The sequence below is a fragment of the Eptatretus burgeri genome, chromosome 11 (assembly GCF_056783735.1).
Source record: "Eptatretus burgeri isolate ZD-2024b chromosome 11, Ebu_testis_v1, whole genome shotgun sequence".
Lineage (NCBI taxonomy): Eukaryota > Metazoa > Chordata > Myxini > Myxiniformes > Myxinidae > Eptatretus > Eptatretus burgeri.
Window position 1 is genome coordinate 3,377,915 of NC_140971.1, and position 144,179 is coordinate 3,522,093.

Here is a 144,179-nt window from a genome sequence, read left to right on the forward strand (position 1 = left end):
ACTATCTGCCATGACCTTTCCTGGGAAAGTCACATTTCCAACCTCGCCTCAAAAGCCAGTCGCCGACTGGGAATTCTCCATCGTGCAAAGTCCTTCCTCGGCCCTCTTGAGCTCCTGACCACTTACAAAGCTTTTGTCCGTAGCCTGATGGAGTACTGCTCTCCCCTCTGGGCTGGTGCTCTTGCCTCCCACCTTTCTCGGCTTCACGCTGTCGAAACCAGGGCATTTAAGATCATCGGCATCTCCCGCAATGAAGCTGAGTCTTTGGGCCTCTCACTCAATCACCGCAGGTTGGTTGGTGGTCTTTCTGTCTTCTACCGTCTCCTCTCCAGCCTTGCCCCCCCTGCTCTCTCTGCGATTTGTCCCCACCACATTTCCACAGGGCGCTCAAGATCCGCCAACAACCCCCTTCTCGTAAAACTACTAAAATCACGAATCACTGCTCATCTTCACTCTTTCATTCCTCTTTTTTCCCGCCTATGGAATAAACTCCCTCACTCTATTCTTTCCCATTCTTCCCTCCAGGCTTTCAAAACAGCTGTTCACCACCACCTCTTATCTTCCCCCATCCAAATCCTCGATCTTTTCTACCCCCGATAATCCACCCAAGCCCACTTCCTTCAACTCCCCTGCTTTCCTTCCTGAAAGTCCCTGTAATGTCCATCTTCTCTTCGCCATGTTCCCCGTCCCATCCCCATCCCTCTCCCTTCAACAGTTCACCTAATGTGTCTGTTCCCCACCGTTTTGTCCCTTCCTCTCCCGCCCCTCTTGTCTCATGCCCCCTTGCTGTGAGTTGTGTGTTAGCTCTCATACGAGCCTCGACAAGGTATACAAAGAAAAAAAAATCGCCAAGGAGACTACTCAGGCAGCACCAACGCTCTGCACAGAGTATGGTCCCAATGGATCGGAATTCACAATGTGTGTGTCTGTCTTCCACTCACTCACTCACTCACTCACTCACTCTGTCCACCTTGAATCAGACACTCATCAGTGTGAACCTTTACCTGCTCATTACACTTAATCTTGTTGTGGTTCATGTGATATGTTTGAAGGTTAAATCAATCCTGTCTAATTGTAAACTTGTTTTGACATGATGGAAGAACAAAAATAAAAAAATGGAAACAAAATGGTTTCTAATTGCAAGTTGTCCCTACTCTAGATGTCCAGGGACTCCAGCATGCGGGGTGTGGGAGTGCATTCTGGAGGTGGGGGGGGGGGAAGAATGGGAGGGATGCTAGGGGAGAGAGGGGGGTTTGTGGCAGTGATGTGAGAATATTTTTCCCCCCCAGTGACATGAGGCTCATGGAGGTGCTTACACTGGATTCACATGTCGGACAAGAACATTGGCCATTGGTGTATTTTTACATGAATTACAAGGACATTGGAAGAGAATGGACAAATCAGCATGGGAGGGAGGGAGGGATCTCATCATCATGAGCTGTGGGTTGAGAGAAGAACCCCAAACAGAACTAAACCCTAAACCGCTGTTTTGGTGCAATGCCAGATCCTTCAGACGGAGGTATGAAGCTGGCTGTCCTGTGTGCATGTAGGCTTTGGATGTTTATGTTTCTGCAGTTGGTATCTTAATACAAAGAGAGTAGACAATTACCAAACAGCCTCAAATTGCCAATTACCGATTCATCATTCGAAGAAAGCTTTGTCCATTCAGAATGCTCCACTTCTTCTCCCTCCTCGAGAGCGAGGTTGTCCACCTCATGATCTCCAAACACCTGTCGAAGGCTGAGAAACCACAAAACCACACAATGTCCCACTGTGTCTGGATAAGGAAACCAAAGCATCCTACATATCCTGTATATACCTTCCTGTTGATATAAATCATTCTGGTGTTCACCACATCAAACTGTTTGATTCAAAATGAAAATGTGGAATTTTCACCAGAAAAAGAGGAAGAACTATAACAATGCTTGGTAGAGCGCACACCTCCGCCAGGTGAACAGTTTACGTTTTATATCCACTGATAGGTCTGATCTGAATCTGGACCATTCGTCGTTGTCACACACCAATATCGACTCGGCTTGTTCTTATCACCTAACCAACTCATCCACCAAGTTTCATCTGAATTCACCAACCACATTTTGAGATATCTTGCTCACTGACACAGACAGACAGACAGACAGATAGGAATGAAAACGTAACCTCTATCCAAGGTAACTGACATCATTCAAATGGAGCCCAATGGTCCAACTGCATGAACTGAACAGGCTCCAAATTAGCCTGTACTATTAGAGACTACACTGACTTATGAGGGGATGGAATGATGGAGTGAGGAGATGCAATAGTGAGAGAGAAAAGGTGGAACGATGACACCATATTCAGGTGTAGAATGTTGAGTGGGTGAGAAGATGAGCAGGTGAAAGATAAAATGATACCCGTCCAATTTTATCGTAAAGTTAATCCTTAGAACAAACAGCTTGTGACTCACGTTTCCACATCCACATCCTTTGTCTGCACTGGAGCGATGTACGTGTGTCCATCCTCATCCTGACAACGGAATGAGAGATGAACCCTGAGAGCTGTCCACAAGGCTACTGCCCACCCCTCTTATCCTCAACATTTAAAGGAACATTACAAAGGCAAAGTCAAACAACCGGTGAGCCGCGCGATCACTGGGGAACGTCACCTGCACGAGGACGGTGTCCGCTTTGTGCAATCCGCAATGCTTGCTGTGCAGGCGTAGGCCAACCGTCGGCCACCATCGCACCATGAACCACCACAAGCCCAACGTCAGCACCATCAGGACAAAGTGCAACCATCTGCGCCATCGCACCCTGCGATAACCCTCAATCACCTGCACAGGGACAACATGTGATTGTAAAACAATTGGTGGCATAATGAATAGTTCTTACCACATGTACAATGTCAGAATCACACCTTCTGTTCCCAGTAAGAGCTCAAACTCCGCATTTCTCCTCGCAAGCATGGCCGTCAGTGCTCGTGCAAATTTGTTACCCCACGCACATGAAGTGAAAAGCAGGGTTAAGCAACGGGTTCATGTCCATCCGTCCATCTTATCAGTTTATTATCGTCAGTTTATGATTGAGGAACAACTGATTTAAATTGAAAGGTATATTTTGAACACTGAACAGAATGTGAATAGAAAGACAAGTTTCCTGTTTTACCGTGCGTTGGCTCTGAATTTGTCCCGATCACACATGCACAGACAGATGAGATCGTGTTTTTACTCTGTCACCCTGTCTGGCAGTGAAACAAAATTTAAAATAATTTCAAACAGGAAACTTACCGTTTTTAAGGATGTTATAAAGGACACAAACAACAGGCAAGAATAACTAATGTAATGTGTTCGAGAGGGTGATGTAATAGACTCCGCGGAATTAATCAATTTATACGCTTTTACAACCTTTATTTAAACCACATTTTTTTAAAATTGAACACTGGAGAAGAAAGAAAGAAAATCGCCTTTTCATAATAATTCTGTACTTCCAAGAACCTTGCTGCAGTTGGCCTGCATAACTATTCACCCCCTCCAAAGTTTTCACATTTTGATGCCACCTGAGCTCATTTCATGATGCTTTCAAATCCAACTCTATATATGGAGTCTTCACAAACTACTCCAAAGTGATAAAGATTTTTAAAATGCAGATAAAATGTGAATCGGTTTGATTAACAGAGAGAAATCAGATTATTCTCAGTTGTATAAATATTCAAACCCTTTGCCAAATTAACCCTAAATCACTTCAGGAGAAACTTATTTGTTTGAAAGGTTACAAAATAAGTGTAATAAGCTTCTCCTGTCTGTAATCAGTGGTTTAACGGAATAATTAAGCTTCTGCACTTATCTAAGGCGTTTCAAGGTGTAACTCACTTGGTCAAACAACAAGGTAAACATGAAATACCAACGAACTTTCCAAAGAAGTCAGACATAAGGTGGTGGAGAAGCACCATTGAGGAGAGGGTGAGAGGATGATTTCAAAATCACTCATTAACCCTTTGAGTACGGTCAAATCGATCATTAAAAGTGGAAGACATATCATGTCCGCCTATATGGCGATGTATGATGCAAATTGATGATGCTTTCTATGATGATCAATAAAGCCTTCATCTCTTAAAACTGTGACTCAACGTCATCGTATCACAATGTATAAGGGTGATATCGAAGACTGCTTCGGAGCGCTAAACTTCCGGATGTTATGTTTTATTGTTTCCTGTGTACATAGTCCAGGCTCATTATAAAGCTAGTACACTGAACAGATCATGACGTAACACACAAAAACAGGATGCAAAAGGAACAGCATAGAGAAAGGGAAAACACCACCAGCAGAGTCGAGGGTCAAGACAGAGGGAGACTTGGACAAACAATGTGTGTCGGGAGGAATGGGGGCAGGAGACGATGCATGGGGTGGACAAGATGGATACAGAAGAAAACTCTCAGGAGGAAAAAACTGGATATTTAGAAGGAGGGGGCATTGGGGTGGGAACTAGCGAGGGTAGAAAAGATCATGGTTTAGGATGGGGGACAATCTGACATGGTGGTGAACAGCTGTGCTGAAAACCTGGAGGGAAGAATGAGATTGAAGAGGATGTGGAAGCTGATTCCACAGGTGGGAACAAAGAGGAACAAATGAGAGGAGGTGAGTAGTGATCCTGGATTGAGGTAGTTTAACCATAAAGAGGTTGATGGTGGACCATGTGTGCCCGACAGAAACTTGGGGGGTATAAATCACAGAAGAGCAGAGTGTGCAAGACCAGAAAGGAGGCAGTAGAGGGCAGAGAGACCACCGACCTGTCGGTAATGATGAAGTGATAGGCCCATAGACTCGGATTCCAATGATTCCAATCTTCCACTCGGAAGATTCCAATGATTTTGAAGGCCTTGGTTTCCATGGCGTCAAGCTGAGCAAGATGTGAGACAGGGAAGTCAGCACAGAGGGGAGAGCAGTACTCTATCAAGCTGCAGATGAAAGCCTTGCAGGTGGATGAGAGTGCAGGTGTGCCAAAGAAGGACCTTGCATGATGGATGATGCTCAGTCGGTGCTTGGTGCAGGGCTTTTTTATTTCTATTTTTGAATATAGTGTCGAGGCTCGGATGAGAGCTAACACACAATGCACAGCAAGGGGGGGGGGCACGAGACAAGAGGGGCAGGAGAGAGGAGGACAAAACTGTGGGGAACAGTAACATTAGGACATCTGTGGAAGGGAGAGGGATAGGGTGGGGAACATGGGGTATACAAGATGGACATTACAGGGACTTCGTACACCTAGATGGGAAGGACGGGTAGGCCTCAAGTTGTCCGATAAGACAAGATCCACAAAAACTCACAAAATAGCACGATTTTTGAAACAGAACTGAATTAGGAACACACAGTAAACATGTAGGTGAGAAAATAAAAAGATAAAACATGACAAATAATGACCGGAAACTTAACTCTAAACTGCAGTTTAAATCCAGGAGATTGATACCATCCTTGCCTTGGCTGGATGTTGGTAAGCTCAAGGATGAGAGGGTAGCTGAGGAGCTTGCGAACAAGCTGAGTGGAGATTTGGGGGGTCTGGGTGCTTTGTGGCATCCTGAAGAGTTGTGGAGTGCCTTCAAGACCACCGTCCTTGATGTCGCTGGTGGACGTCATGGAACTCACTGTAGGGCGGAGAAGAATTTTGGCTCTCACAAGACACTGGATACCATTGACCAGAGTCGTAGGGCCAGGCTTAATGAAAGAGCTGAGCTGTTTGGGAAGTTGAGACATAAAACTGTACGTGCGCTGAGGGTGGACAAGGGGGCCTATGTATGAGGAATCTGTGAGGGGGAAGAGCATCACCTGTGGTCAAGTGATTCTCGTCCTGTTTACTGGGGAATTTGTGCATTGCGTTCATCTAAGCCCGTCCCTCGGTGTACTGCAGTTAGAGCAGAGGGTGGTAGGCTCTTGACAGAGGAGTCCGAAGTATAGGCTCGCTGGGCCGGATACTTTGAGCAGCTGTACCAGACTGATCCACCAGCTGATGAGTTGGATGTCAGGGGTGTTACTGTCCCTATTGCTGACCCTCCAATCAACTGTGATGCACCATCTTTTGTGGAAACACAGGCTGCGGTGAACTGATTAAAATGGGGTAAAGCTCCTGGGATATGTGGCATCCATGCTGAACTTCTCAAGGCTGGTGGAAATGCTGCACTTGTGTTGTTGCATGCAGTTCTGTGCTCTGTTTGTAACACACATCATCCCAACTGACTGCAAAAGGGGCCTTGTTGTCCCTCTCTTGAAAGGGAAGGGTGATCGCCAGGACTGCAACAACTACCCAGGGGTGACGCTGCTCTCAGTGCCTGGCAAGGTCTTTGCTCGAATAATTCTTGACAGGGTTCACCACCATGTTCTTGAGCACCAGTGCCCAGAGCAGTCAGACTTTACACCAAAGAGGTCAATGATTGACCGTATCCTTACTCTTCAGGTCCTCACCAAATGCAGATGAGAGTTTTGGCATGGGCTGCTTGCAGCCTATGTTGATCTCTGCAAAGCATTTGGTTCAGTGAATCAGGATGTCCTCTGGAGGATTCTTGATCTTCATGGGGTGCCACAAAAACTGATCGTTCTGACGTCTGAACTCTACTCTGGTACTGAGAGTGTTGTGAGATGTGGTGGTACCATCTCTGACTTATTTCCAGTTGTTGCTGTAGTTCTTCAGGGGTGTGTGCTGGCCCACACACTTTTCAGCGCTTGTATGGACTGGATTCTGGGGAGGATGTAGGAGAGATCAAGCTGCGGTGCATCGTTTGGGAATGTCAAGATCTCTGACCTTGATTTTGCAGATGATGCAGTCATCTTTGCAGAGATTCTGGATATCCTTTTGGAGGCCCTCAAAGTGCTGAATGAGGAGTCATAGCCACTGGGGTTATGGGTTTCCTGGGTCAAAACTAAAACCAAGGCTTTCAATGACATATTGGATGTTGCTATCTTGTCTGTACCTGTTTGTGGTGAGGATGTTGAGGTCGTGGAGAGATTCACTTGCCTTAACAGTGATATTAGTGTCACTGCTGGCTGTCAGCCAGAGGTCAATAGACGTCTGGGTCGGGCCTGCGGAGTCATGGATTCACTGGATCATTGGGTGTGGCACTGTCGGTAACTGTGCAGGAGAACAAACATCCGAGTCTTCACATTATTGGTGCTTCCAGTCTTGCTCTATGGATGTGAGACTTGGACTCTGACCAGGGATCTGAGACAGAGACTTAATACCTTTGGTACCAGGTCTCTTTGGAGAATTGTTGGCTATCGCTGGTCAGACTTTGTGTCCAACGAGTGGTTGCTGAGAGAAACTCAAATGAGATTTATTACCTGCATCGTGCATGAGTGTCAACTGTGGCTGTATGGACATGTGGCTCGTTTTCCTGATGCTGATCCTGCTCACCAGATTTTCTCAATGAGGGAACCTCGTCATTGGAGGAGGCCAATGGGCTGACCACATTCCTCATGGTTGCAGGTTGATCAGTATCTCAAGGAGATGGGGATGGGCTAGGCATCTGCCTGGGAGATGGCCAGATGGAGGCCGTGGAGTACCGGTGGAAAGTGGACGCAGCGACGCGCTGCTCCAGCGCATGTTTCCGTACCAGACGTGACTGCTGAGAGCCCTATGTTGGCGAAAAGATTGGAGGAAGAGAAATGGAATTATTTCATATCAACTACAATGATGAATTCCATGACCTTGCTGAGGATTGGAAGTAAGCTAATTGGTCTGCAGTGGAACTCTGCCCTTGTGCAGGGTGAACTGGATGGTTTCCAGAATGTGGGAAAGTTTCCCGGCAGTGGGACGGCTCAAGACAGCGGGATGGCTCCCGGGCTGCGCCCGAGTGCGGGACGGCTTCCGGATCAAGGGACGGCATCTGGACTAATGGATGGTGTTTGAACGAATACAATGAAGAACTTGTCTTGCTGGTGAAAGCAAGTGTCGCTCTGTGTCGGCAGACACGTATAAGAATGGACTAAATCAAGAACACGTTTTTCAAGGAATGCTCACCACTGTGGAAGTGAGGAGAAGGTGACATTTTAGGCGTTAACCCTTTGTCAGAATAAAATATAAAACTTCTGCAGGCATAGGCTACCACCTGTCTAGATATGGTCCATATATACAGGGTGTTCCAAAAAGATCTGGAAAAATTTGGTTGTTAATATATTTAGAACCACAAATGATACAACGATACCCTTTGGTGTATATGTTACAGAAACTCATAAAGTTTGGATCCACTTCAATATGAGCTCCGTTTGTCATGCGCAGGACATCAAGGTGGTACACGAGTTCTTGACATGTTCGGCTCAGCATGTTTGCGTCCACCAGTGCGCATGCAGCTGTGGTCCGAGAATGAAGATCTTGCAGGTTTGCTACCTTGGTGTTGTAGATAACAACTTTGACAAACCCCCACAAAAAAATTCAAGGGGGGTAATGTCTGGTGATCATGGGGGCCAGGCGGTTGGTCCATCTCGGCCAATCCAGCAACCTGGAAATTTTTATTTCAGAATGGCTCAAACGACTAAGGCCCAATAGTGGAGAGCACGATCCTGTTGAAAAATAATATCGGGTTGTAGGTCTTCAATCTGTGAGAAGGCGAATCCTTCCAACATGTTCAAGTAAATTGTTGAGGTCACTGTATCTTCCACAAAGAAAAACAGACCCACCAAGCGGTCTTGGAGAAGGCCACACCACACATTGACCTTTGGACTGTCGCGTGTGTTCAATGACCGTGTAGGGGTTTTCAGAGCTCCGGGTCCTCACATTGTACCGGTTGACCTTCCCCCAATACATGAAAGCAAGCTTTGTCTGTGAACTTGACCTTTTTCAGGTAATCTTTGTCATCATCTATGTAACTGAGCATTTCCAAGGCAAATCCCTTGCATTTGGGTCCATCTTTTGGTTTTAGTTCCTTCAGAATCTGCACTTTGTTGACAGAAAACACCAGTCTTTAATTTAAAAATCATGTGTGCAGTGGTGGTGGGTCCCAGTTCTCTGGATACACGTGAAATTTATTTGCTGGGACTTTGTTGAAATGATTCACGCACTCGTTCAAACAATCCTCTGCACTTGTGCTTGGTAGACCAGTACTTTTCTGTTTCTGACAACTTCCAGTCTCCTTAAACCTCCTGTACCACTCTCTGATACTAGTCTGCGATGGCGAATTCCTTCCATACCTTGTACCAAAATTACGCTGAACTTGCGTGTCGGATCTCGTCTCAATGAACCATTTGATGCACTGCACTTTCTCCTGTGGAGTCGCCAAGTTCCTTTTATATCAAGCCACCAGACGTGAAAATATTTTCTTATGAGTTTTTCCATCATGTAAAACAAAGGGTATTGTTGTATCATTTGTGGCACGAAATATATTAACAACCAAAGTTGTCCAGGTCTTTCTGGAACACCCTGTATAACGAAATCTGTGAATATGAAAGTCTCCAATCAAAAGGTGTTAATAAAAGGTGGTATCGCTGTAACGAAGCAGTTTTTTGCATAAAAGATAGAGGCTCATGGAAGAGCAAGAAAACAGAGGGTAAAATGGCAATGTTCTGACATTGGGGTATAGCTTTATTCCACAAGGAAAGTAATGAATGAACTTGAAAAGTGGAGGGGAAAAATACAGAAACCTGAAAGCCAGTTAATAGGTTGGGGGGGGAAAGGATGTAAATAGGTATACAAATTATTTTTGGTAGTGATGGTTCAAGATGGTGGTGTTCAGCCAACTATTGAAACCAAGTAGGGAAGAGTGCCATGAAGGCAGCTTCACAAATGGGACAAAAGTGGAAATGAAGAGTGGAGTTGTGCAGTGAATGTGGATCTTGGGGTTACTGAAAGAACATGTCCATCCTGGAGGAGCTGGGGAGGGATGGGGGGCTGAGAGAGCTTAGGGAGCAACAATGGAGGAGAGGTGGTAAAAACCAGAGACCCTCTGACCTGGGATGGCTTCTGGGGAGCGGGACGGCTTACATACAGTGGGAAATCTCTGAAAAATCCTATTTATCGATTTCCTGATGACTCCACCTTGTGCCGTCACATCCCTCATCCTTCAGACAGGCAAGCTGCAGCCTCTTCCCTCTCCTCAGATCTTGAAACAAAAAAATCACAAGCTGGTCAAACACTTGGAATATGTTTTTCAATCCTGACAAATCTCACACTCTCACTATCTCTCACCGAAAGAGTGATCTGACAAACCCTCCTATGGATTATTATCACAACAATCCTCTTGAAGAATTTCATTCATTCAAACTCCTGCGTCTCACTATCAGCCATGATCCATCTTGGGAAAACCATATTTCAAAGGTGGCCTTCAAAGCCAGCCGCCAACTGGGCATCCTCCGTCATACAAAGTCCTTCCTTGGTACACCTGAACTCCTTTCCACCTAAAAGGCTTTCATCTGCAGTTTGATGGAATGCTGTTCTCCCCTCTGAGCTAGTGCCCCTGCCTGACACCTTGCTCAGCTTGACGCCATGGCAAAAAAGGCCTTCAAGATCATTGGCATTTTCTGTAATGAAGCTGAGTAGATATCCCCCCCACCCCTGCCATATACGCACACCACCCAGGTATCTGCAGGGCTCACATGGTTCACCGCCATCCCTCTTCTGATAAAACTACCTAAATCCAGGATCACTGCTCACCTCTACTCATTTCTTCCTCCATTTTCCCACCTGTAGAACCAACTTCCACATCTTCTTCAATCTCATTCTTCCCTCCAGGTCTTCAAGACAGCTGTTAAGGCCTAGGTCACATTTGCCACGGCGGCCGTGGGGTGTCCAAAATCTACGGCCACGAGCAATTATACGGCGGCCGCAGTATTTCCACGATCACGCAATGTAGCAGTCACATATGTTTTTATTTTTCGGGGAGCCGCACGGCGTATTTAGGCCCAAGTCACATTTGCCACGGCGGCCGTGGGGTCTCCAAAATCTACGGCCATTAGCAATTATACAGCGGCCGCAGTATTTCCACGGTCACACAATGTAGCAGTCACATATGTTTTTATTTTTCGGGGAGCCGCACGGCGTATTTATAAATTGTGGAGACCGAAAACGTGGGGTTGCCTTTAATTTACGGTCTTTAATTTGATGTCGCACGGTGACCTTAGGGCGTTCCTGCGGCGGCCATAGAATTTTCAAGGAAGACGCAAGGTGCCCGCAAGGCGACCGCAGGGGGACCACAGGGGGACCACAGGGGGACCCTAAGGCGAACGTGCGGCCAGACGGACGGTAATGAATGGGTTAATTTTTTTAATTTTTTTTTTTTACCATTTCTTTTGTTTCGGCTTGTCGAATTGCTACGGCGAACGTAGAAATGAAAAAACTTATAACTCCGCATTATAATTCCACAGCGACCTTACAGCATGTAAAATATAACCATACGGCATAGGGCCACCCTGAGGCCACCTCAGAAACTCTGCGGCCGCCGCATGTTTCTGTCAATTCAGAGGACGTACGGCCGCCGTATCCTCGCCGTAGAGCAAATGTGACTTAGGCCTTGGGTCTTAGAAATTGTGGAAACCGAAAACGTGGGGTTGCTGTACTGTCTTTGATTTGATGTCGCACGGTGACCGCAGGGGGCCCTAAGGCGAACGTGCGGCCAGACGGACGGTAATGAATGGGTTAATTTTTTTAAAATTTTTTATCATTTCTTTTGTTTCGGCTTGTCGAATTGCTACGGCGAACGTAGAAATGAAAAAAGTTATAACTCCGCGTTATAATTCCCCGGCGACCTTACAGCCTGTAAAATATAGCCAAACGGCGTAGGGCCACCCTGAGGCCACTGCAGAAACTCTGCGGCCGCCGCACGTTTCTGTCAATTCAGAGGGCGTACTGCCACCACATCCTCGCCGTAGAGCAAATGTGACTTAGGCCTCACCACCATCTCAGACTGTCCCCCATCCTAAACCATGATCTTTTCTACCCACGTTACCCCCACCCAAATCTCTTCAAATTTTAAATTCTATCTTCCTTGGAGTTTCCTTCTCCATGCATGTGTTTTGGGTCCTGTTTTTGTCTGTTCCATCCTGATCCATTCAGTGTGCTAGCTATTACATGAGCCTCGACGATGTGTACAAAAAAAACAAGAAAAATAGCAATCAGATATTGCAGACCCTCACCAGGACTTGTTTTGTGTAGTGTTTGTGTACTGGTGTGTGGTGTGTTTTGTGTGGTGTTTGTGTGCTGGTGTGTTCCATAATTAATAATAAACATAATTAGAACTACCACTTTATAACTGCTGGCAGTGATGACTGGGTCCCAAGACGTCTCACCTTGAAACAAACCCCACTTTCAACGGACACCCGACCCTGACCCGTGACATTTATTATTATTCAGTTGAATTGAGAATGGGATTAAAATAGATTCAATTAAAATCAAAGGGAAGACCAAATAGGTACAGTCCTGCATTGGAGTAATCAGAAGGAACCCAAACAAGTGAAAACCAAAGATGAAATCATCAGGAGGAACCTGGATAGGATTCACATTTCAGCTGCTACTCCTCTACTCTCAAACACATGCAGGCACAGCCAAGTGAGCCTTATTCAATAAATAAATAAAACAAAAGAACCCAGATAAAAAAATAAATAATTCTGGCTGCCACACCATGTGTGCGATCAAGTTGAAATTTAAAACGCGTATTCCCCATCACTCCTATATCGTAATTGTGAAGTTTCATGTCGCTTGATTAAGGGGTTCAAGAGAAAATATATATTTTTAAGATTTTCGCTCAATACAATATGGCTGCCAGATCGTGTGACATCAATTATTTGTGACTACCCGGGTATCCCCAAGGCTTGGGGAACATTTGTGTGAAGTTTTGCCTCAATCCGTCCATCCGTTCTGGAGAAGATTTGTATAGGTTTTTGGGTAAATCCAATATAGCTGCCAAACCATGTGACCTCTGACATTATATGCATGCACGTTTTGTTCCGCATGGATAGGCGGTCATACGTGTAAAGTTTTGCCTCGATCTGTTCAGCCATTTCAGAGAAGATTTTTGAAGGTGTTTAAAAAACAACAACAACAACAACATGGCTGCAAAATCACGTGACCGATGACGTCATATTTTTTTTGTGTACCAATTTATCCCTAAATGGCCCTCAAAAATTTTCATACTAATCAGATGTAGACCTCAATCTTATACCTCAATGTGTTTAGTTGTTTTAGAGAAGAAGGTTTTCTTTTTAAAAAAAAAAAAAGAAAAAATGGCTGGTGAACCAAATGACCAATGAGGTCATCAATTTTTTTTGTCGACCAATTTATCCCAGGATGACCCTCAAAATTTTTCATACTGATCGGATGTAGCATTCCACATATGAAATATGATGTCATAATGAAGGCACCTATGATGTCATAAAAACATCACACTTGTTCCCCATGGGGAGTACTTTCTATTTATTAAGTTTCAATTATTTCCTTGGTGCAGTTTCAGATATATAGAGGTCCAAAGTTTTTTTTCCGTTTTTCCAACACGGCTGCCACACAACCTCACCTATGACGTCATAACTATCATTCAAACATTCTACCTGAGTTGTCACTTCCATGGTGAAAATTTCGTGTCAATCCGACAAGCGGTTGCAGAGAAAAACACAAAAGTTCTGTGTGGCCAAACAAACAAACAGACAGACACGTGAAAAATCACTCGTAGAGTGACACTTGGCGAAACGGAACGGCACTCGGTGGAGAACATACCTCCGCCAGGCTGAATAGTTTACATTGTGTATGCCACTGATAGATCGGATCTGAATTCGGACCTTAACCAATATTGAATCGGCTTGTTCTTGTCACCTTAACCAACTCATCCACCTCGTTTTGTCACAAGTCATCCACAACTTTTAGAGATAGCATGCTGTACATAGTTTTTAGCCCCATCTCTCAATGGTGAAGAATCAACTGAAAAATTAAATAATGCTCGTATCTCGATCAAGATTCGGATCTTCACCAAAATTGAATCAATTATTCCTTTTCACACACCCAACCTGTCCACCAAGTTTCGTGTAAATCCATCCGTAACCTTTTGAGATATTGTGCTCGATGTCGTTTTTGGCCCGATCTCTCAATGGTGAAGAATTGCTTTAAAAATTCTCGAATCAGCATCTGGATTCAGATCTTCACCAAAATTTAGCATTACCGTCCTTGGCCGGTCAACTAAATACACAAAAAATTTCAGAACGATTGTTTGAGAACTGTGGCCAAAAATCTGGTGACAAACAGACAGACAGACAAAAAAGACAAACAGACAGACAAATGCTACAGACCAATATACTTGTCAAAAATTTTTTTCGCCAAGTCACAAGCAACAACGGAACAAAATGTAATACTCTGTCCTCAGGCGAGGGTTATAATAAATTAATGAGTTTCAAAGTTCTTCATTAACTGATTAACAAACGCCAGTGATCGTCATGGAAACACCGTGATGGGGGAATAGGGGGATGGGGTACCTACCGGTCTCACCATATTCTTATCACCTCATGACCCCATTCCCTGGAAAAAAAGACACACACACATATACACACACACACACACACACACACACACACACACACACACACACACACACACACACACACACACACACACACACACACACACACACACACACACACACACACCTGCAATTATTATCCGAATGTGTGTACAGCAAACCACCCTGAACCCCTTCCACCTCCTCCCCACCACCGTTCCCCTCCTTTCTTGGTCTTCCCCCTCCATCCTGGCCCAAATATACAGTTTGATACATCCAGCTCGCTCGTCTCGCAAAATGAGTGTGACACACAGGCAGATCGACATGACACGCACGCACATAGACAAAGACATGCACACAGATAGACAGTGACACACACGCACAAAAACAGTGACACGCACGCACAGACAGTGACACGTAAACAGATAGACAAAGACACGTAGGCATATAGACAATGACACGTATACAGGTAGACAGTGACACGCATGCAGATAAACAAAGACACGCACACAGCTAGACAGTGACACGCACGCACAGACAGTGACACGTAAACAGATAGACAAAGACACGTAGGCACATAGACAATGACACGTATACAGGTAGACAGTGACACGCACGCACATAGACAATGACACGTATACAGGTAGACAGTGACACGCACGCACATAGACAAAGACATGCACACAGATAGACAAAGACACATAAAGAGATAGACAGTGACGCACGCACATAGACAAACACACGCACACAGATAGACACTGACATGCACACAGATAGACAGTGACGCACGCACATAGATAAACACACGCACACAGGTAGACAAAGACACGTAAACAGATAGACAGTGACAAGCACGCACATAGACAGTGACACGCACGCAGATAGACAGTGACACTCCACACATTCCAAAGAAAGCATACATAGTCCATTACAGGTGAAGGTGAAACGGGACGTTGAAGGTTGAACCGTTGATCTCAGGTAGAGAGGAAAGGGATCGCCGGTTCAGAGATTGGAGAGACAAAGGATCTTGAAAGGAAAGTTAAAGAAACGACATTAAATGGCGTTGAGTGGGAGGACGTGTTCAACCGGTTTAAACTCCTCAAGGTATTTATGTACAGGTAATGACACCACTGTACTTACCTGTTCCTGGTTTAAAGCTAGGTTAATATTCTCAATCAAAAATAACTGTTTGTTCTATTAAACAATTACTCTTGTTATTCTATAATGTGTACGTGGTGTGGTGGATCCATGGTGTGTACATGGTGCAGTTACACAGTATGTATGTGGTGTGGTTCCACAGTGTGTATGTAGTGTGGTTCCACGGTGTGTATGTAGTGTGGTTCCACGGTGTGTATGTGGTGTGGTTCCACGGTGTATATGTGGTGTGGTTCCACGGTGTGTATGTGGTGTGGTTCCACGGTGTGTATGTGGTGTGGTTGGTCCATGGTGTGTATGTGGTGTGGTTCCACAATGTGTACGTGGTGTGGTGGATCCATGGTGTGTACATGGTGCAGTTACACAGTATGTATGTGGTGTGGTTCCACGGTGTGTATGTAGTGTGGTTCCACGGTGTGTATGTGGTGTGGTTCCACGATGTGTATGTGGTGTGGTTCCACGGTGTGTATGTGGTGTGGTTCCACGGTGTGTATGTGTGTGTGGTTGGTCCATGGTGTGTATGTGGTGTGGTTCCACAATGTGTACGTGGTGTGGTGGGTCCATGGTGTGTACATGGTGCAGTTACACAGTATGTATGTGGTGTGGTTCCACAGTGTGTATGTAGTGTGGTTCCACGGTGTGTATGTGGTGTGGTTCCACGGTGTATATGTGGTGTGGTTCCACGGTGTGTATGTGGTGTGGTTCCACGGTGTGTATGTGGTGTGGTTGGTCCATGGTGTGTATGTGGTGTGGTTCCACAATGTGTACGTGGTGTGGTGGGTCCATGGTGTGTACATGGTGCAGTTACACAGTATGTATGTGGTGTGGTTCCACGATGTGTATGTGGTGTGGTGGGTCCACGGTGTATATGTGGTGTGGTTCCACGGTGTGTACGTGGTGTGGTTCCACGGTGTGTACGTGGTGTGGTTCCACGGTGTGTACGTGGTGTGGTTCCACGGTGTATATGTGGTGTGGTTCCACGGTGTGAATGTGGTGTGGTTCCACGGTGTGAATGTGGTGTGGTTCCATGGTGTGAATGTGGTGTGGTCTCACAGTGTATATGTGGTGTGATTAGACAGTGTACACGAGGTGTGGTCTCACAGTGTATACGTGGTGTGGTTCCGCAATGTACACAAGGTGTGGTTCCACAGTGTATACGTGGTGTAGTTCCACAGTGTACACATGGTGTGGTTCCACAGTGTATACATGGTGTGGTTCCACAGTGTACACGAGGTGTGGTTCCACAGTGTACACATGGTGTGGTTCCACAGTGTACACGAGGTGTGGTCTCACAGTGTATATGTGGTGTGGTTCCACAGTGTGCACATGGTGTGGTTCTGTAGTGTACACGTGGTTTGGTTCCATCTTTATTCTTCCATTTCTTTGTAAACTCCTCCTCTGTCTCCTCTAACTTCTCTTAGATTTCTTCTTCTTTCAATACTTTATTCATTTACTCGCAAATATAACCCCTCGTTTCACTGACTGGGGTATTAATGAGGGGGGGAGGGAGGAAGAAGGGGAGGGGGAGAGAGAGGAGAGGGAGAGGAGGGAGAGATAAGTGAAGGGAGGGAGAGAGGGGAGGAAGGGGTGGGGGAGTGAGGATGGGGGAGCAAGTATGGGTGGGGGAGCTAGGAGGGGATGAGGAACAAGGAAGCGGGGAGGTGGGAAGAGCGAATCCTCACCAAACGTCACTATATACTTTGGGAGGGAGTTGGGAGCGAGGATGATGGGGGAGAGATGAGGATGGAAGTGTGGAGTGGGGGGGGGGTGTAAGTTTGGGAGGAGGTAACCATGAGGGGAAGGGGTTCTGAACTTGCTGTTTGGTAGGGGGACTTGTGGAGAAAGGGGGGGGGGGTTGGTTGTGGTAGTCCATGATTGAATGAAATGGGGTACGATAAAACAGCAGGTTAATACAACACGCGGAGACCACCCAGAGATGTCCACGGGGGGGGGGGTAGAGAGGGGAGAGGGTTTTGGGAGGAGGTACGCATGGGGGGAGTGGGAGGGAAGGCAGCATGATGGGAAGGGAGGGCAGCAGGAGGGGAGGGGATGGGAAGGCAGTGTGATGGAAAGGGGAAGGGAAGTGAAGGCAGCATGAGGGGAAGGGAAGGTGACATGAGGGGAGGGGAAAGGAAGGAAGTGTGAGAGAAGGGGAAGGGAAGGTCGATAAAATGTGCGCGAACAGAAACATATTCTTTTTAACCACCGGGTTCTAAATTGCACCCTGTGTGGGAGCATTTACAACCTACACTATCTTCCTGGGAAAGGCCTGCCTGCCTGCATGCTTGCTCGCACATGCAGCGACCTTTGCACTCCTCTGTTCGGCTCACTTCGAATCTGATTTGTACATGCTACACAAAGGGGAAGCCGTTTTGAATTCAAAACTAAATTGTCAGTCTTTAACACTCCCCTTAAGAGAAGGGGAGGTTTGGCAGAGCAGGGAAGAGAGTGAGGAATTGGAGAAAGAGGAAGAGGGGTGGGAGAGAGCGAGAGGGGTGGGAGAGTGAGGAAGGGTTGAGGAAAGGGGGGGGCTCGGAGAGGGAAAGAAGCAGAATGGAGAGAGAGAGAGAGAGAGAGAGAGAGAGAGAGAGAGAGAGAGAGAGAGAGAGAGAGAGAGAGAGAGAGAGAGAGAGAGAGAGAGAGAGAGAGAGAGAGAGAGAGAGAGAGAGACAAAAGGGTGAGAGAAGGAGAGGGGGTGAAAGAGTGAGAGGGGTGAGAAATGAGATGGGGGAGGGGGAGAGGAGGGTGATTCCGGCAGATGTGACGTCCAGTTTAACGTCCATTTGAGGGACGGCACACACATTGATGAATCACCCTGCCTGTAAAATACTGGGATGACAGTCGATGGGATAGCTGGGTCAGGATTTGAACCCAGGCTAGAGAAAGTGCCTTCAAGACTGCCATCCTTAGAGAAAGTGTGCATACCTCCCAGCTATCCTGCCGTGGTGTGGCTATTCCTTTCTTTGTCACAACTGAAACATTTTCACTCATTGCAATCATCTAATTTATTTTGCCTTCCTAACTCCAGAGATGTCCACATGGAGAACTGCACTAAAATATCACTATTGAAGTTTGAAGAGTGCTTGCCAAGTGATTTAAACACACAAGCAAGCGCTCCAATGATACGGTTGAAGAAACTTTTAAAAACAAAACGTTAAATTTTTTATATGTATCTATCTACGCTGAAGTGATGGATCATTTCATAAAAGATGATTGTACAAAAAGGGGAAACACGGTGTAAAATAAAATTACACATTTTCAGCAAGCGAACCACCACCCAAACAGAGGCGAGTGGGCCGTGAACTTTGTTCAAGTTGATTGAAAGATTCAGTGACAGTGTGAATATTTAAGGAGGAGGAGAGGAGATTGGGACCGTACTCTGTGCAGAGGGTTGGTGCTGCTTAAGCAGTCTCCTTGGCTATTGGGCACAATCATGGACAGGTCGCCACTTCGACACAGGATAGCAGCATGCTGGCACTCATTTTGCAGACCTCAGAAGGATGACAGGCCGAATATTGTAGAGTTCTCGCCAAGTGGCTAAACCAATCAAACAAACACTCCAAGGAAATGGTTGCTAAGGAACGGCTGGCTTGGCAAGCAATTAGCGATCGCCGATCGGTCGAATAAACACCATGCATCTGGATGGCCGTTGGTTCACAAAGAACTCCTCAAAAGGCAGGGAAGCTACTCGTGAGCCAACGGCCAACCCATATCTGGTGCAGAACTGTCGACGGATGTCCTCCTGCAGTTCAGTTACCTTTTTCTCGAAGCTTGGTGGCAGGATTTATGAGACTAAGGATTCCTCACTCCTTGGGTGTCGTTTCCCTGGTCTCTGGAAATGCTCTAACTGAGGTGAGTGATCTCACCATGAAGGATGCATTCTATACCGTGATCGAGTCTGTGGTTGATCAGTAAACCCAGGCGAGATACTCTCCTCGTCTATGGGGATTTCAATGCATCGACTGGCATGGATAGGGATGGTATTGAGATGTGTGTTGGTCCACATGGGTCTGGAACTGTGAACCAGAATAACACTAAGTTCCTTGACTTTGCAAGAAGTCATGGACTTAGGGTGGCTGGTTCATGCTTTCAGCACACACAAGCTCATCGCTGGACTTGGTATTCCAACGCTGGTGGTGTGGCAAAGGAGATTGACCATGTCCTCGTTGGTGGTCACTGGAGGATTATCCAGAACTGCAGGGTCTACCAGAGTGCTCAGTTCCTCAATACTGACCACCGGCTTGTTGTAGCAACTCTGAAGTTGCACCTTAAATCATCCCACCCGAGAATGGTACCATCCCACCCGAGGCTGGACGTTGGCAAGCTCAAGGATGAGAGCGTAGCAGAGGAGTTTGCAAACAGGCTGAGTGGTGATGTGGGGTGTCTGGGTGCTTTGGGGGGTCCTGAAGAGTTGTGGAGTGCCTTCAACACCACTATACTTGATGTTGCCAGTCGATGTGTTGGAACTCACTGTCAAGCGAAGAAGAATTTTGTACCACAAGGGACACTGGATACCAGTGACCAGAGTCGTAGAGCCAGGCTTAATGGCAAAGCTGAGCTGTTCAGGGCATAAAACTGTACGTGCGCAGAGGGTGGACAAGGAGACCGATGAGGGAGGAAGCTGTGAAAGGGTAGAGCATCACCTGTGGTCAAGTTATTCTCGTCTTGCTTACAGAGGAATTCGCGCATTGTGTTCATCCAAGCCCATCCCTCGGTGTACTGCAGTGAGAGCAGACTTTGAGCAGCTGTACCAGGCTGACCCACCAGCTGTTGAGTTTGACATCAGGAGTGTTACTATCCCTATTGCTGACCCTCCAATTAACTGTGATCCACCTTCGTTTGTGGAAACACAGGTTGCGGTGAACCACTTGAAATGGGGTAAAGCTCCAGGGTTCTGTGGCATCCATGCTGAACTTCTCAAGGCTAGTGGAATTTCTGTACTCGTGTCATTGCATACAGTTCTGTGCTCTGTTTGGAACACAGGCATCATCCCAACTGACTGGAAGAGGGGCCTTGTTGTCCATCTCTCGAAAGGGAAGAGTGATTTCAGGACTGCAACATCTACCAAGGGGTGAAATTGCTCTCAGTGTCGGGCAAGGTCTTTGCTCGGATTATTCTTGATGGGTTCGCACCATCTGTTTGAGCACCAGTGCCCAGAAGAGTCAGGCTTGACACCAAAGAGGTCAATGATTGAACGTATCCTTGCTCTTGGGGTCCTCACCGAATACAGATGAGTTTTGGCAGGGGTAACTCGCAGCCGATGTTGATCTCCACAAAGCGTTTGATTCAGTGAATCGGGATACCCTTTGTCGGATTCTTAGTCTTCATGGGGTGCCACCAAAACTGATCAATCTGATGTCTGGACTATACTCTGGTACTGAGAGTGCTGGGAGATATGGTGATACCATCTCTGACTTATTTCCAGTAGTTGTTGGAATTTGTCAGGGGTGTGTACTGGCCACCACACTTTTCAGCACTTGTATGGACTGTATTCTGGGGAGCATGTCGTAGAGATGAAGCTGCAGTGCATCATTTGGGAATGTCAAGATCTCTGACCTTGATTCTGCATTTGATGCAGTCATATTTGTGCAGATACTGGATATCCCTATGAGGGTCCTCAAGGTGCTGAATGCGGAGTTGGAGATTTTGGGATTATGGGTTTCCTGGGTCAAAACTAACATCAAAGCTTTAATTGACATATTGGATGCTGCTATCTTGTCTGTGCCTGTTTGTGGCGAGGATGTTGAGGTCACAGAGAGATTCACTTACCGTGGCAGTGATATTCATGTCTCTGCATGTTGTAAGCCAGAGGTCAATAGATGTCTGGGTCAGTGTGGCCACTCCTTGGCTTTTTCACAAGATCTTGGATATTCGTTGTTCACCTTGGCGTCTTGGTTTTCTATAGGTTTTCTTGGCATATAGGATTTCTATTATCATCGCTTTTCCGAAACCTTGTGAATTCTTGGCTTTTTTCATTGGCTCACCTTGGCATTTATGAAAATGAGGAGTGGTCACACTGGTCTGGGTTGAGCCTGGGGAGTCATGGATTCACTGGATCATGGGGTGTGGCACTGTCGGTACCTGTGCAGAAGGATGAAAGTCTGAGTCTTTAAGTCCTTGGTGCTTCCAGTCATGCTCTACGGGTGTGAGACTTGGACTCTGATCAAGGAACTGAGACAAAAACATAACTCCTTTGGTTGCAGGTCTCTTCGGGAAATCCTTGACTCTCGTTGGTTAGACTTTGTTTCCAATGAGCGGTTGCTGACAGAGATTCAGATGAGATTTGTTACCTGCATGTACGTGAGCGTCAGGTGAGGCTGTATGGACATGTGGCTTATTTTTCCTGATGCTGACTGATCCTGCTCACCAGATTCTCTCAGCGAAGGAGCATAGTGAGTGGAGGAGGCCAACAGGCCAACCACATGCCTCGTGGTTGCAGCAGGTTTATCGGCATCTCAAGGAGATAGAGATGGGCCAGGAATCTGTCAGGAGGGTGGCCAGACGGAAGCCCATGGAGCTTGACGTAGAGCATGACGGCAGAAAGTGGACGCAGCGACGCGCTGCTTTGGCACATGTTCCCATACCTGACCTGACCCCAAGATGCCCAAAACGTCAAGCGATGTCCGAATTGTACAAATTAACACTTTTTGGGGGGAGTCGGAACTCTTGTTTGAAGTGGACAAAAAAGTTTAAATTTTGAAATTTGGCTCAGATCAAGAGATTCTTGAGTTATGGCATGTGCGGAAATTAAATAAAGCCACGAACGCTGGTGTCTCCAGGCATTTTAAGCATTGTAATGTGTCCAGCGATTTGTTGGTATGATGAACAAGCATTCGATAATATGAGGAAAGTGAAAAAAACAAAAAACTTTATCGTTAAGAAATCATTGGGGCCTGTTCCAAGTGAAGGCATTGTTGAGCAGGCCAAAAAAAAATGGTGTATGAAGATCCCAGCGAGAGACAGCGAGGTGACCAAGGATAAACCTTGATAAAGGATAATTAAATGAGGCCGTTAATTATCTTCTAAAGGTTGTTTAAATTAACCCAAACACCCAATTTTCATTCATGCACTTCCTTGGAGTTTGTTTTGTTTGTTGTTGCACATTTCACAACAAAAACATGATTCATACAATCAGCAATAAAATTCAAAATAATGCAAAGAAGTGAATTAAATCAAATAAGATATGAATAATTAATCAGTGTAAAATATGAGGAACCTCCATGAAATTCTAAGCTTGTAAGTGGAAGAACGTAACAACAAGATGGAGGTGGAGAAAAAGTAAACACTCAAAAAATGTCTTCCAGGTCATTGAAAACATGATGGAAGGACATGATATGAGAACCTATGTGGTCCACAAAGAGAACCATTTAGTTTAATGAAAAGATTCGTTTATCACTCTTTGGTACCACCTGTACAATCCAGTAACAATAGGATATTGAAAATGTTCACATCTACATTTGAAAGGTAACACCTGAGCTTTTGCTTCAAAAGATTGATTGAGGGGGTTCAGTTAGTTCAGCATTTAAGTTGCTCCAGAGTTTTGGTCCAGTGAACATACCCTCACCAGAGGAGAGGACATTGCATTTGAGTCCGCTTGTCAGACAGACAGACAGACAGACAGACAGACAGACAGACAGAAAATTTGTTTGTTTGTTTTCTTTATGTACAAATAACTTGAGTATGGTTTTTCTCTGTAACCACTTGTCGGATTGACACAAAATTTTCGCTATTGGAGTGACTATTCATGGAGGATGTTTTAATGTTAATTATGATGTCATAGGTCACATGGTGTGGCAGCCATGTTGGAAAAAAGGAAAAACTTTGGACCTCTATCTCTGAAACTGCACCGAGGTAAAAATATAAACTTGGCACGAGGCAAGTACTCCTCATCGATACTATAAGAGATATATACACACTATATACTATCGATACTGTGTGTGTGTGCAGGGGTGCAAATTAACGGCCGCCCGGTCGCCAATGGCACCTAACTTTTGTGCTGGGCGGATACACAATACTGCCTTACCTCCCCGGCTGGCGAATCACCGGTGATTCCTGTTAATTTGTACAATTTGTACTAGCTTCTCTACTAGTTTTCTCAACTAGAACTACTGTTTTTGTCCGCAGAAATCCGTATAAATCACCGGTAATTCTGCGGCGGCCATTTTGTCTGTTTTCAACTCGTTTCAAATCACGCGTGATTGCGCGAGCTTTGACGGTTTGGACGCATTTTCTCATGCCCAGGTTGGTTAAATGAGTGAATTTGGGTGAATGAGTGAGTTTCATGGGTGAGTTTGATGAGGCTTTTGGGCTAATGAGTGAGTTAGATGAGTGAGGTTAGATGAATGAGTGAGTTTCACACGTACAAGGACCTCTTCATCGGAGTCATTCCAAACACGGTCAAATCAGATCAAATTACCATATACAGTGCGGTGCACATAAAACCAACACTCCATGAGAGGCAGTCTCATTTTCAGAAGATTATGGAGATTATACAGCGTTAACGAAGAGATAGATCAAATCATCTCCTGCACACAAGTTTCCTTCATTTCCGCCGTGAAGCTGCAGACGTTGCACCCTTATTTACCTTCGAGTTGTCCAATCAGAGTTCGATTCCGACCGCACCATGAACTGTTGGAGTACCGTTTCGAAGGCAGGAAGGTTCATCGCAGTGCTCCGTCCCCTCGGAGAGCAGTTAATCTGGCCGTCTCGTCTGCTAGCACGAATCGGGGAACGTTACATATCCCACCGTTGTCTTTCACAAAGAGGAAGTGAGTTGTTGCCGGAATCCTGAACAAATTACCACCCAAATCGCCTTCAGTCGAACTCCAGGCCGAGCCAGCCAGTTCGTGAAAGAGTTGGGCCCCCGCTCCCTCGAACTCTTTGTCTTTCACGTCAGTGAAGCGACTTTGATGGGTGAGGTTAGGTGGATGAGTGAGTTTATATGTGATGTTGGGTGGACGAGTAGTACCCCCACCATTGTCCATCACCCACAACCCCCCCCTCCACCCCATCGTCCATCACCAACCCCCCCCCATCGTCCATCAGCCACAACCACCCCCACAACCACCCCTTCATCCACAAAAATGCCCCCAGCACTACTCACAACCCCCTGCCCCCCATCACCCACACAAAAAGGTCCCCCCATCACCCACAACCTCCCCCTCCCTGCATCATCCCCCCACACCCACCCCACTCATCAAACTCACTCATCCAACCAACCTCACTCATCAAACTCACTCATGTGAGTATATTAAAAGTGTTTGATATCAAATTTGTGACTTTTGTCTTTATTTTATTGGGCCGATAGAAATTCTGCTGGGCCGGTAAGTTTTTCTAGTCACCGGCTCTGCTGGCCGGTGAATAAAAATGTTAATTTGCACCCCTGGTGTGTGTGTGTGTGTGTGTGTCACCATTTTTCTCAGAGATGGCTGAACGGATCTTCGTCAAACTTTAAGAGGTCATTAGGGTACGTCAAACACAAATAATTTTGTGCCAGTGGGTTGCTAAGCAACCACAAGCACAGATTGGTACTGCCAATCCAGCAGGGTTACACGGTTGTCGTGATAACTTACCTGTGGAAGGCCGCACCAAGGGGGGTCTCGTGCCCTCAATGCGTACTTGCATTAACTTACCTGATCATGTGCAGCCGAGTGGAGCTGCCAAGTACTCACCGGCCAACAAGAGCCGATCGGTGGGGTAAAACATCCTCATTAGCTTTGTGCGGACTACGCTGGATCAATGAAAGAAAAGACGTGACAAATTGGGTACACTTATAACAAGCACGTTTATTTATAATTTAGGCAAGGAAAGGGCATGTGGCACAATAATCAAAGCATTTATTACAAAAGCAATATGTACAGCAGGGGAAAGCAAGGATTGATGAAGTGCGCAAAAGAAATGCAGCTATATACAAAAGAGAAGACACAGGGCAGAGCTAAACTGAAACTAAACTTCTACAATCTTACAATCTTAACAAACAGCCCAGAGGAAACAATTATTAACCCATCCCCCTTGCAGCAGAAGATGGGGTTTTGTAATCACTTGTGTTTGTCTGTCTGTCGGGGCCATAACTTTTTTTACCATTTGAGCTTTTGTCATCAAATTTTCAACAAAGCTTTATTATGACAATATGGAGAAGATAAATTAATCATTTTGTTGAAATAGTTTTCATTATTGTTTATACAGTATTATTATTATTATCCGATGCTTTTTTGGCCTTTTTTTTTACTCTATTATTTTTTAACATTTTTTTTCTCCGCAACCACTTGTCCGATTGACACAACATTTTCAGAGTAGGAGCGACACCCCGTGCAGAATATTTTAATTATAATTGACATTGGTCACGTGTTATGGCAGCCATCTTGGATTAAACTTAAAAAATGAAAGAATTCTATTTCTGAAGCAACAGCCTTATTTAATTCTATCCTTCATCAGACGATCCTTGGCCACCTCGCTCTCTGAGGTCTTAAGGTGTTTCCTGGGTAACCTCACTGGGGTCTGAAGCCGCCATGTTTTTTGGCCTGCTCAACTACGCCTTGACTTGGAACAGGCTGCAACGATTTATTCACGATAAAGTTTTTTTTCACTTTCCTCACTCATATTATTGAATGACTGTTAATCATAGCTACAAATCGCTGGGTACATTGCAATGTTTATGAACACCCGGAGACGTCAACATTCATGGCTTTATTTCATTTTTGCACAGGCCATAACCTTGAGAATCTCTTAAACAAAGCCAAATTACATAATTTAAGCTCCAGAATTAAACTTAGCAGCAGTTCCGACTTCTAGAAATGTTCATTTGTCCAATTCAGACAAATTTCATACTTTGGGCATCTCCGGGAGGGTGTGTGTTTAATATGACAGTTCAGTGATTGCTAATCGCATGCCAAGCGAGCCGTTCCTTATCAACGATTTTGTTGGAGTGTTTAAGCCACTGGACGAGCACTCGACAGTATTAGCACTGTCACTGAATGCTGTGTATTGATCGACTTAAACAATGTTCAGGAGGCACTCGCCTGCATTGGCCCAGTGTTGTTCTGCGGTGTGTTGGGCGACGACTGGCTCGCTGAAAATGTGCAATTTCCCCTTTTGTATGATATTCTTTCATTATACGACCCGTCACTTCGGCAGAGATAAATACAAGAAAAAAGAAACATTTCATTAATATCATGGCAGGATAGCTGACAGGTATGCATGCTCTATATAAACTGTGTCACCTGGGTTAGAATCCTGACCCAGCTGTAAACTCTCACCCCGGTGCTTTACAGGCAGGTGATTCATCAATGTGTGTGCCATTAAATTGGATGTCACATCTGCTGGAATCCTCCACTTTCCTCCCCTCTCCCCCTATCCCCTCACCCACCCTTCCAATATCTCTTCCACTCTCCCTTCTCTTGTTTACCCTGTGTGACCCACCCTATCCCTCTCCCTTCCACAGATCTCCTCATGGCTCTGTTCCACACTGTTTTTTTTTCCTTCCCTCCCCCCACCCTCATCGCCTGCAACCCTTGTTATACGTTCTGTTCGCTCTCATACGAGCCTCGACAGTGTATACAAAAAAAACAACAACACTTATTTAATTCAAGTTGCCTTTTACACAGTAACTACAATACTTAGCATTTCCAATTATATAGGATTCACTAATCTGTAACACTCCACACATATCTGCACGGTGGTTATCACCGCACATATGCTGATGGTGATTATGTCCGGACGGACCCTCCTCTCACAATACCTTACCTTCCTCTCCCCTGCCTTCCCCTCATGCTGCCATCCCTTCCCCCACTCCCTCTTCGCTCCCCCCTCCTTCATCACTCCCCCACCCTCCTCACTCCACCCTCCTTCCTCACTGTTGCCCCCCTCCTTGCTCCTCCCTCCCCTCACCCCATCTTAATATATCCCTATCAGCGAAGTGACGGGTTGTATTTGCAAGCAGGAAATAAAGGATGTAAGGATGACGTCATCAGTGAAGTGGTAGACCAGCCATAAATGTTTTAATATAAATGCTTATTTACCATTGAGATTCAGTGTGTATGTCGAGGATGTAACATTTTTACTAATTGAGCTTTTGTCATCAAATCTTCAACAAACCTTTATTATTAGATTGTGGAGAACACTAATAAATAAAATGTACAATTTTTTTTTTTTTAACTTTCGTTTTCGTCGTTTAGTTTCAGTACAAAGCGGATGCAGACGGGCTTTGCATTTTGAGATGCTTTCTAGTTGTGATCTTGTTTTGAACATTAATAACTGCTTTTTAAAGTTTTGTTGCTGTTGGCAAATCAATGCAGGAAGAAGCTTGAAGAGGGTCCAATTTCAAGATGTGTATATCTAAGAAAATGATTTTCCCAATGTTAAATCCACCTCCTTCTGTGTTATCAACATGTATTTCATACCTCTGAAGTTTATCATAAACATGACAATCTTGAAAATCTTGAAATGAAGAAATTAAATGAGGGTTTGTTCTCATATAAGGCTTCTTTCATTGCTTTCCTTTGTCAAATATAATTTTACTCTCACATAGAATTTAATGGTATTAAATTCCCTCAGGTTCTTGAAAATTAAAGTTTCAACAGCCAAACAAAATTTTGGCTGTTGAAACTTATTTTCTCTTTTCCGTTATCTATCTCTCTAAGGAGAAGTGAATTATTGCAGAAATTTTACTGTAAGGCTCACTTGGTTGCGCCTGGATGGGTTTGAGGGTTGTGGAGTAGCGGCTGAAACATAAATCCTATCCAGGTTCCTCCTGATGACTCCATCAGGTTCCTTCTTGGTCTTCCGTTTGATTTTGCAATTGCTTCAGCTACCAATTTTGGTTCTGGCTCTTCACTGTAAACCTAAAATTTCTTATTTCTGTATGATCTTTAAATGTCGCATCAGTGTTTTCAATCACAAACCTAGCTGTATCTTCTGAGTTTTGTTTGTGTTTGCATGGTTGAAGATGTCTGTTATAACTATGTTTTAACAGGTCTTTTGAGCATACATCACAATGTTGTTTTTCTTTCTCTACTGGTTGGATTATTTTGAAATATATTGAGTGTGTGTTTGCATGATTGTGTTTGTTGCAATATTTGTAATTGTTATTACAAGCATCGTCATTATTTATATTCCCCATATTTATATAACAAAAATAAATGGTTTTTCTAGGAGGTACTTGTATATACCTTTACGTTTAAAATAAAATTTTCTTCATGAAATCCTTTGCTAATTTATGTCGACTTTTATGTTTAAGATAAAATTTTCTTAATGAAATCCCTTGCTGATTTATGTTTACTTTTGTGTTTAGAATAAAATTTTATTGGTGAAATCCCTTGTTAATTTATGTCGACTTTTATGTTTAAGATAAAATTTTCTTAATGAAATCCCTTGCTGATTTATGTAGACTTTTGTGTTTAAAATAAAATTTTCTTGGTGAAATCCCTTGCTGATTTATAAATACTTTTGTGTTTAAAATAAAATCTTCAAAGTGAAATCTCTTACTGATTTATAGATACTTTAGGGCTTGAAATAAAATTTTCTTGGAATTTCAAAATTGATTCAGAAAGGCTACCAATGAAAATTTGTTGGGTTTGTAATTTATTAAATTGTCTTGTTTCCGAAAACTCTCATCACCGTCGAGAATGTTGATAAATAAGATGTTGGGGTTTGGTTCTTGAGCTGAATATCGTTGTTGAGTGGAGATAAAATGACAAACTTCAGTGAAGCGTTCTGCTCTGAGCTCCTCCTGAACCACATATCATTTTAAAATTGTATTAAATTATTTTTCCATTGTTTTGTTTACATCCATTAAATGTTTTTTTAACCTTTCAGTCTGTGTGTTCTATTTACACTTGTATTGGTTATTTCTTTGATTAGACTTTTTTGATATCATTATGCTTCCATTTAAATACCAAGGTTGTGATTTTCTCCACTCTTTCGCTTGGTTTTTTTCTTGGCTCTACACTCTTCCAGGGTTTTCAGGTCATTTATATGAGTAATTTTACTTTAAAAGATTTTTAAAGGGATTACATATCTACAGCAGAGAGAGGATAGTAACTTGATGAAGTGGGGCAGAGTAAAAAAAAAAAAATTTCTGCATACATAGTTGAGGCTCATGGAACAGCTATGTCCTAGAACCAATTTAATGTGGAGGAGAAGCTGGTGCATGAGAGGAAGAGGTGGGAGAGAATCTCTGGTCCCGTTCCTCCGAATCTCCCGTCCCGTTGCTCCGAATCTCCCGTCCCGTTGCTCCGAATCTCCCGTCCCGTTGCTCCGAATCTCCCGTCCCGTTGCTCCGAATCTCCCGTCCCGTTCCCCCGAATCTCCCGTCCCGTTCCCCCGAATCTCCCGTCCCGTTCCCCCGAATCTCCCGTCCCGTTCCCCCGAATCTCCCGTCCCGTTCCCCCGAATCTCCCGTCCCGTTCCCCCGAATCTCCCGTCCCGTTCCCCCGAATCTCCCGTCCCGTTCCCCCGAATCTCCCGTCCCGTTCCCCCGAATCTCCCGTCCCGTTCCCCCGAATATCCCGTCCTGTTCTGTTGAACCTCCTGTCCTTGTGCTATGGCAAAACATCCGCATGTTCTACTGTCAAGTTTTCAGCCACCTATACCCTGAAGCCCTCTTCAACACATTCTGATACCTTCAACACCTGCCCGACTCCAAATCTCCTCTCCGCGTACCGTAATGAAACATCAATGCTCTCTGCCACCTCAATGTGTCTCCCACCTCTACACCTACACCTGGAAAGGAAAACATTCAATCAATTTCCTCCCCCCAAAAAGGAACTCTGTAGGCACACTCAAGAGAGATTGATCAGACCTTCATTATGCTCTGCGATTAAAGTAGTCATAACCATGGGAATTGGGCTAGCAGGATGGCCTTAAGGTGCTCACACTTGCCTCTAAGCTGTCTCGCCTGTGTGTGAATCACGACCCTGCGATAAACGTTTGAATTCATTTGGGTTTGAATTCCTTCCCAATCATCCCTGTGTTTCACAGGCAGGGAATTAATCAATGTGTGTGCCATCCCTCGGATGGATGTTAAACTGGGCATCCTGTCTGTGGATGTTAAAGATGCCACGGTGTCCTTCACGATGAGGAGGCAAGTTATCGCCGGCACATGAGCTGAATTCCAGCACCCCAGCCAAATTCCAATTTCCTGCCCTAACCAGCAGGGAGCACTGCATTGCATCAGCAGCAGAGCCACACTCCCAACAGTGATGCAAACGAGTAGCCAGAAGCTTCACATTAAAATGAAACGAATGATCGTGCAAATTCAAAATTTCATGACAAAAACCTTTTCATGGAATTAATTCCTCTCTTTCATTTTAATCTTCCAAGATAGTGTGATCTATTTATGATGGATGCAAATGGAGGCATTTTTGATCCATGAATGCATCATAGATCAGGTCAGGTCAGGACAGGTACGGGAGCATGCGCCGCAGCAGAGCGTCGCTGCGTCCACTTTCTGCCAGTACTCCAAGGGCCTCCGTCTGGCCATCCCCTAGGCAGATGCCTGGCCCATCCCCATCTCCTTGAGATGCTGATCAACCTGCTGCCACCAAGAGGCACATGGTCGGCCCATTGGTCTCCTCCACTTTAGAGACTCCCTTGCTGAGAGAATCTGGTAAGCAGGATCAACGTCAGGAAAACGAGCCACATGTCCATCCAGCTGCAGCTGACGCTCACGGACTATGCAGGTAACCAATCTCATTTGAGTCTCTCTCAGCAACCGCTCATTGGACACAAAGTCCGACCAGCGATAGCCAAGGATTCTCCGAATAGATCTTGTACCGAAGGAATTAATTCTCCATCTCAGATCCCTTGTCAGAGTCAAAGTCACATCTGTGGAGCAAAACAGGAAGCACCAAGGACATGACTCAGACTTTCTTCCTCCTACACAGGTAGGGACAGCGCCACGCCCCATGATCCAGTCAATCTGTGACTCCCCAGGCCCAACCCAGACGTCTATTGACCTCTGGCTGACAGCCAGCAGTGACATGAATATCACTGCCAATGAAAGTGAATCTCTCCGTGACCTCAACATCCTTGCTACAAACAGGTACAGACAAGAAAGCAGTATCCAAGATGTCATTGAAAGCCTGGATCTTAGTTTTGACCCAGGAAACCCGTAATCCAAGCGGCTCCAACTCCTCATTCAGCACCTTGAGGGCCCACACAAGGATATCCAGAGCCTCCGCTAAGATGACTGCATCATCTGCGAAATCAAGGGCAGAGATTTTGACATTCCCAAACGATGCACCACAGCTTGATCTCTCTGACATCCTCCCCAGAATCCAGTCCTTAAAAGCATTGATAAGTGTGTGGGCCAGTCCACACCCCTGACGAACTCCAGTAACAACTGGAAATAAGTCTGACATGGTACCACCACATCTCACAGCACTCTCAGTACTAAAGCATAGTTCAGACATCAGATTGATCAGTTTTGGTGCTAACCCACAAAGACCAAGAATCCTCCAGAGGGCATCCCGATTCACTGAATCAAACGCTTTACAGAGATCAACATAAGCTGCAAGCAGCCCCTGCCAAAACTCTCATCTGCGTTCAGTGAGGACCAGAAGGGCAAGGATACGGTCAATTGTTGACCTCTTTTGTGTAAAGCCTGACTGCTCTGGCGCTGGTGTTCAAGCAGATGGTGGCGAACCCTATCAAGAATTATCTGAGCAAAGACCTTGCCCAGCAATGAGAGCAGCGTCACCCCGCGGTAGTTGTTGCAGTCCTGGCGATCACCCTTCCCTTTCCAGAGAGGCACAACAAGGCCCCTCTTTGAGTCAGTTGGGATGATGCCTGTGTTCCAGGTTGAGCACAGAACGGCATGCAACGACATGAGTGCAGCATTTCCACCAGTCTTGAGAAGTTCAGCATGGACCCCATATATCCCAGGAGCTTTACCCCATTTTAACCGGTTCACTGCAGCCTTTATTTCCACAAATGAAGGTGAATAACAGTTGAGTGGAGGGTCAGCAATTGGGACAGTAACACCCCTGACATAAAACTCGACAGCTGGTGGATCAGCCTGGTACAACCGCTCAAAGTAACCCGCCCAGCGGGCCTTCACTTTGGACTCCTCTTTCAAGAGGATACCACCCTCCGCTTTAACTGTAGTGCTCCGAGGGATCGGCTTGGATGAACGCAATGCATGAATTCCCCTGTAAGCAGGACGAGAATCACCTCACCACAAGTGATGCTCTACCCCCTCACAGATTCCTCGCATATAGACCTCCTTGTCCACCCTCAGTGCACGTACAGTTTCATGCCTCAGCTCCCTGAACAGCTCAGCTCTGCCATTTAGCCTGGCCCTGCGACTCCGGTCAATGGTATCCAGTGTCCCTTGAGAGACAAAATTCTTCTTTTCCCTGCTGCGAGTTCAAAGACATCAACTGGCAACATCAAGGACGGTGGTCTTCAAGGCACGATCGAATGATTATGAAGTGTAAACCAAGTCATTAAACAGTGTGGCCCTTATTCAGATGACATCACCGGTCATGTGACTGTGGCAGCTCCACCATATTGAGTGGTAAGAAAGTATACCGCGTCCATATCAACCGATAGTCTCCACTTCAACTACACCATTATTTCCAAGCAAGCGATTTTTTTTCTGCAAATGGATAAGAGTTGTTGTGCCCCGGGATGTACTCAGCGATATACTAAAGGCTCTGGAGTGCAGTTTTACCGCTTTCCCACCGAAATATTCGGATATCGGTTCTGAGAAGAGAAAAATGGCGACCTGGCGAACGTGAATGGTTATGTTGCCTTCATTTTGTCTCTGGTATGTAACTAATTTCTGATACGTTATTTCAGTAGTTGGTATTAAATAGCGGTGGTTACAAAATATTGTCTGATTTGTATCATTAAAATGCATTATATCCCTTGTTTTTTTTTGACAGAATGAGATAGACAGCTGTTAGAAAGGTGATCTAGCCTAACGCGCACAGTTCTGAGTTGTTTCACTACATAAAGTCACATCGATATGTATAAGGGTTGTTTCACAATGAGGGTATCAAGTTTGTCTCACAACCACTAAAAATTCAAACTCAATATTTTTATATTTTTATTTCTCCAAATCCAACATTGTTTATTACAATACTTAAATCCAAATTTTTGGAGCATCTGAATGAATAGTTCTTATTAAAAATAATACCCCAAGGATGTTAGGAGAGTATTTTTTTTAACCTACAACAGTCATTAATACAATTCAACTATAACCACAAAATAACAACACTATCAAACTTCAGTGGTTTCCATATGTTTTACTGATAATGGATATTCATGACCATGTCAACCTTACAAAACATCAAAATTTATAGCCAGCAAGTAGTTTCCTTATAACTCGTGGCAGCAGTTTAGGTGTTTCCGTGGAGGCCACATTTTTGACGGACACATGTAAGGCAATCAGTGCAGGCCATGCAAATAGAAGGTTATTGGTTACACTCAAACTTTGTAGCATAATATCAGTGCAGTTATATACACACAATAAACTTTTAAAAAAGACCCTTTATTTATATTAAAAAAAATTCTTCTACAATATGCATTTTCGGAGAGGACATTTTTTGACGGACGAACGGTGGGACATATTTATTGAGGGTGAAATAAATATTCATAGTCTGAAATGAATAATATGTTGTGGACAAAGTACAGAAGAGGTATTAAATTGATGCAACAACAAATAAAAGTCCCAATTTCTGCTTGTATTTGTTTATACACTGTAAATGCAGTCAGTGTACCTGGAGAAAATGAGACAGCTATTTGTCAAATAAAATGGCAATTCTTATGCCATTCTGCCAAAAATTGACATTTTTTTTTTGTCAAATAAAAAGTGGTCCAAGTTGTAGCCATCACTAGTACCAACTGCTGGCCCCAATGACAGAGATACTACAGCCTCTCATTTAGCTATTTAGCATGCAAGGGTACAAAATACCAGAAATGACAATGACCGTGAAACAGCCCATAATACATTAAAAAAAACTAGCACTTGGAAGCACAAAACGATTTGAGGCCAAAATTTCCTTTCAGTTGTCCATTTATCCTTTGAAATAATATAAGGATGTTCACGAAGACCGCACGGCTCCAGTTTATCGCGGTACCTCTTGTTAGAAATGTCATCTAATCCATGTAAATAGCCCAGAAGTTCGCGTGACACGTGCGTGGTAGCCATGATTTTTTACCACTCAATATGGCGGAGCCTCACCTCCCGCTGTGACGTCACTCGCTTAGTGCATCGGGTCAATACACCGTCAATGGGGTTTGTTCGCGCTAAGTTTCATTTAAACACGTCAGGTATGAAGGAAGTTATGAACTTTGAATCACCAAACACCTGAATCTGGATCGCAAGGCTTCCCATCTCACTCCACGTCGAACAAAGGCCGAAAAATCGACTGTTTCCCCATTTTAAACAAGGATAAACGTGTCCAAGAGCCGCGTCCTAAACGCAATAACAACACCAACTCCCAATATTTAGTCACGTGCCTTGATGGAGCCAATAGCGAGACCCGTCATGGAGGCTCCTCGTTCATGACGAGAAAATCGTGTATTTACGAAATTACAACACATTAAATAGAATAATCTTTAAATAGTGACGTGAACTTTTCGAAACTTTAAAGCAAATGTCCGAATATATTTAAAAGTTCATGATAGACGCTCTCAAAAGGCACCGTCAATGCGAGGATGTGTTGAGGTGTTTAGTATTTAAGGAGATCCGGATCCTGTATGTAAAAGAGCCGAGTCCGAAAGATTTAAGAAGAAGAAGAAGAAGAAGAAGAAGAAGAAGAAGAAGAAGAAGAAGAAGAAGAAGCTCGAGCGTTCTCCTGGAGCCACGTTCGCGAGACGTGGCTAAAAATCCACATAAATTCCTTAATATTAACCCGAGTACAAGGATTTACACATCACCAAGCACACTTATATTGATTTCTGTAGAAAAAGTACTTCACACACCGACAAATAAGCTAATAGAGCGCTCGCCAAGCGGCTTAAGCACACAAGCAAGCACCCCGTCGATAAGGAACGTCTGGCTTGACAAGCGCTAAGGCAGCTGCTTGGCAACTGAACACCGGGATTATTTTTTTTTAAAAACCCCAATAAACGTGGAAGAAGGGGGAACGACGGAGGAGCTCGGCGATTACGTCGAGAACACACCCTCAAATGTATTACGGCTGCACACGCTGAGGGCAAGCTCAACGGGTAAACAAGTCAAGCAGGAGAAAAAGCGATGAAATGCCCCAAAAGATTAACATCAACAAAATACTCGGTGAAAGGAAAAAATAATGTTTTTGTCCTCCATCTTGTCCTGGCGGAATGGGGAGATGGTGTTGTGTTGTTCCGTTCTGAATCTGGTACGAGTGAGATGTACAAAGAAGTGTGTCTATGTGTGTGTGTGTAAACTTGAGTGGTGCTGCGAAAGAAGGCCCTTCCGTGACCAAAAAAAGGCGATTTTCGTGGAGAATTCGAAGGACAACTCTTCTTTCCACTCAGTAACACACATGGCGTTTTCTCATATTTATGAACGAGGTCAGGCCTTCAGCTCAGTGTTATCATCAAATTAACTCATTAATCCCGATATGCAATGCGTTGACACATTTATACATATATATTATTTTTTTTGGTACGTGGCGTATCTAGATCCTGACAAAGGACTTCCTGACGGTTTTACGACACTTCGCCTCTTTCCGGCAGTCTTGCCTTTTGCGGCCGTCCCGACGAGCCACAATGGCGGCGCCCATTGAAGAGCAAGATGAGGTGGACGATGGAGACTTCTACTCGCTGCTAAACGTCCGTAGAGAGGTGCGGACACTTTGCCCGAGATAAGACACGCTCAGACAGATTGTTCGGACTTTCTCAGGTCCAGATGAGAGCCCACGAGGTTCTTGTCTCCAGGCAACGTCCAACCATGAGGCTTATCCGTGACCTAAACGATTATTTATTGTCCACCTGTACCTCTGTACCGCCCGGCGCGCACGTATGCTCCTGGTTTCGTATGTAATTTATCGACGAGGGCGGTTGGGATCATCAATTGTTTCAGAGAGATAAAGTCTAACTAAACGATGCGTGCACGACGTACTCTGACTACTCCAATTTTACAACGAACCGACAACAGCACATTGAATTGTCGGGCGATCCGTTTCGTGCGTGACCGTCACACCTCTTCAGGCCCAAGTTCAAGCCCCAGCCGATGACTTGCCTTGTGTGCCCTTCGTGTCCATCTCATGGTTACCTGCCAATGAGGGTAGCATTAAATTAAAGCAACTCATCGGAATGGATAGTCTGCTCAATTAAGGTTTGTATTTTTTTATTTTTATGTTTCCGGGTTGTCAGTCTGTCCGTCCGTCCATCCGTCCGTCTGTCCGGATTTTCGTTGACGCGATAACTCAAGAAGCAAATTGTAGAATTTCATCAAACTTGGTTAAAAAAGGTAAAGTAAGACGGGGCAATTAAGTGATTAGATTTTGGGCCAGATGTGATAAAGGTCAAGGGTCAAAGGTCAAGGTCAAACTCTGAAATTTTACCGTTTACATCCGAACTCAAGAAATATTGGACAGAATTTCAACAAACTTGGTGCAAAGGTAAAGTTAGACAGGGCAATTAACTGATTAGATTTTGGGCCAGATATGATAAAGGTCAAGGGTCAAATATGTCGGGAGAGCGGAGGCATACCCATCGACTGCGCGCAGTCGAATTACTCTAGTTTATACTTCTGATACAATATCGAGGCTCATGGAAGAGTGCCTTGATGGAGGGTAAAAGGCATCAGTGGGGCAATGGTTGCGCACAAGAAAGGGGATGAACGAATGGGAAAAGATTGTGGTTGGGGGGGGGGATGATATGATATATGGTGGTGCCAGAAGCTCTGGAGGGAAGAGTGGCTTTGGGAAGGTGGTTCACATATGGGAGAAAAGGGGGACAAAAGATTTGAGGTGAACGGTAAGCCTGGATTTTGGGGGTTTAACTAGGAGGAGGTTAATGGAGGAACGCTTGTATCTTGGAGGAGCTGGCGAGGGTCGGAGGCCTGGTAGTGCAGAGGGAGCTCGACTGGAGAGGTGGTTAAAAAACCACGTAACGTTTTGCTACAACCTGGAATCGTAATAAACTCGAACGCTGCACATACACGTTTGCTATCGAGATGGTGAAGGGGTGCATTGTCGCCTGTCGGTGAGAAGGGATAAATATATCTGATTAACCACAAACCACGGACTGCAGCCCCCGCCCGCCCCCGTCACACATTGATTGTATAACCATGTGCTGAATAATCAAAACTACAAACTTGAGTGTGCGCGTGCAAACCCGTCGTGATACGATGGCTCGATCACCTGCCCTACCCTCTCAACACACTGTCGTCGCCGCACACCTTGACTTTGATTAAATTTGCATTTCTCAAATCGTAAAGTGATTATAAACAATGGATTTAATAAACTCAAACACGATACGAGTAAATACTTCGAGTGTTAGCTCTTCATCGGAGCAAAAAGGGTTAACGCTCGGAACATCAGCTGCACCTTGTTTACCGTGGTGGTTACCTGTAGTTAACAAAGTGGGATTGTTTATCTCGATCGCCGACACAGACCGATAGCAGCCTTCATACAGACTCGTATTCCGTAATATAAAGCGATTATTCAGATACACCACCAACCTACGTACAAAACACAACCACTTAAACATACCATGTTCTAATCATGTTATTGTATCTTGATTCTTATGGCTTATTCACCAAAGTGTTTCCTTTCTTTACATTGAGCTCTTTAAATGCTTCCAGAAGCATTGAATGTCGAGGTCACATGACTGTCACACATCTTATGAAATCATCCATTGCCATTGGTCATGAAAAACGCTTCACATTTTGCCTCTTATTCAACCCAGGCCACGCCGGAGGAGCTGAAAGCCGCTTACCGGCGCCTGTGCATGGTCTACCACCCGGACAAGCACGCGTCTGCGGAGGACAAGCGGCACGCCGATGCCATGTTCACGCGTCTGCACCGTGCTTACGAAGGTAGGACAATCGTGACCGGCCGATACACTCGGGCATTTGCTTCGAGCGTCCTGACGCGAAGCAACTGAAGCGTTTTTGATCCGTGCCCGTTTTGATGCCTTTACCCCCTACCCTAGTTCTGAGTGATCCTCAGACGAGAGCAATCTATGATATTTACGGTAAACGTGGTCTGGACATGGAGGGTTGGGAGGTACAGTACACCACACACTTTCAAATGCTACTCCCAACCATCTCTCATAGGCACGTTATCCTCCATCTTTTACATTTCGTGAAGCAAAACTCTTATTTTCACTTAGAACCACAACATGTGATCATTATACAATGTTTCACTTCATATTGTTGTCTGAAATATAAAATGACCCATTAAGTATTATATCCAACCCAGTACATTCCCATGGAGGCAGCCACAGCTTGCTTGTGGTGGCCTGTGGTGGCCCTAACGTGTGCTGCATCCACAATAGAGAGAGTGTGTATGTGTGTGTGTGTGTGTGTGTGTGTGTGTGTGTGTGTGTGTGTGTGTGTGTGTTCACCCGCGTGTGTGCACACAAGGTGGTGAAGCGTACCCGCACACAAGCTGAGGTGCAGGATGAATTTGAACAGCTGAAGAAGGAACGAGAAGAACGTCGGTTGCAGCAACGGACAAACCCGAAAGTAGATGCAGTCTTGATCAACTTCCCATGTTGAACTAATTTACGAACTCGACTTGTGCTGTAAAGCATAATGTTTGATGTTATTACTAAATAAATAAATAAATAAAGTGTTGTGAAACAGTCATTTTGTCGTTTTAGGGAACAGTGTTGCTGGGGCTCGACCTCACGGATTTGTTTGACTCTTATGATGATGAAGATGGTGAATATACCCGAACGACACAGATGGAAGTCAACCGCATGGCGATTGCACAGAGTATAGAGGTAACGGCTTGGCGATTACCCAGAGTATAAAGGTAACGGCATGGAGATTACCCAGAGTATAAAGGTAACGGCATGGAGATTACCCAGAGTATAAAGGTAACGGCATGACAATTACCCAGATTGTAGAGGTAACGGCATGGAGATTACTCACAGTATTGAGTTAATGGCATGGAGATTACTCACAGTATAAAGGTAACGGCAAGGCAGTTAACCAGAATATAAAGGTAGCGGAATGGCAATTACCCAGATTACAGAGGTTACAGCATGGCAGTTACACAGAATATAGAGGTCATGGCATGGCAGTTACCCAGAGTATAGTGTACATACTCATCTGTCCACTTTCTTGCCCATCCTTTCATCCAGGCACCTTTAAGTTTGAGAGACACGGTGTCCCTCGCGGGATCCCTTTGTACGCAGAACGGGACCGGTGGTGGTTCCCTGACTCTTGTTCTTCGCCGCCTTTATCCCTCATGGGGCTGGGCAGAGGTAAGTGGTGGATATGAACAAATATAAAGGAGTTGTACATGTGCGAGAAATTGTGGAGTACGAGTTGGTTCCTTTGTTCTTCAGGCAGATTTGGAATTGGGTGACGTAACTGGGCCAACTGTGGGCTTAAAGGTTCATCAGAACTTGTCGGCACGCAGGTTTGAGACAGCACGGCACAATATGCCTCAAAGTGGTTTAAAAACAAATTAGTTTCACACTATGAATGCAACACCACAAACCCACCACCTTCAAACACCCTTCCATAACCACAAAGGCCCTCTACAACATGATTCTGTTTTACTAGTCACTCCTTCCTTATCTCCAGCTCGGTGTCATGTCGGGGGGCGATTCTGGCCTCGGCAGGGGGAATACGCCCTGGAATCACGTGCGTTATGGCTCGCCGTTTAACACCACACACCACTGGCTCGCTCACGTGGAGATGGGGCCTCATATCTGCCATGAATGCTTCAATAATACGAGACACGGAAAGCGCTCACCTGGCGCTCACTTTGCAGGTAAACACGTGTGTGTGTGTGTGTGTGCGTGTGTGTGTGTGTGTGTGTGTGTGTGTGTGTGTGTGTGTGTGTGTGTGTGTGTGTGTGTGTGTGTGTGTGTGTGTGTGTGTGTGTGTGTGTGTGTGTGTGTGTGTGTAAGCGCGCGCGTGCGTGCGTGCGTGCGTGCGTGCGTGCGTGTGTGTGTGCGCGTGTACACACGTGCTCTGGAATTTAACAATATACTGGATATATTATTAGCTCACCTCAACTTTAGTCCGGTGGGCTTATGCGATCGAGCAGTATCCTTAGGTAAATCAGTCAGTCAGTAAACACTTCAGACATTATCGCTTGAGCCAAACAGTTTTGATGAAACTTGGGGAAAAAAATCCTTCATATCTGATGCCTAACGAAGGTTTGTTGCCCGCATCTGCGCTCATTAAGGGGTTGAAATCGGGCCTAAAACGCTAATTGGCTGTGTGATGCTTGGTGCAATTTTATTGGCTCCTGGCAAGATTGAATAATGCATTGTATAGACTTATTAAAAGCTGATATTGGAAATCTGATTCTGTATTTGATGATCGAAACTCGGAGCCCAAATAATTAAGTTAAAATCTAGAACTAAACAAGTCTGAAGACGACGATGGTTCACGAGCGGTATTTGACGATGTAGATTGCTTCAGAAGTCAAGGATGAGACAATGTGATAATGTTTCACCAAGTTATAAAAATGATCAACATGATGTGGTATGAGTGACAGGTTATTAGCTGCAAAATGTCGAAAACCCGGTTTCGTTCAACAACTTGAAAAATTTGACCTTTGCATAACCTTTAAAGGACACAAAACAATGTTGTGGACATTAAAATAAGGAAACAGGGTAGGTGCTATAGCTTATTGGAGTTAGTTCGTCGAAGAAGGTCGAAAACCCGGTTCGATTCCCACAACTTTGAAAATTTGACCTTTGTGAACTTTAAAGGTCAAAGGTCAAGGATTATGACCTTTGGTGCAAAACTTCCTCTGGAACATTCCAGGAACAATATAACATCATATCGGCTTTATGGCATTTCGCACTCCTCGGATAATCCATACTTTGATGAAATCAGTGGAAAAACAAGCTTGAAGGGGGCGCCACGGGCAAGGTGTTCGAGATAGAGAAAAATGGTTTGAAGACTTTAGGTGGGGAATGACCTCAAGATTATGCATAAAAAAGATTGTCATCCTAGCTCTCAAAGTTTGGGCGGTCGTATGATTTTTTTATGTTAAAATTCGAAATTTTCTAAGTTCGTGACCTTTTGACCTTGGGACGAAAATGAAAAATCGATCTCCGTGGGGCTATGCAGGTGCCATTGGGCGAACCAAATACTGAAACCCCCATCAGATTCGACAAACCCCCAAGGAGAAGATGCAAATTGAAATCGGCTACCCCCTGAAAACACATGTTTTTTGGACGTGGCTCCGCCCATAATGGGCGCAACACGCCCATTTTCAGGAAAACACAACTAGATCATGATATAAACCTCCCACCAAAATTTTATCAGGCTCGGATCAAAAACCCATGGAGCTATGCTCGGGACAGACAGACAGACAGACAAGACTGTAAGCGGACATGGGTAGTCGCCTCCCCAATATAACCTGACGCGATGGGCCCGTTCGATGGGGAATGACCTGAGGATTAAGCACAAGAAAATTCATGATTCTAGCTTCAAGGGTTAATGCTGCAGATTGTTTTTTCGTTAAAATACCCCCACATTTAGAGGTTTTTTGGCCGATGCTAGGCAACGGAGGGGTCCATAGCAACGGTTCTTTCTCACACATAACTAGGACATACCATGAACCTACCATACCAGTTTCATGTATATCTGACTCATAGTCTCTGAGATATAACGAACTTCGTTTTTTTATTGTTTTCGACCAGGGTTCATTCAAAGTGTATCTTCTCCGACAGTTTTCATGGGATCCGGCTGGAAATTTTTGACAATATGGCTGAATGTACTGCCCACAGTCGCTCGTGGCCCGATTTTTGATTTTCGAAAAAATTAATTTTTTTATGATTTTTCAAAAATTTCAAAGTCCCGTCATTAGGCAACAGTGGTGCCCACAGCAACGGTTCTCATTTGCACACAACTAGGTCATGGTATGAACCTACCAACCAAGTTTCATCGAAATCGCCATTGTATTGACTGAGCACTGGACCGAACAGAGGGACAGACAGACAGATAAACAAATCGACGGAAAAACTGATAATAGGGGTAGAACAAATTTCAAATTTTTTTTTTCGACGAGATCGACTACCCAACATACAGAGACAGACAGACAGACATAGAGACACACACACACTCACACACACACTCACACACACACACACACACACACACACACACACACACACACACACACACACACACACACACACACACACACCAATAACGAATATAGTGGTCACTTATTTTTTTCGTGAAAATATTTTTTCACTTTTTTCGTGAACCAATTGGGGAAAAATTGGGAAAGATCTATTTTTACTAACCTGATATAATTAAATAATAACCTCCGATATTAAATACGAGCAAATATCACCCATCGCTTCGCTGACGGGAATATTAAAACAGGCGAGGGGGAGTGAGGAGGGGGTGTGAGAAAGGGGGGAGAGTGAGAAAGGTGGGGAGAGCGAGAAAGGTGGGGAGAGCGATGCCTCACCACACGTCGCTATACACTCCAGGAGGGGAGAGGGAGTGAGGAGGATGGGGGAGAGAGGGAGGTAGTGGGAAGGAGAAGGGGGTGTTCTGGACATGTTTGATCGGGGGACTTGAGTGAAAGTGGGGGAGGGGGAGGGAATAAGGGGAATGGTCCACTTTTGCCAGCATTAGTACAGGATTGAACGAAGTTGGGTAGGTTAAAACAGCATGTTCAAACGGGTCGTACTAAACAACGCCTGGACACCACCCAGAAGAGTCCGTGGGGGTGGAGGGTCTATGGGAGGAGGTAAGTGTGAGGGAAGGTGAAGGAAAGGAAGGGCGTTTTCCTTCAATCCTCGAAAAAGCTGCTCCAGTGTTCATGCCTTTATTTAATTTCCACACATATGATAAGCTCAAGAATCTCTTAACTTGAGACGAATTGCGGAATTGATCCGAGCAGCAGTTCCGATTAAAAAAAAGAAAAAAGGTTTCATTTGTCCAATTTGCACATTCTTTGACATCCCTTCCTCTCCTCGACCTCCAGAGTTGTATGGTGTTGGAGGGGTTTTGGAAGGAGTATAGCATGAGGAGAGGGGAGGGGGCAGCATGAGGGTGGGGGGCGGAGGCAGCATGAGAGGAGGGGAAGGAGGTAGCGTGAGAGGAGGGGAAGGAAGTAGCGTGAGAGGTGAGTGAGGAGGTAGCGTTTACATTTAGAAATTAAAGACAAATTTACAATTGCTTTTAGTGCAAATGCTGTTAGCATTTGAAAGTGGAAGAGTGCACCAGGAAGTGCTCGTCTTGTTAGCCATGAAACATAACAAGCGGTTTGAGAGAGGAAACTATGACTCGGTCATGCGAAGCACAGAGACTATGCATGGGGTTTTGGACGAATGTCTGAGCTCGTTGGTCTGGAAACTGCAAGGTTGTGTTTTACTTCCTTTTTCATGGAGGGAGCAGTTGCAATCTGGACCGGTAACTGGAATTTCACAATCATTATCCCCATGCTTTTTGAAAAAAATGGGGAGGATATTGTAATCGGCTCCATCCGTCTGTCTGTCTGTCCGTCCGTCACGCTATCTCCTCCTAAACGGTTTGGCACAAATTCACCAAACTTGGTAGTTATGATCACCACATGGCAGGAAGGTGCAAGATCAGCATCATTTTTGCCCAAATGAACAGTACCGAAGATGAAATACCAAAAATGCAATTCCAGGAACATGTTTTAAAATGAAACTCAATATGCAATCACCATTGGGGGAGAATGCATGAAATATGTAACGATTTTTTTTTTGATTTGACCACCAGTTCATATCCCGATGGGTGGGGACTTGGGGGTCAAAATGGGGGGGGGGGGTGGGGTGAATATTTAACTCGAAATTTGATATTGGGTCATTCCTGGTGAAATTTTTTGACATCTTTCAACTTTGCTTTAGGTGGGAAGTGTGGGGATCTGCAATGGCACGCCGTCGACTTCACTCCAGTTTAAAACTTGAATTCATCTTTTGAGTCTTTTTAAACCACTTTTTTGTTGTTGTGCGATAAAATTACTGTTGGACTGTTGCAATTTGATTTTGCGGTTTCCGCAAGTATCATTGGGATTTCCCCATTGTTGGGCTGAATGTAATCTCTTCCCATCCCGAAGGAATAACATGGCTTCTCACTGTGCTCAGAATGGCATGTTTCTGATACTGATGTACTGTGCCGTCGCAGTTTTAGCGCTCGTTGTTATTTTGCCATCACAAACATGGATCTTTGTCAAAGCACCGTAAACAGAACTTCGTTGTCAATATCGATCAATAATAATCACAGCTTTCCATGTACGTATTTTACTCACCGTCCTTTATCCTCTCTTAAGCTTGGAGTTCCCAACTCCTTTGTGCTGCTCAGCGGGCAGTACAAAGGCCAGGATGAGAAGCGCACTCGCCTCAAAGCCTCACTCAGGTACAACCCATTGTTCTACACAGTCGTATCGGTGTTTTTAGTCCAACACTGTGATGTCGTCACGGATCGTGTTTCGGGATATTTTGTGTCGTGGTGACATGTAATAAATTGTGATGTATAGTTTCCGTCATACTGCTTGTAAGAAGTATCTTATCATTGGGTCCATTCATGTGCATGATGCGTCACCAACTGACACACCGCAGAGTGGGCATGTTTGGTACCGTGTTGGAGTACGGCGCAGAGAGGAAGATTTCACGGCACAGCACCCTCGGTGCCTCTGTCAGCCTTGGCCTACCTCATGGCGTACATCTTCGTCTGAGGTACCCCAATGCTTCTTCAAACTACTCTTTAGCCTTTTAAATACTATTTAGATACACGTTTGCGTTTTCTTTCATGACCTTAGTCTGTTTCATCCTCGTGGTTTCCGCAGGTTGAACCGTGCCAACCAGATGTACACAATTCCCGCGCACCTGGCTAGTGAGGTGTCCCCGAGCGTGGTACTGTACGCCACAGTGACCCCTTTGCTGGCATACCTTGCCCTCGACAGACTGGTCATACAGCCGTATCTCCGTTCACGGAAAGAGAGGTAAACGAATGCTACCCTCTGTCGGCACAGCTAATCTATTCCCAGCTGTTGATAAGAAGGCCCGAGATTTGTGCTTTGGGCAGAATAATTGCAGTCACCTGGAAACTGGCAATCGATACTCTGTGACTTTGTCAGGACATCTTTGGACCTGTGGCTTGGCCTTGGGGTTAGTGGGACGACCTGTAGGCTTGTGGATCATCATTTTGACTTTTTAGGTTTATTTTTGTTGTTTATTTTTAGCTCGCGTTTTGAGTACCATATTTTTGGTGTTTCAGTCGATGTTGAGTACAAGTCGAATTGGCTAATTTTCCAATTTTCCCTTCCTTCATAGATAAGTCGATGTGGAGTACAAGACGAAGCAAAATAAACTATGATAGTGAGCAAGACTGTCAGTCAGAACAAAAGAGGTGTTAATTCCTCCCTGACACTCATAAAACACCGCCGCTTCATTGCTGCCCATGGTACTTCCAGGATCATGAATATTGTGACGTCCACGGGACTTGAACAGTCCCGCCAACGTAGAATGAGCCGAAACGATGGAGGCGGTTTATTTATTTATAACCCAAACATGGCGGTTCTAATCGCTCTACCGCAAACGGGACGAGGAAGGTGGCACGAGTCGCTTTTCACTGAGTTAATAATGTTTATTTCTCTAACAGAAATAATAATAAGACTCGGCAAGAGGAGGGATCCGGGGCGATTCGACGGGATGGTGGTGTGGGTACGGGCGTGGGGAAAACACAAACGATTCCAATGGATATACAAATCTCAAACCCTCTAAGGCGCCAGGTACACACAAACACACACACGCACACACACGCACACACGCACACACACACACACACGCACACACACACACACGCACACACGCACACGCACACACACACACACACACGCACACACACACACACACGCACACACGCACACACACACACACACACACACACACACACACACACACACACAACGTAGCTGGTCCTGGTGGTCAGGCTGGCCCGTGGTGTAGACGCAACAGTCCCTGGATTGGCGTCGGACGAGCTGGCGTTGCGCTCGTCTGGTGCAGGAGACACCGTGGTGCTGTCGACCTCCTGGTGTCGGCCAAAGTCCGCTCACAGCCGCCAGGGAGCCAGTTCTGGCGCCAAGTTGCGAGCAGGAGAGGGAGGCAGGTCCGCCCGCCGTTCGACCCCGTACTCTGAGCCAGCAGAACCCCAGAGCCAACCGAGGTGAGGCACGAGGAACAGCAAGGCCACGAGACACGATGAATCCAGGAACGAACCAGCGCAACAATCGAGCACGCTCCGAGCACAACAGCCTCCACCAAAACGCTTTTTCTTTATCGATCTTCTTCTTTCACCCCTTTTCCCCGAACAGAACCTTTTTATCCTCGAGTCCTCGTCACTTCCATTCGAGCCGTTTTATTGGCCCTCCGCCGTCGCCTTCCGCCAATCGTGATCACGGGGCGGAGCCATCCGCAGCACTGTCCTGTGACGTCACGGCAAGCCTCCAGGGAATACTAAAAGGGGTTTACGTAGACACACTTACCCTAACCCGTCTCCCTATCTAATTACGCGACAATTATCATTTCCCCCTTGAAGAAATGGACATTTACTAGACAACTTATCACCACTGAATTGCTACTTATTACATCGAAATCCTGGTACAACTCGAACAGCATGGCATACCTAATTAAACATCCTAATTACCCTTTGAATGCATACCCACCCCCCTCAGACATAACAATATTAATGAGCTGTTTTGCGCATATTATTTTAATTAGCAGAGTACCCCCCCCCCCCTCCCCTACGGGCGATCCTGTTCCAATGCCGGGTTCATAAACCTGAGTTTATTCTTAAGTTTGTTTTCATTCCTATTTCTCTTCAGTTCTGGTTGCACTGAAAGTAATTTTCTCCCGATGTAAACATCCGCTGGGATTTCATATGGTCCTCATTGTTGATTGTCATGCACGTCTCATGCCCGCTCCACGAAATGAAAAATGCGTGAACATGTTTTCATGTCGAGTGGCGTGAAAACGTAATCACGCGAAAATCTCCACTTTTACAGTATTGTATTATCTTTCCAGCAGTCCCGTTTTTAGCTCGCCTGTTCGAAGAACAGAGAGCTATAGCGATACCCCCGGCGTGAGCATCAGCGTGAGCGTGAAAATGTTAGTTTTTGGTGCAAGTTATTTTTTTCCTTTCTAATGTTTTTATTACCACACTATTTTTTATACGCCCGATATATATATATATATATATATATATATATATATATATATATATATATATATATATATATATATATATATATATATATATATATATATATATATATATATATATATATATATATATATATATATATATATATATATCGGGGTGTATTATGTGATACCGGTCGTCCGTCTGTCTCTCTGTCTGTCTGTCTGTCCGTTCGTTCGTTCGTTCCTGTCCACACGCTAACTCCCAAAGTTTTCAACTTTCACGTTTCATATTTGGTACATAGGTACAGACTGTGGAGACGGTATTTCGTGACATACGTTCGTCATCTAAAGTGGTTGCCATGGCAACCAGGATGCTGTTTCCAATCCGTTCCTGTCCGCACTCTAACTCCCAAAGTTTTAAACTTTCACGTTTCATATCTGGTACATAGGTACAGACTGTGGAGGGTGTGTCGCAACATACGTTCGTCATCTAAAGTGGTTGCCATGGCAACCAGGATGCTGTTTTCCATGTAGCAGCACAATTCTGTATATACCTTCTTGTTCGGGCGAATATTGTGCTCACTTGCGCTCTTGTTACTGATTACAATATACAAATACATATGTTGCTTTAAAATTATTTGGATCAGACTTCACTGCAATGCTTTATAAAAAATATTAATTATTAGACGAGTCTGAAAAACGATAAATGTATAAACAGGCGAGCATTGGGTGGCTTTGACACCAACTCTCTGGTTCTTCATCTACCGCCATAGGAACCCTTTAGAATAACACACACACACACACACACACACACACACACACACACACACACACACACACACACACACACACACACACACACACACACACACACACACACACACACACACACACACACACACACCGAAGCTTGTTTTTGTAATAGATGAGCCATTGTAGCCCACCAGATGGATGATGTAAATTTTTGATTTTGTGACATTTCCTTTCAGTAACCCTGATGATGAGTTGATGGGAAGGTGCTTCTGTTTTGGGTCCTGTTATGTACGTGCAATGATGGTTACCTGTGATGTGTGTGTCCTGGTGACAGAGAAGTGAAAGAGCAAAGGGAGAACCGTTCAAGTGAAATGCAAAGACATAAGGAAGAAGCAGAGGCAGTGGTCAGTACCACTAAACCAACAATGCACCACCGCACATGGTTACAGGCACTCCCTCGCTCTGCTTGACCTCAGAATGATTGTTTTGGTGGTGGTGGTGGTGGGGAGGAGAGGTTGTTTGTCCATGGGGCACATCACAGGGAAGTGTTGCAAATGTTTCATTCAATCAGAAGTGTCCTTGTTTACATGTTAATGCCTTGTTTTGGGACTCTCTGCTCGCTTCATGCTGTCTTGTGTTTAGTCTGGAGGGGTTTTCCTGCTTTTAGAACTACGACGATGCTGGTGAATTTTTGGTCATCAATAGAAAACGCAAGTGTCTTCCTTTCTACAAGAGCACTCAGCCATGCTGCTTGAAGGATTTACATGATCACGGGGTTTTATCTTGGCACCACTCGTCAGGCTCTCGTAGAATAGACCAATGATTTCACGATCCATGTCATCAAGTGATGTGATACCAACACACCCAGAACCCATCAAATTTTTCCCACGTGATAATTCGATCCATCGTTACGTCGGAACATGCAGTGATTTAGCAAGCCTGTAGAACTACACCGATGCAAGTCCTCTTACGGAAACTTCACCGTGTCTTCAAGGAGGAACAAAAGTTAAAATTCAGAATTGCGGGATCTGATAATGATCAGTTTTATTCACTTTCTATCATTTAATGTGCAAGACAACCATCATTAAACAGTAACACGGTCTTGAGTGAACTTCCTGGTAGTTTAGGTGGAGGTCAGCACGTCTTGCCTCTGTGGGTCCCTGATTGGCTATGAAACCAATGTGATGTGGATGTGTTCTCTCTTTCTCTCCCCCTCTCTTCCTCCCTCCCTCTTTTCCTCTCTTCCTCTTGTGCTCTTCCCACCAGGTGGTTTGCCTTTGCCTTCGTGTGGTAGTCAGGGCAGGCTTTAGTAGTTTATCCAGGGTGCCTGTGATAACTCACATCCACCAACTAATGCCAGATCTTTAATGGCCATCACTAATGCTGGCACACAGGACACCCGGCTTAACATTCGTCTGAAGCGCACTTGGTGATGTATTGCGTTGCCTGTGAAGCACCATTCCGATGGGTTATCGTCAGGTGGGACGCCCAAATTAGATGGCTCAAAGGTAAGTGCACTACTTCTCCACCACCATGTCAGATGTGAAAGCCTATCGGGGAAAAAACCCACAGAGGCAAGACGTGGGACTGCAGATTATACCTGACTTCAAATGTGCTGTTTTTGCAGGTAAGCTAGTGACTCCAGTTAGAGCAGAAAGGTTAGTTTATGGGGATATATCTCTGGAATGTGTACATAAATTCTTTTACCTTGGTGATATGATTAGTGCAGGTGATGGTGTGGAGGCAGCAGTGAATGTAAGAATTTGAGGTGGCTCGAGGAAGTTTAGGGAGTTGTTACCCCTATTGACATCGAAAGGGAACTCTCTCCGATTCAAGGGAAAGCTTTATGTAGCTTGTGTTAGAAGCGTGATGTTGTATGGCAGTTAAACATGGGTGATCAAAAATGAGGATGAACGGAGGTGTGAACGAAATGAAATGAGAACGGTGAGGTGGATGTGTGATGTGACACTGGAGGATAGGAAATCAAATATGGAATTAAGAGATAGGTTAGGTATAGAAAGCATTAGTGAGGTTATGCGTCGGGGTAGGTTGAGATGGTTCGGACATGTGGAAAGGGTGTGGGTAGGTAGCTGTGTGAGGAGGTGTATAAATATGAATGGCAGGAGAGCTGGAGGGTTTGCGAGGAAAACATGGGATGTGTTGCTGAGAGATGATCTGAGAGTGAAAGGCCTAACAAGAGGGCTAGCAAGAGATCGTGCAGCCTGGAAAGCAACCATTAGGTGAACCACAGCTTACACATGCAAGCATGAAAATGGCTGTAAAACGACGACGATGATGATGATGATGATGATACAGAGTTGAGGCTCGTGGAAGAGCGAGGACACTGAATGGATCGGGATGTAACAGAATAAAAGGAAAAGTCGAAAGAGAGGGGGGGAAGAAACACCAACAGCAGGGTTGAGGAACATGATTTGATTGAGGGAAACTTTGACAACATGGGATGTGGAGAAGAATGAGAGGTAGTGAAGGATGCAGTGTGAACAAAATTGATACAAAAGCAAACTCTCAGGAAAGCTGGAAAGAGGTGAGCTTTGGGGGGGGGGGTTAACGAGGGTAGAAAAGATAATGGTTTTGGATGGGAGATGATCTGATGTGGTGGTGAACAGGTGTCCTGAAGACCTCGAGGGAAGAATGAGGAGATGGAAGTAAATGTGCAAATGTTGAACGTTAAATGATAAAAAGTGAATAAGATTGATCATTTTCAGATTTGATAATTCAGAATTTTAATTTTTTTTTTATCTTTTGTTTCTCTTTAACCCACACTGTGACTGCATTCACTTTTCTCTCTCATCATTGTCATATCCCCTTGTGTTCCTTCACTTTTCACCATTGTACCCTTTCATTCCTGAAGCCTTCGTCATTCACTTTGAAAATCTCGTGCACCTTATCACATCAACTCTTCCAACGATGTTCCTTGCTCCGTGACAGATACGACTTATGCAAGAGACTGTACGGAGAAATGTGGAAGCTGAGGAGGCGAAGATGGGTGAGGAACCTCTCCGTCTGTTCCACATAGCTCCTTTTCACCACCCACAACCCCTCCACCACTCAATCGTTCAATTCTTCCACCCACACACCATGTCCTATCCTCCCATTCCTCCATCTACAATGTGGTGGTTGTGGTTTCCGTCTGGAGCTCCCTTTTCCATAGCCCCTGCTCTGCTCCCCCTCCTCAACTCCTGTGGAATATCTAAGGATATACGTCCCTTTCAGTCGCAGTCTTGTTGACTTGCAGCCAGGCTTTTTCTCTTTTATTTATTTATTTATTTAACTCTCTTTTATTTATTTATTTATTTGTTTGTTTGTTTATTTATTTATTTATTTATTTAACCATGGCCACCTTGCACCCCTCCCAAAAATTTTCTAATGCACCCATGTTGTCCACCCTTTACCCCTCGTCGTTACCTACATCCCTTATATGTCCGTCTCCGTCTACTTTCTCCCCCCGCCCTGCTGTTGGTTTTCACCTTTCTCTTGCTGTTCCTTTTGTCGTGTTGTGTTCTGGTTTGTTCTGTGTCATAGCTCTTCCACAAGCATAGAGCATGTATAAAAACAAACAAATAAAGTGTAGCAGCATAGCAAACCTGTTGTGCATTTTGTGATACAAGCACCAAATTTGGCACAAATGTACATTAATATGTTGCGAACATTTTCAGATATTGGGCCACTTGAAATTCTCTCTTTATATCCGCCATACTGGATTTCAAAATGGCCGCCACTTGAAATCTACATTTGCTATTATCTCTGGACGTAATGCAGCTATTGACTTGATTCTGGTATCTAAATGTATGTTTTTGGGGGCAAGGAATCCAATGGTACCATTTTCAACTTAATATTATCTATCACAGTCTGTTATATAATTTTATTTGGAAATTATCTCGGCAAATATTGGATTCAACACAATACTTTGAAAAGAATGTCTTAGTTCTGTAAATGTCTTAGGTATAATACTGACATGCTACATGGTCTAGTATTTGAGGCTAGGTGTACTGGTATCTGAGGCTAGGTATATACCGGTACTGAAGATACGTGTACATAAACAGTGTCATGTTAACAAGTTCAGCATTTCCACAAGTACATGTATGTTGTTGACTCATCATCATGTGCAGTCCCCTTCACACACACAGAGGGCTGTGCACTGAAGGGCAGCCTTTTTGCACTTGCAGCGCCTCACACACCCTTTCTTGCACTTGCAAGAAACCAGCTCAATGCAGCTGTGAGCTGCCTCAGTTAGCCTGGTCCAGTAAGGTGTGTAGTGTCCTTCTCCAGTCCTTGACCAACCCCAATTGGTTGGTGGAGGGAGTTCTGGTGCTGGCAGCAGTATCTGACCCCACACATGTCCACCTTGATACACTGCCCTCTTGACATGTTCCTCCAGAGCTGCCTTCGTTGGAGGGATGAGCTGCACATTGTTCTTCCTTGCGAAGAGTTTCCTCCTGGCCTTGTCAATGTCTGTGCATTTGCTGGTTCGATCATACAACAGGATCACGAACCTCTCGATGATGCGCATTGCATCGTCTGGTATGTCACGAGGTGCAGAGGACAGCAGCAGCAGCGCCTCAGTGAGTTCTGGCAGTACCGTCCAGACTGCCCACGCAGTCTTCTTGCCATATCTATGAAAACTAGACACAGTGTCTCATCCAGTTAGAGCGTGGAACATTGGCAGTGCACGAGCCTTCTCTCGTCCCAATCCAGCTGCTATTTCGTGTGCTGCTAGGTATCAGAAACTCTGGCCTGTTCCGAATGCCAGCCACAGTTTGTCTTCTGGTTGCAACTCCTGTGCAAGGGACACTGCCAGCACCACAACATCGGTGTCTACAGTCCGGATGAGTATTGCATGGTGTCCATGCTGGACTGCGTGAGATGCATGCAGCAACATCCAACTGTCAGCTTCTTCATGGTTACATGGGCGAGTGAGGTCAGATCTGGCAGTAGTGGCTTGCTGAGCACTGCCTCTCCATCAGTAATGACGAGTTGCTTGTCCTCCTGGTCAAACCATTCCATGAGAGCTGCTGAGAGGAACCTGAACAGCTCGGTCTTGTTGCTGTCCACTCGTAGGAAGTTCTGCCAGTTTCCTGGTATGGCTGCGGCAGCCACCACACGACTCCGCACACCTTGTCCCCGCTTTGCACGTGTACTACCTTTCAGTGAATCAGCAAGGTAAGTATCCCAGACCAGATCCAGGCGTGACACTGTTTGCATCTTCGTGGACATATATGGGATGAAGATCTGTTGTGCATACTCTTCAAAGGTCTTTGATGCAGCCGGCTTCAGCATCTGGACGATGGCTGCTCCATCAAGCACAATACAGGTCGTGACAGGAGTCTCTGTCTTTGCGTCGGAGACTTCTTCCAAGCATGTGAGGAGATCACTCTTGGTACCAGTGCAGAGGCTTCCACCATCAGACAATGCAGGAGGACATGCTTGATTCTCGTGACAAAAGAACTCCTCAAGGTTTCCATCCCTCGTCTGGCAGCCAATGTACAGGCGTGCGAAGAGTTCACGGTCATTCTTGATGGAGGCGAGCTGTTGCTGACCTATGCTCTGGCTTCTTGGAGTGGAAGTGCTGAACACCTTCAGCTTGTTACGAGGAATGGGTGCGTCCACTGCCTTTGTTCTGTCCAACAGACACTCTCTGGTGAAAGCCTCAAACTGCTCTTGGCCAATCCTCTTGGCATTCATCACGGTCTCCACAGCAGCAGGATCTGCGATCTCCTTTGTGTCCAGTTTGACTACATCCTGACTCTCCTCCTCAAATGGGTTGCCCATCTCCTCTACGACACCGACGAGAGAGCGAACATCTTTCACAAATGAGGCCTGTACACTTGGCATCTGATCATGATGACGTGTTTCTGCTGTTTGCCGTCTCGAGTGTTGGTTCCCATCCTGGAATTCTTCAATCACCCTGGCAACTTCTGGTCCCACAACCATCCAGCGACGTAGGGCACTAGGGTTGTCAGTGAGCCCAACTGCTCCACCGTCTCCTTTGATGCAGGCATTATTCTGCTCATGTGCCTGGTCAATCGGGATTGAAGAGAACACCCTCTGTGTTTTCTGAATGGTGAAGTGGCTTTCCCTGAATTTCCTGGCTACATCTGGGTGTTTGATGGTGAGTTCGGCCATGTCCTTCAGGTGCACTGGTATCCACCTAGCATAGTGGGTGTGATCCAGTGCATGGAACCAGGGGACCAGCTCTGTCAGAGCATCGAGGTACATCATTAACGATCCCTGCCTGAGAGAACGCACATACACTAGAACCAACAGTTCTAGTTCCAGCACGGTTGCCCAGTCGTGAAACTGGGGGATGTCTTCTCCTCTCTGGCAACACCAGTCTTCAAACTCCAGAAGGTCCTCTGCATCCCTGGTTTCTCCCAGACAGTAGTGGTTGTAGGCACGGTGTTGCAGTATGTACAGTGCTGCTGCAGTCACTTGATGTGCTCTTCTTGTGCGCAAGACATGGGATGCTCGCAGGAATGAGTCTGCTGTCTATGCTGTCACAATCTCGGCTTGCACAAGTGCTTGCACCCAACCACTCCCTTTCAGCCAGTCCCCCAGTGTCCTCAGTGCCGCCATCTCTATGTGGAGGCCACCAAACATCACCACTATCTGGTCTTCACCATAGCTCTCTGGCCACTTCCACTGTATCTGCTTGGCCAAAGCAAACAGTGGCTGATCAACGGTGACCACTGGTGTCTGTCCAGGATTCAGGTGTTCCACAGCATTCTTCACGACGTCCATGGCCACTGTGTGGGATCATGTGTGAGTGCCGGATCACTGTGTGAGTGCCGGATCACTGTGTGAGTGCCGGATCATGGCCACTACCATTGGATTCCTTGCCCCCAAAAACATACATTTAGATACCAGAATCAAGTCAATCGCTGCATTACGTCCAGAGATAATAGCAAATGTTGATTTCAAGTGGCGGCCATTTGTCATTCATGATATGTCCAGCCTTATCCAAGCTGTTGGATTCCTATCCCATGTTTACCCTAATGGATTTTATCAGCTCAAAGGCGATAATAGTATGTTCACTGCTCTGGGAAGTGAGATGTGGCTGATGTTTCAAACTTTAACCCTTCGTCAGAGCACAACTGGTATATTTCCCCTATTGGTCTGGCCTGCACACTGCTGTCTCTTCCATGTACACATCTGCTATCTCTTCATCTCTGGACATAGTGTCTCCTTTCTCAATACCATCATTTCTTTCATTGGTTCATATCTTCACATTTCCAGCTATCTTGCCCAACACCCTATCCCTGGTACAACAATCAGTGTGGTGAGGCAATTGTCAGAAGGAATCTCGACTGTTCCTCCTGGAAAGCCAAACACACCGGTGGGACAATGTGATTTCTCCGAAATTGAAGGGTGAAGGCCACTTGAGGGGTGACCTCGGTCACTCACCACCCACAAAAACCTGGTGGCAGTTTGTCACGTCCCTTACTGGACAACGCACCTCACCTGTTCCTTCACTTTTGAACGATTGGGTCATGACAGACATTGCTTATGCTCAAGGTTGAGTGCCTTAACTCTACCTCCCTGTAATCACTCTGTTCCTTTACCTATCCTACCCCTCCCCCCCCCTTCCCCAATTGAAAACTTCCTCCAGCATGAGCTTCCCTCCCACAAAGTTGCAAATTCCTAAAAACACTCTACAGCTGGTAGACCACTACAGCTGGTCCTGATGCTATCAAACCGTTGATATCCAAGACTAGTTAATCTGCTCTGTCTCCACTTCTGTCTGCTGCCCGCCACCGCCTTGTGGTCTCCTATCCCACTTTCACCTGAACTTTTTTACACCTGCTGAGACCCCGTTCCCTTTTCACCTGCAACTCTTCTCACGCTGCGGTGCATGCGTGCATTCTTGTGCTTCCGTTTCCCATGCACTTCCATTTTGTTTATTTGCTGTCACGTGTTGTTCTGCTCTTCCATGAGACGTGATACCTATATGAAAAATAATAATAATAATAATAAAACATTTGGATGTGGCAGTGTGCGACACGCACCCTTCTTTCACCCCTTTTCCATCTCAATTACTTAACCAAACGAATATGCTCAAAGATGACACTGATATTAAAAGTTTTGAATGTGTACATCAGGTTTGGTGATAATGCAGGCGTGGTACGGACGCTTGGTGCTGGATGCGAGTGCACCTGGAGAACGGGCACGAGTCATCGACGTCACGGCACCGCTGCAATGCCTGGTCCGGCAGTCGAAGCTCGTCGTCACGGAGGCTTCTAAGGTATTACCGCGCAACATCGTGGTGTTCGTACACCATGTAAAATGGGGCCGAGTAGGTCAAGCGGTGATGAAGAGCAACACATAACACTTTTTATCTTTCAATTTGGTTCTCGAGTGTTGTCAAGATTTTTCATGTTTTTCCTTTCAACAAAGAGCTTTAGAGATCGAGTTTTGCAATAAAATGTTTTCTCTTCAATCTCACCGGTATTCCCACCAGGTGGGCCTGCCGGGATTCTACGATCCGTGCATTGGGGAGGAGAAGAGCCTCAAGGTGTTGTACCAGTTTCGTGGTGTGCTCCACCAAGTCACCGTGGGAGATGCCGAGCCGCTCAAGATTCCACGGCAGTGTAAGTATCTCATTCGGTTACAAACCTGTTTTATTAACTTTTACCCCCTCACCCTTTAACTTTTACACCCTCATCTTTTAATTCTTACATCCTCACCCTATAACTTTTACATCCTCACTGTTTAACTTTAACACCTTCACCCTTTAACTCTTACACCCTCACTGTTTTAACTTACACCCTCACCCTTTTGATTTCATCCACATATTTGGACACACATAGTCCTCAGGCAAATAATAGATAACTCAGATAATTGTGAACATGCACGTAAGACATGGAGTTTGAACATGCCTGCATTTGGCCTGACTACCCATTCGTGATGGCATCAAATTACTTTCACATGGTCATGTACAGTGCCTTCAGAAAGTATTCACGTTTTTTTTACTACATCCTAAATTTAAAATGGATTAAATTTAATTTTTTTTGTCACTGATCTACACTAAATACCCCATAATGACAAAGTGAAAACATGCTTTTAGAAATTCTTACAAATTAATTAAAAGTGAAAAGATGAAATTCTAGTGTCAATTTAATTGGTTCACGAAAAAATATTTCCACGAAAAAAACAAGTGACCACAATATTCGTTATTCTTGTCTGTCTGTCTGTCTGTCTGTCTGGCCCGAGCATAGCTCCGTGGGTTTTGATCCGGTCCTGATAAAATTTTGGTGGGAGGTTTATATCATGATCTAGTTGTGTTTTCCTGAGAATGGGCGTGGTGCGCCCATTATGGGCGGAGCCATGCCCAAAAAACGTGTTTTTAGGGGGTAGCCGATTTCAATTTGCATCTTCTCCGAGGGGATTTGTCAAATCTGACAGGGGTTTCAGTATTTGGCTAGCCCCACGGAGCTCGATTTCTTTCATTTTCAGCCCAAGGTCAAGGTCACAAGGTCACGAACTTAGAAAATTGCGAATTTTTGACATAAAAAATTTTCTTCTCTGAGGGGTTTGTCGAATCTGGCAGGGGTTTTCGGTATTTGGTTAGCCCCATGGCACCTGCATAGCCCCACAGAGCTTGATTTTTCATTTTCAGCCCAAGGTCAAGGTCACAAGGTCACGAACTTAGAAAATCGAGAATTTTTGACGTAAAAAATTTTCTTCTCCGAGGGGTTTGTCGAATCTGGCAGGGATTTCGGTATTTGGTTAGCCCCATGGCACCTGCATAGCCCCACGGAGCTCGATTTTTCATTTTTGTCCCAAGGTCAAGGTCACAAGGTCACATACTTATAAAATTGTGATTTTGACATAAAAATCCATCTTCTACGAGGGGTTTGTCGAATTTGGCAGGGATTTCGGTATTTCGTTTGTCCAATGGCACCTGCATATCCCCACAGAGCTCGATTTTTCATTTTCATCCCAAGGTCAAGGTCACAAGGTCACATACTTATAAAATTGTGATTTTGACATAAAAATCCATCTTCGACAAGGGGTTTGTCGAATCTGGCAGTGGTTTCGGTATTTGGTTAGCCCAATGGCACCTGCATAGCTCCACAGTGCTCGATGTATTTTTCATTTTCGTCCCAAGGTCAAGGCCACAAGGTCACGAACTTAGAAAATTGCGAATTGTGTTTTTAGGGTGTAGCCGATTTCAATTTGCATCTTCTCCTCAGGGGTTTGTCGAATCTGGCAGGGGTTTTCGATATTTGGTTAGCCCCATGGCACCTGCATAGCCCCACGGAGCTCGATTTTTCATTTTCAGGCCAAGGTCAAGGTCACAAGGTCACTAACTTATAAAATTGTGATTTTGACCTAAAAATCCATCTTCTCCGAGGGGTTTGTCGAATTTGGCAGAGGTTTTGGTATTTGGTTCGCCCAATGGCACCTGCATAACCCCACGGAGCTCGATTTTTCATTTTCAGCCCAAGGTCAAGGTCACAAGGTCACAAACTTAGAAAATCACGAATTTTTGACATAAAAAATTTTCTTCTCCGAGGGGTTTGTCGAATTTGGCAGAGATTTCGGTATTTGGTTAGCCCAATGGCACCTGCATAGCCCCACGGAGCTCGATTTTTCATTTTCGTCCCAAGGTCAAGGTTACAAGGTCACAAACTTAGAAAATTTCGAATTTTGTCATAAAAATCATACGACTGCCCAAACTTTGAGAGCTCGGATGACAATATTTTTTATGCATAATCTTGAGGTCATTCCCCACCTAAAGTCTTGAAACCATTTTGCTGTATCTCGAACACCTTGCCCGTGGCGCCCCCTTCAAGTTTGTTTTTACGCTGATTTCATCAAAGTATGGATAATCCGAGGAGTGCGAAATGCCATATAGCCTATATGACGTTATATTGTTCCTGGAATGTTCCAGAGGAAGTTTTGCACCAAAGGTCATAATCCTTGACCTTTGACCTTTAAAGTTCACAAAGGTCAAATTTTCAAAGTTGTGGGAATCGAACCGGCTTTTCGACCTTCTTCGACGAACTAACTCCATTAAGCTATAGCACATATCCTGTTTCCTTATTTTAATGTCCACAACATTGTTTTGTGACCTTTAAAGGTTATGCAAAGGTCAAATTTTGAAAGTTGTTGAACGAAACCAGGTTTTCGACATTTTGCAGCTAATAACCTGTCACTCGTACCACATCATGTTGAGCAATTTTATAACTTGGTCAAACATTATCACATTTTCTCATCCTTGACTTCTGAAACGATCTTCATCGTCAAATACCGCTCGTGAACCATCGTCGTCTTCAGACTTGTCCATTTTATATTCAGCCTGTAACACAACATGTGACAAAAGTCAAGGGGTTTGAACACTTTCTGAAGGAACTGTCATGGCACACGTCACCACCTTACACACGTAGATTTCTTAGACATGGTCATGTATTTAACAGCAAGTCACCACCACCTTACACATGTAGATTACTTACACATGGTCATGTATTTAACAGCACGTCACCACCACCTTACACACGTAAATTACTTACACATGGTCATGTATTTAACAGCACGTCACCACCACCTTACACACGTAAATTACTTACACATGGTCATGTATTTAACAGCACGTCACCACCACCTTACACACGTAAATTACTTACACATGGTCATGTATTTAACAGCACGTCACCACCACCTTACACACGTAGATTACTTACACATGGTCATGTATTTAACAGCACGTCACCACCACCTTACACACGTACATTACTTACACATGGTCATGTATTTAACAGCACGTCACCACCACCTTACACACGTACATTACTTACACATGGTCATGTATTTAACAGCACGTCACAACCACCTTACACACGTAGATTACTTCCACATGGTCATGTATTTAACAGCACGTCACAACCACCTTACACACGTAGATTACTTACACATGGTCATGTATTTAACAGCACGTCACCACCACCTTACACAGACATTCTCATTCTCTTGTTTGCAGCTCATCGAATCGACAGCTGATCCGGTGACGTCATTCTCACCACAGTATGGACGTGGATCTTCGAGCCCATTGTACATAAATAAAGAAAAAAAGTTTATTCTCTTTTTCTCTCTTTGTTAAATTCCGTGCTTCATCAGTGTGTGTTACCAATCCGATGGAATCTACGAAGGACAATCGCACGTTTTCCAAGAAGATTACGTGCGGTACTTTAAATACTTACCGTTGGGTCAAAATAGCTGACGCTATCACCATCCTTCCTCAAATGATTCCCAAACTCGGTGTTTGCCAGTTAACAGGGCTGGCAGGATGGCCTAAAGGTACATACACTCGCCTCTAAGCCATCTAACCTGGGTTTGAATCCTGACCCAGCCATAAACTCTCATCCTGGTGTTTCACAGACAGGGTAATTCATCAATGTGAGCGACATCACTCGAATGGACGTGAAGTCGGGTGTCCCGTCTGCCAGCATTAGTTGGTGGACGTTAAAGATCCCATGGTGTCCTTCGTGAAGAGAAGGTGAGCTATTGCCGGCACCATGAACAAATTACAAATTCCTGCCCGAACTACTTTGTTGAACATCAGGCCTGGCCAGTCGGTTCATGAAAGACTTGGGCCAAATATCCCACCCGGCCATCCCCACAAGCACGTGGGAATAATTGTGGCCGTCAAAGGATAATAAGAAGAGGTGTTCACCAGTAAACTGATTCCCAAGTCAGTAAACCAGTGAAACCGGTTGATCACTCCATTCCCTTGCAAGGACGTACAATGAGATGACAGGAATGTTGAACATTCATCTTAATGTAATCAAACACAGTTGTTGTTTCTGTTTTCTATGTCAAGACTTCATTTTCCATGCTCAGTACATGAATGTTCTTGTGTTCGAATCATTGGTTGTGTATATAAGTGACAGCAGGACCAACGCAGCATGTAGGGTCGACGCTTTGAGATGGAGCTGCGTCGGTGGACCCAAGTGTATTACTTTTTTTCTGGTTCAAGGAGATCTCAGTTTCTGAAGCATTGTGTGATGAAGAACCTGTTTTTGTAACGCCCAACACAGGTAACATAACATGGGTGTAGTTTTTAGCCGTTCATTTTAGCAAAGCCTAGCCATTCGTCTCCACGAATAAGTTCTGTTCCTGGTTAGCGTGGGTTTCATTTCATCTTCAAGGAAGTCTCGCTCCACTCCTGGAGCAATGTCAATGCCTGGATTGCTTTGGTTGTGTTGCATCCTTCAGTTAATCCTTCATTTTCTTTCCAGAATTCAACCGCTGCCTTTAGAGCCTGCAGGCCCTCAGCGGCTCATACTTTGTCTGTCGGTGGGGAAGTGATGGAGGGAATGTGTGGCAATGAGGAGATAAGATTGAGGTTGTAAGTGAAAAGGAGGTTGTACTGGAATAAGGTTTCAATTTGGGTAACAGTTAATGAAATGCAGGCCAAAAACGACTTCTTGATGACATCGAGGAAACAAATCTAACTGATTAAATGTGACGAGGGATTATCTATTAATGGATGAATATATCTTCTTTCTTCTGAACCTCAGTGCATTGCCCACTGGTGCACACACTGCATCATACTGGGATACTCGTGGTGCATCGCCCCACCCCCAGGGTATTTGTGGTGCATCGCCACCTCGCCTCCCCCCCCACAGGGTACTCACGGTGCATCACCACCCCATCCTCCCCCCCCCTCCCCCAGGGTACTCGCTGTACATTGCCATACTGGGGTATTTGTGGTGCATCATGACCCTGCCCCCTTCCCCCCATGAGTAACTGCAGTGCATCTTCTCCCTGGGGTACTCACGGTGCACCCTCAGGTACTCGTGGTGCACCACCTCCCCTCCCCCCGGGGTACTCTCGGTGCATGGAATGCAAGGTCAAATGAGTGAAGTGTGGCTTTGGATCAGGCATGAAGATTAACTAGATTTAAAGTCTAACTGTAATTGTATCACCCCGCTCCCCCTCCCTGCTATCCCACCCTTCAGAATGACCCATTGATGGTAAAAGGTGGACCAAGCTGCAAGGTGATTAGGTAGCACATGAAACGAGAACGGCACTCTTGGAGCGCATACCTCGCGCCAGGAAAAGAGTTTACCTTTTGTATCCCAGTGATGGGTTGGATCTGCATCCAGACCTGATCCAAGATCGATTTGGTTTGTTCATGTCACCGAACCAACTCGTTCACCAAGTTTTATCCGAATCCATCCATAACTTTTGGAAATATGCTCACAGACAGACAGACGGGGGAAAACAACCTCCGTCCAGCTTGGGTGGCGGAGGTAATGACTTACACTTTCGGTCGTGAGCCATGAAGGCAACTTACCCAACTCATCATACACATCGATATCTGTGATGTCTTCGGTCTCAGTCCCTCAGGAGTCTGATCGCTCGAACGTTTCCTTTGGATTTGACACTGGACTGAACCCAATGGCACATTCATGGTCCTTGATCATCGGTCTCTGCTCCTCGACTCCTCGCCGCAAACCTGCGTAGGTACCCTGGTTCAAGTCTACAGACTCTTGTGCTGCAGATAATCGAGCCAGACATCTCCAACCTGGACAAACAGCAAGGTCGTTAATAAATGTAGCGTTCCACCGAAGCACAGCATTTGCATCTGAACAAGCTGAGTACAAAGCTGGACGGATGGACCGGACAGGCAGACAGACTGGACAGGCAGACGGACGTTATGCAACCCTTTTATACAGAAACCCGCCCTCAAGAATGTACATCCTCATTTCAATCTTCACTCCTCAATTGTGTTGCATGTAGATTTCATTTATCCATTCATTCGCTTTTGCAAGTGAGTACAAATGGGTACAATGAGGTGTGATAAGGATGCTGAACCGTTATGTCGGAGTTCGTGGGTTCAAATCGGATTGAAAGTGGCAGTATGTATTAAAGTGGAGCTCAACTGGAATTCCAAAAACTTTACATTGATACATCCGAGCACGACAGGTTGATAGGATTCTTTAAAACTTCACATCCTCTACATGTACGATGGAATGGTAAGTGTGCACTCGGTGAGTTTCCCAGTCGTCGACATGACATGACATGAAGGAAGCATGTCTGACTTTTGTACATTCCTCAGTAGGAATTCAAGCCTTCTGGACACTGAGCTAGTCTCAGAGGAATCGCCATAAGATTGTTAGATAAAAGCAGGATCACTGATAACATTCGGGAAGGAGGCAATCTGCCTGCCGTGGCTATTCGAGTGTTAAATGGTGTTCCACAATTTGTGGCAATCTGAGAATGAAGTGCTCGTGCTGTCTCCCAACTGAAACAGGGTATAAGCCCATCTTTCCCCCCCCCCCCCACTCATCCCGCCTTACCTTGCTCCTCTTTTCATGTCACATTATGAACCTTTGTGTTTGAATTTGGTTGTGCACTGTAAGGTGTCTAATAAATACACTGGCCTGATGCGCTCTCAACATGAAAGAAGCATTTCTGTCCTGCACAGCCTCGTGTCATTGACTCGAAACCTGTATATGATGATGAGCACGGACAGACGGCGAACCTGTGAAAACACTGCGTCCGCAGCAGCACGTACGGGCCTGTTGGCCAGCGCTCGAGCGAAGTGTGAGTACTCGGTGGCGATGCGTACATCACGAGAACCATACGCCTCGGTGCTGAGGTACACCTGCATGCACACTGATGCGCCTTTCGTATCTCGGGTTTAAAAACTCGAGTTAAATTCGAGTTAAAAGAACTCGAATTTAAAAAGGAAAACTAAACTCAGCTCAGTTTCTTTTTTACAATTACAAATCGATATCAATAATAATAAAATTCCACACCAAATGATTTGATGAACGAGATGATTTTCTATTCCACATTTAGACCGGGAGCCCAGACGATATATTCATGTGAAAAATGGCAAAACGTTTCACCTCATGGACACATGGGAATGCTAAACGGACATGTAACATATGCATTGCTGCCAGGGTGGAAGTGTGGCTTTAAACCCCTAAAACCACACATAATGGGCCCCCAAAAAACGACATTTATTGATGTGAAAGATGGCAAGGGAAAAATCGATCTCAAATCTTACAATAAGGTCCCCTGAATAATAAATGACCAATGACAGGATATTTGGGGGAGGCCTTGACCTTGACAGCAACCCTAAAAGGTGATATCATCCACCCGAAGTGTACAAAAGCTTCACTTTGACAGTCGATTTACTCTGAAACTAAGCCATGTAGACTGAAGAGCATAATCCATCCATCCATTGGGACCATACTCTGGGCAGAGCGCTGGTGCTACCTAAGCAGTCCCCTCGGCTATTGGGCACAATCCTGGACAGGTCGCCACTCCGACACAGGATACCAGCAAGCTGGCACTCATTTTGCCGACCTCAGAAGGATGACAGGTAGAGTCAACTTCACCTGGTATTGTTTCAACAGCTGAGTGTGATTTGAACTCAGGATCATAAGATCCCAAGCCCACCACCCAGACCATTAAACCAACACCAGGCAGAGAACATAATAATGTATTATCAACTAATATAAAATGGTACCTAAAGTTTACAAGAAAACTTTTCAGAGTCATGAGTGACGATGTGATGATGTAATGGCTCGTATTATATGTCATCCAATTGGTGATTTTGAATCTTTCTCTAACATAGGTGAGTAAGGTGTCAGATGAAATCTAACGAAGAAAGAAGGTTAATAATAACTATAGTTTCATTGATTCAAACAATGCTTTCTTCGTCTTCTCTCTCACCACTATCCTTGCTCCATTTATTGTCTGAATCACCATCTTCCGTAGTAGCTTTACAGTGTTTAGTTTGATCTCTTCAGTTATGAATAAAAAAAAGTTCATTTGAAAAAATTGTTTCCACATAATTCGTAATTTATCTGAATTTGGCATTATTGGTAGGGGGTGAATACTTTTGTAGGCCACTGTGAGAATCATGATTATTATCAGTCTCCATTTGTATTCATATGTGCCATTTTGAAGGGTAATGACAAGTAGCAAAAATGAAAAAAACACATGGTACTCAGAAAAAAACACATGGTACTCAGAAAAAAACACATGGTACTCAGAAAAAAACACATGGTACGATCAACCATTAGTAATGACGTAATACCAACGTGGATTCACTCCTAAAAAATAGTTATACGAGATAGCTTGTACCTGGCATATGGAAATGAAAATCTTGTCTCACTGCCTTCTACGAGTTTTCTCATAATGTGGGGTTTCCCCAGCAATCGATAGGAAATGAACTTAGATTTTCTCATAGAGGGTAAAATTTAAAAATAAAGCACTGTACATGCACATGCATACTTGGCTTGCGAATGGGAGTGATGTATACTATAAGAGTTGGCAGTCAACGTGTTAATGAAAGTTAAAATAAATCCGGAAGTTTTGCATGACTGAAGCAGTCTTGTGAATGTACACAAATGAATGGTGAGGTTTCATGACATTGCCATTAAGCCGCGACTATAATACCCAGTCGCTACTACAATCACTTACAAGAAAGCATCACAAGATCAACTGAGAGTGATTCCTGACCGAGTATGGACAGCAATTGAATATCAATATGATATGTGCCGCACTGTTAATGGTGCACACATTGAAGTTGTGTAATACCATTTCAAAAACCTTTTGAAACGGATAAAACTACAATGTACAAAAACCTTTTGAAATGGATAAAACGACAATGTACGAAAACCTTTTGAAACGGATAAAACTGCAATGTACAAAAACCTCTTGAAACAGATAAAACTGCAATATACAAAAACCTCTTTAAACGGATAAAACTGTAATGTACAAAAACCTTTTGAAATGGATAAAACTACAATGTACAAAAACCTTTTGAAACGGATAAAACTGCAATGTACGAAAACCTTTTGAAACGGAAAAAACTACAATGTACGAAAACCTTTTGAAACGGATAAAACTGCAATGTACAAAAATGTTTTGAAATGGATAAAACTACAATGTACAAAAACCTTTTGAAACGGATAAAACTGCAATGTACGAAAACCTTTTGAAACGGAAAAAAACTACAATGTACGAAAACCTTTTGAAACGGATAAAACTGCAATGTACAAAAACCTCATGAAACGGATAAAACTGCAATATACAAAAACCTCTTGAAACGTATAAAACTGCAATGTACAAAAACCTTTTGAAACAGATAAAACTGCAATATACAAAAACCTTTCAAAATGGATAAAATTACATTGTAGAAAAACCTGTTAAAATGGATAAAACTACATTGTACAAAAACCTTTTGAAACGGATAAAACTACAATGTACAAAATCCTTTCGAAACGGATAAAACTACAATGTACAAAAACCTTTTGAAACAGATAAAACTAATATTCAAAAAAAAGTGGTTGTTAATATTCAAAACAAAGATAATAAATGTTTTCTATGGTCTGTTCTTGCTCACTTACATCCTCCACTATGGAAACCTGAAAGGGTTGAACATTATAAGAAATACGAGAATACATTAAATGTTGAAGATTTGAAGTTTCCAATGTAATTGAGAGATATTGCTAAATTTGAGAAAATGAAGAATCTATCTGTTAATGTATATGGATTAACGGATACAAACAAAGTTCAGATATTAAAAATTTCAAACAACTATAAAAATGATGAAACACACATTGAGCTTCTCTACTTTACTTCAAAGGAAAAAAATCACATTATGCTTTCATCAAAAATTTATCAACATTAACCAAATCACAACTATACAAGAGAAAATGTAAAACGTACCCCTGTAAGAGATGTCTCAACTCCTTTCATACAAAAGAATGTTTAAATCAACATTCAAAATATTGCAGTAATCATCAATCAACCGTCATCAATTTAGCAAAAGCAGGTTCAAACATATCATTCAAAGATTTTAACAAATCTATAAAACATCCGTTTGTGATATATGCTGATTTTGAAAGTATCCTTGAAAAGATAGATACTGTTTCTCCAAATCCAAATAAATCATACGCAAATAAATATCAAAAACATACTCCTTGTGGTTTCTGTTATTATATCAAATCATCTGTCAGTGATGAATACAAGTTAGAACTTTATAGTGGAGAAGATGCCTCAGAGGAGTTTGTAAGATGATTGTAAAAAGACTGTATTAGACGAAGAAAAATAATGGTTAAAACCTATAAACCAATGCCATTAACAAAGGGAGAGAAAAAGGAATTTAGAAAGAACAGTATCTGTCATATTTGTGAGGAGAAAATTGAGGGAGAGGTCAAAGTTAGGGATCATTGTCATTTTACTGGAAAATATAGAAGTCCAGCTCATTCCTGTTGTAATCTTAATTACAAGCCCCCAAACTTTATTCCTGTCTTTCTTCACAACAACGCTCACTATTTCACACATCTATTTATAAATGAACTTTCAAAGACATCTGGAGATATTTCTGCCATTCCTAACACAGATCAAAAATACATCTCATTCACAAAAACAATTCATACATCCCCCATATCAGATTTCTTGACAGAGACAAGTTTATGGCAAGTCTATTATCTAACTTAGCATCAAATATTAAAAACTTACCGAATCTTAAATCATATTTCTCAAATCAGGAAGAGATTGATCTATTATCAAAAAAGGGAATATATCCATATGACTATATGGTTTAATTTGAGAAGTTGAAAGAAACACAACTTCTTTCAAGGGAAAGTTTCCATAGCAACTTGAATAAAACTCATATTTCCGATAGAGATTATACACAAGCTAAAAAGGTTTGGGAGAAGTTTAATATAAAGAATCTTGGAGAATATCATGATTTATATCTTAAAACTGATGTATTGTTATTGACTGATGTGTTTGAAACTTTTAGAACAGTCTGTCATAATAAAAATTCCTATGGATTCGACCCCGCTCACGATTACACAGCCCCGGGTTTGGCTTGGAGTGCTATGTTAAAAATGACAAAACAGAATTTGGAATTAATCAGTGATATAGATATGCTTTTAATGATAGAGAAGGCTAAAAGAGGAGGAATATCTCAAGTATGTTCCAAGAGATATGCTAAAGCAAATAACAAATATCTTCCTGATTATAATAAGAATGAGGACAACTCTTACCTGATGTATTATGATGTCAACAATTTGTATGGGTGGGCGATGTCTCAATCTTTACCTTCTGGAAAACTTAAATGGGTTAAAGGAAAACATTATGAAAAAGTTTTACAATACATTGTTGTCTCCTCTCAAAAAGAATTGGATGAAGCTGAAGTTAGATATTATTTTGAGGTTGATTTAAAATATCGACAAGAACTTCATAACAAACATAAAGACCTACCTTATGCTCCTGATAAAGAAAGTCCAAGAAAAGAATGGTTCAGTGATTCCCAACAATCATTTAATATAAAAGGTAAATCTACAGAAAAACTACTTACAACATTAAATGATAAAGAAAGTTATGTTTTGCATCAAAGGAACTTGAGATAATATTTATCTGCTGGGTTGAGAGTGAGGAAAATTCATCGGATTTTGAAATTTAAACAGTCATTGGTTAAAGAAGTATATTGATTTTAATACAAAAGGGAGAACAGAAGCAAAAACAGATTTTGAGAAGGACTTTTATAAATTAATGAATAATGCTGTATTTGGATAGACTATGGAAAATGTTAGGAATCGACAAAACATAAGACTTGCTACATCTTGGAAACAGGCTTCAAAGTTAATTAATAGACTAAGTTTTGAGCGAGCGGAGGTGTTTTCAGAGAACTTTTGTGCTATTCATTTGAAAAAAGAGAGTATTGAAATGGATAAACCTATTTGTATAGGAACATCAATTCTTGACTTATCAAAGTCGTTAATGTACGACTATTACTGTAAAAATTTAAAATCACAGTATAAGGATAATGTGTCATTGTTATAAATTGATACAGATAGTTTTATATTATAAATTAAGACAAGTGATGTATATGAGCATATGATTGATAATATTGATATATGTGATACAAGTAATTGTTTTCATGTGTTGTTGTGTTGTTTTCATCAAAGAATAAAAAGGTTATTGGTAAGTTTAAAGATCAATTGGATGGGAAGGTCATGAGTGAATTTATAGGATTGAGATCAAAGTCGTATGCTTTCACGTATATTGATAATAATAACATTGAAAGGTGTGATCAGAAGCGAAAGGGAATAAGGAAAAATATAATCAAGGAAACAATAAACTTTAAACATTATTACAACTGTTTAACCTTGAAGAAGGAAGAGTACAGAAAAATGAATACAATAAGAAGTTATAAACACTAATTATATACAGAAGAGATAAATAAGAAAGCATTTGGAGCTTTTGATGATAAAATATATTGTTGTGGTTACCAGATTCGCAAACCACCATTCAGGTCCCTTAGGTGAGGTATCTCGGTAAGTACATGTGTAGTTAGGCCCGAACCCGTTGTCTAGTGGGAATACATGTCATTTATGCGAGCTGCGACTCTTCAGGATAGCCGTTTTTCTTTTACTATCTTTATTTTGGACCAATCGCCATCACCACAACCACAACATCAACCACCGACCACAACCACCGCTTCACCACAACCGCCACGACCTTCACGCACACCTCACAACCGTAGCATCGCCACCGTTCTTGCCCCGCTGTGGGTACCGGTGTTGGACTCATGCAGAACGCGCGTCGAACAGCGTGTACAAAATCACGGATTTTCTGCTTCAGAAGCGGATCAGGAACGACACACGCCCACTTTTTGCCGTCCAATCGGTGAGCGAGGGGCGAATTGGCCCCGCCCCCAGGGCGATCGATATATGCAAATTTGTGGATCAAAAAGCCTTCACGCCCACTTTTTCTCGGGCCAATGGGGAGCGAGGTGAAAGGTCAAAGGGAGGGGGTCAAAGGCGAAGTTACGGGGGGGGATAAAAGGACGGTGTTCGTCAGTCAGAACAGAGTCAGCAGAACGAGAACTCGGAACGAGAGAGTCAGCAGAATGAGAACGAGGAGTCGGAACGAGAGAGTCAGCAGAATGAGAACGAGGAGTCGGAACGAGAGAGTCAGCAGAACGAGAACGAGGAGTCGGAACGGGAGAGTCGCAAACGAGAACGAAAGAAGTCTGGAGCCCGAAGCCTGCAGTGGCTGGAGAAGCTGAAGAGAGTCGGACGAGGGGGTGCTCGCGTCGGTGCCAGGAGCTGCACGCCCGAGGGAGGCCGGCAGCGCGACCTGGCCGAGGTGGAGACGCACACCAGGGATAATAAAGATCCTCTATACCCCGAGCATCAGCAACCCCCCTCCTGTTTCCCCCCGCGCTGAGATAGTGCGACCAAGGGGGCCCCGTTCCCACCCCCTGCCAGGCACTGTCCACGAGGCCCGCGGGTTGCGGGGCCATCGCCGCTCCGCGTCTCATCACCAGACGGGTAGGCCCGACCCGGTCTCGGCCTCAGGCCTGCCCCATTCTTGGGGGATTTCTTTTCCTTGGTTTTGGGTATGTGTTGTCGGCGCCGTCTGTGAAGTAGAATTGTATAAGTGTTGCCGTGTGCTCGGTAGTCGGTATTAGCTCTGCACTGTGTTTTCACTTTTATGTTTGCTTTTTGTGTAAATGGAATTGTGTTTTCTTTTTGTGTGCATTTGGTGGAATTGTATTTGTGTGCTTTCCGTTCGTCGCGAATAAATGTGCTTTATTGTTGAACTGTTCTCCCGCTTCGCTTCGTCTTTTCCCCCATTGAACCCTCATCTTGCTTCACGTAAAGGGTTGGTAGTGGGCTGAACACGCCCGATAATTAATCGAACCGTCGAGGTCGACGATAACACCGCTCGGTTATTCTGATAGTACGGAACGGGTCGCTTAAGTGGCCCGTGTCCGAAGTCGACCTGCGGCGAGGTGCGATCGCCCGGTCTACCCTCCGTGTGGGTACTTAGGTAGTTCGAATTTGGCGAGCAACCCTATCCCACGCGGGGGCTGATTGGCTCGATCGCGGTGAGACCGAAAGGTCCACCCGTGACTGGTTCCCGGCGTTAGTCCGAGAGGGTCACGACTGGATTGTCCGTCCGGTGGGCGACGTGCCGCGATTCGAGTTACGTGGCCGTCCGCACGCCGGCGGGCGCGAAGACCGCAACAATATATTTTAGAGAATGGAATCAATAGTCTCCCTTATGGTTATAAGTATAAATGTTCAGATATTTGGTTGGGGAATACACTCGATGGAATTGAATGTTATAAGAAAATTAAGTTATTCCCTAAAGTAGAACATGGGCAAATATTCGTTGGTTCGCTCTTTGAGTGGAATGAAAATATAAAAGGACTGTGATTATGTTCGGGGGAAGAAGTGCTTTAATCAGTAAGTCTGAATCTTTCATAGTCTCAATTTTACATTTGCTTGTATGGGAGGGAAGGGGAGAGGTGGGGAGAAAATCAGTCTCCTATTTTGAGCTTTTGGGGCTTGAGTCAGAATTTTTTTCCCTTTTTGGATTCATTTGAATGGGTGTCTCAGAAACCCCATTTATCATCTACTCTTATGTGATCGAGCAGTGTCCGTAGGTGAGTGAGTGAGTGAGTGAGTGAGTGAGTCCGTAAACACTTCAATCATTATTGCTTGAACCAAACATACAATTTTGATGAAACTTGGCCACAAGCTTCATATCTGATGCCTAACGAAGGGTTATTAACCGCATAAAAATCTGCGCTCATTATGGGGGTCTACGGGGTTGTTTTTGACCTTTGACCCCCCCCCTCAAAAAAAAAAGGTAATTGCTCTCTTCTCCAAAACTACACAAACAATTTTGATGCTTTCTGAAATTCTGTGTGGAGTAGAATACAGCCTGCATCACCCTTGATGTACCAAAGTTTGTTCATGGTATTAAAAAAAAATTCAGGGTCTGAGGGAGTTTTTGGGGGGGGGGGGGTTGAGTGACTTGCTCCGGATCCAGGTGAGTTTCAGGACAGGCGGTCTTATTTATGTCAAGTCTACTCCTGGGATTTGGGAGGTGTTAGAGCAGCACACGGAGAATGATAAATGGAGTTCTTGATGTGCAGTGCGACTCTGCCGCCAGCACGGGGTTCAGGTCTATCAAACAGGAGGAGACTACCTGCATGAGACACTAAGGAGTGAGGGATGTCCTGTGAGAGGAAGGATTCTGTTAAACAGATGATGTCTGATTTATCGGCAGCGGACTGGATTGAGAGATCTATCATCTTGAAGCGGGGGCCCTTTTTTTTTTTGTCTACCTTGTCGAGGCTCGTATGAAAGCTAACACACAGCTGACAGCAAGGGGGCATGAGACAAGAGGGGTGGGAGTGGAAGGGACAAAACAGTGGGGAACAGACACATTAGGTGAACTGTGGAAGGGAGAGGGATGGGGATGGGACGGGGAACATGGCGAAGAGAAGATGGACATTACAGGGACTTTCAGGAAGGAAAGCAGGGGAATTGAAGGAAGTGGGCTTAGGTGGATTATCGGGGGTAGAAAAGATCGAGGATTTGGATGGGGTAAGATAAGAGGTGGTGGTGAACAGCTGTTTTGAAAGCCTGGACGGAAGAATGGGAAAGAATAGAGTGAGGAAGTTTATTCCAAAGGCGGGAAAAAAGAGGAATGAAAGAGTGAAGATGAGCAGTGATTCGTGATTTTGGTAGTTTTACCAGAAGGGGGTTGTTGGCGGACCTTGAGCGCCCTGTGGAAATGTGGTGGGGACAAATCGCAGAGAGAGCAGGGGGGCAAGGCTGGAGAGGAGTCGGTAGAAGACAGAAAGACCACCGACCAACCTGCGGTGATTGAGTGAGAGGCCCAAAGACTCAGCTTCATTGCGGGAGATGCCGATGATCTTAAATGCCCTGGTTTCGACAGCGTGAAGCCGAGAAAGGTGGGAGGCAGGAGCACCAGCCCAGAGGGGAGAGCAGTACTCCATCAGGCTACGGACAAAAGCTTTGTAAGTGGTCAGGAGCTCAAGAGGGCCGAGGAAGGACTTTGCACGACGGAGGATTCCCAGTCGGCGACTGGCTTTTGAGGAGAGGTTGGAAATGTGCCTTTCCCAGGAAAGGTCATGGCAGATAGTGAGACCAAGAAGCTTGAAAAGACTTCTTCCAGAGGATTGTTGAGAAAGTGGATGGGGGGGTTTTCTAAACGGTCCTTTCGAAGAGACATAGTGAGAGTGTGAGATTTGTCTGGATTGAAAGACATGTTCCACGTGTTGCACCTTGGATGTTTGAGGTCCACACATTTAGGGACAAGGGAGAAGGAGCAGCTGATGCAGCATATGAATGTGAAAATGGGCAAGGACATTGAATCTACAGGTGTAGTGTCATTTGTAAGGACTGGAAAGGAGCAAGACAGGATCAGGCCATCGATTTGATGTTCCGATGAGGCTGGACGATGATCCTGTTCCGTGCTCCAACCGATTTACAAAAGACGTGCTATCGTACGATGAGGCAGTCACTTCTACCTCTTCGTCTCCAGAACTCCACCACCTTCCTCCACTCACTCACTCGTCACATCCCACCTCTCCATGTAAATAATTATGCACCGATGAAACCCTCAGTACCTATTCGGTGTTTTTCTTCATTGTTCGACGTGAAATATATAACTTTTATTTTTGTGTAAATACATCTTGTACGTACTTTTCTCTATTATCTGGTATTATTGTTCCTCATGAAATGGTTTAATTTGTGATTTATTAAGACGACATGTGCAGTGCTGGAACGTATCCCCCTGGATTTTCGTTCATTCTCATGGGAAACAGCGTTTCAGTTTAAGCGGTATCAGTTCAAGACAAATCGTGTTGATAGATTAAACAACAAACGAAGGGTATACAGCATTCCCGTTACGACATTCCTCCTGTGGCTCTGGAACAGCGGACCAGTAAAACGTGTGAGGAACCTCCCGACCTGGGGCTCGCTGAGCGCACAGCGCACACCGGAAACGCACACCTCGGGGCTGGGACAGCGGATACACCGCAAAGGTTCGGCCTTTCGTGCCGCCCTCCGTCGATTCTCGGGACATTCAGTCAGGACGACAAAGCGAACAAACCCGTTCGCTTTGAGCAGGCCACGGAACGGAACGGAACGGCGTATCCAGCGAAGCCCCGGTATCCAGGAAGTGACGTCACGCTGACGTCACCTGCACCGGATCATCAAACGAATTGCAATAAAATGACGAGTTTCCTTATAAGGAAATTCCACACGAGGCCATTTTAGCATGCGCAATAGTTGTCAACAACATGTGGTTGGGTTTTTTTTTTTTCTGTGCTGTATTTCTATTTATATATTTAATTTTCGTGCACAAGGCAATCGACGCACAGGACGAGGCCATTCAGCCCATCGTGTCTGCGCAAACACCACACCAACCCATCCACACAAGATCCAAGGAAGAAAATGCAAATTTTTTAAAATGATTTTTGTTAAAATTTAAAGTTTTTGCATTTTTTTTTTATTCTTCCCCTCAGGGGAAGGGGCATGGGCTTGGGTTAAAAACACAAAACATCAACCACACAACACCTCTAAACAAGACCTCCACCAACAGCAACTCCGTACACAATGACCCATCAATACTCAAACTACCGAAAAGTCCTACCAACATCCCCATACCCCTCTATCTCCATAACTCACAGGTACCTATCTCATTCTAATTTAAACTTATCAGCTGTTTCTGTTTCTGCCTGTTTACCTCCCGTATCTATTACCACCCCCAGATCTTTCTCCTGTGTGACACGCTCCAAAATTAGTCCTTACATCATGTAGTCTCTATTTTCATTGTTCTTTCCCATCCCCAACACCTTACACTTGCTCAGGTTAAATTACATCTGCCAATCTTTCGCCCAATCCATACAAGTGTCAATACTTTCCTGAATCTGATCACCACCACCCTCCACTATCCACCTTACTTCCAAGCTTTGTGTCATTTGCAAATTTGGAAACCCTACTCTTCAGCCCATTATCCAAATAATTGATGTAAATAATGAATAGTAATGGTCTGAGTACTGATCCCTGAGGTACCCTGCTACTTACATCCTCCCAGCGAGACATCCTCCCACTCACAGCCACTCTTTGATTCCCAACACTAAGCCAGTTTACAATCCAATTAGCTACCTGACCAGCCACTCCACAAGCCCTCACTCGAGCTAACAACCTCCGATGTGGTACCTTATCAAATACCTTCTTAAAGTCTAGATATACTATGTCCCCTGCCTTTCCATCATCCACCCAATCAGACACTGATTCCTAGAACTCTAAAAGATTTGTTAAACAGGAACTACCTTTGGTGAACCCATGCTGACTCCCTTTAATTAGTTTGTATTTGTTTAAATGGTTCCTCATCTAGTCCCTAATTAATGTCTCCAACACCTTCCCCACAACTGAAATCAAACTAACAGGTCTATGGTTTCCCAATTCTTCTCTGGATCCTTTATTAAATAACGTTGTTACATTCACTACTCTCCAATCCTCCGGTACCTGTCCTGACTCCAGGGAACTATTGAAAATATCCGTTCACATCTCGCTTACCTGCTCAGACACCTCCATCAAGACTCTCAGGTGCATGTTATCTGGACCCGGAGCCTTATCTACTCTTAGATCACCGAGCTGTTCCTTTACTTCCTCCACTCCAACCTGGATCCTCTGTAAAAGCCCTTCCTCACCTCCTCGATAGATACTCTCAGCTATTGGCAATTCTCCAGACTGTTCTTGTGTAAAGGTTGAAGTAAAATACCTGTTTAATAAGCCTGCTATCTCACTTTTATCACTAACAACTCTCCCAATGCTTTTCCTCAATGGGCCCACACTGGTCCTTATCTGTTCTTTTACCCTGATATACTTAAATAAAGCCTTGCTATGATGTTTAATATTCTTAGCCATGTCCTTCTCATACTCTCTTTTGGCTTGCCGAGTTATTTTCTTAACTTACCTCTGTTTACTCCAATAGTGATATCAATCTAACTCCAGTTCTGTTATTTTAAACCTAATAAATACCTTTTGTTTCCCCTTAATAACGTTCCTTATCTCACTACTCAACCACCCTGACCTCTTTCAGCTTCTCGTTTTACACCTCATTGTAATGTACTTACTCTGCACTCTACACATTTGGTCCTTGAAGGTTTCCCATTTCTCTGATGGTGATTGTCCTGTTGTTGGAGTCACACAGTCTCCATCACTTTCTCCTCATACCCTCAATATTTGCCTTCCTGAAATCTAATAGCCTTACCCTGATATCCTGAACTCTAACCCTCAACAGAATCCTTGCACACACACAATGTTATGGTCACGTGATCCTAAATGCTCCCCGACCTCCAGCTCCTCCACCACATTGGGATCGTAACTTAAAAGGAGGTTGAACACTGCACTCCCCCCCCCCCCCCCCGTGGGCTTTTCTACAAACTGGGTTAAAAAAACAATCTTGGACTAAAACTGGGAAATTCTCATCCGCTCTTCTCTTTCCCTGTTCCTGGACCCAATCTATCCCTGGCAAGTTAAAATCCCCCATAATATTGTTGGAGTTGGAGTTGGAGTTGGAGTTGGAGTTGGAGTTGGAGTTGGAGTTGGAGTTGGAGTTGGAGTTGGAGTTGGAGTTGGAGTTGGAGTTGGAGTTGGAGTTGGAGTTGGAGTTGGAGTTGGTTGTTGGAGTTGGTTGTTGGAGTTGGTTGTTGGAGTTGGTTGTTGGAGTTGGTTGTTGGAGTTGGTTGTTGGAGTTAGTTGTTGTTTTTCGGTCTCCCATCCTGAGGGACGATTTCGAGACAGTCATCGTTCAAGCTCAAGGACTCCGTGTTGACAGTCAACATTCCGTAAGAAAGTCCTCTTTACAACCACACACACAACAGTTTGATTTAAATTTTATTTCAATGTAATTTCATTGATTCATTCATCGAGTTCATTAAAAAAAATAAAATTAAATAACAAGAAGGAAATACTGCAATTCCGTTCCGACATTTCTCCTCTGGAACAGCAAACCGGTAAAACGTGAGGAATCTCCCGACGTATCCGAGGCGGCCTCGCTGAGTGCAGAGCGCACACCGGAAGCGCACACCTTGGTCTTGGGGGCTCGTATCCTCGTTTAATGTTCACCGTTCACCAAGGAAGCAGCACGTACCAACCGACCGGCACAGACAGGGAACCGAGTTAAGAAAAAGCTGCTGAAGCCGTGCCAAGCCAGGAAAGATATCAGTTTCCGGGTTTACGTGAAGACGGTAATTTAGGCGGTGTATCGATTTTAATCCGTTGTTTGGACGGCCGTCTGCTTGCTCAGGTGTTTTTTTTTTTTGACTCGGAAATATTTTTGGCTGTTCTCAGGTAACGAGGTACGTGGGCACGTTCCCTTTTTGTTTGTGATGTTCTTTGTTTTTGTGGTTTTTTTTTGTTGGACGGAGGGTGAATCATGTGAATCAATGAATCGGGGTTTGATCGTTTCGTGTGTCGGTCCATTCGTCCTTGGCGAGTCGTCGTCGTCGTCGTCACCATCTTTCTGAGGGACAAAAGGTCGCGTCGTGTGGTTTGTGTGAGAGTTACGGGGAACAAAAGCTTTCCTTCTCTCCGATGTTTCTTTAAATCGCTTTGAAATATCACGAGTTGTATTGAGTTCTAAAAATCTTCACAATCGCGCGGCTCTTCTCCCCTTGAATGGTTTCGGTGTCGTGAGACGTGTTTGGGTCGATTTTCACCATTCCGTGCGTCATCTGATGAACCATTATCATGTCGCCTCTTCTTCTTCCTTTCTTTTTCTTCTTCTTCTTCTTCTTCCTCTTCTTCTTTTCTTTCCTCTTCTTCTTCTTCTCGACAGTGAGTGCATGATGAGGATTTTTAACCTTTGTTTTGTTGACGTCGGAGATCATTGACATTGTGCACGAGTTTCGTTGCACTCCTCCGGACCTTCAGTGATCTCTCTCTCTCTCTCTCTCTCTCTCTCTCTTTGAAGCGGAAGTGCCGCAGGATGTTTTGCCATATTCTCCAGAAATGTTTCCCTCTGGTGTGTAAACCTAAACGATACTGGATCGATTGCAGGTGCAGACAGAAAATTCACGTAAATTACCGATACAGATACCGCATGAGTCCGTCATCTGCACTCCTTATAAGATCCAGGTACCGCAGGAATCCATGATCGACACTCCTTGTCCAATACAGGTACCCCAGGAGTCTGATCGACACTCCTTGTACGATACAGGTACCGCAAGAGTCCATGATCGATGCACCTTGTACGATACAGGTGCCCTAGGAGTGTGATCGACACTCCTTGTACGATACAGACACTGCAAGAGTCCATGATCGATGCACCTTGTACGATACAGGTACCCTAGGAGTGTGATCGACACTCCTTGTACGATACAGACACCGCAAGAGTCCATGATCGATGCACCTTGTACAATACAGGTACCCTAGGAGTCCGTGGTCGACACTCCTTGTCCAATACAGGTACCCCAGGAGTCCGTGATCGACACTCCTTGTACGATACAAGTACCCCAGGAGTCTGTGATCGATGCTCCTTGTATGATACAGGTACAGCATGAGTCCGTGATCGACACTCCTTGTACGATACAGGTACCCTAGGAGTCTGTGATCGACACTCCTTGTACGATACAGGTACCCTAGGAGTCTGTGATCGACACTCCTTGTACGATACAGGTACCCCAGGAGTCTGTGATCGATGCTCCTTGTATGATACAGGTACAGCATGAGTCCGTGATCGACACTCCTTGTACGATACAGGTACCCTAGGAGTCTGTGATCGACACTCCTTGTATGATACAGGTACCCCAGGAGTCTGTGATCGATGCTCCTTGTACGATACAGGTACCCCAGGAGTCTGTGATCGACACTCCTTGTACGATACAGGTACAGCATGAGTCCGTGATCGACACTCCTTGTCCAATACAGGTACCCTAGGAGTCTGTGATCGACACTCCTTGTATGATACAGGTACCCCAGGAGTCTGTGATCGACACTCCTTGTACGATACAGGTACAGCATGAGTCCGTGATCGACACTCCTTGTCCAATACAGGTACCCTAGGAGTCTGTGATCGACACTCCTTGTACGATACAGGTACCCCAGGAGTCTGTGATCGATGCTCCTTGTACGATACAGGTACAGCATGAGTCTGTGATCGATGCTCCTTGTACGATACAGGTACAGCATGAGTCTGTGATCGATGCTCCTTGTATGATACAGGTACCCTAGGAGTCTGTGATCGATGCTCCTTGTCCAATACAGGTACCCTAGGAGTCTGTGATCAACACTCCTTGTACGATACAGGTACAGCATGAGTCCGTGATCGACACTCCTTGTCCAATACAGGTACCCCAGGAGTCTGTGATTGATGCTCCTTGTAAGATACAGGTACCCCAGGAGTCTGTGATTGACACTCCTTGTAAGATACAGGTACCCCAGGAGTCTGTGATTGACACTCCTTGTAAGATACAGGTACCCCAGGAGTCTGTGATTGACACTCCTTGTAAGATACAGGTACCCCAGGAGTCTGTGATTGACACTCCTTGTAAGATACAGGTACCCCAGGAGTCTGTGATTGACGCTCCTTGTAAGATACAGGTACCCCAGGAGTCTGTGATTGACGCTCCTTGTAAGATACAGGTACCCCAGGAGTCTGTGATTGACACTCCTTGTATGATACAGGTACCCCAGGAGTCTGTGATTGACACTCCTTGTATGATACAGGTACCCCAGGAGTCTGTGATTGACACTCCTTGTAAGATACAGGTACCCATACCCATTATGGGTGGAGCCACACCCAAAAAAACGTGTTTTTGGGGGCAGCCTATTTCAATTTGCATCTTCTCCTCGGGGGTTTGTCGAATCTGATGGGTTTCGGTATTTGGTTAGCCCAATGGCACCTGCATAGCCCCACGGAGCTCGATTTTATTTTTTCATTTTCGTCCCAAGGTCAAGGTCACAAACTTCGAAAATTGCGAATTTTGACATAAAAAATTATCTTCTCCGAGGGGGTTTGTCGAATCTGACAGTGGTTTCGGTATTTGGTTAGCCCAATGGTAACTGCATAGCTCCATAGTGCTCGATGTATTTTTCATTTTCGTCCCAAGGTCAAGGCCACAAGGTCACGAACTTAGAAAATTGCGAATTTTATTTTTAGGGGGTAGCCGATTTCAATTTGCATCTTCTCCTTGGGATCTCACGAACTTGTGGGAATCGAACCGGGTTTTCAACCTTCTTCGACGAACTAACTCCAATAAGCTATAGCACGTATCCTGTTTCCTTCTTTTAATGTCCACAACATTGTTTTGGGACCTTTTAAAAGTTATGCAAAGGTCAAATTTTTAAAGTTGTTGAACGAAACCAGGTTTTCGACATTTTGCAGCAAATAACCCGTCACTCGTACCACATCATGTTGATCATTTTTATAACTTGGTCAAAAATTATCACATCGTCTCATCCTTGACTTCTGAAACAATGTACATTGTCAAATACCGCTCGTGAACCATCGTCTTCAGACTTGTTATTATTATTGTACTTTAACATGACACTGCCTCCTCCCCACGTTATTTCTTCTGCTTCTTCCCCTCTCCTGAATCACCTTTTTTTTTTAGTCCCATCATCCTCCCTTCTCTTCCTTTTCTGAATTTAACTCCCTCTGCGTACCTAATAAATGGATGGGGACAAACTGTTGACCCTTTACTGGTGTTCCCTCATTTACAAACATTGCCATTGTGATTCATTCTTCCACTCACCGCAGAAATATATCTCGATCCTCCAGAGCACATGCTGAGGGGTCTTGCTGAGTCCCGGTGATGGAGCAAGCCGAGGACCTGTTAGCCGGACTTCCTGTTCCTCAGAGTTTGGATCGCACGGCTCGTGCCATGAGGGCTTTCACCAAGTGGCACAGCCTTCGGGGCACCAGGGTTGCTCTGGTTACGTCGGGAGGGACTCGGGTGAGACTTGGGAAGAGGGTTCAGGGGTCGGGCTGACGCGTTGGCCGAGAGACGAGCACACTTGCCACCAAGCTGTCTCGCCTGTGTTTGAATCCCAACCAACTATAAACTGTTGTCCCGGTGTTTTACAGCAGGGTGTTTCATCAATGCGTGTGTCGTCCCTCAGATGGACTTTAAACGGGTGTCCTGTTTGCCAGCATTAGTTGATGGACGTTAAAAATCTCACGGTGTCCTTCACAAAGTGTAGGCAAGCTATCGCCGGCACTTTGGTCAAATTCCAAATTCCTGCCCGAACCTGCAGGTGGCACTGCAATCCGTGGCACAGCCGCACCCTCAGCCAACGATGCTACCCCGCAGCCTCGTGCTGCATACAAACGAAGGAGAAGGGTCCATGGGTGAGTGATTGTAAAGGGAGTGGTGATGCTTCCAGGATTTGGACTGTTGCCAAAGAAACTCCTTTGGCAGAGCGAACGCTCTGAGTAGTGTGGGGTATATGAATGAAAAATGAATAATTTGAACCTGGCCTCCTCATGTCCTCATGTCCTCATGATTCAGATGAAAATGCTGCACCACACCAAATCATTCATACGTCGTTCCATCTCGGATACATGATCATTCATACATCGTTCCGCCTCACATGCATCATCGTTCAGACATCATTCTTCATGATATTACACACGATTACTCCATATCATTTGTCCATATCATACTATCATTTGTATGTACCGATGATCAGTTGTTCATTCTCAGACACCCCTTGAAGCATGCTCGGTGCGATTCCTGGATAATTTCAGCAGCGGCTTGAGAGGTGCAGCTTCCACCGAGAAGTTTCTCTCATTTGGTTATGCCGTCATCTTCCTTCATCGACTCGACTCTCTGGCTCCCTTCTCTCGGCACTTCGCTGGGTGAGCCGCCGGCGATTCAATCGGAGATTGCGGAGCAATGTATGTGGTAAAGAGCCAAACGGGAAATTCCTCAGGGAAAGAAATTGACGAGTCGAGGGTGCAGGACGTGAGTTTGATTGGGATGGAGTCTATCGACAAGAGTGAGGACATGGCATTTGATAAGTAAACCACAGGCGGTTGGTTTTAGTAACCTGGAAGTAAGGTGATGGAGTTTTCTGAATTATTGATAAATATAACCACTTATTTTCTCCGCAGGCTCGATCTCCTTGATTATGTGGAGTTTGATGAAGGAGGAGAAAAGCAGCAAGGCAATGTGAAGAAGAAACTGTCTGTTGGAGCAGGACGTTTGGGATTGGGAAGTGAAGAAGATGGAATGGATTACATATTCACTGAAGAGCTCCGTGAATGGGCAGCTGCGGAGGAAATAGAAAAGAAGACGGCAATTTGCCAGGAACTCGAGGTAACGGAGATCGGGACGGCGATGACGATCCGAGCCGAGCGGCTGCCCAGACTCGAGTGGGTTCTCCGTAAACGACGCGAGGCTCATGATCGGCGCTCGTTGTTGTGCGTTCCGTTCTGTACGGTGTATGAGTATCTACATCTCCTGCGTGCAGCTTCACTCGCACTGGAACCGTTAGGTGAGAAAGGTGTTTAGTTGTAAGAGGATGATCCCCAAAAAATTCCTTCCTTTCATCACTCAAAAACATCTCTTCATTCCACCATCCCCCCATCCCCTCCCCACTCAGATCATGCACCTTCCTCGAGAAACCCACACTTGATTATTTTTCCAAATTCTAAACTAACTGTTCCATTCTCTTCCCTCATCCTTCTATTCCTGTGTGGAATTGACTTCCTGTATCTGCTGTCCTGTGCCCCTTCCTCTAATCTTTCAAGGGTGCTGTTCTTGTTACCGCATGCCACGTTATCCCATATCTACCCCTGTTCTTATTGACTCCATCCCCACCCTTTCCTTTTTTCCACTAATGTGTGTTGGCGTCGTTCTACATTTTAATTATTTCTATATATTTCCTAATAACACCAATTAACTGTGATGAAACCACGAACCCATGTGCAACACCAACAAACGTTGGTGCCTCCCACTCTTCCACCTTGTTTCAGCAAACATAGTTAATAAGGTTTCTCAATTGTAGCTGGGAAATGATCGTGTGTGTGTGTGTGTGTGTGTGTGTGTGTGTGTGTGTGTGTGTGTGTGTGTGTGTGTGTGTGTGTGTGTGTGTGTGTGTGTGAATGGAGGGGGGCAGGGGAGGGAGGGGTGACAAATCGTGGACCAAGGTGTGAAGTTTTGTTCCCGAAGATCTCTTCAGGATCGTCACCGAGCCCCGGACAGCTTCCAACTGCAGTGTGTTTGTAGTAATATTCCCTGGGATGGTTTTTAAGATATTTAAGGTTCTTCTTCATCATTCCCGTTGCTCCAATGATCACTGGCACAATTTTGGGGTTCTTCAACTTCCAGGATGTTTTCACTTCAATTTTGTGTTCTTGGTATAACATCATTTTCTTTTATTTCTGCATTGTTTAGGCCAAAATCACAAGGTACTGAAACCTCAATCAACAATGCGTTTATTTTATTTTATACCTGAGTACTAAATCCGATCGCAATGCTTTGCTTTCTACGTTCACGCACGATGGGATCATCAGGTCCGATGTGAGCGTTACTTCGTTGTTCTTAAAGAGCAGGTTGCGGGTCACCAAACATGTTCTGAAAATTTATCAATATGATTATATGTGCATGAAATAGTTCGATGCAAACTATTGTGGCTGCCTAACTATTGGGAAAATTAATGAAATTTAACTCTGAAGTTGTTATTTCTCAAGTCTGTTGGAAAAAAAAACAGCCACGCGCTATATATGGATGTTGACGTCACGTTCTCCAAAACAAAGCGGACGCTCACTCGCTCATTGAAGAAGTGTCCACTTCAGCGGGCCGTTCTTTCGCTTTTTTGAGCTTGCAACTGTCTATATTATCCTTTTTTTATTTTGAATTATTGTAGAACAAAGTTATTTGGATATTTGTACATCATGCCTCGTACGTGTGTAGTCATGTTTTGCAAAAATGGCTGGAAAACGGGTAATCGCTCCCACTGATTCCTGAAGCAAACAAACATTCGCCGGCACCGGATAAGATTTGTACAAACAAAACGGGCGAATTTTCTCCCAAAGAAAACGGGTAAAGAGGATCCTTTGGATAGACTTGTCATTTGTGGTGACCATTTCACAGCCGAAGAATACGAAGGCATAAACACATCTGATCACTACTCTGTGAATATGAGTTGTTGGTTGACAAGTTCTCCAGATAATGCTCTGACATAGAATCGATTGTTGAGTTTAAGTGAGAAAAACACTTATATAAACTTTCTGAAAAACACAAGCATGAAAAAAATTCTCAACAAACCGACTTATTGTTGATGAAATTACTTTTTTTTAACAGCATCAGCAAATTGGGCTATTTCATTTCAATTGTAAAAAAATTCATCAAATTTCCACTTTTTTTTTTTTCTTCTAAATTTGGTAGAATATCTCGGCAGGTACATTATCAGGATGCATTTGGTAGCTAAACATGTTTTGGTATTTATATGCCATAACAGTCTCTTGAAATTTGGGGTTTGTTCTAACTGTTCACTTTCGCTGGGGTCAAGCTCAGCTGTCAGGAAGACTTCAACGCCAAGGCTACAGTGTATATTATATTTGGGTCCATTATTGATTCATTCTATTTCTGACTCTTGAGTGACGAGAGGGTTAAAAATTATTATATGAAGTCACAGACGAATCAAACTTCACATTATTTTATGCATCGAACAAGAAAATGAAAATATACAAACCAAATCTGTCTGGTGGAGTTTGTCGGTGTGAACTGCCGGACAGTCAGTCCTGCTACTTGTACACTAAATAGGACGTTTTCTGGCACTTGCAAGTGGCTCAAATTTATATGGCTCAGGGCCAGAAACTCCAGAGTATAAATTCCCATCGTCCTCCGACTCGTCCTCGGCAATATCGGAATCAAAACACTCAATTTCATCGCCGCTGAAATCGCTCTCCGATTCGCATCTCGCCATTGTTCACACGCTGTTTCCGAATGTTCACGAAGTTTTCGGAGAACGTGACATCATAGCATCTTCGGTAAATTCCGGTCTGTTTTTCGATTACCGACAAAAGTTTTGACTTGAAAGTTAATTTTAGCACATTTTGAGTTTCAAATGTAAGAAAATAATTGCCCAGCGATTATTAATGTGATTACAACGTTCAAATCACGCGAAGTAATCAGCGACCCAAAACCTGCTTTTTAATTATTGCGTATGGTTCGTGTTTCCATGAGTTTCCTGAAATTGGTATATTGAAATTTCCGCAGATGTGCAGGTGGATTACTTTACATACCTTGTTGTGCCTTTGTGTGTACAATTGTTCTGACATGAGTTTTTTTTATATCCCAATGGGAAGCAACTCATGATTTCAGTTTCTACCTTACAGAACCTGCACTTCTCCGATTGTCTCAGTCCTGCCGTGTTCTTAAAGCCATTCGTGTGGTGTCCTGTTCTTGGGCATTTATAATGATTTGCTTTGCATCCGAGTTTAGCTGACCTCTTCTTAGCCATTCCAATGAGCCTTCTTTGGCAATGCCCAATCTGTCCAACTCTGGATTTACTTTTTTTTTTTGTACATTCCTGCTCTTTTGTCATTCTCCCATTTGTCAGTGTATATCTGTTGATATTTCACTTTATATTTTTATTTTTGTCTTTTTTGCAATCATTGGGGCTGTGTTCGTTGTTTTGGTTTGAATGATGTCTTCCATTCGCACCTGTCTTTGAAATTTTTTTTGCTACGTAGGTTAGGGATACCTTCTCTGGCTTGCCGTCTTCGTGTTTGTATACAAATTGGATTCGGTAGTCTGTTGAACCTTTCAAGTATTCAGCCAGTCTGTTAGTTGTCATTCTGTGCACGTGGTTGAGTTCCATCAGGCCACGACCTCCTCCTCCTCTCGGCAGGTACATTATCGGGATGCATTGATTTGTGTAGAACATTTTGTGAATGGTGAGTTTCCTTGTTTTGATATCTCGTTTTTTTTTCATTTCCGCTTGTGGCGAAAATGTTCTACTTGTTATTCCGTAGCTGTATTGGAATATTGGTACTGCGACTTGGTTGACGGCTTCAATTTTGTTTCTCGGGTTGAGATGTTTTTCAGGATCGGCCTCATTCGACGCAAGTATTCTTTGGCAATTGTTTTTCACATTTGTTTGTGACAAATTTGGTGGCCCTCTTTTAATCCAATGTATTTGTATGACGTTTCATTGTCTAGTTCCTGTATTGTTGTATCGAGGTCGACAAATGTGCACTTCACACACTTCTCCAGCACAAATTCCATTTGAATGTTGTCAGAGTACCGTTTCACCAATTTCAGTTTTTCAACCAATTTTTCATCATTTGGTGCAAAAACAGTTTTAGATCATCCTTGTACAGTGGATGTGTCACCTCCCCCATCTCATTGGACGTTAAGGTGTATTCAAGTCCTTGCTCATTAATGAGGTTGTTCAGTGGGTCCAGAGCCAGGCAAACCAGGAGGGGTGAAAGGCTGTCACCCTGGAAGATCCCATGATATATCTTCACTCCTGGTATTTCAATCTTTCCTTCTGCGTGTTGCAGTATAAATGTGGTGTTTCATCGCTCCATTGTTTTCTCAATCGGTTTGAATATTTGGGGGTTGATCTTGTACACTTACATGAATTGTATCGTCCATGAATGTGGAAGACTCTCAAAAGCTTTTATGTAGTCTCTCCAAGCTGTGGACAATTTGGTTCTTCTGATTTTACAGTTTGAGTATGGCCTGAGTTAAGTAGTAGGTGGTCTATTGTTCCATTGCATCTTCTTTTACATCCCTTATGTTCTGCTTCTCGACCTCTTCCTTGTGTTAGGTGATGGTACAATTTCTGTAATGATTCCCATCGAAGTTTGTACATTGTTGGCCGACAGGTTATTGGTCTATTCTTGTTAGGTAATTGGGTTTCCTCTGATTTTTGGGATGACGAAGGTGTTACCCTCTGTGTGCTATTCATCCATTACCTCCTCCCCTCGGATAAGTTCGTTGAATGCTCAAGTGTTGTGAATGTGGAGAGCATGTAGTTGCTTTAGCAAGAGATTTGGAACTCCATCTGGGCTTTTGAAGTTTGGAATTTTTGAGTTTTTTTTTTTTCCTTCATCTGTTTCGCTGTTGTTTTTTGTTTTCCAATTTTTGGATCCAATCCACCTCCTCATGTTATTTTGGGTCTTCATCGATTCCTTTCCAAAAGTCATCAAGTCTCTCCTTTTTGAGGGGACCTGTTACATCTTGGTTGCGTTTCCTTAGTTCATCGTAGGATCTCTTTGGGTTGTTTTCTCCCTTTGTTAGCTTTGTCATAGTGTTTTTTAAACTTCCTTGCTATCATTTCTATTTTGAGATTGTTTTCAGCAACCTTTGCCTCCAGGTCTTTGTCCTCGGCATATATATATATATATATATATATATATATATATATATATATATATATATATATATATATATATATATATATATATATATATATATATATATATATATATATATATATATATATGATTGTCTTTCATTTTGGGTTTATATTTCCATGTATAAACTGCTGCATTTGTCCTGTTTCCTTTCTCAGTTGTTAACCTCCTTCACCTTCGGTGGCAGAGGTGGTCTTACCCCTTTCTGTCTGTTTGTTTGTGTTCAGGATATCTCAAAAAGTTGTGGAGGGATCCAGATGAAAAACTTGGTGGACAGGTTGGATGTGTGACAAGGACGAACTGATTCGATTTTGGTGAAGATCCAGATCTGATAATTTTTGAAGTGATGCTTCACTATTGAGAGATACAGTCGTGGCCAAAAATATTGGCACCTTGCACTTTTTTCAAATAGTGCACCATTTCTTCCAGATAATTGTTGAAATTAAAAAGTCTTTTGGTATTTACGTATGTATTTCTTCGACTTGCAGTGGAACAAAACAAAAAAAAGCTGAAAAATTACTAAATCTTAGCTTATTCCACACAGAAACCTCAGACAGAGCATGGGGGTGGGAGAGGGGGCAAGGCCAGAGAGGAGATGGTAGAAGACAGAAAGACCACTGAGCTGCCTGCAGTGAGACAGTGAGAGACCTGAAGACTCAGCCTCGTCGTGGGAGATGCCAATGATCCTAAATGCTTTGGTTTCCACAGCATGAAGCTGAGAAAGGTGAGAGGCAGGAGCATCAGCTCAGAGGGGATGGCAGTGCTGCAGACAAAAGCTTTGTATGTGGTCAGGAGCTCAGGTGGGCCAAGGAAAAACTTTGCACGACGGAGGATTTCCAGTCGGCGACTGGCTCTGGAGGCTAGGTCAGAATGTGGCTTTCCCAGGAAAGATCATGGCAGATAGCGAGACCCAGAAGCTTGAATGAAAGGAGTTATTCCAGAGTATTGTTGAGAAAGGACCGTCTGGAACCCCCCTCCCCATCTACTTTCAGAGAGAGACATGGTGAGAGAGTGATATTTGTCAGGATTGAAAGACGTGTTCCACGTGTTGGACCAGCTTGTGATTTGGCCAGCAATGACCTTTTATAAGTTGTTCAAAATAATTAATTTCAAGCAGGTGATTCTCCTTTACTTTGGAAATGAACTCACCTGTGGTGACTTGCAGGTGCCTGCAATATGAAAACCACTTTCAGCCAGTTTGAATGGAGAAAAGGAGTCATTGTGCTATTTTGTATCACTGTGTGTACCACAATGAGCATGGAGAGAAGAAAGAAAACCAGAGAATTGTCTCAGGAGGTCAGACACAAGATTGTAGCCAGGCAAGGACAATCTAAAGGCTACAAGTCCATCTCCAGAGACCTTGATGTTCCTGTGTCCACCATACGCAATGTTATCAGGAAGTTTAAGGCCCATGGCACTGGAGCCAACCTCCCTGGACGACGGACGTGGCCACAAGAGAAAACTTGATCGAAGATGCAGTGAAGGATTCTTCGAATGGTGGAGAAAGCACCTCGATCAACTGCCAAACATATTCAAGTTGACCTTCAGACACAAGGTATGACAGTTTCAACTCGCACCATCCGTCGTCAACTCAATGAAAGGGGGTTCTATGGTGGGAGGCCCAGGAGGACCCCATTGCTGAGATAGACATGAGAAAGCCTGACTGGAGTTTGCCAAAACACACCTGAACAAGTCCAAATCCTTCTGGGAGAATGTCCTGTGGACAGATGAAACCAAATTAGAGCTTTTTGGTGAAGCACATCGTAATTATCGATGTTTACAAAAAACAAAATGAAGCCTTCAAGGAAAAGAACACCTTCCCTACAGTCAAACATGGAGGACATTCAGTGATGTTTTGGGGTTGCTGTGCTGCCTCTGGCACTGGGTACCTTGAACTTGAACCTGGGTAATGTTAATGGGTTGGGTCTGTACCCACTCCTTATCCCTCCATCACTTCTTGTCCCGCCGGTGGGTCTCCGATGGCACACTCTGTCAACCCCCCCCCCCCTCTCCCCAACCAACTCCTCGATTTCCATTCTCTTCAACTCTTTAACCGCTTGCTCTCTGGTTTTGTCTGCTATCTCTTTTATTATCTTATTTTATTTTTTTCCCAGTGACCTTTGTCATCAATCCTGGAAAATTTATACACTGGGGCAGTCTCTAATATAGTCCTTAGTTTGGTTTCCCCAGCTGCTCCATGAATTGGTGTGTGTGTGTCTTGCTACTCATCCAGTTCTGGGCCGATTGCATTCAGATTTGCTGCATAGAGTCAGCATGACCCCAGTTAGTGTATTTCTCTTTGCCGGGGTGTATAAGTTTTTTTTCCATGTGAATGTGTATCGTCACTGGGCCGCTCCAGGTAGGAATTACAAGTCCCACCCTTTACAGTACAGTTTTCCAGTGCAGTGAGGAGTTTTGAATTGCATGTCTGAATAAGGATAACAACATGAATAAGAGATGTGTAGAACAAGTGTTGTAGAATATTATGTGGATGAAAAATGAAAGGCAGTTTTGCTGTTGGTTCGGCTAGTTTAAGGTTGAAAGGATAAGTAAGGAAAAATGATTCACAATTTATATCTCATCTCACCAGCCTGTATTCGACCAAATTGCAGGTCCATCCGCCATTCTGTTTCTTGCTGCGGCAGTTTCAGACTTCCACCAGCTGCCAGACACGATGCCCCAACACAAGATCCATTCGTTGGGAAAACCGCTCGAGGTGCGTTGGTGGTGGTGAGCTCAAAGTGTAAACCTCAACATTCCGTACCGATCGTGGTAATACACATTATGTGGATTGGAGATTACACAAATGCATAGACTTGGAGATCAACACGTTTCCCCCTACCCCCTGTCATTCATCATCTCCCTCTACCCCTCCTACCCCTCCTACCCCACCACAGTTGATCCTCTCTCCCATCCCAAAGCTTTTATCACGACTGGCATCCGCCTGGGTCCCTACCGCTTTCATCGTCGCCTTCAAGTTGGAGTCTAAGCCCGAGCAACTGGAGATCCAGGCTGCTGCTGGCCTCGCTCGTCTGGCACCTTCGCTTCGGCGCCCAGTCGCAGTAGTGGCAAACTTGTTGACCGAGAGGAGGAAACGATTGCTAGTTTTGGTTAGTAGAGGAGGGGACCAGAAATCCAAGAAATGGGTAGAATGCAGCAATGAAGGGAAGGACTCTGAAGGACAATGCATTGTGCAGGAGACGGAGGTGGGACGGCAGAAGTCCACACGGGAGGAAGGGGTAAACGTTGGACCGTTTGAGCGAGTGTGGTTGGAGTTAAGTGAGAACGAGAAGAAAGCAAGTTTGGAGATCGAAGATAAACTCGTGGAATTTCTCATCAACATTCACAACACAATGCAATGATGGGCACGAAAGAGATCTATCTACATGGGACGAGGTGACTTTGTACGAAACCTGTACTTCCCGTCACTAAAAGGGACCAAGGTGAACGTGGAGGTAAAAAGGAAGAATAAAAGTCCATATTAACAATCACGGATTTTATTGTTGCTGCCTATTTAAACATCTGCAAACACTTCCACCCTGTGGCATGGTCTATTTGAAGAAGAGCACAATTTATTCCAAACTACTCGCTCTACTGGCTGGCCATTGCTGAGAGACGGGCAACGGCGAATTCTAATCGGACAAAGCAGCCATGTTCAAACCTGTAGAACATACTGACTTATCGATATCCGTTCCAGATACCTTTACCTATCCCGTCACACGAGGGTTTGAGGTTTTACATGTTCACCGTTAAAACGCTCACCCTCATTGTTGCACGATCAGAAATAACTTAATGACATTAGTGATCAACTGAAACCCAATTTGAACATTGTCAGATAATACAAAAAAAAAAAAAACCAGGAATGGGAGTACGTTACAATGTGACATAATTACGGTTGTGTGAAGTGACGTCAGACTGCATTTGATTGGCTGGTTCGAAACCAATGTAAACGGTGTAAATGCCAAAGAACTGGCCTTTTAAAAAAATGGGTTGTTCTGCAAAACAAATGCATCCAATCAATACTGGCCCTGGCATCGAGAAAGTCACAGCAGCTGAGACTCGTTGAGTGTCCACCAAAGTGGTTGCATTTTCCTTAAATCTTGAATCTGGGTTACGGCCCAAGCGTCTAATTGTGCATCGTACGCGGATAGACACCAAGCCGAGTGTTCGGGTGCTGTTCGAATGAACGGGACAGTTAAGCGATCCGGCGCAAGTACAGGGAATTGAGCTGTTCCAGAAATATGAAGGTAAGGACCGTATGGGGACCGAGGCGTGCGTAGTAAGGAGTGAATCCCTTCCAGAGCGAAAATATACCCTCCAACCGTATCACCCGCACCAGCACGTCCTGAAGGAAAATGGGAACAGAAAATTTGAAAAAATACAGGTATGGAGTAAAAGAGCAGGTAGAAAAAGGAAAAGTGCAAAAGGTAGACCAGGAGGTTGAAAAGAAGAAGAAAAAAAATTCCATGACATAATGATGCAAGAGCGAGGAAACGTACCGGCGATGGGGGTAATGGGGCAACAAGCGGATGAACGAATGAACAGGAAGAGAGAAGGGGTGGGAAACGGGAACAGACCCCAGAGGTGCACAAGGCCCTGGATATGGACCAACAAAGCACATTGCGAAGGCACTCGAGACGCACAATTACGTCAACAAAACAACAATAAACAACTGGAACAACAATCTCCATCTCGGGAAGATATCCTCTCAAGGTAGAGAAAAGATGGCGCACGAGTACGGCAAGTACGCGCCGATGCAAGAAGGCGAAGACGTTAAACGAGAGGTTTACAATCAGAGGTAAGAGCATTTGACTTACCATGCCGTTTTTATACTCTGGCTTTCCATCAATGATCTTCATGTTTTGAACCCTGCGGCAGAACGTCACCATGGAGGGCGAATCGATAACCAGAAACCATTTGAGTTTGACACAAGAGCAACGAGGAAACTAGTGGGAATGAACGGCGTACCTGGTCTTTGCGATGTCGACGGGCATGGAAGCGGCCGTTGTGACGAGGCCACTCAACATGCTGGCACAGAAATGGCAGCCGATGTTATCTGAGAAATAACCTGGAGGGAAAGGTCAAACACGATGTATGATCAGTTCGGTGGAGGACGTCGGCTTTCCAAGGCCATTCGTTTGCTTCGTTGAAGCCCTCTGCAATGCTCCTCGTTCGTCTGCAACGTCCCCTGAATCCCTCACCCCCTCTTGTTCAGTGTTTTTTTTATTTTTTATTTTCCTCATGATCACAATACCTGTTGAGAGTAGGGATTGTTTTGCTTGAGAATAGGAAGCAAGCTGTGCCGCATTAACCACCACTGCTCGATTGATAGTCGGAATACAACCCTGGAGGAGATAAAAGGGATGGGGGTTTAGAAAGGACAAGTAAAGATTTGTGAAAGGAAGGTAGAAGAGGTAAGCATAACAGAGACATGTTCATCAATAAGGAAGCTTAATGACCCTCCATAGTGTCAGTAGTCCTTCTTCACGAGTGATGCGAATGAGTGCGTTGAAGACGCTCGTGTATCCGCGACGCTCATTCACGGGAAGCCTGTAAACAAATGATATGCAATCACGACTCGCCCACAGGCCACGTTCGGGTTCACTTACTCGGCGAAAGGCGAAACCTCACCGGCCATCGGACGTCATGCGAATGAGGGCCACCTCTGCCGGCGTCCCCACAAAAGCACCGACAGCACCGGCCACCATGCCAAGGGTGGCTTTGACTAGAAAGGGAGGCGGTGGTGATCCCGGCCCACCGCTGGCACGTTCCATCAGCGTCGTGTAAGTCCCGAGACGAGTCGTCGTGTACGTTGCTTGGCGGAGCAGGCCCGCAGAGAGTCTAGCAGACATGATGAATTCAAATTGGCAAGCACAAACATTAGAAAGAGTTCCAAAATGAAAGCACCGAGGAATATTAACAAACTGCAACAAAGCTTTTGGAACAAAGTCCAAATGAAGAAGATTCTACAGACCGTGACAGAGCCTTGTTACACCTTTGAACACTCAACCCACTCATCAACTGCTACCATGTCGTCCATTATACAACATTGTAATTTCTCATGCAGTCTTGTCAAGACAATCAAAGTAACACCACCTGCTCATAAGCCATTTGTAAGACACCAAGTGGTAGCGACGCACCCGTTATACATCCCCAAGAGACCCTCGGCCCGCACAATTGCGCGTATGGCGTGCAGGCTCGTACGGTGCTCCTTGGCCTGTCCTTCCTTTCCACTCAGTTGCATCCGGTTTTTCACAAGATCCAGCGGTTGCACAAACACTGTGGCACCCATTCTGCAGACACAGCCATTTAGCGATGGATTATACAGAAATCATTTCCTTATTGATTCATGTTTTGATGACAAGTACTACTTAATATTTCATTGCATATTACAACTTAAACATTATCAACATTATAGGCCATTTCCTGTGGAACAAAGTCATTTGTGTTGCAAAACAAACCAACAAAAACAACAAGCTAACACTGATGGTGGTGGTTCCCATCAAAGTGAAGATCATTTGGGTTTCTCTTGTGTGATGATATCACCTTTATGTCACTTCTATGATAAACACGAACCATACCATAGATCTCCTCAAATCAGCATGAACAACACCTTGATACCGATCGTCAGATAACCATGAACACTAACACGATACGTCTTCTCTGATCACTAAGTTCCGAAGACATTTTTCCTCCTCCCACGTTTCAACTCCTCACTAACTGTGACCCTCCATTTCCTGCCAAGACCCTTCTTCCCCAAAAAACCCATCTTTACAAATGCTCGTACAGCTCCGTTTTTGAAAACCTTCACAGACCCAGCCATCACAATGTTAACGTCATGAATCGCTCACAATGCAAAAAGAGTTCCCGATCAAGTTTTAGAAGTTTAAAACTTCTCAAGTACAAGGACAGACGATGCCATCCAGTTCTGTGTTGGGTCTGGAAGGTTAACAAGTTTGTGTGCTTGATGTTGTAACTTCAAAATGATAAAAATCCATATCATATCACGGTAGTGGGAAACTTGAGAAACTGTAAATGGAGCTCATGCAGATGATGGGCCACATTAGGAAATCCGCCTTGCTGCCCATCTTCGCACACGTTGATCTTGTGCTTGTTTATCTCGTACAATGCTAGTAAGGGTTTAAAGCTGTCATTTGCCAAATATATATATATATATATATATATATATATATATATATATTCTACTTGTTCTAAAAGCCTTGCTTTTGTATACGATTGAATGATTTTGGATTTGGTTGGATTCCCACTTTCCATACAGATAGCATGGGTGACGATGACCGATAGAGTGGCCATCCAGGAGTCGAGATTTAACTCCATGCTCTTTTCTTTACGGGAATGGGTGAAAGAAAATGTGTAAATCGAGCAAACCCGCTAATTTGGACGAATTGGAAAGTTCTATCCGTAATGTTTTTGCCGATTTTTCCAGAGGAGTTTGTTCGGTGGAAAATGTTGAACGATTCTTTCACGTGCTGAGAACGCAGGAGTTTACGTTGAAATGTGATTTTCACGAATTATAACCGCATTAAATGGCTTTTCAGCAAAAAAAAAAAAATGTTGGTGTTTTATTTAAATTAACATGGTATTTCCATACAGTATTTAAAATAGGAACTTCATCATGGATAAGCCTTTTTGTATGGATGTGTGTATATATATATATATATATATATAGATGTATCTCTAATATAGTGGAATAGAGAGAGAGAGCCACTAATAGAGAGCCACGAGCGAGGGCCTGTCTCAGGTTCCTTTCCAGACTCACCCGGAATCGCAGGTCGTCGTACACGAATAACATTGTGGCGTGGCGGGTCTCTAAATCGACCTCGAACGCCAATAACTCCACCATGTGACTTAGGGTTCTCAGTCTAACAAACCGTTTTCCTAAGGGGCACGTGGCCTGACCGGGGAACGCACCTTCAGTACGTACTTGTTAACCAGATTACCTACTGGATCAGGTGCAGCCGAGCAGAACTGCCAAGTATATATCGGCTGCGAAGCAAATCTTTGGGGAATAACATCCTGGCTAAACTCGGGTGCGGACCATCCTGGACTCATGAAGGAAAATACAGAAATGAGCTGGGAACATGTCTAAACACTTGTTTATTTACAATCAGAATGCGAGGAAAGTTATATGGCACAGTAAATGGGGTTTATTGGAATGTACAGTAGGGAAAGCAAGGAATTTGTGGGGTGTGGCAAAAGGCAAACAATCTCACAAAAGCAGACACAGAGCAGAGTTATCCCGTTATATCTTGTACAGTCTTAACTTATGTTATGACAGGTGCCAACACACACACACACACACACACACACACACACACACACACACACACACACACACACACACACACACACACACACACACACACACACACACACACACACACACACACAAGATAGCCCAGGGAGAAAGAAGCAGGTGAGTGAAAATAAGCTCTCAATACCTGACACGACAGCAGACCAACGCAACCCAGAACGCTTAGAGGGAGGTGGGAGGAATACTGGGTGTCTCGGGTGTGGGAGTGTGAGTTGCGAGCGCAGTACAACGGGGGTGTGGTGTAATGTGAGAGGAAGAAGTGAGGTGTGAGTCAGTTCAATTCGCTCCTTCAGGTTTCTTCCCTTAAAAGAACAGTCAGGCTTCGCCCGCATTAATGCTCTTTTGTGCTTCCATAGTAGATGAGAGAGAAAGAGAGAAAGAGAGAAAGAGAGAAAGAGAGAAAGAGAGAAAGAGAGAAAGAGAGAAAGAGAGAAAGAGAGATAGAAGAAGAAGAAGAAGAAGGAAAAAAAAAAAAGATGTGTAAGAAGAAAGTTCCTATCCTCTCCGTATGTGTAAATGTCTAACTAATGAGGATTGCTCAAAACGGAGCAGCCCCACCTCGTGGCAGTCGTGTGAGACACCCGCTTGGTCACTGGAACCCGCAGTGCCTCCAACTCTGCGCCGATGTTCACCAACTCACCGATTGTCTGCTCGCCGTTACCCTCTGCAGTACCGACAGCCCCGGGCACAAAAGGACGAACAGCAGCAGCGATGAACGAGCAGGAAGAAAAGGATGAAAAGGACCAACTGACCACCAAAACTGACCTACGAGCAGAATGACTGACTGGGCGAACTGACGAAAAGACCCTGATCAGCTCCGCTCTGCTCTTTTTATGGGCCCTGACAAAGGGAGGGCCGAGAATCAGATCAAAACGAGTTGAAGTAAACTCGCGCTCCACTATTGGGCCACAGCGGCCATAGCCAGGTCTCTGAGACGAAAAATGGGTCAGTTGCTCACGAACCTTGCCATGGGTTGGAGCTCCAAGCTTTACATGGGGCCACGGTCTTTGGACGTGCTCTCCGGCCCCGATCATCATTCCAACATGGAATTGTAGAGAAATCCCAGCGCTACCCGTAGGTCCCTTTACGAGCCGCAGCGCATGTTCGAGCCTCACGCTATGCCTTCAAATAGCCCGACCCGCATCTCCTCCAGGTCCCTTGATGCTACGGTGCGGATTTAGCGACCATGGGGCAGTTGCGGCGGTTGTAGAGTAGGGCACTCTTGTGATATTCGTTGTGAGAGATGGTGACAATGTGGCGTTTGTTGCGAGTGATTGCCACGTGGTGTTTGTGGGGAAATTGGTGAATAAAAGTCACATGGAAGCGTGAGTTGTTGCGGCAATGCATCTTTCCCCTTTTACCCACCAGACATATGAAAGGGACTAGCTAAGACATATACGATTGAAATAACTGCTTGGGGATTGCTGTATGTCGCATGCCATTGCCTTGGAGGTACGCGGTTTTACAGAACCACTTTCCGGTGGTCCTGCACACTTTCGTCGGTCCCCGCAGTACTCTGGCATCTCTCTCACCCTCCCTGGCAGGCAGATGAAGTCCACAGTGGAATGTAGTTAGTGAAAGACAAGCCACGCCGGCCACTGTAAAGACCCCGCGCCACGCCGGCCACTGTAAAGACCCCGCACCACGCATTGCCACGCAGGGCTCCATTCTCGTAGCCTTGCGGTAGGGTCCGGCGATATATCGATACACCGGTTATATTGATATCATTTTTCATATTGATATACTGCTATTGGAATTCTGAATATACCGGTGTACCGAAAAATATCTATATGAAAAAAAACAACAACCCAGTATATCACCAACAAACTGAAGAAAGGTGTTCACAATCCTTAAATACCGTACATGATTTTAAAAGCTTTGACGTACTCGGCATCTCGGCTGAACATGGAACAGGAACGGTGGAACGTATGATGTCAAGATGTAACAGGAAGCAAGTTCAGTACATGTTAACGTGTAACCCTCAGCATCTGAGCACCCGTACAAGCAATCGTGTTTCTCTTTGCCCTCGTGGCTGGTTTTAGAGCAATTGCCAATTGGTTATTATTTAATATGAAGAGTGACCTTTGGAAACCCTGTGTCGAGTCGGTGATCTGCGAGAGCGATACCGATATGAAGGGGATACCGGTAATGGAAGAGATAACGGTATGATCATATGGTATGATAACGGTACAACGTTCCGTGATAGTCATACCGGTGTGGCGATAGCGATGGATTATGACCTGTGTCAGTTCCCAACACTGATTTCGCTTTAAAACAAAATCTTTAAAATAAATAATATTTAATTTTAAAAAAAAAGAATAAATATTTTTTTCGAGCCTGGTGATGGCTTAATGGTTTGGGTATTGGCTTGGGATCCTTGGGGTCCTGACTTGGAGCCCCGCTGGCCACTGAATTAACATCAGGGGGTTGACAGTCTATCATCCTTCTGAGGTTGGCGAAATGAGCACCAGTTTACTGGTAATTATCCCTGCAGGGTCGAAGGTGACAAAAGGGTTGGCGTTAGGAAGGGCATCCAGCCATAAAAACATTGCCACAAGAAAGGGTACCATGATTGGAGTCCGCAAAAAATCTGACCCCTGCTCAGGGAAAAATGCTTTAAAATGGTGTGATGATGTATATATATTTTTTTTAATAATATCAATATGCTAATATATTCCAGTATGACCCCACGGGTATATTGACATCAAAAAAAAATAAAATCGATATCGAAGGAGCTGACCTCACGGACAGGTTCCATTCCCTTTCTCACTCATCACCTCTCTCTCTCTCTTTATCCGTCACCCCTCTCTCTTTATCCGTCACATCTCTTTCTCCGTCTCTCTTTCTCCGTGTGTCTCTTTCTCCGTGTGTGTGTGTCTCTCTCTCTCTCTCTCTCCCTCTCCCTCTCCCTCTCCCTCTCCCTCTCCCTCTCTCTCCCCCCCCGTCACCCCTCTTTATCTCCGTCACCCCTCCCTCTCTCTCTCGTCACCCCACTCTCTCTTTCTCCAGCCTGCGGGCAAGAACAGAAGTGTCCTCTAAGAGATGTCCTCGCTTCCTCGGAATGCCATGCCTCCATCACGCGTCCTGCTGACTCGGTTTGGGGGTCACACCCGAACCGTTCCACGAGGGAACATAGGTAATCATTAGGCCATGTTTGGTGATTGCAGAGCTTCCAGGAAGGTTGCATTCAGGGGCCTTGCGATGCTCACCGAGGCATCAGCCCAAGGTCATTCCAGCATCTTCCACATATTCAGCCCCACAGATACAGGGAGACACACATGGCACTGCACATTCCTGATCAATGCATGTCTTGTGGTGTGTCTACACCATGACAAGGGCTTTTGTTCCACGTTGAGTCGTTTATTTCATTAAACGTTGGAGCACTCAACATGGATTCATGTTCTTTACATGTATATTGGTTCACGAAAAAATATTTTCACGAAAAAAAAGTGACCACTATATTCGTTATCGTTGTGTCTGTTGGGTAGTCGATCGAGTCGAAAAAAAAAAATTCAAAAAAAAAATTTGAAATTTGTTCTACCCTTATTATCAGTATTTCCGTCGATATGTTTGTTGGATTCGCTATATATTCTAGATATCCCTTATTGTGTGTGTGTGTGTGTGTGTGTGTGTGTGTGTGTGTGTGTGTGTGTGTGTGTGTGTGTGTGTGTGCGCGCGCAACGCGAGGCTCCACAGCACGAACCAGCGAACCGATTTCGATGAAACTTTGCCAACAGGTGCCATATGGTCTGGGAATGTGCGCGTTTGAATTTCATTGCCAAGCAACCACTCGTTTCTGTGCAGCGACCGAAAAACCGCGTACAGTATTTTCAATATTTGTCCTTCAGTTTTGAATGTAGAGAAACGAGACTTCGGAATTAAACACTTCAAGATATTTAGAAAATTTTACTCGAGCCGATTTTTGATTGAGGTTTTTTTTTTTTTCAAATGGTAGTCCTTCAAAAATCGGGTGTCTATTTGCCGTCATTTAAGGTGTGTATACAGTTTTGGAAGGAACTGCACCGTAGTTCCACCCACGATCTCTCCTCGATCCAAACGTTATTGACCAAAGTGAAAAGGATCCAAAATAAATGGAATCACCGGCATTTCTGTCTTTGTGGATTTCTAATTATATGTTTATTTATTTACCGAAAACGATCCCACGACCCACACACCACCTTCAATTATTTATTTACCGAAAACAATTCCACGATCCACACCACCTTCAATTATTTATTTATTGACCGAAAACAATTCCACGATCCACACACCACCTCCAATTATTTATTATTTAAAGGGAGTGGCGTAGGAAAAATATTGTGTGGCTCAGGAGGTGTGGTCAAACAAGAGCATTGAGAAGTTTATCGGGTTTTCTGTGTGTGTGTGTGTGTGTGTGTGTGTGTGTGTGTGTGTGTGTGTGTGTGTGTGTGTGTGTGTGTGTGTGTGTGTGTGTGTGTGTGTGTGTGTGTGTGTGTGTGTGTGTGTGTGTGTGTGTGTCTGCCTGCAACACGAGGCTCCACAGCACAAACCAGCAAACCGATTATTTTTCAAATGGAAGTCCTTCAAAAATAGGGTGTCTATTTACCGTCATTTTTTATGAGGAGTGCCAGTTGGCAAAATACGCAATAGGAAAAATCTTGCCAGGCAGAGGAACAATTGTATGTGAACCAATACGTCTTGGCAATGAATCTTCGTCGGTGGATCGGTCAGAATGAAAAGCATCGTATCCAGCGCTTCGATCCTAGCGAAACCCTCGTCGCCGACCGGCTTGTTTGTCTGTCTGTCTAGTCCAGTGCTCCGTTAATACAATGTTGATTTCGATGAAACTTGGTGGTGAGGTTCATACCATGACCTAGTTGTGTGCAAATGAGAACCGTTGCTACGGACACCACCATTGCCTAGCAACGGGACTTTGAAATTTTTGAAAAATCATAAAAAAATAATTTTTTCGAAAATCAAAAATCGGGACACGAGCGACAGTGGGCAGTACATTCATCCATATTGTCAAAAAATTCCAGCCGGATCCTATGAAAACTGTCGGAGAAGATAGACTTTGAATGAACCCTGGTCGAAAACAATAAAAAAACGAAGTTCGTTATATCTCAGAGACTGAGTCAGATACATGAAACTGGTATGGTAGGTTCATGGTATGTCCTAGTTATGTGTGAGAAAGAACCGTTGCTATGGACCCCTCCGTTGCCTAGCAACGGCCGAAAAACCTCTAAATGTGGGGGTATTTTAACGAAAAAGCAATCTGCAGCATTAACCCTTGAAGCTAGAATCATTAATTTTCTTGTGCTTAATCCTCAGGTCATTCCCCATTGAATGGGCCCATCGCGTCAGGTTATATTGGGTAGTTGACTACCCATGTCCGCCTACCAGCTGGTCTGTCTGTTGGGTAGTCGATCTCGTCGAAAAAAAAAATTCAACTTATTTTTTTTTTTGAGATTTGTTCTCCCCTTATTATCAGTATTTAAAATGGCGATTTCAGTTAATACAATGGCAATTTCGATGAAACTTGGTTGGTAGGTTTATACCATGACCTAGTTGTGTGCAAATGAGAACTGTTGCTATGGACACCACCATTGCCTAGCAACGGGACTTTGAATTTTTTGAAAAATCCTAAAAAATTAATTTTTTCGAAAATCAAAAATCGGGCCACAAGCGACTGTGGGCAGAACATTCAGCCATATTGTCAAAAATTTCCATCCGGATCCTATGAAAATTGTCGGAGAAGATACACTTTGAATGAACCCTGGTCGAAAACAATAAAAAAACGAAGTTCGTTATATCTCAGAGACTATGAGTCAGATATACATGAAACTGGTATGGTGGGTTCATGGTATGTCCTAGTTATGTGTGAGAAAGAACCGTTGCTATGGACCCCTCTGTTGCCTAGCAACGGCCGACTACCCATGTCCGCCTACCGGCTTGTCTGTCTATCTGTCTGTCCCGCGCATAGCTCCGTGGGTTTTGATCAGATCGTGATAAAATTTTGGTGGGAGGTTTATATCATGATCTTGTTGTGTTTTCCTGAGAATGGGCGTGGTGCGCCCATTATGGGCGGAGCCACGCCAAAAAAAAAAAAACTTGTTTTTAGAGGGTAGCCGATTTCAATTTGCATCTTCTCCAGGGGGTTTGTCGAATCTGACAGGGGTTTCGGTATTTGGTTTGCCCAATGGCACCTGCATAGCCCCACGGAGCTCGATTTTTCATTTTCGTCCCAAGGTCAAGGTCACAAGGTCACGAACTTAGAAAATTGCGAATTTTGACGTAAAAAATTATCTTCTCCGAGGGGTTTGTCGAATCTGGCTGGGGTTTTGGTATTTGGTTAGCCCAATGGCACCTGCATAGCCCCACGGAGCTTGATTTTTCATTTTCGTCCCAAGGTCAAGGTCACAAGGTCACGAACTTAGAAAATTGCGAATTTTGACGTAAAAAATTATCTTCTCCGAGGGGTTTGTCGAATCTGGCTGGGGTTTTGGTATTTGGTTAGCCCAATGGCACCTGCATAGCCCCACGGAGATCGATTTTTCATTTTCGTCCCAAGGTCAAGGTCACAAGGTCACGAACTTAGAAAATTGCGAATTTTGACGTAAAAAATTATCTTCTCCGAGGGGTTTGTCGAATCTGGCTGGGGTTTTGGTATTTGGTTAGCCCAATGGCACCTGCATAGCCCCACGGAGATCGATTTTTCATTTTTGTCCTAAGGTCAAGGTCACATGGTCACGAACTTAAAAAAAATTGCGAATTTTGACATAAAAAATTATCTTCTTCAAGGGGTTTGTCGAATCTGGCTGGGACTTTGGTATTTGGTTTGCCCAATGGCACCTGCATTGCCCCACAGAGATCGATTTTTCATTTTCGTCTCAAGGTCACGAACTTAAAAAATTGAGTTGTTTTTAGGGGGTATCCTGTTTCAAGTTACATCTCCGAGGGGGTTTGTCGAATCTGGCAGGGGTTTTGGTATTTGGTTAGCCCAATGGCACCTGCATAGCCCCACGGAGCTCGATTTTTCATTTTCGTCACAAGGTCACGAACTTATAAAATTTCGAATTTTGACATAAAAATCATACGACCGCCCAAACGTTGAGAGCTCGGATGACAACATTTTTTATGCATAATCTTGAGGTCATTCCCCACCGAAAGTCTTGAAACCATTTTGCTCTTTCTTGAACACCTTGCCCGTGGCGCCCCCTTCAAGTTTGTTTTTACGCTGATTTCATCAAAGGATGGATAATCCGAGGAGTGCGAAATGCCATATCGCCGATATGACGTTAACGTCCGCCATCGAAGATGGATGGAGGTTACTGTTTTCACCCCTTTCTGTTTGTTTGTGAACAGTATTCTAGAAAAACTCCTGGACGGATTTCGACGAAACTTGGTGGGGGGATTCGGTATGGTCCAAGGATGATGCCATTAGATTTTGGACTTGGTCCAAAAAAAACATTTTTTTTTTTCAAAAAAATTTCGATTTTATTTGAAAAATATATTTGCATTTTTTTTTGCATTTCTACATGTTTTAAGTGATTTCCAACCCCCCAAAAAAAATTGTTGGAGAAAAAAAAAAACATTTTGCAAGTTTTTTTCAAAAAAATTTCGATTTTTTTTTTTTTGGCATTTCTACATGCGCGTCGATCGAGTTTAGTTTATTCAATCGTGGTTCAGTAGAGTCTGATCCGTTTTGACCTACAATGAATAGGAAATCAGGTTCACTTAAGTGACCCAGCACTATTGGCAGTGGAGGTTTTGCACTCTTCCGAGTGCTCCCCCTCTCGTATTGTTCCTGGAATGTTCCAGAGGAAGTTTTGCACCAAAGGTCATAATCCTTGACCTTTGACCTTTAAAGTTCACAAAGGTTAAATTTTCAAAGTTGTGGGAATCGAACCGGGTTTTCGACCTTCTTCGACGAACTAACTCCAATAAGCTATAGCACGTATCCTGTTTCCTTACTTTAATGTCCACAACATTGTTTTGTGACCTTAAAAGGTTATGCAAAGGTCAAATTTTGAAAGTTGTTGAACGAAACCGGGTTTTCGACATTTTGCAGCTAATAACCTGTCACCCCGTACTACATCATGTTGATCATTTTTATAACTTGGTCAAACATTATCACATTGTCTCATCGTTGACTTCTGAAACAATCTACATCGTCAAATACCGCTCGTGAACCATCGTCGTCTTCAGACTTGTATATTGTTGTTGTTGGTCTTTCGGCTGCTCCCATTTAGGGGTCGCCACAGCGGATCATCCGTTATAATCCGCATACTTATTTGGCACAGGTTTTACTCCAGATGCCCCCTTCCTGTCGCAACCCTTGGTCGCCTCTTACGACACAGGGATATGGATTGGGTTTCGCCATGATTCCAAGCTGCTCTTCACCTTCTCATCGCACGGCCCAGTGCAGAGCTCCCGTCCTCAACCGATCCTCCAACCCAACCCTCCGAGTCGCCGGATTACAGGTGCACGCCACTTCGCCCGGTTCCGTCTTTAGACGTGTGTGTGTGTATGTGTATGTGTATGTGTATGTGTATGTGTATGTGTGTGTGTATGTGTATGTGTATGTGTATGTGTATGTGTGTGTGTGTGTGTGTGTGTGTGTGTATGTGTATGTGTATGTGTGTGTGTGTGTGTGTGTGTGTGTGTGTGTGTGTGTGTGTGTGTGTGTGTGTGTGTGTGTGTGTGTGTGTGTGTGTGTGTGTGTGTGTGTGTGTGTGTGTATATAATTAATCCTCCCTACTCATGCAGCCAAAGAAAGTTACATAAACCAACTAGGAGAGGTACATCCACCCATTGCCGTTTCAAACACTCTTCGGGTTCCTCTTCAGGTGCAGATATTCACAAGTACAACATACATGAGGATCCCAATGATACACCCTCCCCTAATCAGAGCAGTGGAGGGAACCGCAGGGATTGGGGGTTGGATGGTTGCGGGACAGAGGGAGCTCCATGGTGGGAGGGGGGTTGAAGGTCGCACATTGATATGTACAGTGAAAGTCAAAGGAAGCCCACCCCGCCCCCGACCTTTTTCCCAGGACCAAACTGACCCGGACATGCCCCCGAACAAGAACTTGACACCATTCGGAATGGTGGAAACCACCGCCCGTGCAGACTCTCCAGAAGAGCCGCGAGAAGAGCCATCATTCACGGACGAGCTTGCGGTGGAGGGCGCCATGCGAGTTCTTCTTCTTCCTCACGCAGACGTGCGAGTTCTTCTTCTTCCTCACGCAGACGTGCGAGTTCTTCTTCTTCCTCACGCAGACGTGCGAGTTCTTCTTCTTCCTCACGCAGACGTGCGAGTTCTTCTTCTTCCTCACGCAGACGTGCGAGTTCTTCTTCTTCTTCACGCAACCGTGCGAGTTCTTCTTATTCCTCACGCAGACGTGCGAGTTCTTCTTTCTCACGCAGACGTGCGAGTTCTTCTTCTTTCTCACGCAGACGTGCGAGTTCTTCTTCTTCCTCACGCAACCGTGCGAGTTCTTCTTCTTCCTCACGCGGACGTGCGAGTTCTTCTTCTTCCTCACGCAACCGTGCGAGTTGTTCTTCTTCCTCACGCAACCGTGCGAGTTCTTCTTCTTCCTCACGCAGACGTGCGAGTTCTTCTTGGCTGCTCAGTAACTCAACACTCGGTTTTGGAAAAAAAAATTATCGACAAGTAACAAGAATTAGTTTCATTTATAACCAGAAAACGCGTTTCATAGACGATAACATGAACAAAAGAAACAAACGGATGGAGTCGAATGTATAAACTTATTTTAAAATCTCGTTGTTTCAGTGTTGTATATCAGTCCAGTGCGTGGCGCCATGGCGTTGTAATGCGCGACGCGTGCTTCAACGTTGCCCCGGAAACGTAGACATAGGAGGCCATTTGGTCCATCATGCCTGGGCCAATCGGGAAACTGAATCACGTGGGCGTGTGGGGGGCAGTGCAGCATGATGTGGAACCCCTCCCGTCGATAAAGAAAACCTGTAATTTAACACCACTTGTGTTATCCATTGTTTCTCCAGTTCATTAACATTAAATGTTTGCATTCTTTTCGTATATCATGATCTGAAATCGAAACATTCCACCATAACAAAGAACTAACCCCACTTGGTGATGTAATGGTTCGAACCCCGGTGGGTGGTGTGAAGGTTCGAACCCCGGTGGGTGGTGTGAAGGTTCGAACCCCGGTGGGTGGTGTGAAGGTTCGAACCCCGGTGGGTGATGTAATGGTTCGAACCCCGGTGGGTGGTGTGAAGGTTCGAACCCCGGTGGGTGGTGTGAAGGTTCGAACCCTGGTGGGTGGTGTGGAGGTTCGAACCCCGGTGGGTGGTGTGAAGGTTCGAACCCCGGTGGGTGGTGTGGAGGTTCGAACCCCGGTGGGTGGTGTGAAGGTTCGAACCCCGGTGGGTGGTGTGGAGGTTCGAACCCCGGTGGGTGGTGTGAAGGTTCGAACCCCGGTGGGTGGTGTGGAGGTTCGAACCCCGGTGGGTGGTGTGAAGGTTCGAACCCCGGTGGGTGGTGTGAAGGTTCGAACCCCGGTGGGTGGTGTGAAGGTTCGAACCCCGGTGGGTGGTGTGAAGGTTCGAACCCCGGTGGGTGGTGTGAAGGTTCGAACCCCGGTGGGTGGTGTGAAGGTTCGAACCCTGGCCGAATAATACCAAAAACTTCAAAACATGGTCCGTGCTTCTTCCTTGTTTAAGGTCACATCAGGTCAGGTCAGGTATGGGAGCATGCGCCGGCGCAGCGCGTCTCTGCGCCCACTTTCCGCCGGTACTCCAGGGGCCTCCCTCTGGCCATCCCCCAGGAAGATGCCTGGTCCATCCCAATCTCCTTGAGATGCCGATCAACCTGCTGCAACCACGAGGAACGTGGTCGGCCCATTGGCCTCCTCCAGTCACGAGGCTCCCTCGCTGAGAGAATCTGGTGAGCAGGATCAGCATCAGGAAAACGAGCCACATGTCCATACAGCGGCAGCTGATGCTCACGGACTATGCAGGTAACAAATCTCATTTGAGTCTCTCAGCAACCGCTCGTTGCACACAAAGTCCAACCAGCAAGAGCCAAGGATTCTCCAAAGAGACCTGGTACCAAAGGAATTAAGTCTCCGTCTCAGATCCCTGGTCAGAGTCCAAGTCTCGCATCCGTAGAGCAAGACTGGAAGTATCAAGGACCTGAAGACTCAGACTTTTGTCCTCCTGTACAGGTGCGTGCCGACAACGCCACACCCCATGATCCAGTGAATCCATGACTCCCCAGGCCCAACCCAGACGTCGGTTGACCACCAGCAGAGACATGAATATCACTGCCAAGGTAAGTGAATCACTCCGTGACCTCAACATCCTCACCAGAAACATGTACAGACAGGACAGCAGCATCCAAGATGTCATTGAAAGCCTGGATCTTAGTTTTGACCGAGGAAACCCGTAATCCGACTCCTCATTCAGCACCTCGAGGGCCCCCAAAAGGATATCCAGAGTCTCCACAAAGATTACCGCATTGTCTGTGATATCAAGGACAGGGATCTTGACATTCCCAAACGATGCACCGCAGCTTGATCTCTCTGACATCTTCCCAAGAATCCAGTCCATACAAGCACTGAAAAGTGTGGGGGCCAGTACACACCACTGATGAACTCCAGGAACAACTGGAAATAATTAAAAAATGGTACCACCACAACTCACAGCACTCTCCGTACCAGAGTGGAGTTCAGACATCAAATCGATCAGTTTTGGTGGCAACCCACGAAGACCAAGAATCCTCCAGAGGGCTTCCCAATTCACTGAATCAAATGCAGATCAACATAGGCTGCAAGCAGCCCCTGTCAAAACTCTCGTCTGCGTTCGGTGAGGACCTGAAGAGCAAGGATACGGTCAATCGTTGACCTCTTTGGTGTAAAGCCTGACTGCTCTGGACGCTGGTGCTCAAGCAGATGGTGGCGAACCCTATCAAGAATTTTCTGACCAAAGACCTTGCCCGGCACTAAGAGCAGCATCACCCCTCATTAGTTGTTGCAGTCTTGGCAATCAACCTTCCCTTTCTACGCCCCTCTTCCAGTCAGTTGGGATGATGTGTGTGTTCCAGGTGGAGCACAGAACTGCATGCAACAACACGAGTGCAGCATTTCCACCAGCCTTGAGAAGTTCAGCATGGATTCCTCAGATCCCAGGAGCTTTACCCCATTTCAACCGGTTCACCACAGTCTGTTTCCACAAATTAAGGTGTTTCACAGTTGATTGGAGGATCATCAAAAGGGGTAGTAACACTCCTGACATCCAACTCAACAGCTGGTGGATCAGCCTGGTACAGCTGCTCAAAGTAACCGGCCCAGCGGACCTACACTTCGGACTCCTCTGTCAAGAGCACACCACCCTCCACTCTAACTGCAGAACACCGAGGGATGGGCTTGGAGGAACGCAATGCACGAATTCCCCTGTAAGCAGGACGAGTATCATTTGACCACAGGTGATGCCCCCTCACAGATTCCTCGTACATGTACCTCCTTGTCCACCTTTAGCGCACGTAGTTTTATGCCTCATCTCCCTGAACAGCTCAGCTCTGCCATCAAGCCTGGCCCTGCAACTCTGGTGAATGGTATCCAGTCTCCCTTGGGAGGCAAAGTCCTTCTCCGACGATGAATTCCAAGAAATCCACCGGCAACATTAAGGACGGTCATCTTGAAGGCACTTCACAACTTCAGGATTACTCAAACTCCTCAAACAGCCTGTTCACAAACTCCTCAGCTACCTCCTCATCCTTGAGCTTGCCAACATCCAGCCCAGGCTGGGATGGTACCATTCTCCTGGATTTAAACTGCAACTTCAGAGTTGCTACAACAAGCCTGTAGTTGGTATTGAGGAACTGGGCACTCCGGTAGACTCTGCAGCTCTGGATCATTCTTCAGTGACCATCAATGAGCACATGGTCAATCTCCTTTGCCACACCACCAGCATTGGAATACCAAGTCCAGTGATGAGTCTGAAGGCACTGAAACCATGAACCAGCCACCCTAAGTCCATCACTTCTTGCAAAGTCGAGGAACTTAGTGCTATTCAGGTTCACAGTTCCAGACCCATGGGGACCAGCACACGCAGCACAGTCTCATAATACGCTTGTTGACCGGTGTTTCATCAATTATCATTGGAGTCAGCTTATTGGACACAGCTACAGCAACTCCTTGGGCATGGTAACCATCAGAGCGACCAGACCAATAGTAGGTGTAACCACCCACCATTATCTCGCTGCAATCCGGTCTCCAAACCTCAGAGTGCTGCAATACCGAAGTTCAAATACTTGAGATCAGATTATATCAGAGACAGGTGATCATCCTCTCCATGGGATCGGACATTCCAGGTACACACCTGAAAGGACCGCCTAAGGTTAACTCGTGGAGACCGCCGTCTGTTGGACGACACCACAGCACCACCCTGACACACTCTCCCACAATCTGACCTGGGAATGTTACCCCGTGGATTCCCTCCTATCATCAAAGATTGGGGGTCCCAAAGGCTTTGCCCCATCCCGTCATCCGGTGAGCTGCCCTACAAAGGAAAGCTGCGCAGGAGGTACTCCCACGGAGTGGGTTTTCAGTTTTCTTGCTACTCACCTGAACTGCTACTCACCTGGCTGAGCCAGTACCATCTTGAGGCTTTTTAATGTAATTAAAAAAACGTGTTTGGAAGAAAAAAACACAAAAATAAGAATGACACAAGAAACATCAGCAAGGCAAGGGCCGGGAGTAGATAATTTCAAAGTTACATCGAGACGACAGTATGTTTACAGGTATTTTCTGAACTCGAAAACGTGACATTTTCACCTCCTCCATCAAGGACAAATTATTTGCATTACAGCATTGTTATAACGACTGTGTGTGTGCTTGGCTCAACATTGTAAACTTGTCCACATAAACTCAAATTAATCTGGATCACCTTTCTTTCACAACTGCATTCCTACATTACGATAATTTACGGACGGGTGTTTGGTTGTTTGTTTGTCGCACTACTCCTCCGACAGTTCTGGGCTGATTACATCGAGACATGCTACATTGGATCAACATGACCCGAATTAATGTATGGGGGTGTTTTTATCTTTGCCGGTGGTCTTGAGGGAATGGGAGGGGGGAGGGGAAGCAAATTCTCTACGTAAATGTGTATCATGTAGCGCTGCCTCCAGGTGGGGGAGGGTATTACAAGTCTCCCGCATTTACAGTACAGTCTTCCTGTGCCCACGTTTTCCAGTGCAGTGAGGTGTTTTGAATTATAAGCAGTAGGTATGTTTTTGCTTCATGCACATAACCCGGAATTTTTGTTTGTTTTTTTGGCATATACAGGTCAGTTGCCTATACACCACCCGAGTGGAGGTATGCGTCAGAAGAACGTGTTGCATGCTTGGAACACGATCGCCCATAGGGCAGGTACTCTGCTAGTTAATAATAATAATAATCCGATTTGATGTACCATAATCTCTGTAACAGAGCGTCGGTTCTGCTGAAGCAGCTTCTCGGCATGAGGTCATGCTGGCTGGTTTGTCATTCCTCGCCCAACAGTGGTTCGGGCAGAAATTAACAATTTGTTCATGGTGCCGGCGATAACTAACCTACTCTTTGTAAAGGACACCGTGGGGTCTTCAACGGACACCAACTAACACCGGGAGACAGGATGCCCAGTTTTACGTCCGTCTGAGGGACGGCACACACACTTTGATGAATCACCAAACGGTTTATAGCTGGGCCGAGATGAGAACCCAAGTTAGACAGATTAGAGACAAGTGGGTGTAGCACTAAACCATCATGCCAGTCCAACAATAACAACAGTATAAAATAATCGGGGTTGAAATCTACTTATTTTCATTTCCCAATCGAACTGCAATTTCATTTGTCAAGTAATATGCAAAAATCGACTCGAAGGGTGTCAGTCAGGAATGATTAATATTTTCATCCATAGCACAATAAAAGTGATTTATGATCGAGTCTTAAACACAATTCAACAAACTATTTAAATTGTCAACAGTCATAGCAGCACGCATAGGATACCTTGCACACAAACTACGCTCTCCAGCCAATCACCAAACTTCAATCTCCCCTGTTTTTCTCCCTCCAGGGTCTCGAGGGAATGCATACATTCAGAATCCCTCTACATGCTGTCTGACGTGTTAACATTGACCCAATGGAGACAGGGCTATGCCCCAAGATCGATTTTGGAGACCAATAAACGCAGGATTTTTTTTTCTCCCTTTTGTAGAAGTGGCTCGACCCTTGCTCTTTTGACTCACCGTGTTAAAGCAGTCAGCAGACTCTGAGAGATCGTTCTGGAGACAAAAGGGCTTGGTAACTCCTGGCCATAAATTCACAACGAGCCTCAATCCATAGGTCTTCGCAGGAGCGGCGGAAAGCCTCCAGGCATGACCATGTTCTGGTCCAAATGCATTCAACTTCCAGTGAGGATGGATATCTTCACACTCATTTTAAAAGTAAGTAAAAAAAAAAAAGAAGCTTGCTCTCACTGTTGGAAATGGTGGAGTTAAAAAGTGGGCATATATTGGTAAACATGTTGGACAAAGCACATGTTGCTTACAACATGGTCTGCACGTAATCGACAGACTTCATCCCATAAACCGTCATACGGCTCAGGTCCTCCCCAAAACCATAAACCAATCGCATGGACATCCTGCGATTTCCCCCCCCCCCCAACAAAAACAAAACAATGATTCTGTGACATGTTCTGGGATATCATGCACTGACCAACTGTCTCATGATACCAAAGCACCCGTTTCATACAACAAAATGGGTAAACGGTGGACCATGTGTACCCACCTTTAATCATTAAAAACCAAATCATGAGGCGAGACGACGCACTGTCCCTGTAACATTTACAACATCCATATGACCAAAACGGCAAGGTTATGACAAAAATTAAAATGCCAACTGGAAAGTTTTGTTAAAAAAAATATTTTTTACAAACAAATAATTGTGTCTTATTGAGAAGTTAATAAAACCCCACAACTTGTAATTCCACCCAAAATTGTCTGAACACGGTCGGTCGTACAAGAGCTGCCGGCATCGTCGTGACCAAAATGTTACGAGAACGGTCAACGGTGACACTTTGTGCCGGTGCACGATGCGAAAGATTGTCCATCGGAACTACCACCGGATCCCGAGGAGAAGCACATCGGAGTGACAAGACAAGAGCTCCGACGACAATCCCAGGCAGCAGAATGGGATTTTTTTTTTTTTTTTGCAACAATAACAAAGGTACATGTTTATTTTAAAAAAAAAAAGAAAAAAAAATACATCAGAAACACGAGCAAGTCCAAGAAGACAGATGGGTTGTCCCGTCCTCAATCTTTATCATTCGGATGCCTGTTGCACAACCACAAAAGGCATAAAAAGGGCAAAAATGGACACAAACCCAACCAGAGGCCAGCAAGCGTGGGTTGCTTCCGAGTACTGAAACTTCACTCCGGCTCTTCCCGGCGGCGTTTAGGTGAAGGTGGCAAATTAACGGGGGAGGTATTGGGAATCTGAGCCTTGAAAAAGACCTCGATGGGCCTGTGAAAGCCTGAAAATGTACGAAGAAAGAATGAGAAAGATTGAAAGACAATAGAAAGAAGTGTTAGTCATCTTCACATGTTTTAAAAAAATGGATAGAAACAAATTCTTCAAAAACATTAATCAGTCAAACAAAATCAGAATGCCATTGCAAAAATCATTGGTTAAAACAACCCCAAAAAACATGCCTCCAGCGACTTCGTCAAAGGAGGCATAAAAACACGTTCCACCACATGCAAAGGGGGGTTTGTTCGTCCGTTGGTGTCATCTTCTTCCCAGAAGGTTCACTGCCATGGATCTCCACCTCTCTGTCTGGCCTGCACTGCCCTTACAGATTCCACATAGGTCAACAGCATCCGGTCCATTATATCTCTATTTCCATCGAAGGGGAGTATCGCACCCATTAACTCGGTGATCTACCATCCAATCATACGGCTCAGCTGTTCTGAGCGCAGAGCGGAAGTGACAGCAACTGCGTTAGCGTTTTGCTCAAAAACTCAAGGAATTATGATGGTGGATAGTGAACAGACGACTGCAGGAACATTCAGGTGAAGTGTCACCGAAGTTGGTTTGGAAAGAGTCCATCCACACATGTGTGAGCCCCAGGAGAACCCATGAAGCAGAACATTACCTAAAATTCTGAGAAAAGTGATGAAGAATCCTGTCAATCAGTCAGAATCCAGCAATAAAAACCACTGAGCAGAAGACTACTTGACCAATTTGGTATTCTATACACTCCTAAACCATTGGATGAAATAAGTTGGAAAATGGTGGTTAAACTCTGGGTGTGCATAGAAACGTTCTACTCAGCTGGGATGGTTATCTCCAACTTAACGTTTCCTTCCGTTGCCACTCCTGAAGGGAGCGGGTGTTTCTAGTGGAGACAATAAAACCGAGCTGTGGCCACTGGGTGCAGAATTAAGAGGGGAGGAAGTGAACAAATCCTCCCACTCCCTTCCCCCTGCAGAGGCTGAAATGTGTTTGAGTTTTTACCTCCACCACCAAAGGTGTATGGGGAGGTCATACGGGGTGGTGCAGAGCCGACCGACACATTTCAGACCGCTCTCCTGTACGAGGGGCGGGGTGGGAACTTTTGGGGTTGTGGGACCATTTTTCTAAAACAACGCACTGCAACTGGTGTGGGCCACCTTCCTGATGTTATCTTCCATAAATGTATTAAATTGCAAGCTTTGAACATAAACCCCGTGTGTTCCAATTACCGCATATCGAAATGTGTGAGTCGGCTCTGCACCACGCTGTATATCTCAAAAAGTTGTGGACGAGTTACGACAAAACTTGGATTAGCTGGTTAAATGATACGAACAAGCCGATTCGATTTTGGTTCAGGTCCGAAAGCCGATCTGGCCTCTCGGTGGGATACAAAATGTAAACTGTTCAGTCTGGCAGAGGTACGTGCTCTCCGGAGTGCCGTTCTAATTTTATTCCCACAAAACTACACGAACGAACACTGTCGATGTTTCATTCATTCACGGATTCATAAAATAGGGATGTCATGCTATTTCGGTGGAGGATGTTTGCGATTTTTGTTCACAAATGTACAATCTTTCGTAAGCATCGCACGTACACTGTTATGGTGAGATCAGTTGTGACTTGCATCGGGATTTCTCATCCCCCAAAAGTAAAGTGATACACCTGGAATCAGAGATGAGATGACAATAGTTCATGGATAAGCCCACTGCCGCACAGCCTTGCCCTCTTTTGGGAACATTTCCATTCGTTTAAAATGATCAAAGAAACTTTATTCACTCCGAGTAAATACACTTTTGCGAAGCCATGCATTTCTCAAAAGCATCCTGGGAACTGTTCCAGGATATGCGTTTGAACAACCGTCAGTGCATTGTTGTTGATGAACCGAGGGGGTGAAATGTTACCTGAAGAGGAGTTCGGTGAGATGCCAAGCATCTCCATGGAGGAGAAACCAACAGCTGAGGACAAGAGATAAGAGGTGAAGGCTTCAGGATAAAACTTCATCTCATTGAAATTTCTCAACGTGGTTTCCTGCAAGTGGAAGAGGCCGTGCTTCGAATGTGCCGACAAGGTTGTACAAATGGAAGAGGAAGGAAGAGGAAGAGAAAACAACAATTTCTCACTTGAAGAATAGGTCCACATCACATTTACGGCTTACCGAGATTTTTCTGCGGCGCCGGTATGCTTGAAAGGGCTGCGCCTCGAGGATGAACACCCCACCGGGCCGCAGGTGCTGGTAAACTCGGCGAAACATAAGCTTGAGACCATCATCGCCCCAGTTTAGGTGAACCCACTTGGTAACACTCAGACACAAGATTGTATCAAATTCTGCTCGTTGCCACCTTAGCTGGTCCTCACTCTGGGGAACATAGTTCGCCTAGGGGAAGTTTGAGGTACATCACAAGATGGGGTTGGGAAGGGAGAGGTGGCAGCCAGGTGGTGCACACCAGAAAGTCAGGAGAGCTCGATCCAGGAGTTACAAGTACTCGAGTTGGTACTTCAAGTAGTACTTGACATAGGAGACTGGGGAGGGGGAAGAATATTAAAGTTAAACTTTCACTTTATAAATTCCCATTGACAAAAAATTTTAAAAACATTTTCATGAGGTCAAAGTTGACCTGCTCAGGAAACAATGAGACTAAACAGTGTTTGAAAATACCTGAATGAAGGTGACATTCTCTGGGAAGGTTGATGTAATAGCTGGTCCTTCAGGCCTATTTGGAGCCAACTTTGTGGCAGAAGGACCTTCCATGGTATGTTTAGCTTCAACTTCTACTGCAGGACATTTCTGCAGACACTCAACCTGACCAACAGAGTCCTGGCCTTTGAAGAGCAGATTCCTGTCTTGATCACTCGTACAATGCTGATCCTCAGCATCACACACAGGCCTCGGCATAACCCCTTCTTTATCTCCATTATGCCCCGATGTCCCCCGCTCTGCTTCACCACCCTCTGCCATGAGCATTTTCTCTCGACTCAACCCAATGCCTTCATCTTTCCATTCCCGAGCTTGCTCAGCATTACTGCATGCAAACTTCTTTCCTCCTCCTCTCACTCCATGTTGCGTGCCCCATCGCTTTGTTCCGCTGCCTTTCTCAGGAGACTGCCAATAGTGTCGCATATTTCGTCGAGCTGCAGCCACTAAGGCAGGGTCAATGTCCAGGCCGACGCAGCGTGCTGGCATCCAATGCTGAGCTACGCTCAAGGTCACATGACCCACATTGCAGCCAATATCCAAAACATGACGCCCCGTAAACCACTCCGCTCTAAGCAAGTCAAGACGCGGGTCTCGCCCCTTACCTGGGTTACGGTACCCATAGTATTGATTGTAGTTACCATAGCAGAAACGTTTGCGTGAATGCATTGCTTTGTCAGTTTTCTCAAACCCAACAGCTTCTTGGCCTCTAACACTAAGGTCACTGACTCCCCGCTCCAAAACTTCTCGATCTTTAATTCGTTGAGGTCCAACTCCCTGATCCCTCACCTCCACTGGTACCTTGCAAAAAGTCCCAGTTTCTAAGGGCAACATTTCGTCGGTCCCAGACTCTCCAGACCCAGACCTCCCAGCCCCGGGTTTTGCAGCACCAGACTCTTCTAAAGAATCCCGCAAACGCCGACGGTTGCGGCGACGTCGACGGCCTTTTCCGACGCGTGCCCGGCTATCCGCTGCTGACAACGGTGGGCTATCGCTGCAGTCACCGGACTTTTGGAAAGCCATGAGGTTAAGAGGATCACTGGAGTCACGTGGAACGAGGATCTCAAGAGGCTCGGAGCTGCGAGTTGGGAGCGGGGACGACTTTGGAGTCACCGCATTGAGGGCACGGTTCACCTGGGGCAGCAGAATCAAGAGAAAGGAGTGCCAATCCATCAGTTCAACTTGTTTGAAACTTTTGTTTACCTCATACACAGTACACCTTCAAGCGAAATAAAAACTACATATTTACCTCCTCATCAAGGAGGCTGTTGAGGTTGAGGGGATCTGTGATGTTTCCGCCGAGGAGGAAGTGAGGGATTGGTGGAGGTCGTCCCGTTTCAGAGCTGGCGGAAGAGCGCCGACGGTGGTGCCGACGCGGTCCTCCTGCTGCAATTGAAGCCCATCTACGTCTCCCACCTCTGGGTGCTTGGGTGGCAGTGATGGCGTTCTGACAATTGGACCCATTCACGTGGCCATCCTCTGTTAGCAATGGAAGAACTCACTTGCATAAACGAAACAATAAACATGATACACGCCCATAAAAAAGTAAAAAATATGTACAGACCAATGCACAGCATATAATGCAAGTCTTCGTGACGGCAAGTGCCTGCCAGTGTCAGGGTCCTAATTAAACAATGCACCTCATTAGCGAACACCAGATACGAGCATGTTAACCGCCATTATCAGTCCTGTCGGCTGTCAAGTGCTCTTTTACTCAGACAAAGCTGATGCTCAAAACATCAGGTCTTCGCTTCCCACGGTGGTTAACATACCCTCACCGGGTTTCAGTTGAAAAAAATCCATGTCTCTTTGGACACATTTGCAATATGATTTTGCACCCTTTTGGCTCCGTCCCTCCCAGGTTTCTGCAGGGCACACATGGTCTGCCAATAACTCTGTTGATGAACTCTCAAAATCCAGACTCACTGATCACCTCCACTCATCTGTTCATCTTTTCTCTCACCTGTGGAACAAACTTCCCCAGTCTGTTCAGTGCCATTCTTCCGTCCAGGACTTTAGCACTACCTCAGGTCTTCCCTATCCACTCATGATCTTTTGTACCCGCATTATCCAAGGTTATTGCAATCCCCCCCCACCCCCACCACTTTTAGATTGTTTATGGTCAGTTGATTTGTTTCTTTTGAGTTTTATTCCCACCTTCCCCTTCTTCTTCTTCTCGCTGTGTTTTTCAGCTTGTGTGCAGAATGTTCACCCCCTCCCCCCCCCCATGTGTCCTTCTCCCACCTCGACGTCTGTCTGTCTGTCTGTCTGTCTGTCTGTCTGTCTGTCTGTCTGTCTCTCTCTCTCTCTCTACCTCTCTCTACCTCTCTCTCTCTCTCTCTCTCTCTACCTCTCTCTCTACCTCTCTACCTCTCTACCTCTCCCTCTCTCATTTCTACTCTGCTGTTAGCATTTCCTCCTTTTCCTTTTTGTTCCCTTCCATGAGCCTTGACCATGTGTACAAAACAAACAACAAATGATGATAATAAACATGGACTTGGGATGAGGAGTTAAGTTCTTCATGAAGAGTTTGGTTCTTCATGAGGAGTTTGGTTCTTCACGAGGAGTTTGGCTCTCCACATGAACATAAATACCATTCTAAATAATAAAACACTTTCAGCCAATGATCTCAGCTCATGAGATCCACAGTGACCGGATCAGTAACAAGGGCCTCCTGCCGACGGCTCAACGGTTAAGGTGGTTGACTGGGGATCTTAGCGCCCCGTTTTCAAGCCCCAACTATGCCAAGATAACATCAGATGGGTTGAGTCATTCTTCTGAGGTCGACAAAGTGAGCGGCAGCTCTGGGAGAAAGTGAACCATTCGTGCATCCTGCGTCAGAGTGGCGACCCGTGCAGTATGGTGGCCCCACCTAGGTCATGGAAACACCTTAAGGAAGACCATCCATCCAGATCAATATCAGTAATAAAGTACAGCACCATTTTTTCCCTCCAGTAGTATATTTAAACTAGTGCGGGCCCGTAGGTGCGTGCCAGTATGTGCAGCTTCGTTCCTTCGCTCTTGTAAACGCCGACTGGATTGGGGCATTTTTTCAATTAGATCGGACCAACCGTATCATAAATGGCCATAACTTGGGAAACATACTCAGGTCCCCAGCGTCAATTGTGACATCATATCAAACGAAGAAGAAAAAGAAGAAGAATTGTGACGCCCCCCTCTCTCGCCCCTCCTCTCTCCCCTCTCTGGAATTGTGATGCCCCTCTCTCTGTAAATGTATTCACAAATGTCTACCAAGCACAACAATTAATTCTAACCTTGGGAAAAAACAGCTTTCAAACCCTTGGGAAACAGCTGTTTCCCTTGGGAAAATTCAAACCTTGGGATTAATTAACAATTTGGACAAATAATTTAAACCTTGGGAAAAAACGGCTTTCAAACCTTGGTAAACACTTGGGAAACAGCTGAAACGGATGAAGAACGATATCAAACCTTGAAAAGGCACACACTCAGGTCCCCAGCGTTGATTGTGACGTCATACCAAACGAAGAAGAAAAGAAGAATTGATGTCAATCGTGCAGAAAAAAAATAATCTATCTATAACTCCAGCAGTGTGTATGTGTACGTGTACGTGTACGTGTACGTGTACGTGTACGTGTCCGCTGTTTCTCGACAACCTCTGGTCCGATCCAATTGAAACTTGCCAGCTATATTGCTGGGGCCCTAATGATGTGCCTTTTCAAGGTTTGATATTAATCGGACAAGTGCCTCCCAAGTTATGGCCATTTATTTACCAAACCAATGACAAAACACGTTGTTGCGTGGGTGTGGCCGATGGGGAAGGGAACCTCAGCCGCGTTCCCCATTACGGGTTACAACGTACGGGCTTCCGGAGTGATGACTTCGTGTATTCTAATTATTTCTCGATTTCTTATGCGCATTTATAGATAAACACAATGCCCCAAGTTATGATCGTTTTCATACGAGACGGTGTATAAATTTGGGTAACATCAGAGTTAGCTGGTATGCTCCGAAGCAGGAAATAAATTATTTTTTGCACGTTTTTTTTCTCCTCTTTCCTCTTCTCTTTGTGTTTTTCCTTGCGATGACATTGGGAAAAGGCAAAATACGTTGGCGCTAATTGAATAATTAGCCATTAAAAATAAATTGCGAATAATCGTAACTGCCATATGCGAACTTCCGGACAGTGAGGACTTCACTTCTGGATAGTGACGATTACTGTATTCTTTCTTTCTCGATTTTCTTAAACCCAATACCCCAATCCAGTCAGTGACGATTACTGTATTCTTTCTCGATTTTTTTCTTGATTTATCGACTTACTGTATTCTTTCTTTCTCAATTTCTGTACTTTCTCGATTTTCCTAAACACAATGCCCCAATCCAATCGTCGTTTACGACAGCGAAGGAACGAAGCTGCGCGTCGTGCACACGCAATGGAATCTGATGAAGCACGAGCTGCTCGCTTGACAAGGCGTCGTGCAGCTCAAACGGATGAAGAACGAACTGCTCGCTTGGCAGACAACACTGAACGTGAGGCAAGGCGTCGTGCAGCTGAAACAGATGAAGAACGAACTGCTCGCTTGGCAGACAACACTGGACGCGAGGCAAGGCGCCGTGCAGAAGAAACGGGTACGGGCACGCACGTACGGCACGTGAGAGCGAAGGAACGGCCTGTGCAGTTGTTTCTGGCACGCAGTTTGAATTATTTTTTTTTTTTTTGCACGTACGGCCACGCACCTACCGGCATGCATTAGTAATAATAAATAAACATTAATTGTGACGTCATTCGTGACATCATAGCACCGTGTCTTGTCATTGGTTGACAGATAAATGGCCGTAACTTGGGAACCGCTCATCCAATTAACATCAAACCTCGAAAAGGCACATCTGCGGGTCCCCAGCAATATTCCTGGCAAGTTTCAATGAGATCGGACCGTCAATCGTGCAAAAAAAAATTAATAATCTATATAATTCCAGCAATGTGTGTGTGTGCGCGTCTGTCTGTCTGTGACTGCCGTTTCTCGACGACCGCCGGTTCGATAGAATTGAAACTTGCCAGGAATATTGCTGGGGACCAACGGATGTGCCTTTTCGAGGTTTGATATCAATCAGACGAGCGGTTGCCAAGTTACGGCCATTTATCTGTCGACCAATGACAAGACACGGTGGTATGACGTCACAATTAATGTTTATTTATTTACAAGTACGGGCCCTAAGGTGCGTGCCTGTAGGTGAGTGCCAGTATGTGCAGCCCTCTCTCGCTCCCCCCTCTCGCCCCCCTCGCCCCTCCCTCGCCCCCTCCCAGATATTGGTCGACAGATAAATGGCCGTAACTTGGGAACCGCTCGTCCGATTAATATCAAACCTCGAAAAGGCACATCCGCGGGTCCCCAGCAATATTCCTGGCAAGTTTCAATCAGATCGGACCCTCAATCGTGCAAAAAAAAAATAAATAAATAAACATTAATTGTGATGTCATTCGTGATGTCATAGCACCGTGTCTTGTCATTGGTCGACAGATAAATGGCCGTAACTTGGGAACCGCTCGTCCGATTAATATCAAACCTCGAAAAGGCACATCCGCGGGTCCCCAGCAATATTCTTGGCAAGTTTCAATCAGATCGGACCATCAATCGTGCAAAAAAATAATAATAATAATAATAAATAAACATTAATTGTGATGTCATAGCACCGTGTCTTGTCATTGGTCGACAGATAAATGGCCGTAACTTGGGAACTGCTTGTCTGATTGATATCAAACCTCGAAAAGGCACATCCGTTGGTCCCCAGCAATATTCCTGGCAAGTTTCAATCCTATCGGACCGGCGGTCGTCGAGAAACGGCGGTCACAGACAGACGCGCGCGCGCACACACACACACACACACACACACACACACACACACACACACACACACACACACACACACACACACACACACACACACACACACACACACACACACACACACACACACACACACACACACACACACACACACACACACACACACACACACACACACACACACACACACACACACACACACACACACACACACACACACACACACACACACACACACACACACACACACACACACACACACACACACACACACACACACACACACACACACACACACACACACACACACACACACACCTGGAATTATAGATAGATAGTAATAAAAACAGCAATTTCCTACCTTTCCTACAACTGTTGAAATAAACACAATCAGACTGAAAAGAGACTTGTTTGGTACACCAGACATCCTTTGTGAAAAGGTTTTTCATAAACTGGAGACTCATCACAAGTCTGAGCACCTTAAACCTATTTGTGTGGTCTGTGAACCCACTCCCAACAAGGCTGGTGAACTACACTAACGATCGGGTGATCAACTGAACACATGTTCATTCTGTAGACCGCAAGGCTTTTGGCAGTCATCTTGATTGTTCCTGATTTAGTGGAGAAACAAGGCTTGGAGATGGTGTGGGGGGGGGGGTGGGGGAGGGGGGGTAGGGGGGCAGGGTAGAAGGAATGGGGGGCAGGGTAGAAGGAATGGATGACAGGTTCACTTTAACACCCCTGATTCCACCCCCCCCCCACCTCTCACCCTTAACTGTGCAGTAGACAAGTACAAATCGTGTCTAATGGAAAAATTGTCAAAAATTTATTTTTGAAAAGTTTACAAAGTTTTCACAGTGAAGTTTACCTTCCATGCAATGGCTGGTCGGGAGTTGCGGTGTTTGAGAATCACTGCAGGAAGTACATCGTTGATCGTTCGACATTGGGACGAACACCTTGACGGTTGGTTATTCTACAAAAAAAAAAAAAAAAAACGTGCAACTTGCAACAAATCTCACGTCATCCAAACAAACGTCTACGTCAGTGCGCAGTTATCTTGACGTCACACCGCATCATCCCCGCGTGATGACGTCATGACGCTCAAGACGTCACCTCGCTCGAGTTGACGCAAAACGTAGAAGGCCGAGCGCTGACGTCACTCTTCTTCATGGGGAAAAAAAAAAATTACGGAATTTCAAAAAGTTGCTTTTCAATCGAGTGGCGACGGCGACATCGATGAACGTCCAATTAGTGTCGGATCACTCACTAATTAAAGGCCAACCTCAGAGCCTGCCTAACAAACACGACGACGGCGCTGTTTTTCTGAGGAAAACAACCCGCCTGCTGCGCTTTTATACTCCAACGGCGGAAGGTCCTCGTCGGTCACGTAAAGAAGCACTGATGAGAATGATCAACTTCATTCCATTCTTCGATGTTGTCTCACAAATACCCGAGAAAAAATACCTTATCTTTTATTTAATCATTGCAGTATTGCTTTTGTGAAGAGGTAAAAAAAAATCCTATTGTTACTCTCTTTTTACCAACGAGGACCACACCGAGGGCGTTTTGTACGTCACGTGATCAAGATTGACCAATCATCACTCGATGAATGTGTACGAATGCCGGAGCAGGACGTCAATACTGTGGCTTACAGGTTGTTGTTTTTTTTCGATCGACGTAAAGATCTGATTTAAATCGAGCATGAAAAGCTTGTTGCAACTGTCGGTTTTAAAATTGTACCGGCGCGTGCGGCGAGCCCCTCGTACGTGATGACGTCATGCCGTCTCCACTCGAATGGATTCGCTGAGTGTTTTTCTTTTTTTTTTTTCGAATAAACCAAAATCTCAATCCTCATGAGATGGTGACATTTCTATGAGATCTGAGGGGGAGAGCGGACGAGCTTTCGCAAGTTAAGTGAGGTAAATTAACTGTTTTGGATTTTTTGGGGGGAAAAACGCGGTGTGTTCCATGAGCAAACGGCTTGGAGGGCACTTAAGCACTCAAGTAAGCACTCCATGAAAAAGGGCTCATAATGAACGGCTGGCTTGGCAAGCGTAAACTCGTTCTTTGGACAGGTAACACAGGTCTCATTAATTACCATGAGGAAAAACCCTTGGGTTGTGTGCAAAGTGGTGACAATCGTGAGAGGATCATCACGCAGGATCTTCCATTGTTAAAGCTAAAATCCAGATTTGGACCAATCATGAGAGGATCACCATGCAGGATCTTCCATTGTTAAAGCCAAAATCCAGATTTGGACCAATCATGAGAGGATCCACCATGCAGGATCTTCCATTGTTCAAGCCAAAATCCAGATTTGGACCAATCATGAGAGGATCACCATGCAGGATCTTCCATTGTTAAAGCCAAAATCCAGATTTGGACCAATCATGAGAGGATCCACCATGCAGGATCTTCCATTGTTCAAGCCAAAATCCAGATTTGGACCAATCATGAGAGGATCACCATGCAGGATCTTCCATTGTTAAAGCCAAAATCCAGATTTGGACCAATCATGAGAGGATCACCATGCAGGATCTTCCATCTTCCATTGTTTAAGCCGTTATCCAGATTTGGACCAATCATGAGAGGATCTACCTTGCAGGATCTTCCATTGATAAAGCCAAAATCCAGATTTGGACCAATCATGAGAGGATCCACCATGCAGGATGTACCATTGTTAAAACGATTATCCAGATTTGGACCAATCATGAGAGGATCACCATGCAGGATCTTCCATTGTTAAAGCCAAATTCCAGATTTGGACCATTCATGAGAGGATCCACCATGCAGGATCTACCATTATTAAAGCCATTATCCAGATTTGGACCAATCATGAGAGGATCCACCATGCAGGATCTTCCATTGTTCAAGCCAAAATCCAGATTTGGACCAATCATGAGAGGATCACCATGCAGGATCTTCCATTGATAAAGCCAAAATCCAGATTTGGACCAATCATGAGAGGATCCACCATGCAGGATATTCCATTGATAAAGCCAAAAGCCAGATTTGGACCAATCATGAGAGGATCCACCATGCAGGATCTTCCATTGATAAAGCCAAAAGCCTGATTTGGACCAATCATGAGAGGATCCACCATGCAGGATCTTCCATTGATAAAGCCATTATCCAGATTTCGACCAATCATGAGAGGATCACCATGCAGGATCTTCCATTGTTAAAGCCATTATCCAGATTTGGACCAATCATGAGAGGATCCACCATGCAGGATCTTCCATTGATAAAGCCAAAATCCAGATTTGGACCAATCATGAGAGGATCATCACACAGGATCTTCCATTGATAAAGTCAAAAGCCAGGTTTGGACCAATCATGAGAGGATCACCATGCAGGATCTTCTATTGATAAAACCAAAAGCCAGATTTGGACCAATCATAAGAGTATCCATTCATCCATTGGGACCATACTCAGTGCAGGGCGTTGATGCTGCCTCAGCAGTCTCCTCGGCTGTTGGACACAATCCTGGACGGGTCGCCACTTCCACAAAGGATACTAGCAAGCTGGTACTCATTTTGCCGACCTCGGAAGGATGACGGGCCGAGTCAACCCCACCTCGTATTAATTCAACAGCCAAGTGGGATTTGAACTTTGGATCCTCAGATCCCAAGCCCACCACCCGAACCATTAAGCCAACACCAGGCATCATGAAAGGATCCACCATGCAGCCAGGATCCTCCATTGATAAAGCCAAAAGCGAGATTTGGACCATTCAGAAGAACATTGAAGTCGGTGTTCTGGTGTTCGAGAAGATCTTCGTGACACTTCTACACCATTATCTCTTAACTGGAGGGCGCGAGTAATTTCCAGATTCCAGAGGGGGTGCGAGCCCGGAGAAAAAATTATTAATAAAAAAAACAAAAGTATCACCTTTAATTTTCTATTCGCTACTTCCTCCCATTTTCTATATGGTATTTGCGTAGCGAATGCAGCCTTTTCCTTCTCCTTCTCCTTCTCCTTCTCCTTCTCCTTCTCCTTCTCCTTCTCCTTCTCCTTCTCCTTCTCCTTCTCCTTCTCACAAAACCTTTAGGACTCGGCTCTTGTTATATACAAGATCCGGATCTCCTTAAATACTAAACACCTGTACACATCCTCACATTGACGGTGCCTTTTGAGAGCGTCTATCATGAACTTTTAAATATATTCGGACATTTGCTTTAAAGTTTCGAAAAGTTCACGTCACTATTTAAAGATGATTCCATTTAATGGATTGTAATTTCGTAAATACACTATTTATTTCGTAAATACACTATATTTCGTAAATACATTATGACGGGTCTCGCTATTGGCTTAATCAAGGCACGTGACAAAATATCGGAAGTTGTTGTTGTTGTTTTTTCTTCTTCTTCCTCTTCTTGCTCTTGTTCTTCTGGTGAAGACAAAACCTTTTGGACACGGCTCTTGGACACATTTGTCCTTGTTTAATACTGTAATTCTGTATATTTCTGTAAAAAAATTCTGTATTTTCAAATTAATTTTAATACAGAAAATGGAAGGATGTGCCTGACCATTGTCTGTATTAAAATGAATTTTAAAATTTAACATTTATTTAAATTTAATATTAAAATTTATATTTTATTTTAATTTTAATATTAAAGTTTTATTTTTTTTCACACATTTGCAGTACCCATTTCAAACTAAATAATTCACAATGAGTGCAAACAAGCGGAAGTATCTTGATGAATATGTATTCGATTTGGATTTGTGTCCCTCCAAAAGGGTGACACACAGGTGCCCCAGTGTGTAATATTCTACAAGACTCTGAGCAATGATGGCATGCGGCCCACACGCTTGGAACGCCACTTGAAGACGATGCATCCTGCTCAAGCTGCTAAACCCAAGGCATTCTTTGAAACAAAAAGGCAGTCCTTGAAGCAAGCGAAGATGGACAGCAGTGGAGCATTTCGGCAACAGACTTCAAAGGTTGTTGAGGCTTCCTATGAGATCGCCATGTTGATTGCAAAGAGCAAAATGAGCCACAACATCAGAGAGACTCATAAAACCAAGTGTACTGCGTGCAGCAGAGCTCATTCTGGGGAAGGATAGTGCAAACAAGCTTTCCCAAATCTCTCTATCAAACGACACCGTCAAGGGAAGGATCGATGAAATGTCTCAAGACATCAACGATCAAGTTCTCGACCAAGTTAGAGCTTCTCCTGTATTTGCCATCCAGTTGGACGAAACGACTGATGTTCCTCAGTGTTCTCAGCTACTGATGTATGCTCGTTTCATGTCAGGCAATAGTGTAACAGAGGAAATGCTCTTCTGCCATCCCATGGAAAGTTGTACAACAGCAACAGATATTTTTCAAGTGGTATCAAACTTCTTCCAGGAAAATCAACTTTCGTGGGACTCGCTGGTAGGGGTGTGTTCTGATTGAGCTCCGGCCATACTTGGTTTGCAATCTGGTTTCATAACAAGAGTGAAAGAAAAAAGTCCATCTGCTGTAGGTTCGCACTGTATCCTTCATCGTGAAGCCTTAGCATCCAGAACTCTACCTGCTGAAATGGGGGATGTCATGAACCTGACTATCAAGGACGTCAACTTCATCAAAGCTGGAGCCTTAAACAGTCGTCTCTTCAAACAGCTGTGTGTGGATATGGATTCTGAACATCAAGCCTTGCTTTTCCACACAAACGTACGATGGCTTTCGAAGGGAAACATGCTTGGATGGCTTTATTAACTACGACAAGAAGTGGCAACATTTCTAGATTCGCAGCAAAAAGCAGATCTCCATGACAAGTTCCAGTCTGAAGGATTTTTGCTATCTCAAGCTTACCTGCTGGATGCCATCAACCTCAAACTCCAAGGGGAAAACATCAACATAATCATGTACCATGACGTCATTCAAGCCTTCATGGCCAAACTCGACCTCTGGAAATGTCCAATTCAGGATGCAAATACAGCCAGTTTTGCTAACTTGGATTCTGCTCTCATTCACAGTTACCTTGATTCTGAGTTAAAGACACAAATAATTACTCATCTGGCTGAATTGAAAGCAGAATTCATCAGATACTTTCTGGATATAGATGAGAAGCGCGAAGCCTGGAAATTCATGAGGAACCCATTTCAATGTGAAGCAGCTGATATTTCAGACGAAGTGCAAGAGGAGTTTCTTGAGTTAAAGTTCAACTCCTCGGCTGAAGAAGACTTCAAAAAACTGGATCTCGAGACGTTCTGGGTCACGTACCTTCCTGTTTACCCTTTGGTCTCGCATAAAGCTCTTCGGATTCTGACAATGTTTGGATCAACGTATCTTTGTAAAGCTGCATTTTCCATGCTCGTTGCTGTCAAAACCAAGTACAGAAACAATCTGAACGTTGAAGGGGACTTGCGTTGTGCTCTCTCTGGCATTAGACCATGCATTCAAGATCTGGTCATGAAGAAGCAATGTCAAGTATCTCATTAAATATGCTGTGTGTACATATATATATATATATATATATATATATATATATATATATATATATATATATATATATATATATATATATATATATGTGTTGCTTATACAGAATTCTTTGTTCAATAAAAAGACTAAAACACAATTTATTTCACTTTTTCCTTTTAATTCAGGTATAATTTTTAATCATTTGGTTGAAGATGTGAAGGGGGTGGGGGGAAGACCATGGAGGCAAGGACCAACTACAAGAGGGTGTGTGGTGGTAAAAAGGTAAGGAACCACTGGTCTACACCCTGCGACATCAGTCGTGGTTTATTGACGAGAGGCTTTGGAAACATTGTCTGGCTGGTTGCACAAGTTCTCCTTCTCGACTGTTTCCTCCAACATTGTTGGATCAAGCGGGCGAAACTTGCACAACCATCAATTAATTAATTACACATATCATTGTCATAATTCTCCATGAAAATCCTTTTATTCAGTGAAAATAAATCTTTGGTCCATCATTGTCCTCAGGGTTCTACATCATCTCAGTTGAACACTGAACCGCACTGGCCTGACACGTCCTGTTCCACGATTGGTTTATCGTGCTCAGCAACTTGGTGGATTGTGTTTCACGGATTTCTTTCGAGTTTTATGGAGAGAACGTCTTGGGTGAATCGTGGTCGTGCTGTGTGTGCTCCTACAAACAAACTTCATGAGATTCTCATCAGATCTCATGAGATATGCTGCTGCTGCTGGTGGTTTCACTTCATGACCAAAGAGGACCGTTCAGGTGTAACTTGCGAACCACCCACCTGGTAAATTTGTTTAGCATGAAAAAACTACTGCCCAGACAGCGACTACATTCCAATATAGCGAGTGGTGGACCCTGATGTCAAGGAGGATTCAACAAGACCAGACCACTTGCAACCCATGGGTTAGAGCAGGAATTTTGAATTGGCCAGGGTGCCGGCGATGACACCTCCTCTTCGAGAAAGACACCATGGGATCTTTAACGTCCACCAACTAATGCCGGCAGATGGGACACCCGGATTAATGTTCAGCCACCTACTTAAGCGTTGCCATTTGGTGTTTCAATCCCACCAATTCACGACTTTCAAAACGATGCAATCCACCCCAGAATGCTCGGTGTGCATGCACAGAGACCCCGGGGAAATGGCAGTGTTCGGGGCAAATGTATCATGTGTCCTGGACAAGGATTGTTACCTGAAATGGCTCATAAAGCTCTAAAATAAGTCAAAAATACATGGAAACATACCTGAGATAAAGGGCTGTACGTCGGCACAACAAGACTTGGAGAACTTGCTCAGCTTGCCGAAAGGGCAGCTGCTCATACTGCAAACTCCAGACCATGTGGGCCAGTGCAAGGCCCGAATTGCCAACCTTGTGTCCTAAACAAACCCCCCTGATGGATTGTGTGAAGTGTGTGAAGAGGCGCCTCGACTTTCGGATTTACTTACTTCATTATTATCATTACCTTTTCAATTATTGTCCTTTGTAAATATTTGTTTATTTTCATGAAATGTATTCCTTTTAAGAAGCTGTAGCTGTGTATTTGTGGTGGGCTTTGAGTATAAACTCCCCTTGTGTTGTGCTCCTCTGTCCCATCCGCCATTGCACCCCTTCCCACGCACGCATTAATCACCCAGTCTCGGCTGTAGGCCTTCAAGCGAGAAGCTTGGCCATCCATCCAGGTAATAGTCCAAGAGCATTAGGTCAAAATAGGCCCTAACCTGGACATTTTTGGTAACAAGCTGATTTTTTCAGGATAGGTCCAGGAATATGTCTAGAATAACATACTAAAAGTCCTCATAAATCCTCCTTGAGCATTTTCCACAATCCAAGATGGCGTCCAAAATGGCCGCCTCTTCTGTTTTTCTCATAACTTTGCAAGCAGGTTTCCCCAAAACACACTTTAAATGTCTACATATATGTTTTGAAGTATGAGGAACTCATTAGAATACATCTTAAGAGATGCTGAAGCACGCAAGTACCAATAAGACCTCTTGAGTTCTTCCAAAAGTCCAGGCAGAAGCAGACGCCGACACCCTGATTGTCTCCACAGCACTAGCACTGGCAGAGTCAGAACATGTGCCAGTTGCTGTCGTCGGTACGGACACAGACTTACTGGTAATGCTAGTTGCTCGGGCAACCTCTTCCACAGATGTGTACATGCTATGCCGCAGTAATCCTGTCATGGTCTTCAACATTCATGAGATTCAGCATGCCATAGGGGACACAAGAAATCACTTGATGTTTCTTCATGCTGTGACGGGATGTGACACGGTCTCTGCGATCTATCGTCAGGGCAAGCGTAAAGCTTTCAACATGGTGCACAAGAAGCGGGACTACGACTTGCTGGATACCTTCACAAACAGTGGAAGCACCCATGACGAGGTGGAAAAAGCTGGGGAAGGCTTCATTCTTAAGCTTTATGGAGCCAGCAGTTTTGAATCTCTTGATGACTACCGTCACATCGCATACAAACGGGCAATCGGTCGCAGTTCCCTGAGTTCATCCTTTCAGCTAGAAAGTCTACCTCCAACTAGTGCTGCAGCAAAGCAACATTCATATCGCGCCTATCTTACCATCCAGGAATGGATGGGTAACTCCTTATCTCCAACAGAATGGGGCTGGCGATTTCAGGACGGGACTCTTACCCCGGTAGAAACAGACATTGCTGTTGCACCCGACACTTTGCTGAACATGGTGGCATGTGGGTGTAAACCAGATGGTTGCAGAAGCATGACATGTAGCTGCAAGAAACTTGGGCTCTTTTGTACCTCAATGTGCAGTAAATGCAGTGGTCTCAATTGCAACAATACAGCACCAACTCTTATAGATGCCGACGATGATATTACCCCAACTTCAGAGGACATCAACATTGAAGATACAGCATCCGACGATGAAGACAATGACTGATGCAACTAGGTGTGTGCATGCGTAAGGTAAAGATTCATCTGAAACTTTTGAGGTTTGAATCTCTAGCATGATCTTGTTTTGAATGTCTTTGCCTCTTGAAACAGGCTAAAACAGCAGTGTGTTGATAAGTGGCGGACATTTTGAGCACCATTTGAATTTCAGAAAGAACTTCAGCGGTTTTATTGTTTCCTTTGTACTTCAAAGTATCTGAATGAGTTCCTTATTTCTCAAGACATAATATATTTAGAGATTTAAAGTGCATATTGAGGTAACTTAGTCACAGGGTCATGAGAAAAACAGGAAATTGCAACCATCTTTGGCGCCATTTTGGATTTTGGGACTAGTTCAAGTAGTTTTATTGGTATAGATATGCGTGTTTCAAATCTGCGAATAAGAATTTATCTAGATTCCTTGACTCCCATAACATATATAAAGACATTTTAGTGTGCTTTATTGGGTTACTTAGTTGCAGAGTTATGAGAAAACAACAACAGGAAAAGGGGCATTTCGGGCGCCATTTTGAATTTCAGGATGAGCTCAAGTGTTTTTATTGGTAAATGCGTGTTTTTGAAAAATTCCCAATAAGTATATGATTCATTTCATTGAGTCGCAAAACATATATTAAGACATTTAAAGTGCGTGTTGAAGTACCTTGGTGTAAAACCAGAAACGGCAGCAATTTCAGACGCCATTTTGGATTTCTGAAAGAGCTTAAGCGGTTTTATTCGTTTTTGTGCGTTTCAAAATCTTCCTATATGTATTGTATTGAGTTCCTTATACTTCAAAACATATGTGTAGACATTTAAAATGTGTTATAGGTAAACCTACTTGCAAAGTTATGAGAAAAACAGGAAATGGCGGCCATTTTGGACGCCATCTTGGATTGCGGAAAACGCTCAAGGAGGATTCATGAGGACTTTTAGTATGTTATTTCACACACATTCCTGGACCTTTCCTGAAAAAATCAGCTTGTTACCAAAAATGTCCAGGTTAAACCCTAATGCTCTTGGACTATTGGTTCTTTGTTCTCTTTATTGTCCATTATTTGATTTTTGTTAATTCGTGATTTGCTAATTTTTATCGATTCTTCTTTTTACCTGCACCACCGAAGGTGCACGGACGTTATGTTTTTCACCCGTTTGTATGTCTGTTTGTCTGTGTGGACGGTATCTCAAAAGGTTGCGGACGGATTCGGACGAAACCTGGTGGACAGGTTGGGTGTGTGACGAGGAAGAGCTGTTTTACATTTTCGTGAAGATCCGGATCCGGATTCGAGAATTTTTCAAGTGATTCTTCATCGTTGAGCGGAAGCGGTATCAAAAGGTTGTGGGCGGATTCGAACCACACTTGGTGGATGAGTTTAATATCAAGTAACCAGAACAAGCAGATTCCATTTCACTTCAGGTTTGGTTCCGGATACAGCCCGTCAGTGGGATACAAAAGGTAAACTGCTCACCTGGGGGGGGGGGGGGTGTGCGCTCTCGTTTGTTTCTGGTTTATTGGTTTAGTTTGACTGTTGTTTAGATTCTCTATTGAATTCGAATTTTTTTTTGCCTTTTTAAAAAAGGCTTCAGCAAGAAATCTGGGGATAAGGGTTCAAACCGCTGACCTCCCAGAATCAGACCACCGAACCTGGTCCCAAGCTTAATTTACATTCTATTTGCACAATGGAAACGAACAGGTAACACCACCTTGATGGGAAGCAAATTATTTATTATAGACACATAAAAATGAAATGACTAATAAATAAACAACGATACTTACACATTATTATGGTGTGGGCCAGCAGGAGAAGCTAAAGGACAAGGGGAATAATTAAAATCAAATGGGGATGGAGGGATTAAGAGGAAGAAACAAGGAGAGGAATCAGGGCTGGACAGGAGGATGAGCTTGGGGGGGGGGGGGGGACATGATACATGAGATTCGGAGAGTACATCGAGGGAGAGATCACTGTTATCAGCCAAAGCTGTCTGGAGCACTCACTATACCTGTATCTATACCTGTGTAGCGATTCCCTTTACACACTGCAAGGGAAGCTCGAAAGGAGCCAACGGCACACAGAGCGGCACAGTGGGTTCAGGGGGGGGGGGGAGACCCTCGAGGCCGTTCAAGGTACACGGAGCTCCACAACGGTGACGCGGTCTCACATAGATACAGGTGAAAGTGCTACAGTGGATACAGGTGAGAGAGCCCCCAAAACAGATCAGCAGTTTAAAATGGTGCAATATGAATTCACCATCCCGAGGCCAGGTGGATCCGCTGCTCTCAATGAGTTCATGCGCGACAGAGTGTGTTGCTATGCTCCGTGGCCCTGAGCTCAACCAACTCCGAAAAGGTCTACTCGTCTCTTCTCCCCTCAAATGCCATCTTGAATCCTCAACGACTCAACTATCCGACATCTCTGCCTGTTCTCTATCTTCAGTCCACGTTAAAACAAATCCACCAATCATCCACCAATCGGGTGGGTCTTTTTTTTTTTTTTTTTTTTTTTTTTGTATACCTTGGTCGAGGCTCGAATGAGAGCTAACACACAACTCACAGCAAGGAGGCATGAGACAAGAGGGGTGGGAGTGGAAGGGACAAAACATTGGGGAACAGACACAGGTGAACTGTGGAAGGGAGAGGGATGGGGATGGGACGGGGAACATGGCGAGGAGAAGATGGACATTACAGGGACTTTCAGGAAGGAAAGCAGGAGAATTGAAGGAAGTGGGCTTGGGTGGATTATCGGGGGTAGAAAAGATCGAGGATTTGGATGGGGGAAGATAAGAGGTGGTGGTGAACAGCTGTTTTGAAAGCCTGAAGGGAAGAATGGGAAAGAATAGAGTGAGGAAGTTTATTCCAAAGGCGGGAAAAAGAGGAATGAAAGAGTGAAGATGAGCAGTGATTCGTGATTTTGGTAGTTTTACCAGAAGGGGGTTGTTGGCGGACCTTGAGCGCCCTGTGGAAATGTGGTTGGGACAAATCGCAGAGAGAGCAGGGGGGCAAGGCTGGAGAGGAGTCGGTAGAAGACAGAAAGACCACCGACCAACCTGCGGTGATTGAGTGAGAGGCCCAAAGACTCAGCTTCATTGCGGGAGATGCCAATGATCTTAAAAGCCCTGGTTTCGACAGCGTGAAGTCGAGAAAGGTGGGAGGCAGGAGCACCAGCCCAGAGGGGAGAGCAGTACTCCATCAGGCTACGGACAAAAGCTTTGTAAGTAGTCAGGAGCTCAAGAGGGCCGAGGAAGGACTTTGCACGACGGAGGATTCCCAGTCGGCGACTGGCTTTTGAGGCAAGGTTGGAAATGTGACTTTCCCAGGAAAGGTCATGGCAGATAGTGAGACCCAGAAGCTTGAAAGAAAAGACTTCTTCCAGAGGATTGTTGAGAAAGTGGATGGGGGGTTTTGTAAACGGTCCTTTCGAAGAGACATAGTGAGAGTGTGAGATTTGTGTGGATTGAAAGACATGTTCCACGTGTTGGACCAGTTTGTGATTTTATCCAGATCTGCAGTGAGCGAAGAAGCTGCTGCTTGCCGGTCTGAGGGATGACAGATGGTACGGCAGAGGGTGGAGTCATCGGCAAAGAGAAATAGAGGATTTTCCAGAGAGTCCGAGAGATCATTGATGAAAACCAGAAAAAGAACAGGGCCCAGAACGCTACCTTGAGGAACTCCAGCCTGCACAGGAAGAGGGGATGAAAGAACTCCATTTAGGGCCACACGTTGACTGCGACAGGAGAGGAAGTCTGCGAGCCATGAGTGGAGATGGCCTTGAATACCATGGGAAGAGAGTTTGGTGAGTAGGGCAGGGTGCCAGACTGTGTCAAAAGCACGTGATATGTCCAGGGATACGGCTCGGATTTCCTGTCTGGCATTGAGGACCTCCATCCATTGATGGGAGAGCAGTAGCAGCATATCCAGGGTAGAGTGACCTGGTCTGAAACCAAATTGATGACTGGAAATCAAGCCATTGGAGAAGAGGAAGGATTTCATGTCTGAAGCAATGATGGATTCCATAACCTTGCTGATGATTGGGAGAAGGCTGATTGGTCTGTAGTTACAGGGATCTGTTTTTGCACCTTTTTTATGCAGGGCAGTGATGTTAGCAGATTTCCAAGCAGATGGCAGATGACCTTGGGAAAATGAGAGGGTGAATAGAACAGAGAGAGGGTGAGCAAGAGCAGAAGAGCAGGCTTTGAGGACACGTGGGCTGATGCCGTCTGGACCGGTTGCAGAATCTGACTCGAGGTTTGAAAGCAAGCTCTCCACCTTGTCAGGAGAAAAGGATACAGAGTCCAGGGACAGTTGGGTGCGACTGGGTAAAGTGGGTAGAGATAGTGATGGGTTTGGGACACAAGATTTAGCTGCAAACACCGAGTTTAGACATTCAGCTTTATCACGTGTGGAATCAGCAGTGCGGCCATTTGAGGTAAGGGAGGGGATGGAGGGGGAACATACACCAGAAACAGATTTGATTAAACGCCACCAGGATTTTGAGGAGGGAGAGAGGTCTGAGAGTTCAGACTTGAGATGAGAAAGATGTTGTTTTCTGGCTCTCCTGAGGGTAGATACACACTTGTTCCGAGCTTTGTGGAAAGAACTGAGATTGCCCTCAGTTGGGTTTGCTTTCCATGAGGCAAAGGCAAGTTGTTTCAGGACAACTGCCTCGCCACAAGCTTCAGTAAACCAAGGGCGGGAGGAAGGGTAAGACAACTGAACACGAGAGGGGATAAATCTGTGCATGAGGGAGAGCAAGTTTCTTTGAAAGAATTCCCAGGATGAGTTGATGTTTGAGAAAGTAGTGATAGGAGACCAGTCTGTAAGTTTGATGGCTGCTCGGAGACCCTGCCAGTCGGCTTGAGTGAAATGCCAGACTCGACGGCGGTGAGGTGGTTCTCTGATGACAGCCAGAGAGATGTCCACTTTAACAAGGACGTGGTCAGAAGAACCAATTGGAGCGAAGGAAGAGCAGCAGATATTGTCAGGGTCGCTCGACAAATCCACCAATCGGGTGGGTCGCTCGACAAATCCACCAATCGGGTGGGTCGCCCAAGCGAGCTCAAACCGGCCAAAGGGAGCAAATATGCAAATTAATGTTCAAATGTTTGGCCCACCTGCAGATTGGCAGTTTACGCAGATCGAGTGGAAAATAAATCTTAATTAATAAGGAAAAGAAAAGGAAACGGCTCCTGTTGATCAATTACCCTGCTCGACCATGAATGTTATACTGTATTTACATTGTTAATGTAATTATCAAAATTAAAATAACACGATATCGTTGAACTGGAGCAATGAACACTGAAATCACCGTTTTGCTCACGTTACACCGAACCGGTGCAGTTGTCAAGGCTCCGAGAGCACCTGGTGGCATGACGTCACACGAGAGCACCTGGTGGCATGACGTCACACTCGAGAGCACCTGGTGTCATGACGTCACACGAGAGCACCTGGTGGCATGACGTCACACTTGAGCACCTGGTGGCATGATGTCACACTCGAGCACCTGGTGGCATGATGTCACACTCGAGAGCACCTGGTGTCATGACGTCACACTCGAGAGCACCTGGTGGCATGACGTCACACGAGAGCACCTGGTGGCATGACGTCACACTCGAGAGCACCTGGTGTCATGACGTCACACGAGAGCACCTGGTGGCATGACGTCACACTCGAGCACCTGGTGGCATGATGTCACACTCGAGCACCTGGTGGCATGACGTCACACTCGAGAGCACCTGGTATCATGACGTCACACGAGAGCAGCTGGTGGCATGACGTCACACGAGAGCACCTGGTGGCATGACGTCACACACGAGAGCACCTGGTGGCATGACGTCACACTCGAGAGCACCTGGTGGCATGACGTCACACTCGAGAGCACCTGGTGGCATGACGTCACACGAGAGCACCTGGTGGCATGACGTCACACTCGAGCACCTGGTGGCATGATGTCACACTCGAGCACCTGGTGGCATGACGTCACACTCGAGCACCTGGTGGCATGATGTCACACTCGAGCACCTGGTGGCATGACGTCACACTCGAGCACCTGGTGGCATGATGTCACACTCGAGCACCTGGTGGCATGACGTCACACTCGAGAGCACCTGGTATCATGACGTCACACGAGAGCAGCTGGTGGCATGACGTCACACGAGAGCACCTGGTGGCATGACGTCACACACGAGAGCACCTGGTGGCATGACGTCACACTCGAGAGCACCTGGTGGCATGACGTCACACTCGAGCACCTGGTGGCATGACGTCACACTCGAGCACCTGGTGGCATGATGTCACACTCGAGAGCACCTGGTGTCATGACGTCACACTCGAGAGCACCTGGTGGCATGACGTCACACTCGAGCACCTGGTGGCATGACGTCACACGAGAGCACCTGGTGTCATGACGTCACACGAGAGCACCTGGTGGCATGACGTCACACTCGAGCACCTGGTGGCATGATGTCACACTTGAGCACCTGGTGGCATGACGTCACACTCGAGAGCACCTGGTATCATGACGTCACACGAGAGCACCTGGTGGCATGACGTCACACGAGAGCACCTGGTGGCATGACGTCACACACGAGAGCACCTGGTGGCATGACGTCACACTCGAGAGCACCTGGTGGCATGACGTCACACTCGAGAGCACCTGGTGGCATGACGTCACACGAGAGCACCTGGTGGCATGACGTCACACGAGAGCACCTGGTGGCATGACGTCACACACGAGAGCACCTGGTGGCATGACGTCACACTCGAGAGCACCTGGTGGCATGACGTCACACTCGAGAGCACCTGGTGGCATGACGTCACACACGAGAGCACCTGGTGGCATGACGTCACACTCGAGAGCACCTGGTGGCATGACGTCACACTCGAGAGCACCTGGTGGCATGACGTCATACTTGTAGCAACCGACATGACGTCACGTTCGTAACACCTTGTGGCATGACGTCACGTTCGTAGCACATGGTGGCATGACGTCACTCTCGAGAGCACCTGGGGGATGCAGACAGAGCAGGTCATGGTCACATTACAAGGACGTCGTGGTGGTTTCCCAGTCCGACGCTCTGGAGCGAATGTGAACACCGGACTGGATTCGAACAGACGACGATGGTGGTGGTTACCTCCTGGTGTCGTTGTAAACGAACAAGAGAACAAATCGTCTGACGGTGAGAAGTTTACCCGAGAGGGTCCGCGGGAGGGTCGTCGCTGATGTTTACCGTTGGGAATTGGTGCGTTGGATGCGATTTGATGATATCCCGATAAACACCAACGTTCAGGAACTCGAGGAGCGGGAATCGAGGAGCGGACCCGAAGGTCCGTGTTTAATGAGCGACACGAACAGGTTCGTTGGGACTTCGCTGGTTTTCAATGAACGGAGACCGAGGGGTAAACAATGAGCCATCTGGGTTGTACCAAGTGTTCCGGGGGGGGGTGAGGGGGCTGGATCGCTCACATCGTCGTCTCACAAACTGAGGAAGCGCACGAGAGGGAAATGTCGGTCGTGTCTTGTAACGATGAGGACATCAAGAGGGTCTCGAGTCGGAATAACCGAAGAGACGCTGTAACGTGACGGACGTCCGTCGGCCATCACCCGCCCGACCGTCGCACAGTGGTTCGGTCCCTGTCGGCCTGAGCAGGAAATTCCGCCATAAGCGGCGCGTTCTGTCCGCTCGTCCCGCGAACCTCCTCGTCTCTCCCTCACCTCGTCCCTCCCTCACCTCGTCCCTCAGCGCCGCTCGTCCCTCGTCCCGCCCCCCGTGAGCGGATTCCGCGCGGACCCCCTCACCCGCCCCCCGTCCGTGCGCATGGCGGCCCCGTGGCCGCTTCGTGGCCTCTCTTTACGGCCCGGAGCCGCGGCGGTCGACTCCTGAGTGCACCGCGCTCGGCCCGCCCCGAGCCGGGTGCCGTCCGGGGTGGACCGAGCGAGCGGCCGACGAGTTCCGAAACTAGGGTGGGGAAGGTTGGTGAGTTGGAAACGTTATTTATTTATATGGTGGTGATGGTGATGGTGGTGATGGTGGTGGTGGTGATGGTGGTGACGGTGATGGTGATGGTGACGGTGATGGTGATTATGATGATGGACCTCCTTGGATCTTGGTTGCAGATCTCCCTCCAAATGAAATTTTACCTTTTTGGTGTTTCGATCCAATCTGTCACCTTTCCGAGCACGTGGGTGACATTTCCCATCCTTCGTACCTGACGTGGACCCGAGACCAGGTGGTTGCTCTGTTCACCTTCCCTCCCTTGTTTAGATGGAACGGCTCACGGTGACGCTCTTGGAAATGATGAGTAAGACATGAGTGGAGCTTCGCTGACTCGCACTCTTTCCTTTGATCACCTACCTGTACGTGAGTGGACGAGTCTTCACACACACCTTGTCTGGATTCCACTCGGAGCGATGTTCCAGCTTCCTTCATGACCTTTGGTGTTGAACGTCATTCTTATTGCACTTACAGGTAATCGATCAGTTCCATCATGGTCTCTCTACGTTTCCTGATCAGAGCTCGGTTTATTCCAACAACGACCCCTCTTATACACCTGTACATTACCCCCACAGTCTCGCCCCTATCATTTACCCCCATGGTATAGACCCGGACATTACCCCACAGCCTCACTCCTCCCGTTACACCATGGTATAGTCCTGATACAAGACATCATTCTTTTGTGACAAGCATGCACACACACCGCCCACTATACATACACACACCACCATACACACACCACCATACACCACACACACACCACCATACACCACACACACACACACACGACCATACACACACCACCATACACCACACATACACACACCACCACCACACACACACACAGCACCACCACCACACACACACACACAGCACCACCACACACACACACAACCACCACACACACACACACACGCACCACCACACACACGCACCACCACACACACGCACCACCACACACACGCACCACCACACACACGCTCCACCACACACACCACCACCACACACACCACCACCACACACACACCACCACACACCACATACACACACCATCACACACACACACCCATACACCACACATACACACACCCATACACACACCACCATACACCACACACACACCATACACACACAACCATACACCACACACACACACCACCATACACCATACACCACACACACACACCACCATACACCATACACCACACACCACCACACACACCCATACGCCACACACACACCATACACACAACCATACACCACACACACACACCACCATGCACCATACACCACACACACACACACCACCATACACCACACACCACACACACACACACCACCATACACACACACACACCACCATACACACACACACACCATACACACACACAACCATACACACACACAACCATACACACACCACCATACACCACACACACACACACACACACACACAACCATACACACACACCCATACACACACACCACCATACACACACCCATACACCACACATACACCATACACACACCACCATACACCACACACACACAACCATACACACACAACCATACACACACACACAACCATACACACACACACACACACAACCATACACACACACACACACACACAACCATACACACACACACACACACACACAACCATACACACACACACACACACACACAACCATACACACACACACACACACACACACAACCATACACCACACACACACACACACAACCACACACCACACACACACACACAACCATACACCACACACACACACACACACAACCATACACCACACACACACACACACACAACCATACACCACACACACACACACACACAACCATACACCACACACACACACACACAACCATACACCACACACACACACACACACACACACACACCACACACACACACACACACAACCATACACCACACACATCACACACATACATACACCATACACCACACACACCACACACACACACACACACACACACAACCATACATCACACACACACCATACACTACACCACATATACACACACATACACCACCACATACCATACACTACACCATATACACACACACACCACCACACATACCATATGCACACACACACACCACCACACATAGCATATGCACACACACATACCATATGCACACACACATACCACCACACATGCCATACACACACATACATACCATACACACACATATCACCATACATACACACACACATACCATACACACACACACACATACCATACACACACACACACACACACACACACGTCACACACACACGTCACACACACACACACCATACACATAGCACCACACCATCACACACACACACACACTACACACACCACACACACACATACACACCATACCATACACACACACACACACACAAACACCATACACACACACACAGAAATTACACACACACAGCGCGACACCACCACACAAACCATACACACACATAGCACCACACCACCCCCCACACACACATGTACACACATACCATACACCACACACAAATACCATACACACACAACCATACACACACACCCATACACCACACATACACCACCATACACCACACATACACACACCACCATACACCACACACACACAACCATACACACACACACACAACCATACACCACACACACACACACACACAACCATACACCACACACACACACACACACACACACACACAACCATACACCACACACACACACACACACACACACAACCACACACCACACACACACACACACACACACACCCACACACCACACACACACACACACACACACACACACACACACACACACACACACACACACACACACACACACACACACACACACAATCATACACACACACACACACACACAACCATACACCATACACCACACACACACACACACACACACACACAACCATACATCACACACACACCATACACTACACCACATATACACACACATACACCACCACATACCATACACTACACCATATACACACACACACCACCACACATACCATATGCACACACACACACCACCACACATAGCATATGCACACACACATACCACCACACATGCCATACACACACATACATACCATACACACACATATCACCATACATACACACACATACCATACACACACACATACCATACACACACACACATACATACCATACACACACATACCATACACACACACGTCACACACACACACACCATACACATAGCCACACACCATCACACACACACACTACACACACCACACACACACATACACACCATACCATACACACACACACACACACACACACACAAACACCATACACACACACACACACAGAAATCACACACACATAGCGCGACACCACCACACAAACCATACACACACATAGCACCACACCACCCCCCACACACACATGTACACACATACCATACACACACACAAATACCATACACACACACACACACCACACCACCACATACCATACACACACACACACGTAGCACCACACCATCACACACACACACCATACACTACACCACATACACACGCACACATAGCACCACACCATCACACACACACCATACACTACACACACACACACACACACACACAAACAAACCATACACACATAGCACCACACCACCCCACACACACACATGCACACACATACCAGACACACACACACAAATACCATACACACACACACATATACAATACACACACACACACACACACACACACACATATACAATACACACACACACACACACACACATATACAATACACACACACACACACAAATACCATACACACACAAATACCATACACACACACACACACACCCATACACACACCATCGGGACTCCACGGTCATGGATAGGACGGCGTGAGCACCCCTCAGAGAGGAGGGTGTTCGAGGAGCTCCGCCCTCAGTGTCACCGTTTGCGGATGATCTAATCGGACGCCGGTGCAGAGTCCCGTCACTCATTTTGAACGAAGCACTCATTTCACAAACACAAACATCATGTACGTTGTTTAGGTGTTCACACAATGAAAATGGTGAACCGATAATGAACAGCCACCGTCTACATCGTCTGCTCCGCACCGTCTGCTTCGTACATTGTAAAGGACACAAAGCATCCATGATTATTCTGTCAATGACGGATGTGTAGTCTCATTATCTCCGCCACCGAAGGGAGACAGAGGTCATGTTTTCACACTGTCTGTCTGTCTGTCTGTCTGTCTGTGAACAGGATACCTCAACAAGTTCAGGAGAGATTCGGACAAAACTTGGTGGACAGGTTGGATGTGTAACAATGATGAATGGATTCGATTTTGGCAAAGATTCGAATCCGGATCCGAGAATGTTTTCATTGAATTTTCACCATTGAGAGATGAAGCTAAAAACGATATATATATATATATATATATATATATATATATATATATATATATATATATATATATATATATATATATATATATATATATATATATATATATATATATATATATATATATATATATATATATATATATATATATATAGCACAATATGTCAAAAACTTATGGACGAGTCATGGCAAAACTTGGTGGATGAGTTGGGTAGGTGACGAGAACAAGGCAATTCGAGTTTGGTTCAGGTTCGAATCCGGATCCGGCCTACCAGTGGTATGCGCTCTACCGAGTGCCGTTCTAGTTTGACGAATGCAACGTTCCATGCACTCTGCACAGCTTTACGTCCTGATCTCGCACACCCCCTCCTTAATTTAATCGTCTCCTTTTAGTGCATCCGACTCTAAGAGGCATAAATAAATAATATGGAGTACGTTTTGTTGGACTTGTGTCGGACCGAGTGATGATGAATTCTCTTCGCAATTTCCTTCCGGCAACCGGTACTTTCCTCACCTTGCCTTTTCATTCCCGAAGGTTCGCCTTGCCTCGAAGAATGCCTCGGAAGGTTCGACACACTCGGGCTGAACGGCGCTGACAGACGAGGTGCGGCTTTTGGGATTCTTACCCGGGGCCCGTGACTCCTTTCCATCATGCCTCCACGGCCGAGTTCCGGTGAGCTATGGGGGCTGCACCTCATGCCCCCCCGTATCCTTGTGGACTGCCTGCTGCCCAACGGCATGTTCGTGACAATCGAATGCGTCCGCGAAGCAACGCTGGCTTCTATTAAGCGCGAATTGTTCCGAGAGGCACGCAAGTACCCCTTGGGTCACCTGCTGCAGGCCGAAGGGACGTACATCTTCGTAGGGGTGACGCAGGAGGCCGAAAGAGAGGAATTCTACGATGAAACCCGGCGGCTCTGTGACCTTCGTTTATTCCAGGCTATACTGAAGGTGGTGGAGCCCGTGGGGAACCGAGAAGAGAAAATGTTGAACAGAGAAATAGGTAAGTACAGGTGTGTGCGTGTGTGTGTGCGCGCACACACGTGTCGATTTATGCCGGCACACCACGGTTCCGAATGGAATTCTTGATTCATGCTCGCTTGGCAGAATGTAACGCTGACATCGCACGACCGGAGGATGATATACCCTGGACCGCAGGATCATCTTGCTTACCAGTGTTCATTGTGCCACTCGGTTGTGTACAATGCG

General features: G+C 45.1%; 6 protein-coding genes and 2 pseudogenes across 24 annotated transcripts in view; 3 read left to right on the top strand and 5 right to left on the bottom strand.

Moving 5' to 3' along the window:
- The window catches only part of ATP13A2 (ATPase cation transporting 13A2), a 92,850-nt gene extending 77,353 nt beyond the window's left edge, over window positions 1-15,497 (bottom strand). Inside the window, exons 1-5 of one of the 5 annotated variants that reach the window (XM_085847746.1) lie at window positions 15,361-15,497; window positions 14,410-14,448; window positions 2,642-2,809; window positions 2,444-2,502; window positions 1,635-1,740 (exon numbers count right to left, since the gene is read on the bottom strand). In XM_085847746.1, the coding sequence (XP_085703872.1) occupies window positions 1,635-1,740; window positions 2,444-2,502; window positions 2,642-2,809; window positions 14,410-14,421 (345 nt within the window). In that variant the 5' untranslated portion in view covers window positions 14,422-14,448; window positions 15,361-15,497. Of the gene's footprint in view, window positions 1-1,634; window positions 1,741-2,443; window positions 2,503-2,641; window positions 2,810-4,762; window positions 4,808-9,936; window positions 9,956-14,409; window positions 14,449-15,348 lie in introns of those variants that run through there. The other 4 variants (XM_085847747.1, XM_085847748.1, XM_085847745.1 and 1 more) reach the window with 4 other exon arrangements.
- On the bottom strand, window positions 14,455-15,357 carry LOC147016315 (uncharacterized; annotated as a pseudogene).
- Window positions 15,498-35,866: 20,369 nt separating the features above from the next.
- Window positions 35,867-60,693, top strand: DNAJC11 (DnaJ heat shock protein family (Hsp40) member C11). Of its 2 annotated transcripts, XM_085847769.1 has the most exons (17): window positions 35,893-36,085; window positions 36,197-36,358; window positions 38,429-38,558; window positions 38,675-38,748; window positions 39,108-39,209; window positions 39,347-39,469; window positions 39,833-39,955; window positions 40,040-40,113; window positions 40,281-40,470; window positions 44,974-45,059; window positions 45,263-45,379; window positions 45,490-45,645; window positions 48,933-49,002; window positions 51,548-51,605; window positions 56,716-56,858; window positions 57,075-57,204; window positions 60,597-60,693. In XM_085847769.1, exons 1-17 carry the CDS (start codon window positions 36,077-36,079, stop codon window positions 60,614-60,616), a joined length of 1,767 nt encoding a protein of 588 aa, XP_085703895.1. In that variant the 5' UTR covers window positions 35,893-36,076; the 3' UTR covers window positions 60,617-60,693. The 2 variants fall into 2 exon arrangements, with proteins under 2 accessions (XP_085703896.1, XP_085703895.1); XM_085847770.1 differs by lacking the exon at window positions 36,197-36,358 and having other exon boundaries at window positions 35,867-35,910.
- Window positions 60,694-60,948: 255 nt separating this feature from the next.
- Window positions 60,949-77,581, bottom strand: LOC147016317 (uncharacterized; annotated as a pseudogene). Its single transcript, XR_015049634.1, has 5 exons — window positions 77,449-77,581; window positions 74,335-77,216; window positions 64,107-64,258; window positions 62,916-63,146; window positions 60,949-61,906 (listed from the first exon to the last, which is right to left on the bottom strand). The product of XR_015049634.1 is annotated as an uncharacterized LOC147016317 (transcript).
- Window positions 77,582-77,650: 69 nt separating this feature from the next.
- On the top strand, window positions 77,651-91,680 carry PPCS (phosphopantothenoylcysteine synthetase). 8 transcript variants are annotated; one of them, XM_085847781.1, is made up of 6 exons: window positions 77,651-77,795; window positions 81,197-81,392; window positions 82,143-82,297; window positions 82,553-82,935; window positions 90,424-90,527; window positions 90,709-91,680. In XM_085847781.1, the coding sequence occupies exons 2-6, from the start codon at window positions 81,252-81,254 to the stop codon at window positions 91,171-91,173; spliced, it is 1,248 nt and encodes a 415-aa protein (XP_085703907.1). In that variant the 5' UTR covers window positions 77,651-77,795; window positions 81,197-81,251; the 3' UTR covers window positions 91,174-91,680. The 8 variants fall into 8 exon arrangements, with proteins under 8 accessions (XP_085703907.1, XP_085703911.1, XP_085703913.1 ...); XM_085847785.1 differs by having other exon boundaries at window positions 77,775-77,795; window positions 81,218-81,392; XM_085847787.1 differs by lacking the exon at window positions 77,651-77,795 and adding an exon at window positions 77,835-77,973 and having other exon boundaries at window positions 81,218-81,392.
- On the bottom strand, window positions 91,293-105,470 carry SLC25A11 (solute carrier family 25 member 11). 2 transcript variants are annotated; one of them, XM_085847780.1, is made up of 8 exons: window positions 105,194-105,470; window positions 93,952-94,104; window positions 93,443-93,652; window positions 93,271-93,361; window positions 93,066-93,156; window positions 92,780-92,879; window positions 92,629-92,680; window positions 91,293-92,156 (listed from the first exon to the last, which is right to left on the bottom strand). In XM_085847780.1, the coding sequence occupies exons 1-8, from the start codon at window positions 105,319-105,321 to the stop codon at window positions 92,007-92,009; spliced, it is 975 nt and encodes a 324-aa protein (XP_085703906.1). In that variant the 5' UTR covers window positions 105,322-105,470; the 3' UTR covers window positions 91,293-92,006. The 2 variants fall into 2 exon arrangements, with proteins under 2 accessions (XP_085703906.1, XP_085703905.1); XM_085847779.1 differs by having other exon boundaries at window positions 91,293-92,680.
- Window positions 105,471-111,924: 6,454 nt separating this feature from the next.
- Window positions 111,925-122,540, bottom strand: LOC147016320 (7SK snRNA methylphosphate capping enzyme-like). 2 transcript variants are annotated; one of them, XM_085847768.1, is made up of 7 exons: window positions 122,052-122,540; window positions 116,608-116,837; window positions 115,323-116,492; window positions 114,822-115,040; window positions 114,568-114,694; window positions 114,261-114,328; window positions 111,925-112,685 (listed from the first exon to the last, which is right to left on the bottom strand). In XM_085847768.1, exons 1-6 carry the CDS (start codon window positions 122,125-122,127, stop codon window positions 114,276-114,278), a joined length of 1,875 nt encoding a protein of 624 aa, XP_085703894.1. In that variant the 5' UTR covers window positions 122,128-122,540; the 3' UTR covers window positions 111,925-112,685; window positions 114,261-114,275. The 2 variants fall into 2 exon arrangements, with proteins under 2 accessions (XP_085703894.1, XP_085703893.1); XM_085847767.1 differs by lacking the exon at window positions 114,261-114,328 and having other exon boundaries at window positions 122,052-122,156; window positions 122,297-122,537.
- A 15,616-nt stretch (window positions 122,541-138,156) lies between these two features.
- Window positions 138,157-144,179, top strand: part of PIK3CA (phosphatidylinositol-4,5-bisphosphate 3-kinase catalytic subunit alpha) — a 16,470-nt gene continuing 10,447 nt past the window's right edge. Inside the window, exons 1-3 of one of the 4 annotated variants that reach the window (XM_085847749.1) lie at window positions 138,157-138,487; window positions 138,776-138,979; window positions 143,506-143,973. In XM_085847749.1, the coding sequence (XP_085703875.1) occupies window positions 143,622-143,973 (352 nt within the window). In that variant the 5' untranslated portion in view covers window positions 138,157-138,487; window positions 138,776-138,979; window positions 143,506-143,621. Of the gene's footprint in view, window positions 138,488-138,775; window positions 138,980-143,505; window positions 143,974-143,998 lie in introns of those variants that run through there. The other 3 variants (XM_085847750.1, XM_085847752.1, XM_085847751.1) reach the window with 3 other exon arrangements.

What these genes read in the sequence shown, in the direction of transcription:
- DNAJC11 (XM_085847769.1), top strand. An exon ending in TGCTAAACGTCCGTAGAGAG is followed by an intron (nt 36,359 to 38,428) that starts GTGCGGACACTT and finishes TATTCAACCCAG; the next exon opens with GCCACGCCGGAGGAGCTGAA. An exon ending in CGCCTCAAAGCCTCACTCAG is followed by an intron (nt 45,060 to 45,262) that starts GTACAACCCATT and finishes GACACACCGCAG; the next exon opens with AGTGGGCATGTTTGGTACCG.
- PPCS (XM_085847781.1), top strand. Translation starts at nt 81,252, where the DNA reads ATGGAGCAAGCCGAGGACCTGTTAGCCGGACTTCCTGTTCCTCAGAGT. An exon ending in TTCTCTCGGCACTTCGCTGG is followed by an intron (nt 82,298 to 82,552) that starts GTGAGCCGCCGG and finishes TTTTCTCCGCAG; the next exon opens with GCTCGATCTCCTTGATTATG. An exon ending in CGTTGGGAAAACCGCTCGAG is followed by an intron (nt 90,528 to 90,708) that starts GTGCGTTGGTGG and finishes ACCCCACCACAG; the next exon opens with TTGATCCTCTCTCCCATCCC.
- LOC147016320 (XM_085847767.1), bottom strand. Translation starts at nt 122,127, where the DNA reads ATGTCGAACGATCAACGATGTACTTCCTGCAGTGATTCTCAAACACCG. An exon ending in GACCAGCCATTGCATGGAAG is followed by an intron (nt 116,838 to 122,051) that starts GTAAACTTCACT and finishes CATTGCTAACAG; the next exon opens with AGGATGGCCACGTGAATGGG. An exon ending in GGCGCCGCAGAAAAATCTCG is followed by an intron (nt 114,695 to 114,821) that starts GTAAGCCGTAAA and finishes TTCCACTTGCAG; the next exon opens with GAAACCACGTTGAGAAATTT.
- SLC25A11 (XM_085847779.1), bottom strand. Translation starts at nt 105,321, where the DNA reads ATGGCGCCCTCCACCGCAAGCTCGTCCGTGAATGATGGCTCTTCTCGC. An exon ending in ACAATCCCTACTCTCAACAG is followed by an intron (nt 92,880 to 93,065) that starts GTATTGTGATCA and finishes CTTTCCCTCCAG; the next exon opens with GTTATTTCTCAGATAACATC. An exon ending in GTCGACATCGCAAAGACCAG is followed by an intron (nt 92,681 to 92,779) that starts GTACGCCGTTCA and finishes GTTCTGCCGCAG; the next exon opens with GGTTCAAAACATGAAGATCA.